This window comes from Daucus carota, chromosome 1, assembly GCF_001625215.2.
Source record: "Daucus carota subsp. sativus chromosome 1, DH1 v3.0, whole genome shotgun sequence".
NCBI lineage: Eukaryota > Viridiplantae > Streptophyta > Magnoliopsida > Apiales > Apiaceae > Daucus > Daucus carota.
This window is the reverse complement of record NC_030381.2, coordinates 33,773,870-33,882,981: the sequence shown is the minus strand read 5'-3', so window position 1 is coordinate 33,882,981 and position 109,112 is coordinate 33,773,870. Positions and strand designations below refer to the sequence as shown.

At 35.0% G+C, this 109,112-nt stretch overlaps 13 protein-coding genes across 19 annotated transcripts in view; 6 read left to right on the top strand and 7 right to left on the bottom strand.

Moving 5' to 3' along the window:
* The first annotated feature begins 13,267 nt into the window (after nucleotides 1-13,267).
* LOC108204761 (uncharacterized) lies at nucleotides 13,268-29,490 on the top strand. Of its 2 annotated transcripts, none has more exons than XM_017374361.2 (10): nucleotides 13,268-13,460; nucleotides 18,379-20,059; nucleotides 20,160-20,297; nucleotides 24,838-24,909; nucleotides 26,029-26,070; nucleotides 26,139-26,228; nucleotides 27,902-28,009; nucleotides 28,104-28,196; nucleotides 28,305-28,384; nucleotides 28,500-29,490. In XM_017374361.2, exons 2-10 carry the CDS (start codon nucleotides 18,428-18,430, stop codon nucleotides 29,332-29,334), a joined length of 3,090 nt encoding a protein of 1,029 aa, XP_017229850.1. In that variant the 5' UTR covers nucleotides 13,268-13,460; nucleotides 18,379-18,427; the 3' UTR covers nucleotides 29,335-29,490. The 2 variants fall into 2 exon arrangements, with proteins under 2 accessions (XP_017229850.1, XP_017229851.1); XM_017374362.2 differs by having other exon boundaries at nucleotides 13,276-13,460; nucleotides 18,427-20,059.
* A 1,241-nt stretch (nucleotides 29,491-30,731) lies between these two features.
* On the top strand, nucleotides 30,732-32,329 carry LOC108194890 (uncharacterized). The gene is made up of 3 exons (XM_017361832.2): nucleotides 30,732-31,049; nucleotides 31,135-31,184; nucleotides 31,300-32,329. Exons 1-3 carry the CDS (start codon nucleotides 30,963-30,965, stop codon nucleotides 32,075-32,077), a joined length of 915 nt encoding a protein of 304 aa, XP_017217321.1. The 5' UTR covers nucleotides 30,732-30,962; the 3' UTR covers nucleotides 32,078-32,329.
* An 892-nt stretch (nucleotides 32,330-33,221) lies between these two features.
* On the bottom strand, nucleotides 33,222-39,759 carry LOC108213054 (eukaryotic translation initiation factor). The gene is made up of 5 exons (XM_017385131.2): nucleotides 39,484-39,759; nucleotides 38,082-38,250; nucleotides 37,868-37,993; nucleotides 33,539-33,604; nucleotides 33,222-33,443 (listed from the first exon to the last, which is right to left on the bottom strand). The coding sequence occupies exons 1-5, from the start codon at nucleotides 39,672-39,674 to the stop codon at nucleotides 33,396-33,398; spliced, it is 600 nt and encodes a 199-aa protein (XP_017240620.1). The 5' UTR covers nucleotides 39,675-39,759; the 3' UTR covers nucleotides 33,222-33,395.
* Nucleotides 39,760-41,325: 1,566 nt separating this feature from the next.
* On the top strand, nucleotides 41,326-47,668 carry LOC108219956 (N-glycosylase/DNA lyase OGG1). 5 transcript variants are annotated; one of them, XM_064080844.1, is made up of 6 exons: nucleotides 41,332-42,199; nucleotides 43,465-43,675; nucleotides 44,489-44,711; nucleotides 44,877-45,010; nucleotides 45,894-46,260; nucleotides 46,360-47,668. In XM_064080844.1, exons 1-4 carry the CDS (start codon nucleotides 41,430-41,432, stop codon nucleotides 44,891-44,893), a joined length of 1,221 nt encoding a protein of 406 aa, XP_063936914.1. In that variant the 5' UTR covers nucleotides 41,332-41,429; the 3' UTR covers nucleotides 44,894-45,010; nucleotides 45,894-46,260; nucleotides 46,360-47,668. The 5 variants fall into 5 exon arrangements, with proteins under 5 accessions (XP_063936920.1, XP_063936914.1, XP_063936908.1 ...); XM_064080838.1 differs by having other exon boundaries at nucleotides 46,105-47,668; XM_064080847.1 differs by having other exon boundaries at nucleotides 46,066-47,668.
* Nucleotides 47,669-50,764: 3,096 nt separating this feature from the next.
* Nucleotides 50,765-53,992, bottom strand: LOC108205110 (uncharacterized). The gene is made up of 3 exons (XM_017374908.2): nucleotides 53,709-53,992; nucleotides 51,373-52,907; nucleotides 50,765-51,220 (listed from the first exon to the last, which is right to left on the bottom strand). The coding sequence occupies exons 2-3, from the start codon at nucleotides 52,738-52,740 to the stop codon at nucleotides 51,056-51,058; spliced, it is 1,533 nt and encodes a 510-aa protein (XP_017230397.1). The 5' UTR covers nucleotides 52,741-52,907; nucleotides 53,709-53,992; the 3' UTR covers nucleotides 50,765-51,055.
* A 6,878-nt stretch (nucleotides 53,993-60,870) lies between these two features.
* LOC108206393 (pentatricopeptide repeat-containing protein At5g61400) lies at nucleotides 60,871-63,541 on the top strand. The gene has a single exon (XM_017376678.2). It carries the CDS (start codon nucleotides 60,931-60,933, stop codon nucleotides 62,902-62,904), a length of 1,974 nt encoding a protein of 657 aa, XP_017232167.1. The 5' UTR covers nucleotides 60,871-60,930; the 3' UTR covers nucleotides 62,905-63,541.
* A 130-nt stretch (nucleotides 63,542-63,671) lies between these two features.
* LOC108206403 (two-component response regulator-like APRR5) lies at nucleotides 63,672-66,319 on the bottom strand. Its single transcript, XM_017376691.2, has 5 exons — nucleotides 66,022-66,319; nucleotides 64,539-65,306; nucleotides 64,248-64,433; nucleotides 64,010-64,150; nucleotides 63,672-63,894 (listed from the first exon to the last, which is right to left on the bottom strand). The coding sequence occupies exons 1-5, from the start codon at nucleotides 66,073-66,075 to the stop codon at nucleotides 63,787-63,789; spliced, it is 1,257 nt and encodes a 418-aa protein (XP_017232180.1). The 5' UTR covers nucleotides 66,076-66,319; the 3' UTR covers nucleotides 63,672-63,786.
* Nucleotides 66,320-72,662: 6,343 nt separating this feature from the next.
* LOC108210112 (uncharacterized) lies at nucleotides 72,663-77,685 on the bottom strand. Its single transcript, XM_017381382.2, has 4 exons — nucleotides 77,391-77,685; nucleotides 75,872-76,100; nucleotides 74,737-74,889; nucleotides 72,663-73,626 (listed from the first exon to the last, which is right to left on the bottom strand). Exons 1-4 carry the CDS (start codon nucleotides 77,616-77,618, stop codon nucleotides 72,947-72,949), a joined length of 1,290 nt encoding a protein of 429 aa, XP_017236871.1. The 5' UTR covers nucleotides 77,619-77,685; the 3' UTR covers nucleotides 72,663-72,946.
* Nucleotides 77,686-79,543: 1,858 nt separating this feature from the next.
* LOC108205337 (glutamyl-tRNA(Gln) amidotransferase subunit B, chloroplastic/mitochondrial) lies at nucleotides 79,544-85,732 on the bottom strand. Of its 2 annotated transcripts, XM_017375260.2 has the most exons (9): nucleotides 85,562-85,732; nucleotides 84,743-85,411; nucleotides 84,208-84,417; nucleotides 82,005-82,145; nucleotides 81,678-81,881; nucleotides 81,288-81,485; nucleotides 80,988-81,056; nucleotides 80,173-80,289; nucleotides 79,544-80,050 (listed from the first exon to the last, which is right to left on the bottom strand). In XM_017375260.2, exons 2-9 carry the CDS (start codon nucleotides 85,361-85,363, stop codon nucleotides 79,970-79,972), a joined length of 1,641 nt encoding a protein of 546 aa, XP_017230749.1. In that variant the 5' UTR covers nucleotides 85,364-85,411; nucleotides 85,562-85,732; the 3' UTR covers nucleotides 79,544-79,969. The 2 variants fall into 2 exon arrangements, with proteins under 2 accessions (XP_017230749.1, XP_017230750.2); XM_017375261.2 differs by lacking the exons at nucleotides 79,544-80,050; nucleotides 80,173-80,289 and having other exon boundaries at nucleotides 80,883-81,056; nucleotides 85,534-85,671.
* A 4,451-nt stretch (nucleotides 85,733-90,183) lies between these two features.
* On the top strand, nucleotides 90,184-91,794 carry LOC108212618 (transcription factor MYB24). Its single transcript, XM_017384366.2, has 3 exons — nucleotides 90,184-90,474; nucleotides 90,664-90,793; nucleotides 90,887-91,794. The coding sequence occupies exons 1-3, from the start codon at nucleotides 90,318-90,320 to the stop codon at nucleotides 91,407-91,409; spliced, it is 810 nt and encodes a 269-aa protein (XP_017239855.1). The 5' UTR covers nucleotides 90,184-90,317; the 3' UTR covers nucleotides 91,410-91,794.
* Nucleotides 91,795-93,304: 1,510 nt separating this feature from the next.
* Nucleotides 93,305-93,748, bottom strand: LOC108212789 (protein DOWN-REGULATED IN DIF1 11). The gene has a single exon (XM_017384537.2). The coding sequence runs from the start codon at nucleotides 93,746-93,748 to the stop codon at nucleotides 93,305-93,307; it is 444 nt and encodes a 147-aa protein (XP_017240026.2).
* Nucleotides 93,749-94,125: 377 nt separating this feature from the next.
* Nucleotides 94,126-97,912, bottom strand: LOC108212701 (haloacid dehalogenase-like hydrolase domain-containing protein At2g33255). The gene is made up of 5 exons (XM_017384445.2): nucleotides 97,519-97,912; nucleotides 96,973-97,015; nucleotides 96,026-96,086; nucleotides 94,892-95,026; nucleotides 94,126-94,549 (listed from the first exon to the last, which is right to left on the bottom strand). Exons 1-5 carry the CDS (start codon nucleotides 97,868-97,870, stop codon nucleotides 94,385-94,387), a joined length of 756 nt encoding a protein of 251 aa, XP_017239934.1. The 5' UTR covers nucleotides 97,871-97,912; the 3' UTR covers nucleotides 94,126-94,384.
* Nucleotides 97,913-108,281: 10,369 nt separating this feature from the next.
* Nucleotides 108,282-109,112, top strand: part of LOC108204958 (ammonium transporter 1 member 1) — a 1,720-nt gene continuing 889 nt past the window's right edge. Inside the window, exon 1 of the mRNA XM_017374706.2 lies at nucleotides 108,282-109,112. This exon is cut by the window's right edge and continues 889 nt beyond it. Within this exon, the coding sequence (XP_017230195.1) occupies nucleotides 108,385-109,112 (728 nt within the window). The 5' untranslated portion in view covers nucleotides 108,282-108,384.

Below are 109,112 nucleotides of genomic sequence, written 5' to 3'. Positions count from 1 at the left end.
TTCGTTAAGCGCTCCACCAAGTATGAGGACCTCTTTGGAGAGGCCTCCGGTTCACAGACTCCCCTTCCCGCCAAGCCACTCTCCCAGCTTCCCGCTCCTTCCCTTGACCAGAAGAAGGCTTCTTCTGGGAGCCGCAAGAGGGAAATCTCCAAAGCTGGGGAGGCAGGGTCTTCAGCTGAAGGCCGTTCTAAGAAGCCCAAGGTGGCCTTGGCGCGTAGCTCTCCGGCCCCCTCCTCTTCTCAGAAGACTCAGCTCTTCCAACGGATGCTCTCCGATCAGATCCCTGAGGCCACCATCCGGGAGTGGGATAGACTCTCCATTGCTGAGGCCACCCGAGACAAGATGGTGGCCAATGCCAAGAGCCTGTTCCTCGACCTAAAGATGGGGGAACACGTCGCCGATACCGCCCGGGTGAACGAGACTATGAGGGCGGACCTGAAGCAGGCCAGGGCTGATCTGGCTTCCGCTGTCAAAGAGAGGGACGCCTTCCGGAAGGCCAACCTCAAGTTCAAGGAGGCGGAGGGCGAAGCTCGGCGGCTGAAGGAGAAGGAGGACCTGGTGAAGAGGGGGCTAGAGGAGGAGGTTGATGGCCTGCGTAGGCAGGTTAAGGAGCTGGAGTTACAGGTGAAGGGGCTTCAGGATGCGGCCGCCGTTGTCAAAGCGGGCAGGAAAGACCGGGAGGCTACCATCTTCGAGGCTGGGGTAGCTGCAGGCATCAAGGACTGCGTTAAGTCGGCCTACAGGTTCTTTCCTGAGAATGACTGGGCGAGGCTGGGACCCGATGCTGCGGTAGCCCTGGAGGAGGCGAAGGCTGAGGATGAGGCCGGCGTAGATAAGGCCCCGGCTGCTTCTCAGGGTCTTTCTGGCGATGGCGGCGTCAAGGGGGTTACGGCTGAAGACGAGCCGAAGCCCGCGGAGCTGGTCTCCGCGGGTCTTGTGGTGACGCCTCCGGAAGGGGTTCCGGCCGTAGCCCCTGCGGTAGCCTCGCAGGACCCCCCAGCCATTGATGAGAAGGACTCCTCCTCCCCTGCTGCTCTTTGACCTCCTTTCCCCCTATTTCAATCAACCCTTTTAATTACGAATGTTGAATTTGTGCGTGGCGCTTGTTGTCACGAATTGAATATTTTTTTTGGATGAGGGTGCGGGCACCTCCGAATGCTCCGCAAGACATTTACTGCTTCAAGGGACCTCCCCCTGTTGGTGTGGGGAGGAATTTTCCCTTGAATTTTATTATTTTTATAACAGCTGTTCTTGCTCCTTCATTTGCTTTGTATAAATTTTTTGTATTCCCTTGGATGTTATTGTGTTGGTCGCCTAACTCTTCCATGCAGGTAGAAAGGATGAATATAGGGGATAACCCTTGTAATGAAAGTGGGCGCATTGTCCACCTTCTGGGGGGTTTCGACCCTTGGGGCCTTGTTCTTCAAGGTTGTTTCCTTCTTTGTGGATGTATGCTGACGTATATACTTGTGTTAACTCCCCAGTAGCGTATATAGAAGCACTTAGTCTTTTCCTTGCAATAACCCATATAGGCACGATTGAATCTGATCTCACATGTGTAAGAATCTAGGGACACCATCGGGTGTAAGCCTCAAAATGACCCCTAGGTGTAAGCCTTTAGAGTAGTCTCCAAGTATAAGTTTTGAGATAATTTTACAACGTAGGCTTTGCAATAATTCCTCCAAATAAGTTCTGAAGTAATTCCACGAAGTGAGCTTTTTAGTAATCCCACCAAGTTGGCCTTGTAATAACTTCACCAAGTAAGCCTTATGAGCCTGGATAGGCTTTAAACTCGAAAGCCGAGGTAAGCCTTCGGCCTTGAAAGCCTCGATGGGCTTTAAACCTTGAAGGGCTACCGCAAGCCCAACACCATGAAAGCTTGAAAAGCTTTTGCCTTGAAAGCCTTGATAGGCTTGAAACCTTGAAAGCTTGAAAAGCTTTAGCCTTGAAAGCCTTGATAGGCTTGAAACCTTGAAAGCTTGAAAAGCTTTAGCCTTGAAAGCCTTGATAGGCTTGAAACCTTGAAAGCTTGAAAAGCTTTTAGCCTTGAAAGCCTTGATAGGCTTGAAACCTTGAAAGCTTGAAAAGCTTTTGCCTTGAAAGCCTTGATAGGCTTGAAACCTTGAAAGCTTGAAAAGCTTTTAGCCTTGAAAGCCTTGATAGGCTTGAAACCTTGAAAGCTTGAAAAGCTTTAGCCTTGAAAGCCTTGATAGGCTTGAAACCTTGAAAGCTTGAAAAGCTTTTAGCCTTGAAAGCCTTGATAGGCTTGAAACCTTGAAAGCTTGAAAAGCTTTAGCCTTGAAAGCCTTGATAGGCTTGAAACCTTGAAAGCTTGAAAAGCTTTTAGCCTTGAAAGCCTTGATAGGCTTGAAACCTTGAAAGCTTGAAAAGCTTTTAGCCTTGAAAGCCTTGATAGGCTTGAAACCTTGAAAGCTTGAAAAGCTTTTAGCCTTGAAAGCCTTGATAGGCTTGAAACCTTGAAAGCTTGAAAAGCTTTAGCCTTGAAAGCCTTGATAGGCTTGAAACCTTGAAAGCTTGAAAAGCTTTTAGCCTTGAAAGCCTTGATAGGCTTGAAACCTTGAAAGCTTGAAAAGCTTTTGCCTTGAAAGCCTTGATAGGCTTGAAACCTTGAAAGCTTGAAAAGCTTTTAGCCTTGAAAGCCTTGATAGGCTTGAAACCTTGAAAGCTTGAAAAGCTTTAGCCTTGAAAGCCTTGATAGGCTTGAAACCTTGAAAGCTTGAAAAGCTTTAGCCTTGAAAGCCTTGATAGGCTTGAAACCTTGAAAGCTTGAAAAGCTTTTAGCCTTGAAAGCCTTGATAGGCTTGAAACCTTGAAAGCTTGAAAAGCTTTTGCCTTGAAAGCCTTGATAGGCTTGAAACCTTGAAAGCTTGAAAAGCTTTTAGCCTTGAAAGCCTTGATAGGCTTGAAACCTTGAAAGCTTGAAAAGCTTTAGCCTTGAAAGCCTTGATAGGCTTGAAACCTTGAAAGCTTGAAAAGCTTTTAGCCTTGAAAGCCTTGATAGGCTTGAAACCTTGAAAGCTTGAAAAGCTTTTGCCTTGAAAGCCTTGATAGGCTTGAAACCTTGAAAGCTTGAAAAGCTTTTAGCCTTCCCACCGGTGCAGCCAAGTTATCGGGTTGTGTTCACGAGTTCTAGTGTTTTCGATTCCCAAATTTATTTGAATTTTAAGCCAAATGAGTAATGTTAATGATACGCCTATTACCCCCCGAGTTCTTTAGCATAATTTTAATTATGGTGGAGAACTAGATGCAATTGACGCCCTAAATAATTTTTAAAGCATACATGAAGTATTCAATTAACAATCATGGTAAGCAAGCATACACAACATTTTCATAACGGAAAGCTGCGAAATTTTATTGAATCACATGGTAATAATTGACATAGCATAATATTGGGGGGTGTAACGACACTACCCCCCGAGCGTCCTAGCAAATAAAGCAAATAGTAGCCTGATAATTCTCCTAAAAGCATAGCGATTACAACTAATAAATCGCCTTTATTTCCTGACCCTTAAGCCGAAGCCTACAGAAATACTACCCGGGTGAAGCTACTGGTAATACCTTTTTAAGTGTTGGGCGTTCCATGCCCGTGGTATGAGTCTTCCATCCATGTCTGTGAGGTGATAGGTACCTTCCCAAAGCACTGTTTTGATGATATATGGGCCTTCCCACTTTGCACCGAAGGCCCCATGAGCGGGAACCCTCATGTTAGGCATCATTTTTCTGAGAACTAGGTCTCCCGTTTTGAGGGGTCGAGCCCTAACTTTCTTATCGAAGTATTTACGGGTCCTCTGTTGGTATGCAGCAAGTTTTAACTGAGCCGTATCTCGTACTTCTTCAATCAGATCTAAGTAGAGCCTGTGGTTGACTTCATTATTCTCAGGGTCGTAGTTATCCCTTCGAAAAGATCCTGCTCCAACTTCCACGGGGACCATGGCTTCACACCCGTATGTTAGGGTGAACGGGGTTTCGCCGGTGGTTGACCTTGGAGTGGTGTTGTAAGACCACAACACCATGGGAAGTTCCTCCGGCCAGCATCCCTTTTTCTCTTCTAGTTTGGCTTTCAGGGTGTGTTTAATAATTTTGTTTACGGCCTCCGTTTGACCGTTGCTCTGAGGGTGGCACACCGCGGAGAAGCCTTTCTTTATGCCAAGGTTTTCACAGAAATTCATCATTTCATTGCTGTCAAGCTGTTTCCCATTGTCTGATATGAGCTTGTAGGGAACCCCGTAACGACAGACGATCGCGCGACAAACGAAGTCCACCAACTTCCTTGCAGTGATGGAGGCTAGGGGTTCAGCTTCAGCCCATTTAGTAAAGTAATCTACAGCCACAACTGCATATTTCACCCCTCCTTTCCGCTTCGGTAATTCACCAATCAGGTCGATACCCCAAACAGCAAACGGCCAGGGGCTTGTCAGGGTCTTCAGGGGTACAGCGGGGCTTTTGTTTGTATTAGAGAACCTTTGGCAACTGTCACAGGCCCTGGCGAAGGCATGAGCATCCTTGTGGAGGGTAGGCCAGTAGTAGCCTTGACGGAGGATTTTGTGAGCGAGGGAGGCACCCCCCGAGTGATTCCCACAGATTCCTTCATGCACCTCGCGCATAATGTATTCACATCTTATCCCAGCGACACACCTGAGGAGGGGCCGGTTGAATCCCCTTTTGTAAAGGATTCCATCATAAATTACATACTGGGCAGCCTTGTATCTCAATTTCCTGGCCTCATCCTTGTCTGTAGGCAGGGTTCCGTTGGCTATGTATTCGTGGATTGGGGTTGTCCAGAGGTTAGTCTCATCAGCTTCAACATCCATGACTTCAATTTTGGGGATGCTAGGCTGATACTGGATCTCGAGGGGGATCACCCCGAGCATGTGTGCATCCCTCTGAGAGCCTAATTTGGCTAAGGCATCAGCATCTGCATTCTCAGACCTTGGTATTTGCTCTAGCTTGATTTCCCTGGATTTCCCAATCAGTTCCTGGGCATACCGCATATAGAGATCGGTGCGGGGACCCCTAGCTTGGAAGCCTCCTCGGATGTGCCAGACTACCAGCATAGAATCACTATAAACATTCATATTTTCCACTCTCATCTCCAAGGCCAGCTTCAAGCCAGCTATTAGGGCTTCATACTCCGCGTCGTTGTTAGTGGCATTGAAGTCGAAATGAATGGAGCTTTGCAGCTTATGGCCTTCCGGACTGACTAAGACGATGCCAGCCCCGTCCCCATTTCCATTTACAGCCCCATCGACGTACAGGTTCCACCAAGGGGAACAATTCTCAGGTATGGCTACTGGAGACTGGGGTTCAGGTATGCATTCCATCCCTTCGACCTCAAAAGTGGGTGGAAATTCCAAGATGAAGTCAGCTAGCGCTTGCCCCTTTATAGCGGTCCTTGGCTTGTACTCTATGTCAAACTGGCCTAGCTCGACTGCCCATTTCATGATTCTTCCAGAGGCTTCTGGCTTGTGCAAGACCTGTCTGAGAGGGAAGGATGTTCGTACTTCAATCTTGTGAGCCTGAAAGTAAGGTCTTAATTTGCGGGAAGCCAAAATTAGTGCGTAGGCTAACTTCTCCATGTTTGAGTAGCGGGTTTCAGCATCAAGTAACCTCTTGCTCACATAGTATACTGGCTGTTGGGCTTGCTCTTCCTCCTTGATCAGGACAGCGCTAATTGAGAACTCGGAAACCCCTAGGTAAAGGATCAAGGCTTCACCCTCCGTTGGTTTGGCCAACAGGGGCGGGCTTCCAAGTTGCTCTTTCAGCTTCAGGAAAGCAGCCTCACATTCTGTCGTCCATTCAAATTTTTGCCCCTTTTTTATGGCTGCAAAAAATTCTCTACATTTGTCCGAGGATTTCGAGATGAACCGGTTTAGGGCGGCGACCCTGCCTGTAAGGCATTGCACCTCCTTTACGTTCCTCGGCGACCTCATTTCAATTAAGGCCTTGATCTTCGCAGGGTTAGCTTCGATTCCCCTGTGATTGACAATGAAGCCCAAGAACTTGCCGGACTCAACCCCGAATACGCATTTTTGGGGATTCAACTTCATCCTGTAATCCCTCAGTATGTCGAACATCTTTGATAAGTGTGTAACATGATCGTAAGCTTCCTTTGATTTTACTAACATGTCATCTACATACACTTCCATAGTCTTTCCAATCTGATCTTTAAACATCTTATTGACCAGCCTCTGATATGTAGCCCCGGCATTTAGTAACCCAAACGGCATGCCTATATAGCAATAAAGCCCCCTGTCAGTGATGAAGGAGGTGTGTTCCTGATCTGGTTCGAACATGGGGATCTGATTGTAGCCCGAGTAGGCGTCCATGAAGCTTAACAGTGCATGCCCCACAGTGGAATCCACCAATTGGTCAATTCGAGGGAGCGGGAAGCTGTCCTTAGGGCAAGCCTTGTTCAGATCAGTGAAGTCTATGCAAGTTCTCCACTTTCCGTTAGGTTTCTTCACCAACACTGGGTTTGCTAGCCATGTGGGGTAAAAAGCTTCCTTCACTAGGCCTGCCTTCAATAGTCGGTCTACCTCTTCTTGAAGAGCGGTAGCCCTTTCCCCGCTAATTGGTCTTCTCTTCTGTCTGACTCCCTTCCTGTCTGGGTCAATATTGAGGTGGTGGCACATGACTTCCGGGTGAATCCCGATCATATCCGAATGGTTCCAAGCGAAGACGTCCAGATTATTCTTTAAGAATGCGGTCAGGGTTTCCCTTAGGTCCGGCCCCAATTGCTCCCCAATTTTTAGTTCTTTAGTGGGGTCGGACTCATCCACCAAGATGGACAGGGTATCCCCGGCTGCTCCGGTCTTCACCTGGGTTTCCGGCATCCTCGGGTCGAGGTCGATCTCAACGGTAACCTCTTTGTTGCCACCCTCTTGGGGTTGCGTACCCAGGATTTCATGAACGGGAAACCGTGTTTGGTTTCCGAGTTGATAGGTTATCATGGCACTATTGAAGTCACAAGGTGCCTCGCACTCATTTTCTTGCTTTTTATTTTGGGGCTGCTTTTGATATTCCCCTTCAAAGTCACTGTCAGTAGCATCTTCCACAATCCCTTCAACCAGGGTTTCAGCTGTATCAATATTCTTTGTTGGGAGCGCATCCGTGGGTGCAAGCCCTTCATGCACGGCATGCGAGGCTTCTAGATAAGGATCTTCCCCCGGATGTTGTACGATAATCACTATGTTGCAGGTTGCTTTCACAAACTTTATTAAAACCCTTCCCTGAGCCTTGGTTTCAGGTTCCTCTTCTACATCCACTTGCTTGTAACAGCTCTCCGGGATGTCTTCATCCATTTGCTGGGCTTCTTTACAGGCTTTTACTGCGGACCTCAAAGCCTTGCTATAACATTCCCGGGAGTCAGCTTGACATCCTCGTACACATCCTACCCCATTGGGGGTTGGGAACTTCATGGATAGGTGGTATATTGAGGTTACAATCCGCATGTCCCTTAAAATGGGTCTGCCCAGGATCCCGTTATAGGAGATGTCTTCGTTCACTACCATGAACTCTGCAACCTGAGTGACAGCTCGGGGTTCCACTCCAAGGGTGATCGGGAGTCTTACCCTTCCAACAATCTGGACAGCATTTCCCGTGAAACCATACAACTCATTATAGCAAGCCATCATATCCTTATCCGCCATTTTCATTCTTTGATACGCATTGTAGGCCAAGATATTGACAGAGCTTCCGTTATCGACGAGAAGCCTGTGTACATTGACATTTCCGATCACGGCTGTTACCACCAGGGCATCGCTATGAGGATGGTGTACCGCGCGCGCATCCCCCTCAGTGAAGGTAATGTCCATAGTCTCCCCTTTGAACATTTTGGGAGGCCTTTCAGACAGATGGCACACATTGGTTAAGGGCGGCCCTCGGGCTTCCCGTACATATCTCTTCATAGCACTGCGTCCCTGGCCTCCCACGAAGGGCCCTCCGATGATCATTCGTACACTACCAGCACGGGTGTTACGGTTGGCTTCCTGGTTATTTGTCCTTTCAGCTTTCTTTTCCTTATATTTCTTAGCCTCTTGGGCTACAAACTCCGTCAGGTATCCTGTTCTGATAAGGTCCTCTATGTGGTCTTTAAGATGAACACATTCCGCCGTGTCATGTCCGTTCAAATCGTGGAAAGCACAATATTTTCCCTGATCTTTCTTTCCAGGGGGTCCACTTCGAAGGGGCTTCCGGAAGAGTCTTGCCTTGTCTCCGACCTCAAAAATGTGATCTATGGAAGCCGTCAGTGGTGTATATTCGTGGTATCTTGCTTCTCTTGTCTTCCTCACTGTCAACCTTGACTTGTCGAAGCCCTGCGTGCTGGTTGTGTTCACTGTAATGGGCGAGGTTTTGCCATCCCGACTCGAGGGCTTTTCACCAGCAGGCCTTGCGTAGGGATTCCACTTGTAGGTGTTCCTCCTATCTGGGCTGTAAGACCTATCCCTCTTGTTTTTCCAGCTGCTACGGCTTTCAGACTTTGACTCCTTCTTCAACTTGGCCAGGGATTCCTCGATCACCTTATGGGGTTCAGCCCTAGCAAAGAAGTCAGCTAGGGTCTCAGGTTCCCGCCCTTGCAACTCCTTCCAAAAGTCTGTTCCAGGCCTTACCCCCGCTATCAAGAAGTTCTTCAGGGTTTCCTTCGAAGTTGGCCTAACCCGGGGTACCTCTGCGTTGAAGCGCTTAAAATACTCCCTCAATGTCTCATGTTCCTTTTGCTTAATATTGGCCAGAGTGTTGGCAGGTGGGGCGTAAGTGACGGAAGCCCTGAATTGTCCCACAAACAGTTCGCACATTTTCCTCCAAGAGCTGATGGAATCAGCGGGAAGCCTCTTGAACCAGTGATGAGCGTCATCCCTGAGGGTTGCAGCCAACAAGCGACATTTTGTGAGGTCTGGAATCTGGTAGACCTCCATCTCAGTGTCGAACCGGCTAAGATACTCCACGGGATCCGCGGTTCCGTTAAATCGCAGGTCGCCCACCCCCCTGTAGATACGAGGTAGGGGTGACTCCCTAACCTTCTTAGTAAAGGGTGACTTTACGGTAAGCTCGGCTTTCGACTTCTTATCGGCTTTCACCTTCTTTAGGGCTTCCAACAGTTCTTCCATCTTGCATTTATCATCCTCATCATCAAGTGCAACCTCATAGTCATCATTCAGGGGCTGATCTTTCTTTTTGCTTACTTCATTATCATTGTGCGACCCTGAGCTTTCCTCATCGTCATGAATGGAGATAACCTTTGACGGCCTTTGGTTTTTATCCCTTGACCGAGCTTCAGACACGGGCTTCTCATGTCGCTGACTAGGAGGAGCCCTATGTTGCGAGCCTTCAGGTCCATCCCCGTTAGGGGCCTTGTTGCCAAGCCTGTGCCGCAAGTCTTGCTCGGTCAGTTTCCTCCCAAGGCGGTCGAACACACTAGCGGCCTGTGAGTGCTCTCTATCATCCATTTCGGGGTTAGCTTCTTTCTCAGGGTTGCCACCTTCTTTCCTGCCGCCTTCTGCACCGAAATCTAGCTTGGTGGGAGTCACCTTGCTAGCCTTTTTCGACCTTGCTGACTTTCTTTTCAAGGAGGCAATCCTCCTACTCATTCTCTTCATTTTTGCCTTCATCTCCTCGCGGGTCAGTTCTCCGCTTGGAAGATCACTTTCATCCTGCGTAGCGCCTTCCGGCGTCTTGGGGTTTTCAGTATTTTCGGGAATTTCTGACATCTCTCCTCTCTAAGATCAGTAATCCCCTCCTTCTAGTGCCAAAAAGTGTTGTGAGAGGAATTGATACAACACCCCCAGAACCGTATAGCACAATTATAGGGATATCTGTTACGACTACGAAAATCACGGTTAGCTCTTAGGGGCTACCGTTAACATAAACTAAGAAAACAAATGAGAAACAAGTGTGTTTAAGGGCTGAGCTTGCAAAGAACCAAACAACGAGGCCGGAATTATGGAATTCCGTCCTGCAATTGCCCGGAAATATCTGTCACAAAGGTTACACGTGCCTCTCTTTAGAGTGTAGAACTCGTGAAAATGATCCTCGTCCCTTTGCAAGGTGCCTACATACCCTATATTTATAGGGATCAAGCCCATGTAGTTCTTGATTTAGGACTCTGAAGAGATAAGCTCTTATCCCCTCTAGTTTAGGATAAAACAGCCTTCTTTCAGTAGTTATCCAGCGGTATCCCACTCCAAGTAGGTCACTTGAAGCCTTCATCTTGCATGATTATCCGAATTTATATGAATTATCTCCCCTTGATTGTAATTATCTCCATAATGTACGTATTTATCTCTTAATTCGTAGATAAATAATAGCTGATACACTCCCGATATGTCTCCAATTCGTCCTCCTAGAAACAAAGAAGAAGAGTCCTGCTTGGAGTCTGCCTGCCATTCTGCCCAGGCGGCGGAAGCCCTGCCAGCGGCATCCCCTAGCTGTAGCCCCATAACTGCAAGCCAGGATGCACTTAGCGGTAACCCCTAGCAGCGGTAACCCCTAAAGCGCCTTCAGGTGCAACCCCATTCTGATGGCAGCCTTTGTTATGCTTCCAGTGTAAGTCCATGTACCTTCTTGTACGCATTCAATGATTCACCCAGCTATGGCGAAGCCCATTATCCTTAACCAAATGACCCCAATAAGCCTAGGTAAAGCCCAAATAATATGATGGGCTATAAAATAAGCCCAGGGAGATTTTATGGCACAACAATAGCCAACCAATATAGCCAATACCATTGAAGCAAAATGTCCTACAGGTTCAGCAAATTTTACATAATGTCTTACAGATCCCATTTAGCCAACGATTATAGCCAATGCCGTTGGAGATGCTCTAAGACACTGCTGGAGAGCATCTCCAGACTCTTCATTTAGGCTCATAACTTAGAGATTTGAGGAGTGAGAGAAAAAATGTTGCTCCAAGAGACTCTCAAGTGGCTCTTAAATCTTAAGAGCCTCTTGTTTCTCTCTCCTCTCTCCTCAAAGTTAAGAGCCACGACATGGCTCCTAACTTATTTTTTTACAATAAAAAAATCTTCCCCTCCAATTCACCTCCATCTTTCACTCTCTTTTGTTGTAGTGGAGCCCAATATATGAATAAAATATGAAATAGAGAAGAGACGTAGAGAGTATTGTTGGAGTTTACACTCCTAACTTTGTTCTAAATTGCTAAGAGCCACATTTTTTATATTATATTTAGGAGCCGACAAAGAGGCTCTTGGAGATGCTCCAAGTACTAATTCTAACCTTTTGCTAAATTATATAAAATATCGATTATATGAAATTTGTTAAAATATTATATTTTAACATAAGTAATTAAATTATAAAAATTATATGTTATAATAATTTAGAGTTGTTATAAACAAATGATTTGTTTGTGCTCATGCTAAGCATTAAAATCTATGGATTTGATGTATTTTGATTCGTGTGTTCATTATTATTGGGGTCGTTTGGTTCGCCGAGTGGTATGGGGTTGGAATGAGGAATCGGGTTAAGGTGGTAAGGTATCATATCTGATATCAGGTGTTTGGTTGGGTCCTGAAATCAATATATTTCAAAATTTAAGAAAAGTTATATTATTAATTTATTTTAATTAAAAAATTTAAAAAAAATATTTTCATTATATATTTTTGTATCATTGATCATTGTTGTATTAAAAATTAACATCTAATTACCGAAATAATGACAAAAAATCAAAAATGAAATTGATTCTCATACCCTCCATCTTATACCCACCTCCTCATTGGGTATCAAAAACCCATATCTTGGGGGTTTGAGGTATGGGTTTGAAGTTATAATTTTTGCAACCAAACAGGTATAAGTTTGGAATGAACAAAACCCATACCTCTATCCAAATACCCTTCAACCAAACGACCCCTAAGTGTAAGTACAAGTTAAACTTATTAATTTTTGTACTATTACGTGCTAACAACACATCATAGAAAAATCGATAAATAACTTAGAGATGGTAGATAATCAGAATACAGAGTTCTATTGAGGTGGAATGAAGTTAATAATATTTTGTTGATGAAAATGGTTTATGACAAATTTGATGGTGTTTTAAAAGTACGACTTTTTTTTTTTTTGGGTATTCCAGTGTTGGAGCATGTTTGTCCCGGCTTTAAGCCGGGACTTAAAACTGCATCCAATTTAAAATTGAAAAATATTTGTTTATGTAATAAGTCAGAAGTCGGCTTAAAATCGGATATAAGTCAGAAGCTGGTTTCGTACTTGTATCAGTGACTTAATTTTTTTGAACTTTTTATTGATAAAAATTACCCCCAAGTCATAAGTTATCCATAAATCAATTTTATTTTTATTTTTATATTTTTAATAACCTTTAAATCATTAATTAATAAGTTAAAAATACCCAAACAAATATTTTAAACTCCCAACTTATCAAATAAGTCACGTTAAGTCATAAATTATAAATTCAGCCAAACAAACTCTTATTATCAAAACATTCATTTCTTTCGAATAACTCAATTTTGATTAGTTGGTTAAATCCCTAGTATTGAAAGCTGTGTCGTGACCAAATATATGTAGACAAAATGCATTTTAAAATGCATTTTACTCAATTTTATGAATAAATGTGATAAATTTTAAAATTATTTTATAAGTATTTAAGGTAGTAAGAAATAATTATTTCGGAGACTATGTATAAGATGATTTTTTTACGGAACAATGATCATAATATTAAAAGTTTGGTTGGTCGGTATTTAAACCCGCGGGTCTTAACAATTAAAATAACATTTGATGATGATTTTTTTAATGATCAGACATATTTTAATATTTTTATTAAGACATATATTTTCGAGCCATTTTTTTACGGATTTATTTGTTAAGATTTTATTCAAATGTTAAATACATTCAATCAAAATACATTAACTTATAGTCTCAAACATGTTATTAATTATTTAAAAATCTATTCGAGTTAATAAAACACATGTCATTCTAACATAATTTTATTTTACCTTCACAATAAAATTATGTATTAAGATATATATAATAGAATAATAAATTTATAAGTCATTCGTACATGAAACAAATTATAAGTTATTATAAGTGTATATATATATATATATTTTTAAAAGTAAATATTTATTTGCAATATAAATTATGTCCATTTTAAGTTGGCTACTTATTTTTGAATTTTTTCCTAGAAAGAATATTTTCGGGAGAAAATAAAGGGAAACAGGTTCTCTGTACCGTGCTTTCATTTTGCAAAGAAAAACGAAAGTAGCAGTAGAGAATAGATTAGTGTAGTTGAGGGTGAATATACAAAATTACAAATACACAAACTAATTTATACACACTCCCAGTTTCACCTCTGCCTCCTCCATTCCATTCCTCCTCTAGGTTTGTTTGTTTCACAATTACAATCACAATTCCAATTCAACTCAATCAATCTCCCAATCCTCCTCCTAGACATACAATCCCCCGATCTTCTTCGCCAGGTAATCTCTTCTATTCCATTCCTCCCTTTCTAATTCCTACTCGTATATGCATTTTATGCAATTCACTGTTTCTTTAATCACTTGTATCCATATTTTGTTAGTTTCGTTTCTTTTTCTGTACAAATATGTATTCATAGCGTCGCGGCTATCTACGTCGATTATTCACATATTTTAATTGTTCCTGATGCTTCCCCCCGCTTGTGCGAGTCTTGGCATTACTATATTCATGTGTTTTTAATGTGTACCGGTTGCCACCGGTGTTATTAAAGCCGAGAAGCCGCAATGGGTATTTATTGATTAATATTGATTAATACTGAGGCCTGCCGAGACTGAGGTGTAAAACTATAAACTGTATTATCTAAAATTAGTATGAAAACTATATGATAGTGATTGTTTATCGAAGAAACTTTATTATTAGCTAAGTTGCAACCTATACAGGTACAACTTACAAATTATTGAGATTTTAGATAATTTGCAATTCGGAAAACATTGGAAACAAATTAAGGGAATAGACATACAATTAGTAGACACACAAGATATTGCCTCACATAGCGTTGCTTCTTGATTGATGTTCTCTTTTTCTCACATTTAATAGGACTAGCCACTCAACATTTAGGTAGGTGCCTCACCTTGTGTACCTTTTATTGCTAGTATTTAGTATTTTCGAGTCATAATAACAAACATATTTATGTGTTTGCAAGATAGGAGTTTTTGTATGCTTGAAATGTGAATTATGTTTTTTGTTGCGAGCAACATCTAAGAGCATGGCCAATGACGTGTTATATCTTGTGTTATAGCTATATTATGAAAAAAAACTAAAATACACCACTCCAATGGTGTGCTAGACTTCGTGCCAAAATAAACACAATGCTATAGTTGGTGCTATATATATATATAGCTCACAATATATATTGTTCTATATTTGCCACATCGCTGAAAAACTTAAAACAAGATAGGTGAACAGATAAAGTTAAAAAAGGTGAATGAACTTTGATGCAGGACAATGGTGAAAATAGGTATAAATAAGGGTAACAATGAAGATTCAATTCAGATTACAACTGTTTATATATCAGCAAGAAACTAACAAAATCTGCGGATTCAATTCATATAATTTAACTCCCGTAAACAATGAAGATTACAAATGTTTATATTAGAATCCTTAAATTTGGTGAACAAGTAAGATCCTAAAAAATAGCAAACTAGTCCTACTACTTAATAACTCTCAATTACTGTATATCTAGAAAGCAGGGATACTTCATCTGAGTGAAGAACTGCGTAGGGGATACTTGGGGGTGCGGGGGTGCGGGGGTGCGGCGGGGTGCGGCGGGATACGCACGGGATACGCCACGTGTCGTATCGGTGGAGGCAGTGGTGGGGATACGCGGGGGTGCGGGGATGGGGGTGCGGGAGTGGCACAAATCGTAATTTTTTACAACTTTTTTTTTAAAAAAAACTTAAAATTAGTTGGTCAAAATCATAAAAGCCATGATTATGATCGATTGAATCACTTAAATTGCAATAGTTATTTATGTATTTTAATTGTCAAGACTTAAGGATGATTAATTTAGTTATTCCACTATTTTGTTCTACTTAAATGCATCTTATGAATTATTTATATGTATATATAATATATATATAATATTTTACTATTTTCCGTATCCCCCCGCACCCGTATCCCCATATTTTGGAATTTGACGAATTCCCGTATCCACGTACCGCGCACCCGCACCCCCGCACCCGCACTCATGCTTCCTAGCTGTATATCAATAAAGCTAATTATTATCTATTCCTAATATATATTTACCTAAATTAATCATAACTAATTATATTTACAAACAAATATAAAATAATAAATAACACCGTGTTCCGCATCATTCTCCTTGCTTTAAAAAAACTCGTACACGAGTTTTATAGAAATTCAGAATCAAAAACCTTGAATGAAAAGAATTATCCAAATCGCTATTGTGTAGTCGATCTGTAGAGTGCAGAAGCATTAAGTTCGAAAATAGCAATGCCATTATGAAGAACTTTGAAGCCCTTGTAAGACTTGAAGCTTTCATCTGGAATAACAAAATCAATATGATCTATCCCCTCTATTTTATCTTGAATTTCATTTTCACAAGTAAACTCATTAGGCTCTATCCATAATTGAGAATTCTTCTTTATGTTCCATGTTTGTTTGAATAGGTTTAGTTTCTTTCTTTATTACTTCAGTAGTTTGCTGCATTACTTTTAATCCAGCAATCATGTCCCTTGATAACTTCAACATTCGCTGTAGTAATGACGTTTTATGCTCATACTCGAGATATGCAAATGATCATTATATTATTGCCATTTTTCATACGATAACCTATATTTATAGCTATGCGAATGAAGCAGCGGAAGTCTTTTCATTATAGCATGACGATGAATCTTAGCACAAGATATCTCCAAATCTATTGCTTCCGTTGTTTTTTTATTGACATTAGTTTTAGGCAGAAAATCAGGGAGCATGGTGTTGTCTGAATAATTATAGAGTTTTGGAAGCCCACAAATTATTCTGGACAGAGGTTGTAGTTGTGGAAAACGGTTGCTGGTGACTGTTGGCAGCCATTGGCGGCAGCTGCAAATGGCTGTTGTTTGACTATTGGATGTTGGCTGATGGCGGTGGCAAGAGTCTGTGATGTTTGGGTGGAGGAACAGTGGCTCTGATACTACTTGATGCAGGACAAGGGTGGGTAGGTAAAGGCCTATCTCCGCAGGGAGTTAGCAAAAACCTCACAAAATCCGCAAATGCAATTCATATAATTCAAATCCCCTAGACAACGAAGATTACAATGTTTATATAAGAATCCTTAAACTTGGTGAACAAGTAAGATCCTAAAAAATAGCAAACTAGTCCTGCTACCTAACAATTCTCAGTTACTATATATCAATAAAGCTAATCATTATCTATTCCTAATACATAACTAAATTAATCATAACTAATTTGTATTTACAAACAAATATAAAATGATAATTAACCCCGTGTTCCACATCACTTAACACCCATAAATATATAAGTTGTTAAATTTGAAACATTTTAGTTAAAAATAGAACCAACCATTGCAGACATGGTGTTACTTTAGCACCAAAAATACTTTTTGGTGCTAGATTATAGTAATAGCTCCTCCTATTTTTGGTCCTAGAGTTTATATATTTGGTATTAGTTGGCTATTCGGAAATGCATTTATACTTTGTAGTTATTTCATATTTGTCAGGAAATTAGATGATAACCAGATTTAGTTCTACATATACAATATTATGTTGCACTCTTACATAACGAGATGTAATTATTATATAATAATAGATTTAGAATATATGATGTTCCAGAGGATTTATTTATGGTGCTAGTTTTCACTGATCCTCTGGGGTGAGTTTCTACACCTTGTCATGATTTAAATTAATGTTGTTGTTATTAAGTTTATATCGTTAAATGAGATGACAGGATTTGGATCACGTTAGGGTGTGGGTTGGATCATGTTATCATTTTAAACAATTAAAAAAAAAAAAGATAATTGTGGATTACCAGGAAAGCCCATGCCATAAGGTGATCCAACCGCATAAGAACCACTACCTAGGATTTCTTAACCGCAAACGAAAGAGTTTGCATAGATTGCAACCCATAAAAAGAAACAATATACAATTCATTTAGTGAATCCAAATCTTCTAGTAATGATATATTACATTTCATTATATAGGAGTGAATATTTAAATTTAACCACCAAGTAAAAATCTTGATAAAAGAAACAAATGCTTTTACTATTCAACTACTATAATCCAGAATATACGTAGTTATCTATGTATCTAATAAATTACAATCAGATCTATTATTTACTAACAGCATAAACTAAATACAAATTAATATTTAAACTCCTCGTACCGCACTGATATACTATTATACCGTAGAATTTGCTCCTATGTACTGCACTACTTATTCACTTCTAGCAGGACATTTGTAATGTAATACATGGTTTTTGTTAAAACTGTTTGATAATTGTAGAAAATTATTCGAGAGAAGAGAGCAATAGACTGAAAGGCACAAGTACCTCACAATGAGTGAAGTGGGAGACTATTATGTTCTATGTTTTATTTTGAGAAGGATCCATCGTCTCCACCCCTCTTACTCACCCTCTTAAAGACTGCACCTTCTACAGTTTTATAGAACAGTAATAAATGTAGTTGAGAGCTTGTGATTAAACCATCATTAACACTTTTCTATGGCCAAGGCTCTAAGCCCTGAGAGAAGTTACCAATTTGTTGCAGACAATTGTGAAACATATATATGACCTTGATATCCCCTTAACAAAAGGCTATAATCTTGCCAATCCTCTGAGAAATTTTGAAATAGCCACAGTAAGTATATTATTTTAACAGTCCAGTGAATAGCACATAAAATGCTCATTTAATATTGCATACTTCCTACATTGGATAATTGAGCTATTAACCATAGTCGTAGGTAAAATATTGTTTCTAGGGCCTTCCTTAGCAAGCATAATCAGCTGTGGTGTAAGGAAACTTGTATATATGTGGATCACGAGGAACAAGAGAGAAAAACGGTCATCTTTTTGATCCAGCTTGACATGTATTTTAAATTTTTAGGCGACAGATTAGTGTTATGCTAGTATATTTGGAAGTGTTAGAGTTTTAGCTGTTAAGAAGGTGCTAATAACATTGTGAGTCTATTGTTTTGAATTTGTCTCACTGATACCTATCTTAACTATGATATTTTATGATTGATAAAGGATTATATGTCAAATGTGTTGGAGCATTTTGGTCTTTCATCTAGTTGAGACTTGCATGTTGTTGAAAAATGATAAGTTGAAGCTACATTGGATCAGTCCTTGCTTTATGCTACAAATATAGAAGACTAATCAACTTGTTTTTCTGCTCTCATTAGTCTGACTGAATGCTCAAGGCATCATTCTGCAAATTTTGTTCTGATTAGGATGACCAGATCTAGCCAGAAAAAGGAGAAATATGGTGAGAGTAGTAAGCTGTCGGAAGATAACTCCACCACTGGAACTGCTGCAAGAACAAGGCCTTTCAGTTTTGATGAGATAATGCTCCAAAGAAAACACAAGAAACAACCTGCAGATTATAAAGAGGTTATTGGAGGAAAACTATCTGGGGAGAACATTAATGAGAAAGTTCCCGATGCTGTCGAATCTTACCAAAAAAGAAACAAGGATTCGTTACATGATGATGAAAAGCATGCTTTTGAGGATTCTATGGATTTGAAATCTCGAAACTATGACGAATTTAAATTGTTTAATGTGAATGACAGAGAAAGTCAGAGGTCTGAAAGAAAATCAAAGATTTCACCAAAGAGAAGTAGCGTTGTTGATAGAGCTAAGAGAGGCGAGATTGATGAACAGGATTATGAAAAGAGAAGAAGTAACAGGTATAATGATCCCGTAAAGGGATCTGAGAGGTGGAATTCAAGACATTATATTACGGAGGACATATTTGCAGACAGATATAGAGGTAACACAGAACAAGAAGGTAAAACGAAACGGCGGAAGGAAGATGACAGAAAAGATAAAGACAGAAATGCAGTTAAAAAGCATGATTCATATAAAGGGCGTGAACCTGAATCTAAAGAGAAAAGGGAAAAGAAGGAAACATCGAAAAGTCATAATGAGGATTCTCGACTGAAAAGGAGGCGATCAAGAAGTAGAGAGCGTGCTAATGATACTGGTAGAAGGTCTATGTCACTTTCACCAAGGGCGCACAAAGTCAAACACGTGTCTCATGCTGTGCGCCACCATGAAGAGTTGTCTGGGCATTCATTTAAAAATAGGCGTAAAAGATCTAATCCAGATTTCAATATTCCTGAACCAAAAGAGAGAAGAGAAAATAAGGAACTAGAAGTTCTCAATGACGACTCTCGACTGAAAAAAAGGCGGTCAAGAAGTAGGGAGCGCACTAAAGATACTGGTAGAAGGTCTATCTCACTTTCTCCAAGAGCGTACAAACATGCGTCTCATGCTGTGGAGGACCACAGAGAGTTGTCTGCACAATCTTCTAAAGACAGGTCTGGAAGATCTAATGCCGATTTTGAGAGTGCTGGACTGTCTAGTAATGGTTTTAGTGGTCACCATCGCCGTTATGGTAATTCAGCAAGTAAGCTGGGCGGGTATTCTCCTAGAAAGAGAAGAACAGAGTCTGCTGCTAAAACTCCTTCCCCAACCATTCGCTCTCCTGAGAAGAGAAGTGCTGGGTGGGATCACCCGCCTTCTAAATCAGAAATCAGTTTTAATGGGTCCGTTTTTTCCAATTTGCAGTCGTCTGCCCAGATTGTAACAGCTAATGTATCTCATGTCTCCATGACTCTTCCTGGTACTTCAATTACAGCCATGACTGGTGCTGGGGTTATGTCCACTGCTTCATCTCCAAGAGTGGACACTTCTTTGGACTCCATTCAGCTAACACAAGCTACCCGGCCTTCGAGGAGGCTATATGTAGAAAACTTGCCAACTGCAACCTCTGAGGAATCAATAATAAAATGCATAAATAACTTTATCCTCTCCTCTGGTGGCCACCATGTTCAAGGAACTCATCCTTGTATAAGCTGTATTGTAAGTGCAGAGTCATTTTTCTTTGGCAGATTTCTTTTTATCACTATGCATACGCTTGCAACTAGAGGGCATTATCTTACCTTACTATTCTTGGATGCAGATAAACAAGGAGAAAAACCAAGCGCTTGTGGAATTTCTCACACCGGAGGATGCTTCTGCAGCTCTATATCTCGAAGGCAGAACTTTTGAAGGCTCTATTCTCAAAGTCAGGCGACCAAAAGATTATTTTGATGCAAGTGTAAGGATAAATCTTTTTGTCTTAAATATTGCTGACATGGATTATTGCATCCTTACTGGGGGTGTGGTCAAATTATGTGTGTACTGGAGATTGTTCCGTCTGATCTTTTCTACACATCAATTATATGTTGCACTATCTTATCATACCTAAAACTAAAAGGACACTTGCCTTGCTCTCCTTTCAAACTGAACACGTGGCTTTCTCTTTTTTAAGTTGTACACATTATTCTCATTAAAATTTTGTTTTTATCTGCCACAAACTTCTCTCACTAACTTATTTTCATCACTTCCTCTTTAATTATATTTATGGCATCCACTGATTCTCTCTCCTGATTTCTCATTAATTTCTTTATATTCAAAATTACTTGCTATCAATTCAATTTATACTTTTATTAATAGATATCTATAATCAAGATATTCAAGATCTGTGCAACATCTTATATGGTTTTTTCTAGTCTTTTAACTTAATATAATTATATGCAATACACACCATTGATATATGTTATATAGTATTTATTAATAAAATACACATAATATAACCAGGCATCTGTCCGGGAATTAATCTAGTATATATGACTTTGCTACGTTTTTGTGTGATTGTTACGTCCTCTTGTCATCCGCTATGTCTATTCTTGTCCTTCCGTTACTTAACTTTTTATATCCTAAATTAACAAAGTAGATATATGCATGCCTGACAACAGACTACAGAAATGATATATATTATAAAAACTGAGCAGACAGTTATGATTGCAGTGTAGTTGATGTCATTAGGTCTTTATAGGTTGTCGAAGAATGTTGTCAACTCAGTTGAACTATCAGATTTGCAACATGTGAGGTTCTTGTTTCAAATTGTTATCTATAAAGGACTTTTTCTGATGCGAGAATAGGTGCAAAAGCACGTTGTATGTGTGCAACAATTTTGGCCTTGAGGATTATTGAAGAATTTTGTTTGAGTTTTTTTGTACAACTATCATTAGTTTGCTATGAAATTAGGATCACTTATTGTTATGCCATAGTTGCTTCCGTGGTCTTCTATTAATATTTTTGTGGAGATTGGCGACCTGCCTTTTTCTATTTTTGTAATTCCTCAGCTCATAGAGAATTATCACTTGCTGTACAATATCTACTATAGCTTCAAATCTTGTTTTCTAGCAGTACACTTAATCCTTTTGACATTCATATATCTCCAGAATCTCCTTGGACATTACAAACTTATGTGTGTGTGCAACACGGCATTGCTTTTTGGTCTGATGTCAAAGTTAAGATGTATATTTCATCACTATTACTCATGTGCTAGTATTTTTTGCCCGACCCTCTAACTTGCTGTGATCTAGGAAGCACCGACACTCCGAAAAGGCTGCCGAATCCGTGTCCGACACGGCGACTCGGGACCGACTTGGCTGAGTACGTGTCCGACTCGCCATGTGGCGTATCGACACGCGACACGCACTCGACTCGCCACCAATACAGGAGCGACACGCGACCGGCTCGGCCCATAAAAAAAAGCCCAAACAATGTTATTTAACCTAGTATCACAGTTCTCATCTCTTTTATATAACTCTCTCCTCTTTTCATCTTCATCTGATATCCATCCGCCTATACATACATACATACATACATCTATATATATATATATATCACTACATCTCCTACTTTCTTATAGACACACACACACATCTCTGTGTGGTTAAAGTCCATAAAGTATGAGTGGGTCAATGAGTTCAAGCACGCATATAGCAACACTGCTGCTGGTTATATTAATTTTCCATAGTGGAAGTACGTAACAGTGATAGAGAAAGGGGGAGGGGGGTGGCGTTAGGTGGCTGCAACAAGCTTTGTCTTGGATCTTACTCTCGTGTTCTTGCACATCTGAAGATTAAAGAACAAGGAATGGCTGCTTGCAATAGTGTGACCCCTCAACATAAATTTGAGATGGATAAGCTTAATCTAGAGGCTGAAAATTTGAAGAAATCAAAGTCAGTCCATGTACCTTTTCCTCCATCAGTTACTGGTGTGACTGGTGCACTTGGAAGTGCAGGCTTTGGATTGGAATCAAGAAAAAGGAGGGTTGATGGTGGTTTTGCTTTGGAGAAAGTTTTTAATAATGAAGCCAGAGAACAATTGACTACTGAAAATGCAAGAATATTTTGTTCTTCTGGACTGTCATTCCGGACTGCCATTTCATTTAGCAAAGAATCGATACTGTGTAAGTTCTTATACTTTTGCTGCAAATCATCATATTGCTGGCTATAAACCAGTTGGTTACAATGCTTTAAGGAGTTCACTTCTTCAAAAAGAGAGAGCTAATAACAAAATATTCTTACTTTCAATCAAACAAACTTGGAACGAGAAGGGCCTGAGTATTGTTTCTGATGGATGAGGTGATCCTCAAAGAAGGCCGCTTATCAATATCATAGCAGTAACTGAAAGTGGTAATATGTTTTTAAAAGCCTAAAATTGTGAGGGTGAGATAAAGGATAAGTTTTATATTGCTGGACTGCTGAAGGATGCAATCAACGAGGTTGGACCATATAACATGTCCAGGTTGTTACGGACAATGCCCCGGTATGCAAGCTGCTGGTATGATTATTGAGTCACAATTTCCATATATATTGGACACCTTGTGTTGTGCACACATTAAATCTAATCTTGAAAAATCTTTGTGAACCAAAATATTAAGCTAATGAGACGACCTTTGTTGAGTGTGATTGGTTTAGTGATGTTGTTAAGAACCTCATGGAATGATTAACAATGAAATTCTTAACGAATATCACATCATCAGCAACATCACTAATCCAATTACACTCAACAAAGGCTGTCTCATTAGCTTGAGAATATTTTGGTTCACAAATATTTTTTAAGGCCAGATTAAATGTGTGCACAACACAAGGTGTCCAATATATATGAGGAAATTGTGACTCAATAATCATACCAGCAGTTTGCATACCGGGAAATGGTCCTTAACAACCTGGACAACGTTATATGGTCCAACCTCGTTGATTGCATCCTTAAGCAGTCCAACAATATAAAACTTATCCTTTATTTCACCCTCACAATTTTCAGCTTTTAAAAACATATTACCACTTTCAGTTACTGCTATGCTATTGATAAGCGGCCTTCTTTGAGGATCACCTCATCCATCAGAAACAATACTCAGGCCCTTCTCATTCCAAGTTTGTTTGATTGGCGGTAAGAATATTTCGATATTAGCTCCCTCTTTTTTAAGAAGTGTAGTCCTTAAAGCATTGTAACTAGGTGGTTTGTAGCCAACACTATGATGATTTGCCGCTAAAGTATAAGAACTTGTATAGTATGGATTCCTTGCTAAATTAAATGGCAGTTGAGAAGAATAATGCATTCTTGCAATTTCAGCAGTCAATTGTTCTCCGGCTTCATTATTAAAAGCTTTGGGCTGAAGCAGACCACCATCAGCCCTCCTTTTTCTTGATTCCAAACCAGAGCCTGCACTTCCAAGTGTACCAGTCACACCAGATGGAGGAAAATGTACACTGACTTTGATTTCTTTAAATTTTCAGTCACTAGATTAAGCTTATCAATCTCAAATTTATGTTGAGGGGTCACACTATTGCAAGCAGCCATTCCTTGGCCTTTAATCTTCAGCAGATGTGCAATAACCTGAGAGTAAGATCCAAGATAAAGCTTGTTGCAGTAGTTACACTGCCGCTAACATTCCCCCTTTTGCTATCAGTGTTACATCATCCACAATGGAAAATTCATATCAATTTCCTCCGCACCAGCAGCATTGTTGCTATTCGCGCTTGAACTCATTGACCCAACCATAGTTTATGGACTTTAAAAACACAGAGAGATGTATGTATGTATACACACACACAGGAGGGTGGACTATATATACACACAGGCGGATGGATACCAGATAAAAACGAAAAGAGGAGAGAGATGTTATAAAAGAGACGAGACTGTGATATTAGGTTAAGTAACATATGTATTTGGGCTTTTTCTGATGGGCTGAGTCGGTTGCGTGTCGCTCCTTTGTCGGTGACGAGTCAACTGCATGTCACGTTCGACATGCCACATGGCGAGTCGGACACGTGCCGTACTCAGCCGAATTGGTGCCGTTTCAGACACGGATTCGGCAGCCTTTTTGGAGTGTCGGTGCTTCCTAGACGACCTATAAGTTTGCATGTCGAAGTTCTACTTTAAATATAGTAAATTATCCCATTGTCGGCTGCCTCGCAACTTGTTCCTAAGTTTTAAGTAGAGAGAAGAAAACTAGAGAAAACAGAAAAGAAGGTGAGACAAGGAGAGATGATAGAAGCTAAATAAACATTCTTTCTTGTGTTTTTTAGATTGTTTGGAGAGGTGAAGAAAGTTAGGGTATGATGGGATGTTAACTTTAGGAACATGCTGTAGATAATTAGCATCATTGTCCTCTTGCTTGTTAGTTTGATGTAATTTTTGCTACATGTAAGCATTTTCTCTTACATATGTATTTCATCTTCTGAGGTGTAAGTGGTTACCATCATGTAGCAGGTTTTCAGACAGTTTGTATTTTCATGCAGACCGGCATTCCCAGGAAATCTGTGTCGGAGGTTGGTTTGATCAGCAAGACTGTCGCGGATTCTCCACATAAGGTATAAATCGCAACTATATGTTTTCTTATATACACCTCCATCCTATTTTTCACTTATACATACTTTGTGAATCAAGATATTAATATTATAGACTGGCTTGATAAAACGTGTATAAGAGGAGAGCGGATAAGAAAATCAGCATCTTACGAGTGTTTGTATTCTTGTTCTCAACTGTTCTTATTTGTTGCATGGCGTGCTGGATTATAGATTCAAAAGCTTGTTCATCTTTCTTTTTCAACATCAGGAATAATCTTACGCAGTGAAAATCAGATTAAGAGTATCACTAAAACATTTATCTGTGAATATGGAAGACTGCTGAATCATTAGGAATAATCTTATGCAGTGCAGATCAGATTAGTAGTATCACTAAAACTTTTATACCGTGAATATGGAAGACTACTGAGTTGGTGTCTGTCCGCTCGTCTTCTTCATCTTTCTGTCACGAAGTTGGTCATTTCTGATACTATCAGATTGCCTTGAGAGTATATCCAGTGGGACACTATAACTCTATACTAGTTTGTCTTCTACAATATTTCGGGGTAATATCTTGTTCAATGGGACACTAAAATGGTGTATAAGTTGCACTATATGAATAGTTTAGTACTTCTATGGGGAAACACTATACATTTGGTGAAATTTTGCACCAAATTTATTTTAATCTCGAATGTACCCTCATAAGTCATATCACTAATTAAAAGAATTTCATTCGCTATATATCCTCACAAACTTTTTATTTATAATTATTTTTTATAATTCATTCATTTATATCCCAGCTCACATGAGATAATAATTATTTTACATTTACTTGGTCTCATGAAAGGATCCTGCATCCATAATGCTCAAATAGGTGGTTCCCCAATTCATTTATGATAATTTGAGTTTGTTTTATGGAAGATGCGTAAAAACATATGCAAGTTTAACTGTTTTTCCTTACAGAATTATCATGTTCTCGATAACTAAAATATTTTAAATAACTGTAAGACTTTGTAAATTATTCTTTGTCGTGATTTTGACTTGTATACGTTATATTGGATTTATGAGAACTAGTTTCTGGGTTTTATGTTTCTTTCTTCTCTTAGCACGTTCAACTTTAAGAGAACAATGTTTCTGTGATTGCAGATTTTTATTGGCGGGATTTCAAAAGCCATTTCATTCGACATGGTAAAATTGCCTTTTTTCTTGTAATTCAAATCATGTACGCCACTGACCTGATTATCTTCTCTTCCCAGCTTATGGAAATTGCTTCCATCTTTGGACCTCTGAGGGCCTACCGGTATGAGGTTAATACAGATATCAACGAACCATGCGTATTTCTTGAGGTATTTCTGTTACTTGCAATTACTGTTTTTTTAAATTTAAAGGCGATATGGAACAGCATCACCCCACATTAAATCATAAATTATACTCCGAATATTAGGCTAATATATCTTAGCTTAAGAAAGCGTGAGGCGGTCTGAGGTAATGCGGTCCTTGAAGGCTGAGGTTGAAAGCCTTAAAACAGAAGTGAGCGTTTAAATTATGTGAAGCAATAAGACCCTTGGGTAGTTTTTGATGTACTCCCATAAATTAACAGTTTCACAAAACGTAATAAATAATTAAACATTTGCCTCCTTAATATTGTGTATATATACAAACTTCCCAAGGGCCTTTGCTGTGCAAGAGTTTTTATATTATATATATTAAACTAATTTATAGTTAAGCAATTGTTGATGATCATGTCATATACTATTTATGATCCTATTTTAGTAGCCTATTTGTTTCTTTAACCCAACTATACATATTTCACATATTTATTCATTTTCCAGAGTCTTAAATTTAGAAGCCCTTTTACTTTAACTATCTATAATTGTACAATCTGGGAACCTATATATAACAGTCTATAATTATTGAACCTGTATATATATTTTGTTATATACCACGTGTGGTTCCTATTTTTAAAGATCCGTCTGTTTTTTCCTACATACTTTACTTGGGCTTCAGTACCGAGTTAGGTTCTATGGAGTCTACATTTAAGTTGGAGTTTTGGAGTACCGGTCATAATTTTTTAATCAATCATAAAAAATATACTTCAACTTTAATAATCATTAAGATAATTGTTTTGCTTATTGACTTGTTATATTATAGAACATACTGTTCTGCGATTTATAAAAATAATTGTTATACTTGTTGATCAACGTTGTAGGACATATCTTCACGATGTCAGATGTTAAAAATATTGTAAAACAGTAAAAAATAAAATTGAAACTATTAGATTATATTTTATTTGATTTTGAAAAATTAGGGACTCCAAAACTCCACTTTAAATGTGGACTCTATATAACTTTCCTCTATAATATACTATAGATGTATGTTAGTTATGAATCAGTCATATAAAGAAAAACACATATTATTATATATATTTATCCAAGGTGTGATATATTTGTCCAAGGTGTGAGCAGTGTTTTAAGCCTTGACATGTTTTAGCCACAGCAAGACGACAAAAGAAGTTGCAATCAGAACTATATACCAGCGATAAGACTCAAAAAAGTTTATTCGTGTCCTGTGTTTTTTGTACCTGAACTCTGAAACCGAAGAACAAACACAAAAGGAAATTGGTTCGTGTACCTGAAAGTAAAACACAAACACAACAGAGAAAAAATGAAACAGCACGAAACTCGTAACATAATGGGAACACACAAAATTATTGTGTACTTGACACTAAAGTACATGAAATAAAATAAATAAAACAAAAACCTTAATGTATATTTATAGATATTCAAACAATGATAATAAAATAATTTACATATATCAATTGATATCATATCAATTTATTTATAGATTCTACTATTACCATCAAATTGTATATAAATTATGTTATTTTTGAATATTATAATAGATTTTATATGCTATAACTTATTTATCTATTCAATAATGTCTCGTCTTATTTACTGTAACAATTTCCAGACATGTTCATATATGCACTAGGTGAGCTCATTGATTTAGTTTGTTTCAGTATGTTGACCAATCTATGACCAAAAAGGCATGTGCTGGACTGAATGGTATGAAGTTGGGTGGGAAAGTTCTTACGGTGGTCCAAGCTATGCAAAATGCTTCACTAATTGTAAGTTGCAACTGCTCTGTCCTTTTTTTGATGAATGTTCTTCTGATTATCCCCTTGAACTTCTGAAATTAATACAAATGAATATTTATGTTAGGCAAATGATGAAACTTCACCTTCCTATAATATTCCTTTGCATGCAAAGCCACTTCTGGAAGAGCCTGCTCATGTTCTGAAGCTGAAAAATGTGGTATAATTTAAATATGTACCTGTATATTTTTTTGAGCATTGTAGTTCCTTGCTTCCTGCTAGTGTGGTTAGTTTATAGGTCTTCATTCACTTATGATTTCTATTGCAGATTGATCCACAGTACGTCTCACTAATCTCTGAGTTAGAACTCGAAGAAATGATAGAAGATATACGACTAGAGTGTGCCAGGTCTCAAAGAATATTGACATCACAGATTATAAGAATCTCTGTGTTGCTTCTTTTCTGTTTCTCAGGTCATCAGTTTTTTTAATAATTGTTTTTGTATTCCCATGCAACTCTGCAGGTTTGGCACTGTTGTATCTGTAAATGTTGTAAAGGTTCAGAACCTTATTATCGCTCAAGAAACTAATGAAGTTGAAGGTATTGTTTCTGCGATGGATGAGGCTGACCAGGAGTATGATGATACCAAGACAAGAACAGAACTTCAGCCAGATTTAGATCATTCTGTCTTGGGAGATATTGGTAGTACAGAGCCTTCAGACAGCCACAAGTTTGAAGAAAATGTGGATGCAGATGTTCACAGCAGTTACGATGATCAAATAAATACGGTGGAGCTATCAAGCAGGGTCTGTAAACCTGAAGATGGTGTGGAGGCTATTGAAACTAACAGCATATCTGAAGATAAACTGACGGACAATTCAGGAAAAGATCAAGTACATCAACTAATGCAAGAAAGAAGTGCCAAGTTGGCTGAGGAGTCTGCCCCTGAGGAAGGTTCTGACATTTTGATGAAAGTATCTAACCAGCTGCATGTCTGTGTAGATAGGACAGAAATTCCTGATGACCCTTTGAAGGATACTAGTCAAGAAGAGGGCTCTCGGGTTGAAAACAAATTTTCAATTAAACAAGAGAAGGAAAACTCAATATTAGGCAGGGATTCCTATGAGTTAGATTATAGTTCAAGTAAAGAGCTGGATGGTAGAGAGAACGAAGGAAAAAAAGAGCAAGAATATGATCAAGGGAATGTTTTTGAGCCTGGTTGTGTATTAGTGGAGTTTAGAAGAACCGAAGCATCATGCATGGCAGCACACTGTTTGCATGGACGTTTGTTTGATGACCGTGTGGTGACTGTGAGCTATGTAGATTTTGACTTGTACCGGAGCAGATTTCCTAAATGACTTTATTGCTATGGATATCGTAGCTATTAGTGAATCTGCGGCAGTTTAGCCTTTCCTGACATTAGCAAAATGTCTGGGTACTTCATACATTCCATATGGATCTGACATATATTCATATACTTGAGGAAATACATTGAATTCCTTTGTTTATTGTCATGATAACTGGGAATCAGTCTAGTTTTGATGTTTGGGATTAGTTGCTTCCGTTCCAAAAATGATAATCTAGTTTTGTTTTGATTTGACTTTGTCAAATTAATCAAATTTTGACCAATTAAAAAAATTCAAAATTTTATATATCATATATTTGATTTATTTTAAAATATATTTCTTAGTTTTTAAAACTTATAAAGAATAACATTTTTGACTTTCAAAAAGTCAAACAAAACTATCAGGACTGGATCATTATTTAAAGATTATATTATATCTTCAAATATAATATTTTTATATCTAAATCGTAACTAATGATTTATGGATCATATTATATCTTGAAATATACTATTTTTATATTCAAATTATAATTAATGATTTATAAATCATATTATATCTTCAAAAATAATGAAGATTTATTGAATACATAATAAAATACATCAAATCAGGAATTTCTTCATCAAAATACCATTTAATTTCGAGTAAACCTTTTACAGTAAAAATTCTCTCATTTATATTGCTCGAATATACAACCTTCTAAATATATAATTGAAAGAATTATTGTAGTTATGTAAAATATATAAACATAACTTGTATATACAAGAAAATTTTACCGCACTATGATTTTGTTTTTCATCAATTTTTGATTTCATTCAAATCTTTACCAATAAACTATTTGCATAAAAATTAAAATCATGCAGATCCGGAATTTCAAACAAACAAAAACTCTTGTAAAGAGATAGCCAAACTCAAAAGGACTATCAAATTCGATAAATGAACCAAAAGGCTCTAATAATAAAACAAGTGAATTATTAAACACCAATAATAAGGAAAGGGGGAAAAAGAAAAAGGGGTTTATCATCAATCAAAAATAGTTCATGATACTCGGGTGAACAAGACTTGAAATTCTTTGACAAAAATAGGCAAGAGGCTGCATTTATATATATTTGAATCAATTATCAAATTACTTGCTTAACTCGTTTGAATATAATAAACAGATCACGAACAAATTTTTGGTTTCATTTAAATTATTTGATACAATTCAATTATGATATAATAAATTCACTTAAAATTGATGTTAAAGTAACTATATCTTTTTTTTTTTTTTTTATGAGATATGTCTAATTTTTGGCATTCTTTTCTTAATTTGAGTAGACTAATATTTATGTAACAAGATATAACAAAAACTGTGATAGGCACCCATATTTAGGAATAAAGGTGTAGCATATTTTAGCTTTAATTAAACTCATGCACAACCACCTCTCTATCCATCATCATTGCTCCACTTTCACCTCTCAACGTTTCGATTTTCAAACATTCTTGGAGCCATCACATTCAAACCTTAGTTTAAACACGCCAACACACAAAGACATGATAGATATTAGATTCTGAGGACTTTCTTCTTTTTTTTCCTCTTATTTTAAGGTGAAGGATCAGAGGAAACCTTGCAGAACTCTGAGGAAACCTTGCAGGATTCTGCAATGGGGTGTTTTCTTACATGTTTTGGTTACTCTAGCAACCGAAGGAAACGTCGAAAATCGAGCATTAGAATTTTATGTGAAGATCATGTAAGCCCTCTGCCAAGCCTTGGTTATTATGAATTACTTGCTATTTCTTGATTCCAATGCTGAACTTCATCTACTTTGAATGCAGTCTCTTCAACCAGAGGTCATCACATCAACTATCAGACAAGACCCCCTCAAGTAAGATCTATGTTTAAGGAGTAATGTTTTTGACACAAGCCTAGAAATATTGTGTAGACAAATATAGGAGTTTTTTCGGGTTTTTTTTGTTTCTTTACTGAATCACTTTCTACAGAGATAAGCCGAAAGACAGCTTAAGTTCAAAAGTAAGAAAGAAAGTGAGTTTCAACTTGAATGTGAAGATGTATGAGCCAATCCCAGATGATGAAATGGCTGATTGTTTTTCGGTGTACAATAAAATTGAAAGGCAGGAACAGAGTGGGGAAGTGATGGATAAATCAAGGAAATCTTCGTCGAAGCTTGGGTGTGAGGGGAACTTGATGGGATCAGAAATGGTACTTTACCCTGCTGATTATAGATACCAGAATCTCAGTGGTAGCTATGATGAGGAGGATGAGATAAGCCTTGAGGAAAGTGATTTAGGTGACGAAGATGAAGATGATTATGATGGTGATAGCGATGAAGAAGACAGTTGGGAAAGCAAAGACAACGAAGATGATGTGTGGAGGACTAATGAATTTGAGTTTATTGAGCAGTTCTACCCTCGAAAAGACAATGTCACTAGGACTTCACTGTCAGCAGAAAGAAATGATAATCGTTCCGAAGAACTGTTAAACTTTAAAAGAAATTGCAGTGCTCGAGATAGGAGCCATTACGTACTTCCGGTGCTGAATCCAGTAGCAGACCTGAGTCAGTGGAAGGTGGTGAAGGCTAAATCAGTACCATCTTCAACATATCTCAAGGAAAATATGCCATGTCAAGAACAGCAGAGACGTTTGAATTTGATGCCAAGTTGCAACCAGTTACTTTCAGGGTGCATATCAAATTCGAATACTTCTAAGCCCCTAGAACAAGACGGAGAGGTTGTCTCCAGCCTTTCTAATTGGCTATAAATGGTCGAATTCACCATCTACAGAAAGCGGTCAGAATATGCACATACCTTGAATGCAGGTTTGAATTTTACGAAGCTTGGCCCTTAAAAGAGTTGCTGGAATCGTTCTAATAAGTTACAATGACATAGTTAAGAGTGTTGTTTTGCTTGATTGTTTGCTGAGTGACCCTCTATGTGAGTGATTGTTTGTGAGTGTTGTATACTGATTGTCTGGGACAATATTGATAATGTTGAGAGTAATATGGTTGCCTCATAGTATTTCTTATTGTAGACAAAAAGAAGAAATCCTACAGTTTCTGAGAAGTTGTTATACGCAGAATATTAGCACCAAAGCACTCCAACTTCCCTCTTTTTTCTTTTGTTTGAACTGATAAAGGTCTTAAACTCATTTCAACCATTTCAACTCATCCAACAGCATATTATACAAATGTTGATAACCTAACCTCTCCCGCACACAAAGGTGCTAAAGCAGCATGTTTCTCATGAGAAAAAGAGGTATAGGAGCACTATAGGCAACAAAGTCGAGCAAGAAAATGATTGCAGAGCATCTTCATTCTGAAATATGCCAATTTTAATAACAACGAAAACAAAACATATAAGATAATGCACCATAAAATTGAATGATGAAGCACGAATGTCATTCTAATCAGGTCTCAATCACTAGCCCTGTGACTCTTCTTATCCAACCAAACTAGATGTCTTTGGACTTTGAGAATTAATAAAGAAACACTTTTTAGTTACTTTGAATTTGGTTGTAGGGTAAAGTTTCTTTCTTTTCACATTACTATTACTTTGAATTTATACTGTTAAACATCTTCTAAAGCCTAAGAAATCTAGGACCTGGAGATGTATCATTTCACTAGTCAAGGACTTGGACCACAATGTTCCCACTATTATTCACTATAATCAAATTTTGCAATCAAACCACTCATCTATGAGGGCAGGCCTAGTTAACAAGTACAGCCTTGCAATGTTCTGGAAAAAAATAACATTTTACACTATACCTATAGATCATAAATTACATTTTAAGCAAATTTCTCCAGATATCAAACATTCCTTCAATCAAGAGAGGAAAAGGGCGGGGGAAAGCATTGCCAAACGAGCTCTGACTCTTAGTAAAAGGGTTCTTAGTAGAAAAAAAAAACTGAAGGATCTAACAACATACAACATTATATTTTTCAATCTCAAACCATTGTGTACATTGTAAAAATATAAATTTTGTGTGCTCATCACAGTTTATAAAGAAAATTTGTATCCATTTAGTGCTTACTACAATCACGACTGGAAATGGAAAAACTCACAACAAATTAATGAAAGAGTTAGACAAAATATCGACTTTTTGCAGATCTTTCCCTTTTAGAATCATCCTGCAATAAATAAAAGAAAGAGCAAAGGAGATAAAGGGTTAGTTCGGGTCAAACTTTTCTATATGTATATGAGAAAGACAATGATAAATTCTTACGTGAAAGCTATATGAGATCTTATCAGTAATATCCAGAACCTCTTTCCACTTTCTTCCGATGCTCATCTGCTCGTCACAGTATCAAACTAGTATTAAGCAGCATATTCAATAACCAACTTCAAGTTTATACTTTTGGAAACAACCCACATTTGTCAATATATTCAAAAACATGGCCAAAGAATTTGAAAATCTATAAACAAGTATTTAACTGTGGAACAAAACATGATTACAATCTCCAATATGGCCAAAAAAGTAAGAAATAACCCTTTCAATAATTTGATAACAAAGTACTCATTTATTTATCAAATGTGAGAACACAATCACAATTCACAAGTACATATACACACAAATTTGACAAGAAGAGTCTTGCCATTAATATGACTAATAAAGTTCACGGATTCTAGTGTGCAAATAAACACAAAGAATACAAATGATATATAACGCCAACTAAAACTATAAATGTAGACTAAATTCATCTCTAAACTAAACTTTACTCTTTTTTGAGAGCACCTACTAATAAATGCTAATGTCACCTTAGCTGAAGTTTTTTTTTTTGTGTCTTTTGTCATATCCTTTTAACACTTACCATTTGTACTAGGCCTGTCAATGGAGCGAAAATCCGATCCGACCCGATCCGATCCGAGGTCATTTTAGCGGATATGGATTTAACAAAAAAAAATCCGATCCGAAATTCGATCCGATTAAAAAAATCCGATAATAAATGGATTGGATATGGATTTAGTGTGATCCGATCCGTTTATAACCCGATCCGGTTAATATATTTATATTAATATAAATATATATTATATATTACATAATAATATATTTTATCCCTATTCCTAATAAATTTTTACGACCTAAAGAATGATTATTTAATAAAATCAACTGTACAAATTCATAGGCCCAATCCATATCAACTGTACAAATATATTATTTGAAAGATTGCTGAGGACATGCATATTTTTTACATATTTTCTTTAGTGGTGGCAGAAAATTAAGAATTACCTGTACATGGATTTAAACTAGGTCTCTTGTTAATTTGTTAAGCGCTAGAGATTACAATTTGATATTTTCATTACATAATGATATCTCTTTGCAGATTATATCAACCCCAGTCAAAGAAAATTACAAGAAGTTGAATGGATCCAGATATCCGATCCGTGATCCGTGATCCTAACGGATCCGGATATGGATCGGCCTATAAAAAATCCGGTCCCGATCCGATCCGAATCCGAATCCGATAAAATAAATGGATATGGATATGGATTTAGGCTGATCCGATCCGAATCCGATCCATTGACAGGCCTAATTTGTACCTTGTTACTTATAGAAGTTGTCCCTTTACATTACCTTGCTATCTTTTTTCTAGTAAAAGTCAATTACTAAAATCAGAATACTTCTACACTTTACACTGATGCCTCCACTAAGGCTTCCACCACACCACCCTATCATGCAAACAAACGTTCCCGTGCCAAACAAGACTACAGATACAAATGAATGATTTACACGCCGAACATCTCTATGATACAATCTCGAAACTGAATTCTACTCTTATTTGCAAGTAAAAAAAAAAAGAGAGAGAAAAATATGAACCAAGCAGATTAAACACCTTTTTCTAATAGATGGTGATGTACCTAAACCAGATTTTTTTTGTCTTTTGTTATGGCCTCTCAACACTTGACCATTTGATTTGTACCTTATAACTCAAAGAAGTGGTCCTTTTTCCTTATCTTGCTATCTTTCTTTTGGTAAAGGTCAATTAGTAATATAAGATTACTCATACGCTTTCCCAGAATGCGTCCAGCAAGGTTTCAACCACTTGGTTATCAAGAGAACAAGAGTGGGTATCCACTAGACTACAATACTAGGCATTCACTATTGCAATTGAACTAGAAGGTGAATTACTTCACTATAGTTTATTCATAGGTTTCTTCATGTTGCTGCTAATTATATATTATATCAAGTACAAAGTTTGGGGTTCATAGGCAGTAACAGTTGATAACTAACTGAAATCTGTTATATTTTGGATTTTGACGATTCAATATTTCATGGTTACTTTTTTATGAATAGTCATAATCGTGCTTAACATTTGACAATTCAATATTACTCACGCTTACTTTTCATAAACAGTCACAATCGTGCATATGCTAAAAAGATGACAACTGTGCAAGCACTGAATTATAATCGAGTGATACAATAGTTAAATGTGTAACACTCTCAAGAACAAAAAATTTGAATATTTGTTATAACTTCAATTGTGTTGTAGTTTGTCAGGAATCCAGTTTTGTAGTTTTATATATTTGTACATTTTCGTGTTTTCTATTGTATAGTTGCAGTAAGAGATAGAGTATCAAATAGAGATAGATTGTGATGGAGAGGAGAGGATTGGGGAGACAAAGCAGAGAGATCGTAGAAGATAAGAGTTCAAAAAAAAAATATATATATATATATATATAGAGAGAGAGGGTTACTCCAGTGAGAACTTCTTAAAATGAGAACCGTGAGAACTTCTTTAATTTATCATATTTTGACTAATCTAAACATCAAACTAGTGGGTACCCAATATAAAAAATGTATATAAAACTAGACCCGGCAAATTTTCATACGACACGAATACACGACACGAAAACGACACGAAAATTTAGTGTTTGTGTTTGCATTTTGAGTACACGACACGAAAAGGTACACGACACGAAATACACGACTGAGAAGTCGTGTCGGTTTTGTGTTTACCCTTCGGGTACACGACACGACACGAGGTACACGAAATAAATAAATAAATAAATAAATAAATAAATATATATATTTATATATTTATATTTATATATATATATATATTTACCCTTCAGATTAAGAGTTGGTCGCGGACAAATTCAAAGTTTCCCAATTATCCTTTATTTTATGTAACTTTGCTTATGTTTAAGCCTGAATTTGGACAATATTTGTAAAATATTAATATTTCGTGTACTAATTCGTTACCAGTTTCGTGTATTTTTTCGTGTATATTTCGTGTTTTCGTGTACTATTTCGTATCGTGTCGTTTTCGTGTACATGAAAAAATTCGTGTACTACAGTTCGTGTCGTTTTTACCTGTTTCTAAATCGTGTCGTGTTCGTGTTTACAATCGTGTACACGAATTGAATTCGTGTCGTGTTCGTGTATACCCACCAGATACACGAAACACGAAAGTACACGACACGTTTATACACGACACGAACGATTTGCCAGGTCTATATAAAACTAGTCTCTCCCTAGCTAGTCAAAAAAAATTCAAAAAAAAAGTCCACTGCCACGTCATCAGTGATTTTTTTATTTTTTTATTTTTAATTTTTTTTAGGCTAGCTAGGTGGAGACCTTAATGATATACATTTTTTGTGAAGGTGCCCCTGGCGGGGCCCTTCAAATGAATGAGATTTTGATAAATTAAAAAAGTTCTCACGGTTCTCATTTTAAGAAAGTTCTCATTTGAGCAAGTGCCTATATATATATATATATATATATATATATATATATATATATATATAGAGAGAGAGAGAGAGAGAGAGAGAGAGAACAGAGGTTACTATGAAGAGATAAATAGAGTATTGGTAGCATGAAATTCCATTTTATGTAAAAATAGCAATTGCGCAAGAACTGAAAGCGGTGTGTGTGTGTGTGCGCGCGCGCACGCGTAGAGAGAGAGAGAGAAGCAGCAGAGAGAGAAGAGAGAACAAACAATTACTATAAAGAGATAAATAGAGTATTGGTAGCATGAAATTCCATTTTATGTAAAAATAGCAATTGCGCAAGAACTGAAAGCGGAGTAGAATTGCAATGATGTCTTTAAATTTTTAAAGCTTGTGCTTCCATGTTTTGCATTCCGATTAGGCTAGATGTTAACATCATATTAGTGCATATGGATTCACGAACCGGTGGAGAACAAAAATATGACCTTCATGATCATGGTTCCTAACCAAGCTAACACCAATCCAGTTAAATACTTGTTTTTTCTCAAGTATGTAGGTTTCTAGCTAAATCATGTTGCAATAAAATGGGTCTCATGGAGGGACAGAAATTTTGTTTACGCTCTATGTGCGTCATCAATTGTCGTATTTATGTTATTTGCCAAATCACAGTACACGTAATACTCGATAATCCACATAAACAAACCACAATAAAGTTCTATACTTTTATTGCATTTGATGTACATCCTAGTTCCTTTGACTATATGCAAATTTTAATGGAGTTAATTATGTGCCTAATATTTAAGAAAGCAAACAGAAACAAGTCACAGATTTGTAACATTCAAGATAGAAAAATGTTAATGTAATATTTAGTTCATAGTAGAACCTGGACAGCTTCATTGGCAGCATTCTTGGTCCACAATGCAAGCTTATCCTGTCTTTGACGGACACTAACAACCACGCCACAAATCTCTTCAGCTTCATCAAATTGCTCTCCAATCAGAGCCATTAGCTACAAAGAACAAAACACAAATACTAGGTAAACATTCAACACAACCATCCCCTCCCTTAATAAATCCAACAAGGCTTAAAAAAATTACAGTTTCTCGCCACATGGTGTCAAGAGTTTCCTTTCTGCTACTAATAACAGTCCACTTGCCTCCATTAGCACACTCAACATCTTCCCACTTGGGCTCAATCCCGGCTTTAAATAAATGAAAATCAGCATTCCCTGGCAACTTATTAGGCCTGAAAACGTGATCATACAAGCTGCAACAATAAAGACAATCAGAATATCAATCAACCACCCACAAAAACCTATCAAAATTATCTACCTTCTCTACTATCAAGTCTTAACAAAAACAATCTCGAAACCTAAATAATCTATCTAAGACCATCTCCAACCCATAACACCATTTTGGTGTGAAAAATACGCCAATTTGGTGTGAAAACTACACCAAATCAAAATTTCACTCCAACCCATCAACACCATATCCTACACCAAAAAGAATCTTTTGCACATTAAATGGAATATTCTCGCTTTTTAAGTTATTTATATCATTATTGAATTTGTACTTAAATTTTAACATGTTCAATAAACAAGGACCTAAAATAATTATAAATTCATTAATAAATTCAAGAGGACAACTTAATTATATGAATTCCCATGCTCTTCCCATATGTGCTCGATCAAGGCGTTGCGAAGTTCAAAATGAGCTTCCCTATCTTTAGTTTGTCGATATCTACTAAGAAAATCTTGAAATTCGTCATCTCTATTTCTTTCCATTTCGACAGCAGCAGAAGATGTTTCCACTTAATCATGTACATGCAAATTCAAGTCTCGTACATCCTCAACTATCAAGTTGTGCATGATAATACATATGTGAGGGTATACATATGTGAGGTAATTTTAATCATTGTGTATTTTATTTTTAATCAAATCTATTTAAAAAACATATCTTCTATATAAGAATATAAATTTATTGATATTTGGAAATAAATAAAAAACTTGAGTAAATTAAATAGTAAAGAAAGAAAATTTAAAACAATTATGATTAAAGAATAAATAATATAACATAAAACAACTTTAATGGGACATAGATGGAATAATTTTGTTTTCATTAACATATGTGAGGGTATAGTAGGTATTTTGGAAAACTCCAAATTTGGTGTAAAAGTTGCACCAAATCAATACTTGACACCAAATTTGGTGTCAACCAATTCATTTGGTGTCAACTTTACACCAATTTGGTGTTGGGTTGGAGTGAATTTGACACCAAATTTGACACCAAAATGGTGTTTTGGTGTTGGGTTGGAGTTGCCCTAAATTCCCCGCCTCCATAATTTCAACCCTTAATATCAAATATCAACATATCTCAATAAAAAAAAAACCAAATTAAACATAGATTCACAGCATACAGTAATAAAATCTTGCAAATCCAAAAAAAAAAAAAAACAGCCCAATAAATATTAAATCAATAAAAAGTAGATCAAATTATTTACCACCAAAAGTCTTCAACGGTGTGAAAAGTATAGGCCTTGCGAAGCGAAGAGCCCCAAGCAGCGCCTTGTTGTTTGGGTTTGGATTGATTATCGAACCAGAAAGTCCATTCCCTATATAACTTGTGCGGTTGTTTATCCACCGCCGTGTCTCCGCCGCTAGATTCAATCACCGCTGTTGTTTCACTCGCCATGTTTTTGTGTTTGATTAGTGCGTGTGTGAGTTTTTTTAGGCTACGGCGCAAACACCAAAAAGGCTTTTATACTTTCTAGTACAGTGCCTTATATATGGATGGACCTTGTAAGAGATTAATGTTTTCGAAGTGAAAAATGAAAAATCCCATCGGTTCGCAGTTCGGTCTGATTTTATTATTCTCTGGTCCTTTTTATAAATTATTTATATTTTTTGCACAGAAATTATGTCCTTTTATCATTTATTTAAAATTATTCTTTCTAAATATATATTTTTCTGAGTCAAAATATGAGACATATATGTATATTTAAAAAAAATTAAATTATTAATTCTAAATATGTAGTCAAAACCCCTAAATTTGTGTGTAAAAAGTCAAAGTGACTTATATATGAGACCAAAGGAAGTAATAGACTGGTCAAGATATAAAATCTACTCTCGCTTTGGGTTTAATTTGATTGGGAATTTATCAAAACTATCCTTTTTAACATATTAATTGCAGTTATATTATATGTTTGTATTTCTTGCAAACATACAGTTATTATCAAAACTTATTCAGAAAATTGCAGATACACGGTACCCACTAACTCTCTCCCTCTTATGTGCTCGCTCGTTTTTTCTCTTTCTTTCTCTATTCTTGATCTCTTCTCATTCTCCCCCTATCTTGTTGTCTCTCTTCACACCCTCGAAGAATAGAGGTTTTCGCTGATCGTTACAGATGCTACGCGTCTTTCATTGCAGATCGTTGCAGATGGTTAGGCTGTAGTTGTGTGTGTGCAGCAACAAAGAGATGTCGAGAAGGAGATGAAAAAGCCAGGAGGATAAGGTTGATACTGGGCGGCGTGACCGGAGTCAGGACTGGACAGAGGAAAGTGAAAGTGGATTCTAATGGTGATGGTGGGAGTGAAGGAGGATGAGGTCGATACTTGGCGACGACAGAAAGCACGGGGTATACGAGGGAGGGAGAGAAAGTGGGCTAGTTGCTTGCTTTTGAGTTGATTTTTAGTTTGTTATTTTAGTTGATATTTTGGTTGCAATGCTTGTTGATTTTATTTTTGTGATTATTTTTGTGATATTAGTATTGGCCCCGTAAGGGCACTCATGTTTCTGCTTTGGCAACCAGTTGCAGTTTATTATGCAAATAAATGTAATTTTTTTAAAAAAAATATTAAAATCGCATTTGTGGTTGCATATATGGTTGTTAGCAGTTGCAAATATAGTTGCATATGCAACCTCCATATTTCTGTAAATATTTTTTGAAAGATGGTATTTGCAATTTGTTGTAAAAAATGACATTTTTTTTAAAAAATTCTTCTAGACTTGGATATTTATGAAAAACTAGATAAACTCAATGAATTTAAATCTGAAAATTTTCAAAAAGAAAAATGAAGTGGGAATGTATGTATTATATCATTATATACTATTAATAATGAAAAAGATTACTGTTGGGATTTTAATCTAATATATTTACGTTATGTTTTGTTTATTTGAATAAGTCAGCTTGGTTCACAGCATATTAGTAACAGTAGGATTAGTACGTGGAAGTAGTTAGGTGTAGTAGTGGAGAAATAATAAAAAGTGGTTGCTGTTTTCAAGGTACCATCTTGTTTGTTTAGTTCTATTTAAACTCTTGTAATCTTTTTATTATGCGGTGGATATACAATGTAGTTTCAGGAGTTTATATATATTTTCATATGATTTTAATAGTTTAATTTTAACAATTACAACTTTTACAGAAATTATTAGGATATGTATATGTATGCAGCAGAGCACTTGGCTCGGATTCATGCTAATTTCAAATTTGGGAGGTTGTTTACTGCAATCACTCACAAGATTTCACCCAATTATGAAGAAGAGATCAACACCCATTTCATCCTCACCTTCAACACCACCCACTTCATCTCCACAAACCCTAAAAATCAAACAACCCATCTCACAAAATTCATCCAAGAACCCTAAAAGAGCCCTTTTAACAGCACCCCCATCTTCAATTTCCCCCAAATGGGTCCCACTCAACATCTCAAAATCCGAGCTTTTCTTGCCCCTCACTTTCCCCACTGGCCAAACATTCAGGTGGAAGCAGACTGGCCCACTTGAGTTCACAGGTGTTGTTGGGTCCCACTTGGTGTCCCTCAAGCACCTTGACAATGGTGACATTGCTGCTTGCTTTCATCACTCAAAAGATGGAGTCTTTGATGCTAAGTTGGCGTTGTTGGATTTCTTGAATGTGGGTATCTGTTTGGGTGATTTGTGGGAGGAGTTTTCGGGTTCGGATTCGAGGTTTGCCCAGTTAGCACCTTATTTGGGTGGCGCTAGAGTGCTTAGACAGGACCCATTGGAGTGTCTTGTGCAGTTTATTTGTTCTTCCAATAATAATATTAAGAGGATTACCCAAATGGTTGATTTCATTTCAGGGTTAGGGGTTTATTTGGGGACTGTTGAGGGTTTTAGGTTTTATGAGTTTCCTACTTTGGATAGGTTATCGATTGTTTCTGAAGAAGAGCTTCGAGTGGCTGGTTTCGGATACAGGTTGTTTTTGTGCACTTGTTTCGCTTGTTTGTTTACTGTTGTTTTGATGATGCCAGAATGTGCTAGAGAGTTCATTTTGTTCATATTAGTTTATATGATTTGTTAGTAATTTTTCTACGTGAGCCAAAATTTTTAAATTACGGTATAATGGCAGTGTGGAATTATAATCAGGAAATGATTGTTTTTACAACATTAGGTAACATAAGAGGTGTTCTTTTGCTCTACTCGTTTTGAAATACGTTGAAAAATAAAAACATTCTCTTTGGAACTTAAAGTGATAGAGTACTATTGATATGAGAGTGAATAATAGGGATTTGTCAGACAAAACTCATTGTTACTTCCAGGACTCCATGAACGTTGAAATTATAAGTTTGTGTATAAGGCTCGTTACACTCAAGTGAGTGCCTAGGTGGCTAGGTGCAACTCACACTTGAGCTAAATGCATGAGTATATGCTCTAATAAGCTCTGGTTAGCTGCTGTCATTTTGCCTCACTTTAAGTATCTTGATTATACCTTATATCAAGTCCCTAAGTTGCTCTATTATTACTTCCAATGATATACCTGACCTACTTTATCACGTTGTTAGAATTATGACCACTCAAGTATAGAACTTAATGGTTGGAATAGGTCACAACATTATTTTGCAAGAAAGATCATTATGCATATACATATGAACATAAATCAGTGTGTATCTCTACTCATGAGTTTCAACTTTTAAGACAGGACTCGTATGTATAACTAAAATACATATACTGTTCAGGAGTATTTGGATTTATAATTGTCTATTCGTCAAGAAAGAAACAAAAGGATATGAGGATTAGACTTTTAATGTGGTTTGATCCTCCTATATTTTAAGATGATATGTAGGTCTGGGATTGGAAAGAGAATGTATGAGGACTGCAATGGTAAACTAAGCTGTTGTGTGCTGGGTGATTAGTGATAGTGAGTCAACTGATTATATACATCCTGATACTGACAAAAAAAAATGCTATCCATCATTACTTTTCTGCATTAAATTGTGTTCTTCGAGACTAATAGATTTAACTCCTGGGCTATCCCATCAGATATGCAAGTGTCATGCTCAACCATGAAGTAGCTATCAAATCATATGCCAAATTGGCCATCAGCATTTTGCTTTCTCTAAAATCTACTCTGTTTCAAAAATTACAAGTATTAGTTTCTCTTGCATATCTATTATAGAGCATAAGTTGCTATTTGCAGAGTATGAGAGTATCATCATAATATCTTTTAGTAAATTGTCCAGGGCCAAGTACATAACTCGCACAGTAGATGCTTTGCGAGCAAAGCCTGGAGGAGGAGTGGAGTGGCTTGCTTCTCTCCGTGACTTGGATCTTCAAATGGCTTTTGATGCTCTATCTACTCTACCCGGTGTGGGTCCCAAAGTAGCTGCATGTGTTGCTCTCTTCTCTCTAGATCAGCATCACGCTATTCCTGTTGATACTCATGTCTGGCAGGTGAGTTTTTGGCCTCTGTGGTTTTGTTTTTTTAGTCTTTTGTAAAATTGTTTTGTAATCATTGGATGGTTTTCAATAGCAGTAAGTCTATATGTTATGGGAGTATAATTTAATCTGAGAAAACAATTACACACTGCCTACATGGGGTAGGTACTAGGCCCCCTCTGCCACCTGATTTCAGAGAGGATTCTTGGTTAAGACACAAAACTGGTATCAAATGTACTGCATCATATCTGATTGGGATAAGAATATAAGATGATTGCATCTCCTCTTATAGGAGTAAAGACTTCCCTTGATGATAAGAAAATAATCCCAATGTCCACGATGAGAAGAAAGTAATCCAAATGTTTGCTACCATTATAATATAATGAATGCTTCAATTTTATGATAACCTGAATTTACATAATTTAGTAACCAGAAGCTAATAAGCTATATCTGTACAGCAACTACAGATGCATTAATATCAACATGAATCTTCGTAACACCCAAACTTTCTATCAGATTTTATGTTAGCCATTTCTCAAGTAAAGTTTTTGCACTAAAGTCCGAGTGGGGTAATATTAACATTCTTTTAACCGAACTGAGTTATCAGTGCTATTACTGCTTGTTAAACACCTGTAATAAAAAAGAACAAAGGAACTGCTGATGAGTGTCAGAATGGATAAATTATGGCAAATATAATGCATATTGTCATATGATAGGCTGGCACACAATACGTAGAACACACATAAAAAGTTGTGCAGTTGTATTCCTGTGTCCATGTAATATATCTGACGCTTGTATTCAATTTTTCTCCATGCTGGTTTGAGGAAGATTGCTACTACATACCTCATCCCAGAGCTTGCCGGCACCCGCTTGACGCCTAAGTTATATGGTCGCGTGTCAGAGGCGTTTGTCTGCAAATATGGGAAGTATGCTGGTTGGGCCCAAACACTTCTTTTCATTGCAGAGCTGCCTTCTCAAAAAGCACTAATACCATCTATCTTGTGGACTACCGCAGAAAAGAAACCTTCTAAGCCAAGGAAAAAGAAGAGAAGTAAGAACCTTATATGATGTTTTATACTTTCTAACATGAATGAATGTAAATGCTTTAACTTTGACATCTTAGCATCTATGAACAAAAAAACAGAATAAACTTTTATTATAATTCTAACCATTTAAATAATACTGATTGTTTAATTTGCTTTTGAATCTTTTGCAGACATGGAAGATATTTGATCTGAAATCTTAAGTTGATCAGGAAAATTATATATCGTTAGCTATATTCGTTGCTAATACATATGAGACTTCAAAGGCTAGTTTATTCCTGGCAGAGTTAGCAAAGGCTATTTAGAGGTTGGTTACTAAACTCTTGCTTCTTATAGGGTTTAGGTTTGAACAATGTCTAATTTATCATGTTCCTAGTTTTTACTCAGAAATGGTAAAGTGTGTATTTTTTGACTGCTTCTTGAGTAGTTTGTTTAAATTTTAATTGGAACATGATAAATACTCGTTTCTTCTCTTCTTTAAACTTTTTAATCAATAAAACGATCTCTCTCAAGTACTTACCTTTTTCCTTTTTTTCCTAAATGAACAAACTTGCACCCTGACATTGGATTTGACAAAGACTAATGTGGCCTCGTTGCTATTAGCTTTCTCAGCTTTTGTTTCAACAGATTCTGAAGCTTTTAGTTTCTTTTGTACATTTTGATTTAGTTGCAAGATTTCACAGTTATAGAAAATGCAACCTTTTTGAAATATATTAAAGGGCTTGGTTATCTTCTTTGTAAATCGTAATTGTCAAGTAACCAGCTCATCTAGATGTGTTGGAGGGAGGCCCCAACAAGATCACACTCCCCTACAACAAAACATAATTAGACAAACAAACATATATATAAAATTAAAACAAATGGGAATGGGGGTGCGAGAACTCGAATGCTAAACCCACTCTAAATCGAGCTCTAATTTAGCTCTGGTACCATGTTGAGTGATCAGGGAAGTTCTAACAAGATCACATACTATTCAACAGTAAATGCATATTTAGGCACTAGTTCTCACTTCTCAGCACAATTCTTTGGTCATGAATAATACTGGATGGGAAATGTATCACTAATAGCTTGCTATTAAGAATTTTTTGAGTGTGGAATAGATGCTGATCCTTGATATGTCTGGTATTCCGAGGTAGATAATCCTTTAAAAACACGGAAGTGAAACTAAAGAAGTTTTGTTTGTATTTCAGGTGTTCTGTATGCAGCACAGGGTAGATTTATATTATTTCAATGCAGCCTCCTAAATTGGCGCACTGTTTAAATTAGTTTACATTTAACCGGCTAGAGTTGTATTGCTTTTGTGTTTACCTCTGGCAAAAATTAAAAGTACTAGTGCTGCAAAAATTGTTACTTCATTTTCAGCAACTTGGTACTGAGCTGCTCTCCCATCTGCTTGCACAGGAGCATTTTCAGCAGGACATAACAACAAAAACCGCAATTATTCCTCTTGTGCATCTGGCAGGAACTAAGCAATAAACAAAATGTGATAACAACTTGTTTCTTCATTCAACTCTTGTGCTTTCCAGAAAGATACCAAACTCTGTCCGTGGAATTAATGTAAGCACTAAGCACCAAAATTACTTTAATACATGCAAATTTGAGTTGAAATTTCAGGTGTATATCACTTGACCAACCCTTTATTTATTATCATTGTAGGACGCCTGCAGATACTTTTTAATAGAGAGCGAATTTGCTTTGTTTTTAGCATTTCTAATCAATGTTGCAGTCATTTCTGTAACTGGTTTCGTTTGCAATTTACCAAATATGTCAAAGGATAACTTGGACGGATGCGATGATATAACTCTTATTTCTGCCTTTTTCCTTCTCAAAGGCTATATCATCTTTTGTCTGTGTGTACAGTGAGTGGTTGATAGTTTCAACATTTTAATTAAGATTTAAGTTTAACCAATTCAACATATTATGCCTGCCTAGCTGAATGTTTTGGGAAAATCAAGTTCTACTGTGTTGTTTTACTAGTTTCGGGTCAGAGTTCAACGATCACAGGAACTTATGCTGTACTAGCTTCGGGTCAGAGTTCAACGATCACAGGAACTTATGCTGGACAATACATTATGCAGGTTGAAATTTCAATATCATTAGTTGGAATTTATATTTTAATGATATTGAAATTCGAATCTGCATAATGTATTGTCCAGCATAAGTTCCTGTGATGGTTGAACTCTGACCCGAAGCTAGTAAAGCAACTGTGTATACAGCAGAACTTGATTTTCCTAACACATTCTGTTGGGTAAGCATAGTATGTTGAATAAGTTAGACTAAAATTTTAATTAAAATGTTAAACTATTAACACACAGACAAAAAAAAAATGATATGGATCTTGAGAAGGAAAGAGGCAGAATTAAGAGTTATATCATCGCATCTGTCTAGGTTATCCTTTGACATATTTGGTGAATTGCAAACAAAACCAGTTACAGAAATGATTGCAACATTGATTAGAAATGCTATGAACAAAGTAAATCCGCTCTATATTAAAAAGTATCTGCAAGCATCCTGCAATGATAATAAATAAAGGGTTGGTCAAGTGGGATACACCCGAAAATTCAACTCAAATTTGCCTGTATCAAAGTAATGTTAGTGCTTAGTGCTTACATTAATTCCACGGACATGAGTTTGGTATCTTTCTGGAGAGCACAAGAGCTGATGGAAGAAACAAGTTGTTATCGCATATTCCTTAGTTCATCTTGTACAAATTATCTTTTAGCCATAAGTTACAACTTTTACATCATTACAAGAGAAGTCATGATGTAGTCATTTTTTTACACATTTTGTTTATTGCTTAGTTCATGGTGTACAAATTATCATCTAAATCCGCTATTTGTTTGGATAACTTGATTGTTAATGTCTAACTTATCAGTTGTCTGTATATGATACGGAAGTGTTATTTGTATGTAAGATAGCTTTCAGAAATGCGTACATTGGAAAGTAAATTCAAATTTTTTTCATATGTGCAGTGTAACAATCATGGTGGACAAAATGATTAAGCATGTTTCCTTCCACATGAATCTTGGACTTTTCTGCGTATTTTCGGATATAAGAAAAGACATTATCGTGTTTCAAAATTTACGTAAATTAAAATACTAAAAAGATAGAATATAAAATATATATATATTTTTAAAATATATTGGAATACATATAAAATCTAGGCAATTGTTAAAATAAAGAAATAGATATCAAGCTACTATTTAATTACAGTTGTTTTTATTTAATTTATATTTTAATGATTTATATTAAAATGTGATAATAAATATAAACAACGAATAGCAAATTAACCATTGTTGAAGTTGACGTATCTTAGCTATTTTCATAATAAGAAATCAAGGAGTACATATCTTATAATAAATTTGATGTTCTAATACCTCTTACAAAACGAAGTCGAACAGATATAAAATCATATCTTAAAATAAATTTGATGTTCTAATATCTATTACAAAACAAAATCCAGATTTAAAATGAATGACAAGCATAAGCACAAAAGGTTAAACCAAACTTAATTATTCGGCTTTTTTCCAATTACTCACAATACTTGACAATTATAATTACATATATTATAAATTCTAAATATACAATTCAATCTATCATTTTCTTAAAACTAGCTTTTTAAGCTGTGCAAAGCACGGGCTGTTATAAATTATTTTTTTGATATATGTTCATTTTTCTAAAATTGAGATTCTTTTTTATTATAAAAAGTAATTTAAATTGTATATTTATTTATATTTTAAGTCATATTATATGATGTCTACATGTACACATATTCTCAATATTATGATATTTATTAATATGAATACAAAAAATATACACTATTTAAAATATTATTATTTAATTAAATTACCACCCACCTAAAATTATTGAAAATTTGATATAAAAAATGAGATTCTTGCTGAATTAAAGTCGTTGTCATATAGTTATATATTATATTTATAATTATTCTAATATATATATATATATATATATAATTTTTATAAATCATAATAATTTAATATTCTAAAAATCGGTCGGTTGACTGATTAATCGATAATCAGACGGATTTTTAATCCGATTTGGTAAAATTCGGTTAAATCGATGATTATTTGGCCAAAACTGGATTAATTAGACAAAAATTAGGTAGAGTATTAAAATTTACAAAATTTGTGGGGGAAATTTAAAATTTTAAAATTGATTAGATATATATATATATATATTATATATAATATTAAATTAATTTCAAATAATGATCATGTTAATATTTATAGTGAGTAAGGACATATTAGTCTCTTTAAATTAAATCATTCATTATTGTCGTATTAGATATATAATAGAATTTGGCAAAATTCGGTTAAAATCGATGGCTAATTGGACAAAATTTGGATTAATTGGTTGAAAATCAGGCCGAATATTAGAATTTACAAAATTTGTGGGGGGTAATTTAAAATTTTAAAAATCATTATGTACATCTATTATTTTACATATATAAAATAAATTTAATTCTAAATAATAATCCTATTAATCATTTTGATTAATCGTCGATTTTTAGATTCCCATTTTTTATAACACTGGATATTTATTTATTTATTAATAAATTATAAATATTTATAAATATATTATACATATATGTATTGGAGTTTTAAATATGAAGTAATTTAATGTATATTAATGCCTAATAAATACATTAGTGTGAAAAGTCAATAATGCCTTCTCTATATATAAAAATATGTATTTTGAGTAAAGGGCAGTTTAATCATTTTGAATTAAATTGATCAAGGTTGCTCTATTAGATATATAATAGATAATGGATTAGATATATAATAGATGCTCTTATTATTTTAAATGCGAATATACATTGGCCCATATATTTTTATGCATGACAAGTTTTAAATAATATCATTTTATATTTATTTTATATTATTTTATAACTCATGTTATATATATATATATATATATATATATATATTTTGACAAATATGGCCTATAGCCTTACAATTTAGTATATGTTCTAATAAATTCTTGGGATGGGTCAGGATCGAACCTAGGACATGGAACAGTAAAGATTAAGCTCTTAGCCACGTGAGTTATCCAACCGTACTCCCATGTTAGATATTACTCCCTCTCTTCCCGTGAATAAAAGTTTGATGTTTAAATTTTTATTCAGAAAAAAAAAAATTTAGAAAAAAGTTAAATTTTTATTCAGAAAAAAAAAATTTAGAAAAAAGCTGTGGAACTGTACTTTATTAGGAGCCTCAAAATGCGTTCAAACAGTGAACTTAAACTACCTGGAGGGACTAATTATTATTCATAATAAAAAGTTGATTCACATAAATCAAATTTTATATTAGATTTTATAGTGTTCTTTATTTTCTCTATGAGTATCTTTTATGGAGCAGTAATTTATAAATAATTAAAGACACTGCTAGCATAAAAATTAGAAATCATTTTATATTATGTTTTTGATGGTATTCAATTGAGATTATTAAAATATGATGGAATTTAAATGTTGATGGACTTTTTTAATTTGTTTGGACTTAGTATAACGATGGATTTGTGGGATTGTCAATCCATTACTTAAATTCTAAAGACTCAGAGACATTTTATCAAAAAATATGCGTAAAATCAAAATCAAATATAATTTATAAATTATTATTAATTTGTTAAAATCTCAGTCCAACACAACCTCAACTTTTAAACGAAATTTGGGCTCTTGGCAATTGGCATTGAGGTCAGAGTCAGAGACTACAGAGGCATAATGCTCATAATGATGACCACCAAGACATCATTTTCTCATGCTTCATTTGACGTTCATGTTGTTGAAACTCTAGCCATCAATGAAGGATTGATGTTTGCTCTCCAGACTGGCTATAGAGATTCGTGGCTTGAATATGATTGCATTAATGCCCTTATTATTGTTTTTAAAAACACTTATGCAGTAATTTAGGTACTACAGATATTCAGTATTATTACAGATATTCAGGCTTTGTGGGGGAGTATTGGATGTTCAATAGTAAACAATTTAATCCCTAATCACTAAATTGCCGAGCAATGTCATTATAAAAAACTTATGAAAAGAATATACCCCTTGTAATTTAACAAACTTTTATATCAAGTCACAACTATACAAATGACAAGAATTTTCTCCCCTCAATGCACAGAGAACTCATTTACAAATCACAATTTGATAAACCAGGCAGGCCCGAAGTAATGCAGCAGCATTGCATTATCAGAGTCGACAATAATAATGACAGAATTTTCCACACAATTAATCTCTCTACTATGGTGTTCAAACTTTAACCCTTTCCCTGCGATAAATTACTAGGAGATGACTACTCAGACCATTAACCATATGCCTGCTTACCGGTAAGTGTTAACCAATGCTAAGTTGACGATTAGGACTGTGAATCTGAGCATGAAGAATCGCAACAGCAATCGAAAAAGATTGCAAAGCTGACAGAGTTGATTGGAAAGGTATACAATATGAACCGTCACGGACATTGACCATTTTCATAGTAGCTAAATCTTTCTTTGATCCCTGCAAAAAAAAAAGTTGGAGAATTGATTACATCATCTTTTGGTAAAAGTTTGTTGTGATTTCAAATGTAGAAAAATAATAGAATCAAGACTTAAGTGTGTGCAAGCATCCCGTGTGTGCGTAATAGATAGCAAAAGGTGCAGTTGACATACCTCTGCAAATATATCAAAAGTTTTAGCTAGGCAAAAAGCCTCTGTTTGCTTCGTTTGAAGTATTGTGAGTGCGCATCCCATATCCCAGCCACCACAGTCACACTTGCCACCAGAAATCCATCTATCAATAAGACTAGAAGGACTACCGGTTTTGGATCTTGGCAATCCATGGAAACTAGCAGGGATTATAATGTCTATACTTGTAGAGCAATTAGAATTGCTATGTGAATGGCATTGTAATGGTACTTCTGTTTGTAGAGAGGCATTTAAATGTCTTTGCCCAGTTTTGTTGAGGAATTTTAAGCCCCATCCTCCCACTTTAACATTCTTATTAGCTGGAGAAATATGTTCTTTCACAACAATGGCGGCTAACTCGAGGTTGGGAGTAAAATGATCTTCTACACCAGCGCCTTCACATGCCTGTCTGGAATTAATATCTTTCATGGATGTTGAAACATCTAATCTCATTGATCTTCTTCGTCTAAATGTGCGACTTCCCTTTAAAACGCCAGACATCTTCACTGATAACCCCTTGCTTTTTTCGAGATTGTGGCTTTTAGTTTGCCTCTCTTCCACACAATTGTCATCAAAACCATACAGCACAAATGAAGTCTCCATAACTTCTGTACCGTCTGAAAGAATAGTAATTGAAGAAGATACCTTCATTCTTCCTATCAGATTGAACTCTTGTTCACACATCTCGCCTTCCTTTCTTTTAGCTGCTCTAGAAAGGAAGGCGTACATGTAATCTGTAACCTTTTTATTTGGCGAATCAACCTTTGACAAATTTGCGAAATAGATATCCCTCTGATTATCGGAAGAGAACACGTAATGAGGACACTTTTGATTCCCTCTGTTGTGCAGCATCCAGCGGGAAGAAGTAGCAGGCATAAAAGATGATAAATGAGCAGCAGCAGAGGCAAAAGGGGTTGATAATGGACCAACGCTCTTAGGAACATGGTCAGATACATTTGCATGGTCATTATGAACAGCCAAATCTTTTTCTGATTTCCCCGATGTAGACGAGTCTGATTCAGAGGGTGAACACAAAAGGCTACTGCATTTTGGGTTTCGAAGATCTACTAAACTTGATCTATCTCTAATAGTGGAACCCAATTTGTGAAATAAAGGGCTGTTTAGGATATCTAACATATTTTTGGTCTCAGAAAAAACAGTAAAGTCCGAGTCTAAGCTGCATGTGGTCGGCTTATTTGCGGTGATCTGAATAAATTCAAGGCATCGACGAAGATATTGTTCATCAAAACTGATAAATTGCTTGGGCACCTTACTGTCAAGTAACAAAATATGTTCTGGCTTCATCCTTTGAATAAGTTCATTGGAAATGTTGTTGTCTTCTGTTGATTTCATAACTTTGCTCGGTCAATGTAAGAATCTTGATCTTTCAGTCACCTCTCATCATCATGTTCGCTCTTGAATTATCACCTCAAAATATTTGAGTATAAGTGAAACGCTACCAAACTTCAGTCCTATACCACCCTTTTAGATGAACTGTGTAGTTTTGATCTCTGCTTTCACTGCAGAAACATAGTGAACATAATATGAATACTAATTCATAGAAAAATTCGCTTTGAAAAGGACCGGGGAAGAAATTAGTTAGTTGTTGCTTGAATTTAACAACGGGGACAATGACACAACTTGACTATAGAAGTTTAATTACTGGAATAAATTTAAAAGTCGCCACACACAAAACTACAACTTATCTATATCGCAGAAGAGAAAAACCAACAACTTTTCTTGTAGAAAAAATGTTTGATATAAAAACACAAACTAACCGACGAATATTCATACCAAGGATCCAAACTCAACAACCAGAACAAACATTCAAAAAAAAAAAAAACTTAGCTTACTTTTCTTCGCAAGTAGCAAGTACTACAATCCCTCCACTGTTCATAATTAATACTCAATTGTTCAACACTTAATCCCTCAAAACAATCCCATAAACAAGTTTTGATCACTTTCGAATTCGTTTCGGAGGATTACTAAACCACACCCTCTTCCTGTACATTACGATTCAATACCCTAAATTTATCAAAATTCATACCCTACATAACTTATACTAAACTCTGCAAAATCTAGCATAGAAAAGCTAACAGTGTAGTGATCATAATTAAACAAACATGGTTAAGTTCATAAACAAATCCACCAAGCAATTCAACCCTTTCTTTAAAACAAAAATCTTAAAGCCATTAAAACACACTTTGGCTTGTTGGTTATAAGCAAGTAACACCCAATGACCATAAAATAAACTAAATATTCCTGACAAAAAAATAAAATAAATTCCTGAAAAAAAATTTAAAAATTCTACAATTTCTCACCTTAGTGAAGAAGCTCCATTTCAAGACACCAGAGCAAAACCATGAAACCCAACAATTTATCTATCAAACTTGAGGCTGCTTGCCACGTGTGTCTGCACAGAGACAAGCACACAACTTACGAAGATGTAAGAAGCTTGTGTACGTGAGTGATTCACATGAAATTCTTAGAAAATGGTGTCATGTAGCTGCAAGAAAACACATGAAGAAACGAAGTGAACATGGAAGAAGAGAGACAAACGTCAAGAAAAAGTGGGCACGCAATAAGGTTGTAAGCCACGTTAGTTCGGCAATAAAAAATATATATAACCTCTTCATAGACTTCTTTACGTGTGGGTCCAATTTAATACTATTTCTTGCACTTGTGTATTGCAATTTGCAAGTGTGAAATGTGAAGTCCCCCGTATAATACAAGTTTCAAATTTAAAAACGGCCATGTATAGCTATTTAACGCTTGATTATTTTTGCTAATATTCTTGCTTTTATACAGTAGAAAAAACGGTAAACTTAGCAAGAATACAAGATTCTTTTAGAAAAGGGTACTGGTCCCTGACATGTGATTGTCAGGGACATGTTAGATAACTCACGGTTTTCTGGCCGTTCAGCAATCAGGATTGGAACATTTTTTTTAACACGTCTAGCGATTTTTAACCGCTAGACGGGGAAAATCTATCTAGTGCTAGCGGTTAAAAATCGCTAGACGTGTTAAAATTTTATTATAATCATAACCGCTGGATATGCATCCAACGGTCAGAAAACCATGGGCCAGTTAACCGATGGCTGTGCACCAGGACCTTTTAGAAAGTAAGCGCCAAGTTGGATATCAGTATCTGAATCTATATATTTTCTTTAGTAATGACAGATGCCGAATTTTTGAAGAAAGTTCAGAATTTTAATGAATATTTTCCTAATTTTTGAAAGTTAGTGTGGCATCTCTTTGAGAACTATTTTCTCTCCCCAGGGTATTAATGTGTATACATATTGCTTATTAAAAAAGGGTTTTGTTCCATAGTCCCATATGCTATATAAACCTTAACTAACATACAGTTTCGGAATCGTTAGATCTAAATTTCAAGGGTCCAGATTCAAGCAATTTATTTTTGCCATCAGCTATAATTTTCCACGGATCGGACTTCTTTCCTTCCGCGGAAAATAGATCCGACCCTCCTGGATGTGTATATTATATAAGCTCTCCCCGGCAACCAGTTGTCGGGGACCAGGACCCATTAAAAAAGTGTGTATATAGCTAGGTGTTTATATTTTACACGGTCAAGATACGACAACTATATAAAAATATTAAAAAGAGAATTAATAATAATAAAATAATTAATATTTTTTTAACGTAGGAACCCGCGGCCGCTATCCTTCGGGTGCGCACCGAGTAAACCCAGAAGCTCACGCAATAGCCTGCAAACCTGCAAACTACGTGAACCAAGGTAAACCACACTTAAGCGACAAACTCTGGTCCAGGAGGCATAATCACAAATTCTCCTCCCTTTAAGAGTCGAACATGTGACCAAAAAGATACAAGTCCTCTCTTTTATTATTCTTTTTTCAGAAAATATAGGTTAAAAATATAAACATATATCTATTATATTTTGGAAATTTTAAGAAACATGGACATATGATATATATTAGAAATTTACTTTTGTTTATAATATTATTAATAATAAGTATTTATATTCAAATAATTATTATATTCAACACAATCATATACTTTAATTAACCATTTAAATAAATAAAATGATATCGGATTTATCATTTTCCTTTGTCGGCTAATTAAGATGCAAAGACTTGAACCCCCAATAAAGGGTGCTTGCCTACTTAAAAGTTTAAAATTAGTTGCTTGAAAAGATTCATATTTGTTGTGAGTGATTAATTAACCCCACACGTAAATCGTAATCAGCCTTGCGTGGTGCACCACTATGAGGCGAGAGCTAGCTGGTGAGCATGAAACTAAATTTTCGTGCTCCTGTATATGGTCACTCCCACAAACTCTAAAATATGGACCTTCTTTTCTCACATGCACCGGTCATCACTACTCCCTCTGGTCCATTTTATCGTGTTTTACTCAAAAAAATTAAAACACAATTTCAAATCGTATTTTGAAGTAACAACTAAAACTATTTTTACAATGATATTAAAATTTATTTCACTTAAAAAAATAATGATCTTTTGGACCTTTTCTCGTCAGCTTGATTGTTCATGAGCTGCCATAGACACTCTCGTGACTGCTCTGGAAGAGACTACTCAGATATGCCGATCAACCTCATTTTGGACCTTTTGTATGTACGGATTGCCTTTAGTCATTTAGTACTGTACTTTTTTGTTTTGGCCTCAGCGTGTTTTTTTCTAAGTCAAGGTAATCTTTCAAAATGAGGATACAAGTACAGTTTATAATATTTTAACATATCATGGAGTTTATGGTTGAAATTAACTTCACTTAATATTTATATTGATAACATAAATTTCAAATTTATAATATATTATAATTTAATATTATTTTTACTTTACGGGAAAAATATACTATTTTAATTTCCCTCCTATGATTATTTTAGTCCACTCTCTACAGTTCACACTAATTTTACCAATACTCTGTCGGTACCAATATCTCATATCTTTGTTTGACTTTTCAAAGTTAAATTGTTCAATCTTTGGTTGATAATTAAAAAATTCTATAATGATTTATAAATTGATTCTATAGTAAATTGTTTAAAATATTTAGTGACATATTTTTTAAAGAATTAATTATCTTATTGATCAAAATTAATTACATTGATTTCAAATGAGAGAAAAATTAAAGGGCGGGAAAGAGATGTTTTATTAGTCCTCTCTCAAGTTGCTCTATTTGAATGTCATCTCAATCCTATTTGAATGTTTGATTCGCCCATCACCGTATAGACAAGTGACTAATAAATGTACTCAATTGACACAGACAAGCAGATTTTAGCTTTTTGTTTCAAATAAACGGCGAAGTTTCCCTAGTAGTAACAATTTTTCTTCCTAATCACAATTATTTAGTATTTTGTATAGTTTCAAAATTAAATTTAAAATCAGACCACTGCTGCATATAATAACACCGTTTGAAAACCTCGATGATTAATATACACTTACCAGTAAATCTCATTTAAAATTTGAAAAATACCTACAATCTGTATATCATGAGTATTATGAAGTGCGGAAAGTATTAGCATAAAGTTATACACTTTCGGGATTTAAAATGATTTAAGCATGGAAAAGCACCTAATCTTCAAATCACAATTTATCTTGGTTTTGAATTGCGGGCATTTCTATATTATTTTGATGCATACTTCCAAAGCAGGCATATAAATTCACATACTCACAAGTCACATGCATAAACACTATGCGAAAATTGTTAAATAAACTGAAAATGAATAGTCTAGTTACTTGTTCAAACTTCATATACTACTACTTCTTTGCTAAATTTGAACCACAGAAACTTGTCAAGTCTGCGACAACTTGGTGAACTATTGTAACTTGTAAGTTAACAGCTATTCTAATATAAATAATGTCCTAATATAATTTCCTCTAGAATTCAAGTACAACTCTAAATTAAAATTCTCTGAATCATGTATGATATTGATTATTAATATTAATAACTTTTCAGATACATTAAAATATATTTATAATACATAATTGTCGCTTAACATATTCTTGACAAGTGATGCTAGGTATTTCGAATTATTTATCTCAAAAAGTTCTCGACGTGAGATGAGTAACATGTCAATTTGAGATTATTTGATTAACGAGGTTATGTGAATGTAAGTCCATTTTCATTTACAGTAAATGTCCAATGAAAAAATAACACTTGAGCATTGACAAATTTATTAAAATATTTTTTGAATTACCTAGTATCATCCATTATTGATACAAGTATTCATACATTAAAATTTTTGTAAATAAATAATATCGGGATCACAAATTTATTTTAATTTATCAAGATTAAGAATTAGTGGAGATTAAATATATACTCTTGTTATTATATTTGATATTATGTTGGGCCCAAAAATATATAATATAATTTTTAATTCACGATAAGTTATTGATTAATAGAGGTTAAATTGTAAAATGTATCGGAATGACATTAATATTCTATGATTAAACATATAGGTATTATTTGATACTCTTCTATGTATTCATCTACTGATTGATTTTATTTATAATTATATCTCAATAGATATAAAGTAATTTCTTTAAATTTATTTTTTAAATTAAACTACAAATTCACGAGAGTGCTAAATTATTTGACATAATCACAGTTTATATATATGAAAGATACTTCACATGTTGGTTTGTAGATTGGAATATGATCAATAAACATTCTTTAATATGTCAGCTAGCTTCTGCTACAATATTTAACTGTGCAACAACTCAAATAATAAAGCTGGTAAGGATGTCAACCAATTTGACTTTGAACCCAATTTCGTAACTAAAACCACCCTCTTTGATTGCGACAAACAGAGTATAAAATGGCACTATTCTGATTTACTGTAGTATTTGTAATATTATTTATTATATTAAATTTAAATAACATTTATAATGTTTTCCAAAAAGTTAGAATTTATAATTTTTAGAGTCGACTTTCAAAATTAAGTTTTTAGTCAGCCACAACTTCTCCGATCTTCAATCTTTATATCTTTTATTGGTTGAAGGATATAATATCTTATCGAAGTAATCATATTTCTTTCGATAAATATGCTGTTCAGACACTTAAACCGGCTTGGATCACGTCTAGACAAATAGAAGCATGTCGACCGGCGCTCTTTCAACCCTTTCTCATAGTTGCTAGTTTTTTTTTAATAAAACCAAAATCTCATCTTTTTTGGATGAGGTCTTATTAAGTATCTTATTATTAAAGTTGTGCGCTCGTGTCCTTTTTTTTGTTGAGATGTTGATATTTTGTGTTTTTGATAACTTTGTGTGCTTTGTTATGGGTTTTGTAAAGTTTTTTTTAAAGGATTTATATTTTGTTTTGGATGATTTGCAAGGCTAACAACAAATATGACATGGTGGTGAATACCACACGAACTCATCTTCCACGGAGGCGGTTGTTGTTGTTACTTTAATATTAGTTCATATAACTCATAGATGATGTTATGTGAAGGTCAACTGTGATCATACTATCTAATCTAAGTAATATATGTAGATTACTCGAGATATGATTGTAATATTTTTTAGATCGAAGAATTTAAATATTTTATATGTTAAGTGATCCGAAAACAAAATGACTACTTGTTTAATTCATTTTTTGTTTCACAATCAGGTTGTAATTGAGAGTTCAAGATTTGTCCCTGGATTTCACTATTTGAGATAAATTCTTCACTTTTGATGAAAAAAATAAACTAATAACATCAATATATATTCATCAAATTCATATGCATTATGTAATTTTTATATTTTAGTTAATATGTAATTTTTGAAAGTTTATTATAATTTTATAAGTTTATTTAATAAAAATTGATTTCATAATTTGAATAAATAACTTGTCAAAAAATTTTATCATTACGTTTACAACAATTCATAAATCACGTATAATATAAACTTGTTATAATTTAGATCATACACTTATCACAGGTTCACAGGTCATGAATTATTTTTCTAATCTTACACCAACTTTCCCATGTCTATCAAATCACCCGAACCTCAGGCACAATGGGGCACATAAACCCTAGAGCAAACGAGTTGTGGTCCTTCATGCTAGGGTTTCAGTTGGCTTTCAAGCTTCGACGCCGCAGAATTGAACTTGAGACGGAGGCTGCAGAGGCTCTGCGAGAATGGGATGATTGGTGTTGGTTTGTGGATCCAAGGCACATCAGCCTTGTTCCGCAACTCAACAGGAGGGTAAGGCTGGGAAGGCTGTGCTCAGGAAGCGCACGGTTGAAGCTAGTCAAAATGCCCTGGCTCGATATCTGGGGAGGATGGTGCTGCAACTCGCTTCGCCCCGGTAAGAATCTTTGAACCTTTTGGTCGAGTGAGTGAGTTATGGCATCTGGATATGGGACTAGGGCTTGGAGCAGGAAACTTCATGGTGGTGGATGAGGAGGACTATGTGGCTCAGCAAGCTCAACTCCAACAGCAGCAGGAATGGATGATGAATGAAGCTGAGGAGGCCGAGGTTGATGGGGGCAACAGTGCTGGATCAGTGGCGGTGGCAATGGTGTTCATGCAGCACTCGAAGACATCGACTAGCTCATGACGCTTCAGCTCTTCAGTTTCTTGGGCCGCTGTCTGGGCCTTGTTTTTAATCTGCTTTTCTGTAGTTTTTTTATGTTTTAAGTCTCAGACGCTGGTTTGTATTTGGATATTGGGCTTAGCCCGCAGGGGTTTTCTAACCCTTTCTGGTTTCTTTTTATTGAATGCATGCTTGCTTATCAAAAAAAAATCAAATCACCCGAACCCACCCAACTCGAAACCTAATTTGCTGAGACAGAAATTCGAAAGTGATCCGAATATCACATGATTGACAAAAAATAGATCGAAAATGACTCGAAATTAGAATTTTATTTGTAATAACTTCAATTTTTGGTTTTATTCAATTTTAGATGATTTTAACTTGACCCGAAATCGACCCGATTGCTGACACGAATACGACCTTTTACCCGAAATGGCAACACCTTATACATGATTTAGTTTTATTTAAGATTTTATTTAAGATTTTCTTTCACAATTTAATAAGAACATTGTATTTATTAATAAAAATAAATAGGCTTTTATATTCTAGTTACTCTATATCTATAAATTTTAAATATCAATATATTACTTTGAGTACGAATCAAAACATATAATACAAGATTAATTTAAACAAATTTCGAATATATAAAAGTAATATATAATCTCATATGTAAATCAAATATCCAAAATATATTTCAAATGTTTTATTCATTTTTGATTTTGTAATTCACATATGAACATTTTTAGTTCGCAATGCCAAAACAAAAAAGTATAATTATTTTTTGGCTAATTCTACTTTTTAGAAATTAAATTTTACTTATTTGTGAAATAATTTTTTTTATTTTTTTGTTAAGTAACAAAAATATAATCTATTATTAATATTTATATCTAGGAAAACTATAAATATATATATATATTTTTTAAAAAAATGAATTTAATTTTTTTTACCCAAACCATCCATAATTGACCCAAACGATCCATAATTGACCGTTTATAAACAAGAAGTGAACAATGTACACTAGTGAGCTGAGCAATGTTGAAGATTTTCCGGCCACAAAATAAGTCCAATTCCACCGGAAAACTCCCTTTTCTATCTTTCAAATTATCTTATTGCTCCTCAAATTCACAGCCATCTTCTTCATTTGCATCGTCACATACACAGCCTTTATATCTCACCAACGCTATACTCAATTGCAAAAGCACTAAACGTGCCCTGAAACTTTTTTACTCAGCCCCAAAACACATTTCTTATAAAAACACTCTTGAGCTACATTCCGCTATTATTCACGTCTTGAACGATGCTAAAATGTACCTGCAGGCTCGATGTTTGATAAAATGTCTCTTAGAACTGCTGCTTAAGACCCGGAGTTCTAAACGCGCTTGTTCTTCTGTTTTTGATGCGATCAGTGAGTTGAAAAGCAAGAAAGGGAATTTTAATGTGTTTGGGATGTTGATAATTGCATTGTCGGAGATGAGTTTGGTTGAAGAAGCTAGGTGGGTTTTTGGGAAATTAGGGGTATTGCCTTCTGTGCAAGCGTGTAATGCGCTGTTGGATGGGTATGTTAAGATGGGGTGGTTTGATTCTATGTGGGAACTTTATAATTTTATGTTGGAACGTGGTTTGGTGCCTAGTGTTGTTACTTATGGTATATTGATTGATGCTTGTTGCCGTCGTGGCGAAATCGAGAAAGCATATAAGCTGTTTGATGAGATTTCGTATAAGAGGATAACGCCGAATGTTGTGATTTATACTACCCTTATATGTGGGTTATGTGGGGATGGTAGAATTTTAGAAGCCGAAAGATTGTTTAAGACAATGCAGGAAGCTGCTGTGCTTCCTAATTTACATACATACAATGCTCTGATGGATGGGTATTTTAAATTGGCAAATGTTTATGCAGCTCTTGGATTGTATCAAGAGATGTTGAGAAAAGACGTGATGCCAAATGTTGTTTCGTTTTGTATTATTATCGATGGGCTTAGCAAAGAAGGTAAAGCTGCAGCTGCACATAGTTATCTTGTGTGCATGATCAAGTTTGGTGCTATTCCTAATTTGATACTTTATAATTGTTTGATTGGAAGCTACTCTAGGGAAGGCAATTTGGCTGCAGCAGTAAAAATATTTTCAGAAATGGAAAGTTATGGGTATGCACCGGATGCATTTACTTATAATACCCTTATTAAGGTTTATTGTTCTGAAGGTGGATTAGAGAAGGCACATCACCTTTTTCATGAAATGAATAAATATGGGATCACTGCAAACTCTGTGACCTACAATAGTTTGATAGACGGTTACTGTAAAAAAGGTAATATGGACGAGGCTTCTAAGTTGTGTTCAAATATGATGGAAACAGGTATCAAGCCCAATGTCATCACCTTTTCGACTTTGATAGATGGTTACTGTAAGATAAGGAACATGGAAGCTGCTATGGGATTATATATAGAAATGGTAATTAAAGGTCTTGAACCAGATGTGGTTACTTACTCATCTTTGATTCATGGACAATTCAAAGACGGTAACACCAAAGCAGCCCTTCGTTTGTATACTGAGATGGAAGAAGCACATGTGACGCCTAATGCTTTTACAGTAAGTTGTATGATTGACGGGCTTTGCAAAAACGGAATGATTGCTGAAGCAATAAAATATTTCCTAGATAAACCCATATCTCAGCTTTCTGGCACTAATATTGCTCAGATGGACCATGAAGGTTGTTTAGCAAATAATGTTACTTATACCGCTTTGATTCAGGGTCTGTGCAAGGATGGGCAGATCTCTACAGCCAGTAAGCTTTTCTCAGACATGCGTTCCCTTGATTTGAGACCGGATGTCCTCAGTTATTATACCATCATGAAGGGGCATTTAAAAGTTAAGAATGTGCTTGATGTCATGGTGCTACAGGCAGATATGGTCAAGTTGGGTATCATTGCAGACAGTCTCATATGTGATATGTTGACTAATATCCATCATGAGGTTGGAGATCTGACCTCAGCACTCAAGTGTTCATAGCATCTGCAAATACCCAGTCTTGAGTTGATAATAGATTTATAAGTTCTACGATATAGGGGGTGGGGGGCACTAACTCTGCTTAGCGGACCTAATGCTTGATGAAATTTGAGATGAGTAAGAGTGTACAGTGTTGTGCTTGTAGCCTACCCATCAGTTGAGGAAACAACATTGTTCCCCAGGTTTCCTAGAACCCAGTTGCCTGAGCACTGTTGATTGCATAACACCAAAATCAAGCGGTCAAGAGTTTCCAGATGATTGTTGAGCTAACATGTTAGGCCAAATGCTAGTTACTTGAAATGTGACTCGTTGAGCCAGTGTGTGTATGTAGGAACCAAGAAGCGAAACAAAGTTCTTTGATGTTTGGGGCGTGTCTGAACTCTGAACAGAAGAGTGTTGAAGGTTTTGAACAAGTAACATCACTTGCATGTGTGACAGCAGCAGTAGTGAAGCCTGGAATCGAGATATCCAGAACCAACCATTGAACCATGTGTGTATGCGATCTCACTATCTTTCCTCATATCCGCATCCGGATCATCATCATGTGACCAAACTGATTAATGGACCTAGTTGCTAATGTAAATGTTTATTGCTCCAAACTGATACTTATTTACAAAACTATATGTACTCTGTTTAACCAGTACCTTCCCAGAAATTACAGAGTGCTAAAGTCTTAACTTCAGATATATGTATATCAGTATTATGTACAAAAGTTACAGTTATTACCATCATATCACGCGGTGCATTACAAAGATAACAATTACAAAAAGCCACATATATGACCCTCGATTATTTATCCGCTATTTGTTCCAGGATCAATACTCTATCCTGATGAAAACAGGGCCCTGCCTGAAACTGCAGAAGATGTGGTTCATTACTTGATTTTCATATCCAAGATTGAATGGAATAGTTGCATTTGAATGAATTCACACCACTTATATGTGCAAATATATCCGAAGAGTCGACCATGTCATCCTCCTCCTTCACAACAACCTGTCCAGAATCATCGTTGTATGAAATTAAACAATAACCAACATTGTTATTAAGATTGTTGCTGCAAAATAAGTTACTTGAAGTGTGTATTAGTATTTTTGTGGTTGGTACATACACGAATTGATCTGACATCTTCGTCTGTGTCCTCTTCATGTGTGCTGCTAGTAGTTCTGGTGGGATCTCCAAAATCATCATTCTTTGCAAACCTTCCCCTGACACGAGGCCGGCTGTCTGCAAGTGTCTTTCGACAAGCATACTGCACGAGAATATGTTGCATGATCAGTTTTGTACACTTAAATCACATTGTTCTAATTAGACCTCAAAGACATTGTGCAAGTTTTATCTAGAGATACCTTGATTTTCTTGCTGAAATTCCTCTCGTTCCTTTTCTTCATGTATCGATGGATCTTTTCTTTTCTCTCTTCAGCTGAAAGTTTTCCAACTTTGAAGGTAGAATCTTCCAAGCTTGTGATCTCAGAAGCCAGAGGAGTAGCATTTGCACCGCCATTAACAAGATGTTGGCTCTCGTTGCTAAGCGCCTTTTCAGATTAGTACATGCATCAAAGGATCATATAAGCATCGCAATCAATTCAAAGTTTACAATAGTCTTAGTCTTCTTGATACACATAGAGAGGCTTTAATACCTGAAGATTGCTATTATATACGCGTGACAGAGGTTCTGTAGAGAAAAGGCCACCATTATCTCCTTGATAATCCAATTCTTGAGGCTGCAGATCAGTTCCAAGAAACAGATTCCCAGTGAAAATTCCTGAACTTTCAGTAGATAAAGTACCATTCAGATTACTTTGCAGATATGAGTTTATTCCCGGATCAAGAAACGAGCATGTAGGCGACGAATGATTCATCCTCATGTAAGATGGCATTGAAGATAAGCATTCATCTTCATTAAGTGCAGGGAATGGTGGTCCCATAATCTGAGGCACAACAGGGCCATTCGCGTACTGTGAGAGGGAGGCGTCAACAGCATTATCAGCAACTCCTAATTGAGTTTGCAACAAAGAGATGTCGAACTGCTGCTGCTGACAATTGGTAAATTGAGGAACAGATAGTGCAGTAGGAGAGGAAGAAAAGTCTATAGAAGCAGAGATATCATTGTCAAAATCTTCGGCTGAATCAAAAATTATTGACAGATTGCTAGTGTTAGTGTTGTTTTCTGCACTCATAGGTGGAGGAGCATTGCTAAATGGCTTTCTTGTGACATTGTTAGCTATGCTATCCGAAAGTTTGCTAACTTCTGGAGTATTAAAAGGAACATTAGTCGTATATGAAGAGTGCTCCTCGTAGCAGCAATTTGAACTTGAAGCAACTTCAGAGTTTTGCAATGTCTCTGGAAACAATTCAGATTCACAAAACTCCAGAATTTGAGCACTAAGAGGGCTCGAAATCTCTTGCTGCATAACAGAACAATAAATCAGTTCATAACACATCGCGTGCTTATTATATACGCGTAAATAGGGAGCTTGTCTATGAATTTTTGAAGGTCTTAAGGGCTAAGAAAACAGATAACAACTTGAATAGCACAAGGTAGAAAAGTTTAATGCAAAATTATCTTATGCCAAATATAGCAAAACATATGGAACTTTATAAAGAGCACTAAAAGAACTTTGTTTGTTATACTTTGTTCAAGAAAGAATGAAAAAACTTAAGGAGTACGCTGATGAAAAGCTAATATTCTGTAATAATTTGGGAAGATAAAATGGAAATTGAGTTACAAGGGGAGTTCATGATCATAACAACATTCTGCAGATAAGTGGGGTTAGAAAATGACTTGTTGTGAGTGCAAAAACTTTTACAAGATTGAAACATCTTCTTGGCCAAGAAGCTGATTCTGATTTGGCTGCCGTGCTTGACTAATGTGATATAGTCACATAATACAGATAATTATGAGGTAGCTTTAAAATGATTATAAAATAGAATTTAGGTACGCATGTCTTAGATATTTGATAGTTTGTGCCAAAAGAACACATGCAACGAGAAATATAATTGGAACATGCAATCTCGTGAATAGGAAATGAGATTAAGTTCGACCATCATTTCTTGTATAATAAAAAACATGCAAGCTCGTAAATAATGAATTAAACAAGAATCGACTAAGGAAATACATACAACAGGAAGTTGTTGTTGTTGTTGTTCGGGATGATTCAACACGTCTTGTAACATTGTCTGCTTTCTTCTTCGAACTTCTTCAAAATCCACGATAATTGTAGTTAAAATGCCGAAACCTTTGCTGCAATTTTATCTTCTTTACTTAAATCTATTTCTTGAATCTTGACAAATATGATCCTCAAACTAAGCTATACATAAGTCTATAAGATAAAAGTAAGAATTAGAAGAAGAAAATGTGAAAGAACAAGTGGAGAGAAGATGGATAGGAAATTAGGAACTATAATAAGCATGGAGGGACGTTAAGAATGGGTTGTGAAACAGAGAGTATGATATTAGTTATATATAGGTGGATTATATGGGTGGCTATTACATTTTGCTAAAGTCAACCCTAAAGAGTCGCGTTGCCACTCATTTACGAGATTTGTGCCTCCGTGTCATTTGCTGTTCTGTCTTTATCCTATGTTCCTGTTTTGTAGTGAAAGGTGGCAATGTCCTACCTGGCATGGGAGGCTTTGCTGGCATTATGTTTGGAAAATATTGTGATAAATTAACTTGGATGTAATGGTAAAAAAATATGAGCAATACCAAAATGTGTCTTGAGATCTTATTGAAATAATGAATACTCCCTACTAGAAATTTGTGTTATTATTATTATTATTATAAGAGTATTCGAGAAAGAAAGATTTGTGATCAAGTGGCAATTCTTCCATTAATAAAAATTCAAGAAGGTTTTGAATCCCCCAACATTATATTCATCATTAATATCCTAAATATCATGATCCGGAAAAATGATCCAAAATATCATTTATTAACATCACATGATGTAGCGTTTCGATATTCATCCAAAAACCAACATCATCCGCTAGTTTAAGTAACGTTTTGTTAGGTTAATCCTAACATAATGCTATATCGTGTAGCGTTTTGCTGAGTTAAAACTAACAAAACGCTACACGATCTAGCGTTTTCTTCTCAAATTGAAAACGCTAGATTATCATACGATAATAACTGATATTTGGGGTCATTTTTCCACATATGTTATTCCGGACATCCCTCCGAGATTTTATGAGATCTGGGATCCTTTTTCACGATATACTCATAATTTATTTGCGATTTTGTGAAAGACAATGAAGAACTTATTATGTTATTGTTTTTTATTTATGTTAAAAGTTATTGTTTATATTTAGTTAATATGATAAATTATATCAATGTATATAAAATGTAAGTCAAATTCTTAAGAATTATTAATTTATATATTTTTATCAAGTAAAAATGAATTCTTTGTGTCCCATTTATTATGCTCTAATAATTTTATTTTATACTTCAAAAATTATTATTATTTATATATTTATATATTATTATATATAATATATTGATAATTATTAAAATTGTATTATTTTATATAATATAATATATAATATAGTATATATAATTTAATATAATGTGTAATATATAAAATTATAAAATTATACATATACAAAATATTATATATATTTTTATATATTCGGCTTTTTTCCGGGTTCCGCATTGGTACACCTAATATATAAATCCAAATCCAAAAATTTTCGGTTTAAAAATTAAATCTATATCCAAAAAGTCGGGTTCAATAAATCCAAAATTTCGGATTATTAGATTATTTTATAGTATCCCTAGCTTCCACTATGGTACTATGCAGAAAAGGACTCCTCTGTGACTCCAGATTTCTCAGCTAAAGGCTAAAACTGCAGCAAGATATTGAGAGTTCGAGACTATTTTGCTATTCCAAATTCTAATCACAAAAATATATAAATTAGTAGACTGTCTTTCCGGCGCCTATTTATCTAATTGGGTGATCAGATCGAAAGAGAATTTTGTAACAATTTCATTAGAGTCGGATAAAAGTGTTCAGTTCATGTTAAATCTTTAGTTTAAGTTGTGTCTTAACAAGAATAACTTCATTATTAGCAACAAAACTTTGAACCAACTTTCAACCACACTGCCTACTTTAATTTTGGTGGTTTCCATAGGCATTTCAGGTCATCAGGACTGTACTAATATTCTTATACTCATTTTAATAAACACGACTAAGTGAGCTTGTCATACGAAATCAGGTGCCGATACGCTATAATTAGTTACTGCTTTGAGCCAATGTTCATGCAGTGTTAGCCAAGTAAAATCAGCTCATCTTGAAATGGAAACAGAATTTCCCCATGGTTTGGTGGAGGTGTCTTTTAACTTATTTCGGCAAAATTCACTACAAGTTGTGCTCTTCCACTGTCTAATGATTTTTTCTAATATTTAGTAATTAAAGACTAGCCCGAACTGGAATCTCATATCATGTTCTGCTATTAATTTCAGAACTTTGTTCGTGTTGGAACTGAAACATATTCAAAGTTTTGATAGGATTGAAAGCGCCATGGAGTTTTGTACAAGTGCACCAGTGAGCACAGATTGGTATCTATACCAACGAACCTCGCTACGAGGCCTTATATGATACACTAGTTGCACTGAAACAAAATCACTGTGAAATGACCTGATGATATTTTGTTGTTGAATGCATTTTATGAATGTGTTTTCAGTTTCCGTAATAACTTGATCTGTCGGATTTGGAATAAAATCACATTATATTATCATTTTACAAGTGCTTCTGCCGCGGATGATTTTGGCTGATCTTTTTTTAGGAATAAATGTTATACGAATTCTTTTGTGTAACGGAAAGTGCAGACCTGTTCTTGGCTCTTCCGAGAGACATCTTACAACTTGATTTCAAAAGGACTTGGTTCTGATTAATGCCTTAAAAGAATGGAAAATAGTAAGAATTGCTACTACTATAAAGAATGCTTGAAAATCAAAAAATCAACTCTTATCTGAAAAGAACAAATGTGACTTCTGGGACATTAGCAGGACGGAACTAGCTTCAAGGCCAACCAATTTAAAGTGTTAAAGGGAGAATCTGGTCTAATCCTTAAAACGTCCTTAGAGTGTGGTTTGTGATAAATACATTGGAGGGATTATTTCAATTACTAATATTTTAGAAACAAAACAAATATTTTGTAGCTTGGATAGAGTCATGTGGCTATGCTCTTGAATTGTCTTTCTGATGAAAGGGGCTCAGACATGGCATGTGATGTTGTGAAGAGAATAATCACCCCAACCCCCTTCTAGAACTAAAGGGGTAGAAGATATTTATGGGCGCTGAAAGGAAGTTATCTCTTTTTTTTCTGCGCAATTCTTTATAATGTACATTTTTGTTTAATTCCAACTGCTAATGTTGATCACTTTCACCATCTTCCAGTCTTTAAAGACATATCTGAATTACTTTGGCCATTGAAAACTTTAAAACAAAACGAGACCTTAGAGTTTACAGAGCTTTGTGAAGTTCAATTGGAAGTTTCTTTTTTATGTTTTAGTATGAGATATCGTTTGTCATTACTTTTTCAGGCGCCCAGTTTTGAAGCTTTTCTCAGAACTCTCTTAATTTTTAGCTAGAAAGCTGGTTTCAGAATTCTGCATTATTACTGTAGTTTTCGCGGAAAGCAGTTTCTAACCTGGAAATACATTTAATGACAAATGAAGTTAACTTATTTTTTTAAAAAAAAAACACATAATAGTAACCATTATGCTGCATTTAATGAAAACTTTAATCTTACTGCTTTCTTGGGGTTGAAATGTTGAAGTAATAAAAAAAATCAAAATCTTTGATGGCCATGAGAACTCATCTACTACATTAATAACATTGAAACAATCTCTAAGCTAACGACTCTGTGATGTTGAGGTGTTTCAGGCATTTTACTGATATTTTCACATATACATAAGCTTAATCAGTCAGATCAGAACAAATCTTTTTCTTTTTCTTCTGCAGACAAGTCAAATTTACTAAAGACAGTGTTCGTCAAGAAAATGAGCTTGACAGAGAGAATTTCTTTGGCTATTACAAAATATTAAAGTTTTATTGATTGATTACTGAAGTTTTTAGGTATATTTACGGGGCCTTGAAGAATTTTTGTGTGCTACGACATGACACAGACACACACCAGATACTTTGAGGACTAATCTTCAATTGGATTTCCAAAAGACTTGATGCTAAGAAAGCCTGAAAGAATTCTTAGATTTTGGAAGTTTAACATGTGAAAATTGACATCTTATCTAAATAGAACCAATGTGAAATTTTGAATACTTTAAGATTAGCAGTACCATGAAGATCTAGCTTTACGGCCAAATCAAGTTAGTGGGAATCAGGTCTAATCCCTTTGTTCTTGGGTCAGGTCTAATCCCTTTGTTCTTAGGTCTTTTGCGTGTTATATACAGATCATGAATTGGATGATTACATTTTTTTTGCGTTTTTTTTCAGTGTACTACGAACAAAATATAAATCAAAATCCCGTTACACCCTTTTCACGTGGTTTAGAAAATTATGATCATGAATTCATATGTATTGAAATAAAGTAAGAAATGAAATATGCATCTGGAAGTTAATTACTTAAAGGTCATGCATGTGTCTGAATTTTTTCAGAGATTCAAATTTCTAAAATTTGCACTTGAAGAAACAAGAAGGTGATAATTACATATTCTTCCATGATTATTTATCAGTAACCTATCCACATTTCTGCGTGGGATTCACACATTCAAACTGAGCTATTTCATAAGACTACTCACAGAATTATTTTTAATTTCATTTTGTATTCTTTTAATTAGTAGTTTACGACATTAACACAAATGAAGAAGGAATATGTTCAGTGACGAAACCAGGACGATGCTAAACCCCACTCAAGACCAGATTCTTTTCAGTATTATTTGAAAGTAGTCTGTTTTTCAATTGTGGTTCTTCTACTCCTGATGCAGGGTCCCCAGGACCCCAACAACCTGCATTGTCTTTTCTGATTTAGGTATCTCAGACATGGCATGTTATTTCAGCAAAGAGAATAACTACTGCAACGTAAACTTATGCTAAGAGGTACACAGCAAGAACAAAAGGAAGATAACATATGCTACGCATAAGTTTCTGATTTCACATACATGTAAGGAAATAAAATGTATAAACAAAATTTACAGGATGACTTGTAACCAGTAAACAGGGAAGGATAGAAATCGGAAAATTGGGGAAGTTCTAGATATTCCTTTGAATACAAGTTCTGATAGAGCTACTTAGGCCTTTGCATTACAGTTCATAATGTTACCACTCCCTCCGTCCCCTTTTACATGTCCAGTTTGACTGTTGACTAGTCAAATTGATTATATTTTGACTGAAATTTACATATATCATATAATCGTGAAAAATAATAAAAATTATACCACTCGAAAATATATTTGGTCTATTTTAATATGCAACTTTCAGATTTTAAAAATAATGAATGGATAATTTATAATGTTTAGTCAAAAAATAGGCAATTTGACTTCTCGAAAAGCAAAATGGACATGTAAAAGGGGACGGAGGGAGTATGTTTAATTTGTCGTCGAGAGATTAGGAGGCACTTCTGTGAATTCGCCGCCTGTGGTAATGGTTCATCTTTTCTGGTATATCACAGTTGATCTTGATCACAGTGGAAGACTGGAAGTTATCTTGCACTTGGAGGAGCAGATATCGGCTCAGTCTTAAAATAATTCCTTTATGGATTAAATTCAAGGTTTACTATTTAGCTAGATAAATATAAATTGCAGGCTGTCTTGAAATTGTTTCCTTCAGAGCTGAAGCTCTGAGCTGAGCATAACAAGTCCAACTGGAGTTGTAATTTAACAAATCAGAATTTGGCTGGACAGATACTTTGCAGGAGCACTTGTTAAACTACATTACAATTATTTATTACTAATATAACATCGAGAAAAGGCCCCATATACCATAATTTACTGATGCCCAAAATACCAGAATTCTGAGAAATAATTTGAAATATCACTTATTAGCGGTGGATTATTCCGCGTTTTGATTTTTGGAAGAAAAAAAAAAAGCTATATTGTGTTATGATTAGGTCTTAAAATCACTACAAAACGTAACACAATCCGGTGTTTTAGAGAGAAACGCTACATGAAATAGCGTTTAGGGCTTCAGGCGACCTGACGTTAAGAAGTGAAAAAGGGATACCTCTTTTTTATGTGAATCCTTTTCTTTGAACGTTGCACGATCTTGCGTTTTGAATTGCACATTGATATCTGGAATCATATTCTCCGACAGTGATATGTGGACCTTATCCCTAAATAATATGATAGATTGGGCGAACACCTGTAAGATCGTAATGGTTGTCAATGCAGGTAAGGTGTCTTTGGTCAAATATGCTCCAGATGCCAAATACATAGCAATCGAGTCACTCGTCATTCGTTACTGGGTCAGAACCTCAGATTAGTTCATCTACTAGGAGAGGACGGTACAATGGAATCATAGAAATAGTTCACTTAACATTTTTGGGATTGGTGTTTAGCTTTATCCCCAGTTTTTACTTATATCGGCTTGCGGGGTGAACTAAAAGTTGAATAGCTACGCAATCAGTCAAAATGCCTTGTGATAATGGGAAAAATAGTATCACCTGATCACCCTTGGAAGTCCCTTCTTTGAGCACAACGTATAGAATTGTTTGAAATCTCAAAACCATACTAAGCATAACAGGATAGGAAATAAAAACCAACACATCAGCAATAATAAGTTAATACCTAATCATATCAAACTTGAAATAATAAAATCATGTCTAGTAGCTTGCATTACAATATATGATGTTTTACGGGTTACAACATATTTAAACTAAGGCTTACATAAAGGCCAAAACCTCCGTTATTAATAGCAGGTGTTGTGGTTAGTTTGTTTAAAAGGTTCGAACAATTTACAAATTTTACATTGCAGAATATCAACCTTAACAAATCAAGGAATAACATACCAAACAACCCAACGCCCAAGGAGCAAGCAGCAAGCGCTTAAAACTAGTTGATCTGCTCGTGTATAATATAACCTGCACAACTCCACACACTAATTGACAAGATAAATACCCCTTTTTAAGTACTCCAAACATGAGAATGGCAAGTTAAGAATGTCCTCAACTTCAAACAAGTTGGATACAAGAATGTCTAGAACCGTATCCCTATGCAAGACTCCACTCCTCTTCCTAAAACCTCTTGAGATAACGAGAGATGAATTACAAACCCAAGGCACCAATACGTTGAAAGCCAGACCACCATTACTGTTTCCTACTATCACATTCTTGTATGCTTCACACACACTTTTGACATATTTTCCCATTGGTAAAACCAGCTGACTAGGTAAAGTGTCATCGTCGTCAAACAGGTCAGTATCAGCATGAAGGTTCACTACTACTGTCCCATGCTCAGGATGAAGCCGGTCACTTAAAGCATTGAGAAACGGAGATTGTGGGTCCCAAAGCTTGTGTGGGAAGATATCTTGTCCATCATAGGCATCTACAAAGACCATGTCATATAGTTTTGTGCTGTTCACAACAAAATCTTCAGCATCTGACTCATACAGTTGTAGCCTTTCATGAATGCCCTTCCACATCACTTCATCTTTAGGATCTGGTGTCAGATTTGCACGCTCACCAGATGGGTTCATAATTGAATATGAAGGAAATGCCATTGCTTTAGTTGAAGCTGATATGACCACAGGGTCAAGTTCGACTATGTCAACAATAGCACCTGAAGAAGATAATACTTTCTGTCAGACGAAAACTACCATCAATGTGATACTTGCATATAGGTATAATTCTCTGCACACCTACTTATATACACCAACTACAAAAAGATATTAGCCATCTACATAATTGAATTAAGAGGTAATCATGGTGGTGTATGTTTAATTGTTAATACCAAATTTTTAATTAACAAAAAAGCTCAGCACTTGCTCTCAATTACTCCACCAATCAATAATAACTATACCACGATTTCTTAGAAATAGATATGGAACATTTAAACACTCTGACATAATCCGAAAGAGTTGGTTTTGAATATTCACTGGGATCAAATTAGTAACACAAACCTTATGGAACAAGATACGGAACATTTTACAGTGTAAAAAAATATATAATAAACTATTTTTAAATACTCCCTCCGTCCTATTTTAACAGCCTTTCTAGAATTTGATTGTTGTCCCAATATAAGAGACTTTTTCTTGTTTTCATACAGTAATTAGTAGGTAAATTTCACTTTTGCCCCTTATTAATACAACTTATATTTTCCATGCAATACAAATGGTAGTTTAATTTGACTTTATTAGGGGTAACTACGTAAAAGTATTTTAATAAACATCGTAATAGATGTAGAAATTGGTTTGTGTGCATCTCTCTAAAAAAGCAGTTGAAATGGGTCAGAGGGAGTAATTTGATTCCATTAGTACAGATAGTATATCATACGACATTAATCACATATATGATTTATGTCTGTGGTCAATACATTAATACGTGTGGTTCAATATATAAATGCATGTAGTTGATATACAGATACATTTGAAGCAACTAATAGCAATTCAAACACTTGATAAATTTTAAATCAGATAAATGATGAGAGATAAAAATGATCATGAGAACAAACAGTTTAGCGCAAAATTTAAAGATTGAAGACAACAGATATAGTAGACTGATCAAAACAGAAGTAAACTGAAAAAGAACCAAAGATAGGAATTGCATATAGAGATTAGAATAAAAGTGATAAAGATGACTAGATATACATATATCAAAATGGCATTTACAATTAAGATACACATAAAATATATATTTATATGTGCAAAAAAAAGGTCTATAACTCTCTGACCTTGAATCTTATCTGCCAAAAATAATGGTAGGGTGCCTCCACCATGACCAATGCACAAAATATTCATAGTTTTCTTGCCGAGTATAGCACTCTTGAGATCATAATCACATGACTTGATGGAAGCAAGCCCCGAAGATAACATACTCTTCACATCTGTATTAGTCATTATGGATTAGTTACTAACATACAGCACGAGTAAGCTTATACGTTTCACTTGATAGAGATAGGCTTTTAACTAGAACGGATTGAGAGTTGAGACAACTATTTACTTAAACAACAGCAAGTATTATGAAGATATGTCTAATTATATTATGCCATAAATACAAAAATCCGCATGATCATTTAAATGATCAAACTGGCAGGAATATCAATACATGATCCACCATTATACTTTGTAAAGTATTAAAAAGTTCACCAGTAAGAACATCAAATCCTACATGACAACAAATAAAACTTGTCCAGTAGAATCCAAAGCATAGGAGAAAAATTCATCGCAGAAGATAATGGCAATTCATTCCAGCTTGAAATCCTTGGAAGAACAAACGCTAGCAAGAAGTGTAAAATTGTCCCCAAGGCGGACACTATACAGAAAATGCATAGGGATGAAGGGATCTGATTCAGAATGAGGGTGGAAGACTGAGCTAATTTGGAAGATCATAGGATAATATTAAGAAACATCATATTACAAAGACTCTACTATTTCTCTTACCAACATTCAAATTCTGGTTTATAAGAGTATATCCAATAGGGGGTGCCAAAAGATTGCCAATGTCTATGTAGCTTGGCTCCTTGGTTGTCAATCTGCTTGAGTTCCAAGGTTGCTCTAAGGTTGGCAACAAAGTTAGGAACTTTCCAAATAATTGGAACACATATAGTTGTTCAGAAGTATATATCATACTCGTTTTACTACAAGAGTTACATATAAACTATATGTACTATTGGAGCATTTTTTTGAGTAAAAGTTGCCAAAAACGATATGGATCACAGATTCACAGAGACAATAAACAATTATTATATGCTATAACACAACAATGCTTGGCAATTTTTTTGGCAGCCTGTATCAGAAATGTTCTAAAAACACAAGATCACCATAATGGTTGCAAAAGATATAATGAAAAAAAATCACGAAACTTACATGGAACAGCTAGACAACGTGCCTGCTGCATTAAGTATACAGATCCAGCATCAGATTCCCTACAAGCAGCCATTATTTTAACTGTGCTTTGGCGAGTTTCTGTATTAAATCGGAGAACGCGCCACTGATATCCAAGAATCATGAATTTTTCATCTTGTTGGCTGCCTGGATGTATCTCTGCGTACCTTTCTTGAAGCCACTTCTCTTTTTCGGGCCAGTAAGCCCTGTTCTGCGACATATAAAAATATTCTTCAGTATAAATTAAAAGCACAAAGAGAAGAGATGACATGCACAGGCATAGCAGTAAAGTACTGCTGTTTATTAAAATAACCCTTGGTCAAAATTAGTGAAGATTGTCAACATTGATAGAACCTGTTCAATACCTCAGTACGTTAATCAAATCAAATCAGAGTTAACATGTCCAAGAGAGATTAATACATCCTCATGCAAGTCAATCAGTCACACATTTATCCCATAAATATTGCTCAGGTCTAGAACTGCCCACTTCTTACATGCTAATACTCTAACAATGTTCCGTCTGGTCGAAAAGAATGACATTTGGACTTATTCCAAAGCTCATTGTTTATTCATTTACAGCAATTTAACCTAGAGCTCATTCCTGCCAATTTAATTATAAATGCTCCACATCCCCTTCCGAAACAATTTCTTGACAAACCTTACCATAGAGATTTGGCACTTTTCATTTTGTTTTATATTCCTCAGGCCTCAACCCTTACATGCTGCACCCTTGCATTCCCCCTTAATTTATTTGTTTCCACAATCTTTCAATCCTACCTTATTATCAAACGAAGCACTAATATGGGACTAACTGTTATCATCGTTACATTACTCTGCTGTCTTGATATGTGATGCCTGTGCTAAGTAACTTATCGCTATTGATATACACAATCTGCTAGTTCACCTAAAAGCAAGAAAGGTACAAAGTACAAACATTACGAACAATCTATTATTGTTGACTGTGTGCATATTAATGCAGTCTTCACTCCTCCCCCCGATTCCCCCCATTCTTATCTATACAACTTTACTATATGTAGCTTAGGTATTCTAATCACAATCAACTCCCAATCTCAGCATATTATTTTTAGAGTTCCCTGGATCCAAAACCTGGCTCCGCCACTGATCCTAACCACAACAACAAAATTTCCATTCCCTACGATTCACTCTAATCCCACACAAAAATAGTATAAAGGTTCAAACTTTTGTCATAAAAAATCTTCCAATATTCCCATAAATAAAAACCAAAACCCATAGAAAGCTTTCAATCTGTGCACATAAATAACATAAAGCTTTAAACTTTGATAACAAAATCTTCCAATCTCTACAAACCAAAGAAACCCATAAAAAGCTTTTAATCTCGGCACATAATGATTCAATTTTTTTATAATCAAAGCTTCCAAACACTACGAACAGAGAAATCCCACAATTCACAAGCACACCATATACACACACAGAGAGACAGAGAGAGGGAGGGAGGGAGAGAGAGGGAGAGAGACTGAACTGGGGTTGAAGAAGGGTAAGACAAAACAGAAACAAGACCATTTCCCTTGTCAGAGAATGACTGAAACACAGCTTGTCCTTTAAAATCATCGTCCCACCATTCAGAAGAATAGTTCCAAGAGCCCTCATCGTCTGTACTTGTACATGTCTGCCGCACAACCGTCGATAATTGACGCCGAAAATTTGATCTTGACCTTGACCTCCATTTACTAATCACTCTCTTCAACATCTATCTCTCTATTGCTATTTCTTGTCATAAACCCTAGCTAAACCCACCCTTTACAATTAACCATGTACTGTACTCACTTTTATCTTTTTTAATTTTTAACCCTTTCAAGTTAATAAATTTGGACTGTGACAAAAAAAAAAAAAGTTAATAAATTTGGACACGTCTTTAAATTTGGACAAATGCTGCATAAATTGAATTCTGCTTTTCTCAAAAAAAAATAAATAAATATTAATATTACATATTGGCTTCTCGGGTCGAAATGCAATTCCTACAAATTCGCAACAATGAATTAAAGAACAGGCGAAAATAGATTTTGTGAATTTAGAAAAAATTTTATGCAACAACATTCTGTATGCAGTAAAATTCTGTTAAGTAAAATGCAATGTCCCCGGTATGCAAGGGCAGACTTGAGGGTAATTTCTTGGGGTTTACTGCAGAGCTGCTTATGGAAGGTTGAGTATGTAGCCTGAGATCATTGATATGTAGTATGTTGAGTTTAAGCAAGTCTGCTGGTTTTCTTTACTGGTTTGGCTAACATGTTTTTTTTTTATCTTCTGCTAAAATTTTGAAATGATATCTTCAACGATGGGTATCAAGAGGGTGTCAACCGCAGGTGTCATATAATGTCAAAACACTCTTGTTAACACTATGTTTAATAGAGGAGTGTCAACGTCACGTGACATGACAAAACACTCTTGTTAGCACTTTATTGTAACATAGCCTGCAGAGATGCCATTGTGGTGTTCAGTGAAGTGGAATGTCAAATATTAGCATCTCATGTATTATGAGGTGTCAACTTCAGTTTGTGAATCCAATGATATATAAAATATGAGATGAAGTTGATATTTAGGAGTGTCAACAATTCGAGTGTTTTTTTTTTTTTTTAAAAAGAGTGCTCAAAGTGATGTGTAAAAGAGAACGCAAAAAAGATTATACTTGATTATGTGACAAAGTTGGCATCTCTTGAAGGATGTCAACCATTGAAGGTACTCTTATAATGCAATGGAACTCTGACAACGACAAGATTCAGCTGGGCTATCAGGAGCAACTCTAATAGAAGCACACTTACAGCTGGGCTATCAGGAGCAACTCTAATAGAAGCACTTACATTGCTCGATTTGACCCCGTGGGAACCCAGGTATCAGAAAAACAGAATATGTAATGGAAGAACAAGCTTGGGTCAGCACGAAAGGTGCTGCCCCTGCCCCTCCATGCATGTACATAGCTTTGATGCATCACCCACGTTGGTTGCCTCTACAGTGTACATGAAAGGCTGAAAATATGAATCTGGGGCCTATATCAGATACATGAAACTTCACCCTGCAACTTCAGGGTATCCCACAATGTATTCTGTCAATAAAATTTAATTAGAAAAAATGGTTAACCGCTACTGCAGTACAAATTGGCCATTGAAAATACAGCAAATTATAGGAACTTGCATGGTTCTAAAAATCTCCGATTCGACCGATTAATTAAGATGCCTCCATGATTTGATTTAAAATCCGATTAATCACTATAAATTCTTCTTAAATAATATGTTATATGGTTTATTAAACTTTTATATTAAATATTATTATAATAGTATAATATATCCAATTTCTAGTCCGACCGACTAATCCCTAATTAGCACCTCCAGTGGTTAATCCTAATTTCCGATTTTTACTACCACGTTTACAAGCCTGGTATCTGCTTTTGGGAAGCTGCAACTAAATCTTTTCAAAGGTCTGTACTCTATATTTTATGATTAAAGCATTGCTGATTTCGAGCAATTTCAAGTGGGATCATTGTTGAATTGCAATAAATCGACAAGACCCTGCGTTTTCATAATGTATTGTTACTGTAGCAAGACATAAAGTTCATCAAAATGAAGTTCCCGTGTATGTCTAAGAACAATTGTTCTTTTACACTGAATAGAATCTTAGACATTCACGGAACACCTGAACAATATTAGATAACAGTAAAAGAAGCTTAAGCGTCTTCAGATATGTCAAACAACATTGTACAGATACGGGGGTTTGCAATACTAATGTAAACCATATACAGAAAAATCTTGAGCATATTAAATGAACTCCGAGCACTAGTTTCTTTGTATTGCTGCAGTGATGAAGTTGCCTTATATTCTCCAAGCAACATACAGACCTTTTTGTTACTTTCTTCACCTCACATATGTAAGCAGGAATTCAGGCAACCAAGTGACAAGGACGGAATCAGTACTCTACACTTGTTGAGCAAAATTTGCTTCATCGTGTCCCCTTTCAGGTTATATAGGGCCCTAGATAAAGTAGACTATGGATGTGTTAACTCCTGCTATTTGAAACAAAGCTACCCAGAAATGCTCAGCTGTACTGTTATCAGCTTTTGGCATTTAATTTTTCTAAAAGAATTTTGTTTAGAATTCCTGGATTTGCTTTGCCTTTGGATGCTTTCATTATCTGAAATAGGAGTCACCATTATAATTAATGTAAAAGTAAAACCGAGTCTTAACAGGACGGAAAAGAAACAATATCAAAGTCCATACATAGAAAAACTAATAAGCTCAATTAAAACTTCATACCTGCCCAGCAAAAAAGCCTTGCAACTTGGTTTTTCCCCCACGATACTGTTCCAGCTGCTTTGGGTTGTCCGCAATCACTTTATCAACCATCTTCTCTATCTCAACAGGGTCTGCTATCTGTTACGAATTCAAATATATAGGTCCAAACCATTAGCTTCTGAAAAGACACAATCTGTCAATCTGATCACTTAAACGGACAGCCTGAAGCCACTCTTCTATTGGGGCTAATTGATCATCAACTTCACATTCGAAATAACTTAAGAGTTAAAGGATGCTCACTGATTTCTTCATAAGCAAAAACACGAATAGCAAGACTAGTGTAAATTGTGTGAATAACAAAGGGTGAAAGTGGTTTATCAGTTTAATAGAATTTAATAATATTTTTATAGCAAGTATAAGAAAATATATAAAACTGCAGATATAGTGTTGAAAAAGCTTTGCCATTCATTGTGAGAAACTTAAGACACTTTTAAGCTTATCCCTAAAGGAAGAAGAGCTAATAAACAAAGCAGTCTCCTTGTGATATAAGTTTAATCCTTCACAAAGTGGATAGACACAGTCCCAAGGGTTTCATCTCTATTTTCAAATTCACACTAATGGCAAGAGACGTGAGCACCTAAAATTTATGAATTAAGAAGACACATGGAGAGAATCCTATCTATTCCTTACACTTTTACGAACATTATAAGCATCATTACAACAAACAACTCATTATCAATTTTAGACTTCACAAATTTTTTATTGACTTGTTTAAACATTAAGACTTGTATTTTTGAGAGAGTGGGCTAGTCTCTATAGTAGAAGAAGACACATGCCTGGACCAGATCCTTTTCTTTTATAAGTCCTTGAACAGTTCCACCTTTGGCCAACAGCTCAAATAGTATCTGCACATGTCAAAATGAAAAGAAACTGATAGTACATTTGAACAAAGAGATGACTAAAGAAAAGTTTAAGTAGGAATTATATTAAAAGCTTAGGTCCAATGAGTTGTTTGAACCTATGTCATCAAGTTGAATATATTTCTACTGTAGTAGTGTCATCATATACTGAATTTGGAATCCATTAAAAGTTGAAGCACGTCATTCTGAAAAACTTGCAAATAAAATGAAACATACCTCTTTTCCGATCTTTCCACTTATGGTCCCAGATTTTATTGAAGCAATCAACTCACCCAACTCTTCAGGGGTAAGCTTGACCTCATTAATTGACAGCTTCTCATTTTTCAAGTAGGCAGCAATATCACCCATTATCCAGTTTGCAGCTAGCTTTACATCGGCTGCTTTTGCAATAGTCGCATCGAAAAAGTCTGCTACCTGAGCCCAATTATCATATTGGCGAAAAACATGTACTGATCATTTTGGCTATACAGGTGTACTACATTTCATAATACCATAAAGTGAATTAAGAAAATGCTGCAATAGGTAATAACTAATAACATTCTTTCAGCATTTAACTCAAAGAAAGTGCTGGCTTCAGGCATGAGTAACAGTATAGACTAGACTTACATCCATATCATTTACAAGAAAAAGAATGTCCTGCATGCTTAGACCCATAGTCTCATATCTTCTTCTCTTCATCTCTGGAAGCTCAGGTAAAGAATCACGAATGTCATCAACATATTTAATAGTGAGGTTAACTGCAGGAAGGTCAGGCTCTGGGAAATAACGATAATCTGCAAGCCCTTCTTTCTTCCTCATAGTAACTGTTTTCTACGAATATAAAAAAGGTTAGTTACAAGAATTAAGAAGCCTTAGTAGAAGCGTAGAAGTTAGAACCCAAAATGAAGTAACTTAACTTTCTATGCCACACTAAAAATATAAAGCCAGGTTTACCTGAGCGCCTTCTTCCCACAGACGAGTCTCTTGTACGATTTGATCAGCTTGTCCTTGGCTGTGAAGTAGCTCTTGCCTTGCAATCTCAAAGTCAATGGCTCTATTCATGGCTGAAAATGAATTCAGGTTCTTTATCTCAACCTGTTCATGCAAACAAAAAAAAGACTGAAAATTTCACATTGGGAGTATCATTAGGTGGGAAAGAAGAACTTAGAACATCCCAAGCCCACAACTAGATGCATACCGGACCCAATAACCCACCACAAGTCGGCCCAAAAGTGCTAGCAAATTGGTATACATTAGTTATTTGTTTGTGCTTATGAAGGACCCAAATACTCTTTATCTAACCGATGTGGGATGTTACACAACTGGAAACAAACTTCAAGGTGCTTTTATAGAAAAGGAAAAAGAGAAGACTGGTGCCTAAACGAGATATCAGTACTAATAGCTACCTTATTATACACCATTTTTCGTAGTGCACATCATTTTTCAAAAACAAGGGGACGGGGGACTTATAAACAATGACCTTCACATTGGAGGAGGCGGAGGATGAGACTTTGCAGCAACGCTATTGCTATCCCTAAATCCCTGTTTCTTATGTACTTACATATAAAGTGTGTTGCAAAAGCAGGAGCTTTGCAAATACAGGAGCGTGCCTGCAAACCCGCGCACACACATGATTCTTGTGTTTTCCACATTATATAAGTTTTAACTCATGCAGTCATGGAATGTTTAAGAATCAAGACCCTTAACTACCTGTGCATGATAATGTTATGAAGAAAAGGAAGAAACTGATTTTATTGCCAATGACAAAAAAAAAAAAAGGACTATTAAGTTCCATGTCATATGATAATCGATTATGAAATATACATAATATATAGTAACTACTAGATATCAATTATAAAGAATGAAGGTTTAATTGGTGGAGTTGTTCAACATGCATAGAATTTAATAAATCACAATGTTTAGGTTTATCTGCATACATTTGCTTAAGTTTGCAAGTTGCAACAAAATAATTGGAATACAATATATATAATTACTGTACAAAAAGTTATGATTAGGCATCTACTAAAAACTTAATCAGTTTAAAATTAAAAAATGTATTATAATTTTTTTTGTTAATCAAACTTATTAAGTTCATTAGTTTTGTAATCTGTTCTTAGTGACAGTGTGATACACCAGCTAGAATATGTTATTTTATAGATGCAAGAATTGTACAAGTTAACAAGTTTATGTAGAGGAGATGCAAAAGTTGTACAAGTTAACAAGTAATAATGTAGAGCAAAGATTTGTATACTCTTTATTCTAAAAAAAAGATTCTTATTAATAAATAGACGGTATTGTTGAGCATATACTTAAACTTCGTCATTGACCACTCTGTTCAATATTCAGTACTTCAATTATATAACAGTGTACAAGAGCTTCAAATAGGGCTCTATGTCATACATATTGATCGACTTCATTATCCATAGCCACACTATACATAACATAACTAGAAACAGAAGAATCAGAGTAAAATAAAATCTTCAAATAGAAACAACTAGTAAAATAGTTTAGCACACAGGAACAATTTATATATATTATGTAACAAAATGGAAAATATTACGACTCCCTAATGGAGAACTGACATGGATTATAACATTAATTAGCTAGAGCTGACATAAACAAACTGGAAATACTATACCATTTGTATCGGTAATTTTTAAGATTCTAGACATTGATAAGCTTATAATTCTGTCAGCCCACAACCTACATGGACTGCCACAATTATGTCAGTATTCTTTTGCTACTTCTAGATCAGCTTCAATAGATGAAAACTGTCCGCTGCACAAGAATAAATATCATCAGCGGAGGTAGGTTGTAGAATCTGTTTGCTAAAGTTGCAGACACAAGCTGCAAGCTCATTTTTTATATCCAATTTTTTTAAAATCTCTAAAAGGCTGATAACATACACTCCTTTCTTTCACTAATGGTCACCTATTGTTTGTAACTATAAAAATAATTAAACAGCAGACTCGGATGATGAGATATAAAGCACATGTCCATACTGGATTTGACTGACTGCTGTGTGAGTAGTAAAGCATTATTCAATGTTTAACTAGAATTTCGCAGAAGGTTATTTAACTTGCTATTTTCTCTCTCTCTCTCTCTCTCTCCTGCGCGCGCGCGCACACACACACACACATATTGATGCATTTTGTACCTTTGTTCCAAACTCTATTTGCCCCCACGGTCGAACTGAGACATTGACATCACAACGCAGTGATCCTTCTTGCATATTCCCATTACTTATTCCCAAATATCGCACCATCCTTTGCAATTCTGCTGCATACTCTGCAGCTTCTATTCCAGTTCTCATATCAGGTTCAGAAACAATCTCAAGCAAAGGAACACCTGCTCTATTCAAATCAACCTGCATGATTACAATAATAAAGACAATATTGACTCAAATTCACGGAATTACACTCTTATAGCAATATTTGGCACTTGAAGCAGAAAATACTATACAAACAAAATTAAGGGAATAATTTAGGATTGCTCATTTTGATCACCCATCCCTAAAAAAGTTACTGCACCAATTAAATTTCCACCATAATACCATTAATCACATACTTAAATAGCTGCACCCTGACAAGATAATTACAAGCTTAACTATGAACGCGATATGATCACTAGTCACTGTATAAATATGAACATAATTGAGTTCATAAAAGGAAAAAAGAAGCAGCAGCAATTACCTGAGAGAAACTCCCATTCCCAGTATGAAGCAGCTTCCCAGCATCCTCTTCCATATGAACCCTAGTAATTCCAAACTTTCTATGACCACCCCCAAACTCAACAGGAAGATCCAAATCAATAAACCCACCAGTTGCAATTGGCACATCAAACTGTGAAATTTGGTATCCCTTGGGCAAATCAGGGTAAAAGTACTGTTTCCTATCAAACTTCGAATTAAACGACAACTCACAGTTAAGTGCAAGCCCAAGCCTCACCGCGTACTCTATAACCTTAGAATTCAACACAGGCAATGCCCCAGGTAACCCCATACAAATTGGACAAACACTAGAATTTGGCTGAGACCCATAATTGTAAGGACAAGTACAAAATGCCTTTGTTAATGTAGATAACTGAACATGGGTTTCTATACCAATAATAGCCTCGTAATCTTTCGCAACCTTAGACATTTTTTTAGATTGTGTCGAAACCTTAGCATTAGCCTGTGCCTTGTCTTGAGTAGCAGTTTGGCTTGGTGAATTATTCATAGTACAATACAAAAAAACATGTTTTCTTGCAACTAATGCAGATGGGTACATAGAAAATGGACAGCATTTTATCCCTCTAAACATTGTCAAAGCCATCTCTAACAGGAATATAATCAAACACAGACTAAGCGGTTAAAAGGGCACCTGAAAAATGTGAAAATGAACATAAATAAGAATCAAGATTGAGACTTTATGCAAATTTATGAAATTGTAGGTGTAAAGTTATAAACCTTAAGCTGAATTAAGTCAGAAAAGCATGAAAAAACCTTGAAAATAGAGGCAGAGAAATAGAACCTTGGTTGAGAAGTGGAGTTGTACACAGGGAAGGTCATGTAGTGAGTGTGTTGGGCAATGGATGAGGAAGGATGTGAGATACAGAGAGTAGATACATACACCTCTCACTCTGGCAATCTAGAGTCCAGTCCACGTATCAGACGTACAAGAAAATCTTAACTAAAATGTGATAACTATTTTTTCTTCTGAACATTCACTTAAATGTTGACCACGGTTGGATAACTCAGTGGTAAAGAGTTTATCCTCTGTCGTCCCAGGTCCGGGTTCGATCCTGGCTCACCCCGAGAGTTTCGTAGAACAAATACTCATCTGTATTTGTAAGATTATTTGTACATTCAAATATCATCTGATATCCTTACAAAAAAAATCATCTGATATTGTGCCTGAGTAATGTATTTTATTTATAATTATTTAAAATAATATAAATTGTTATTTTAGAAAAATAGTTAATCATTAAGATACACGATCTCTGAATCATCTAAAAAATTAAATTACAGTATGTTTATTTGAGTAATTAATCACTAGACCAATTTCTTTCAATCAAATTTTAAGTTGTAATATTTTTTTCCCCAAAATTAATGAACAAAACCTTTAATTATAACTAAATTATTACTTGTATTAGGATTTGGAATATAACTATATATATCGAGAGTGTTCTACTAATTTGGACTAAAATATATATGAGAATATTTTAAAATTTAGATGCTTGTTGTAATATACTCAGCTAGTTTGTGTATTAAGAGAGTTGCTGCTTTAATAGTAAAAAAAGCGGAAAAAAAAAGTAGAGAGAGAATTGATGAGCTGATAAATTTTGTATTGCTGGATGCAAGTATTACGTTCAAATAAGACTTTCATATTGCAATGTAGTAGACAAGTAAATTAATTACATATCAAACTTCTCCCGACTAGATCCTATCCTTATTATTACAATTTTGACATTTATGAATGATAACCAATTTACAATAGTTATGTGATTGTTGTAAAATATTTGAAAGTTATTGTCATGTTTTTCATTCAAAAATATTTAGCTGTTGATAGCAGTTTAATACTCCATAAGTCCCACCAAATTTTTTATGACGTCTCACTTTTTTTTTTGATGAACAAGGAAATTTTCATTAATATAAGTCATTATCCAAGGCTTTAGCTACATCAATATCGAATAATCGATCTGGATGCTGCACTAGCCAATTCATATGCAACCATATTAGCCGATCGTTTAATAAAAGACACTGAAATTGTGTTTTGATTATCTAGCAAGCTTCTGCATTCCATTATTAGAGCACTAAAGGGAGACGACATATGCATTTTGTTACGAATACTTATTTCTTTACATTATGAAACTTTTCAAAAAGAGTAAATTTTATGATAAAAAAACTCAATCCCACCCATTACTTCCATCTACTTCTTAAAATCTATCTAATAAATATAGATAGGTCCCACCACTTTTTCCACATTTCTTACTCTTTCTTATTACTTTATATTATTTTATACATTTTTGTGAATATCTGTACCCAATCCTAATGTAAAAAATTCGGCGGGACGGGGGAGTAACTTTTTATTACTCGATGCTTCAATTCCATCAAAATCAAGTCCATGAACAACATATCATTCGTAATGTAATAGTTTCGAAAACTCATTAAATTTTTTTTAAAAAAAATGAGTTAATTCAATAATAAAAAGCTATATTACATCTATATAAACAGTCGCGTTAAAAAAATAAAATACAAAAATAATCACCGGTTAATCTTTTTTGGAGATAAAATCACGTGATATGTTGAAAATGATATTCACACATGCTTAGCCACTTTCGCTTCCATCATAACCAGTTTAAGCTATCGACTGAGAATGCAATACTCTGACAACTTTTATTACTAAATCAAGCAACATACTCACACAAACAGCGAGGAAATAACAAAACACGCACAAATGCTGAGACAACAAAAAAAAATTAAGACAATACTTAGATTTGGGAATAAATCCACAAAAATAAGATAATTCGAACATCTCTCAAGAACAACATCATTAGAAAGAATGAGAAATCCGTAACTCCTTAAAATTATATGTTTTTATCATCTCAACTTTTTAATGTTCATCGTGTGTGAAAGTGATAAAACATAGGGTACAAATTATTGGACCAGGGAAGAATAATTTTCAACAGTCCATCTTTTAGGCAGGGATGCATGGTAGATCTCAGGTAAAAAAGAAGAAGCGAAAATTGATTTATACAGGCAAGTAATTTTTCAAATCAGTGTATCCAGCTTCACTCATTAGCATCAACTTTTTTAGTAGCTTTTTACCGACCTGTATGCTACTTAAACTTAAACAATAAGCATCATGCAAGAGCTGATCAGTCAAGAGTGCTTAGCAGTTCAAACATGTCTCCTGCCTGCTGGATTCAACTATGAATTTAGCATTTATGCACTCATCGAACATTCAATCCCGGCTTACTCTTTTTACCTACCTAAATTAACCTACTTGTAAATATCCTCTTATTTTATTCAAAATATCGTTATATAAATATCTTAGTTGCGTATCATTTCATCACAGGGCTCCCAACTCCATTTTACCAAAAGGTCTTGATGGTGATTATGTATGCTGGGATAGAACGAAAATATCAAGAATCGAATTCTACTGTATATTCGAAGAACACCTCTACAGAGAAGCGATGGCTAGGGTCTATGGAAGAGCAGGACGGAGCCACAACGGGACAGTGGGGGTACTTGCCCCCAGTAAACTTAAAATCCTAGATCCGTCCCTTGGAAAAGAGGATCGTACTTACATATCATCTTATGATTTCTAATGATTTTGAATAATCTTTAAGGCGGTTATTTATTGATACTAGTATACCAGTATAAAAGAGTAGTGGCAGAGAACCCAAAATGTATCCTAAAATTTTGTGTGGCATTGGTGAGGTGACTGTTTAGGATGTTTTGATCAGCGTTATTGTTGTGAATGTATGAGGTCCATTTCCATGCTAAGTGTCAAGTATGGGAATCAAATCAGGTTTGTGCATACAGGGTCCCATCATTATTAGTGCGAAGAGCCAATCATACAATCATACATTGTCAACTAGATTTGAGAAAAAAATATGAGAATACTTTTTTGAGTACCTAGCATTTTCTTTGTTTAAATAGACTAAATCTCTGTCACAAAATCCCCAGATCAAGGGCACATCAAGAACCGAGATCAAAGATTTACAAGATTCCATCATGTGATCACAAAAAACGAACCAGAGCTGAAAAATAACAAAGGAAAATAAGAAGAACTCTATCTTGAGAGATCATGATAGAGATATGCGAATCCGACAACCTGGTAAATATCAAAATACAGATATCATTTAAAAGAGAGGCGAGCATACAATGTTTCTAGAAACTAATCAACTTGGCATGTCTCAGCATTCTCTGATAAGCACAAGCAAACACAAACACAAACACAAGTACACTAAAGCAAAAAAGAAACCCAAGAGATCAACTTAAATATTAAATTATACTCGTACTTCTTATCCTAATCTACATGACATGAAATTTAAGTTTAAAAAACTCCAGCTGAAAAGTTGCAGTGAAAAGCAAGCACTTCATCTTGATGTGGAGGGTGAAGATATCTTCTTGTAGTGCCTTTAATATGCCATTTTCATGACTATTCCAACCACTAAATCAAGCATGCTACCTCTCTTCAACAAGCTTTTTACATTTTTATGCACACCATTTTCTCTTTTAAGATTTCATTCCATCTATCACTACATCATCATGGATAGTTGCCGTGTGTTAATGTATCGAAAAATATAATTAACAACTCATTAGTAGGAATCTTAGCACGATCTCGTATCATTAGCAATGTTTTTTAAGTGAATTTCACATTTTCACGCGGAAAGTTGCATGATACTGTATGTTGTTACCTTTTGACGGAAGTAACCTGGATCTCTGATACCATGTTAAATTTGCAAAACGCTATGTTAAATTGAGAACCAGCTGTTCCACTGACGTAAATTACATGAATACTATATGTCACTGTACTCAAAATAGGATCCAAAATAATATACTTACAGACAATACAATCTCCATAAGAAGTAAGCAAGACAACAGATGCTTCATCTCTATTGGTTTTGTAGTAATTGTCAAACTTAAATAATAGGCCACCTATGCCACCCTCTATTCTATTTCTTAAATCTTGCAGAAAATTGTTATTTTTGGTGTCTAGATGCATAAGCCCTGTGGTGTACGTGGCCTCTGTTTTGTACTCACTTTATAATCAACAAACAAAAATACTCTCTAATTGATTTGATACATCTTAGAACATGTCACCCAGACCCTTGGCAACATTTCAGATTAGGATCCTTGTATGCCTCTTATACGTTTAAAAACTCGATAAATAAAGATTTGACACGGATAAATAATTTTTCTTGGTCTCAAGATGATAAATCTTGAGAAAGGCCCCGACAGGATCTTATGCTACAACAAATGTTATTCAGCACGGAAAGATTGGTGTGCTGGTATATGATTTTGGGATTTTGTGTAGATGGGTAAGCTTGTAATTTCAGATGGTAACATTGTGTATGGTATTTTGTGACATGTACTAGTGTGACAAGGAGAAGGGATAGTGATGATTTGATGCAAATGAAAATGACTGATGGAGTGAAAGTAGAAGCCTTTTGAGCAGATATAAATATGAGCAAAGACTAGACAATTGATGGCATAGAATTTTAAGACAAGCTTCTAGCAGAAAGTAGGAGATCATTTTTCTATATTGGCTGGCTTGCATGATGTCATTAGGAATAATGGCAGAAAATATGGGTTGGGGAGTGGTGGAAGAAGGGTGGCGAAAAGGGCCTTGGACTGCTGAGGAAGATAGATTGCTTACTGAGTATGTTAAGTTGCATGGCGAAGGACGATGGAACTCTGTTGCTCGCCTTCAAGGTCCGTGAACTAACCGTCATCTTTTTCCTAAATTAACTTCTACTTCTGTAATTATAAGTGTATTGGTTAAGGCTAGAGCTGCGTGCATCATGAACTTCATGTCTCATGCTGATGCGGGAGACTTGTGCTTTATGTACGACCTTTAACAGTTATATTGATTTTGTGTGTTTGATTTTTGGGATTGTTTAGGTTTGAAAAGGAATGGAAAAAGCTGTAGGTTAAGGTGGGTAAATTACTTGAGACCAGACTTGAAGAGAGGCCAAATCACCCCACATGAAGAAAATATCATCATTGAGCTTCATGCTAGATGGGGAAACAGGTAATTAGTATATACTAATTGAACTTGATAAGTAATTAGTAGATATTTAATTTATGTAGTAACTGATAATTAATTGGCACATGTTGATTTCAGATGGTCTACCATTGCAAGAAGCTTGCCAGGAAGAACAGACAATGAGATTAAGAACTACTGGAGAACTCATTTTAAGAAAAAGAGTAAGGTTTCACCTGGCGACGGAGCCAAATCCAAAGCAAGAGTACTGAGGAGGCAACAATTTCAACAGCAACAACTTCTACTTCAACAGCAGCAGAAGCAATATGAGGTGGACATGAAAAGGGTCATGTCCAATTTACAAGACGGAAGCCAAGAACGAATGCCATCTCTGCCTCTTCAGCAACTTATGATGAAGCCGCAAGACAGCATGGGTAGTTCAAATAGTTATCCACATACAGGTGACCATGATCAAGAGAATGGACATTCGTCTATGGCTATGATTAGTTTCAATGGCTATGCCTCTGTCGCAGAGTCCTCTAATGAACAAGATATCTTCTGGGATGGCAGTTTGTGGAACTTGGATGACTTCCAGGGCAATTATAGTGCTGTTTCTGCAGCAACTAGAGCAACTCTGCAGAGTTTAGCTACCCCCCTTTTTTGATATCTAAACTGCTAATAAGGAATTAGTAAAACCAGCTACTCAGCCAAGCCATAAGTGAAATTAGTTTTTTAGTTACACTTAAATGAAATGCAGTGTTTGTACTCGTTACACAAGACTTCCGCATCAAAAACGTTCTATGGAAGATCCTAAACGCTCTTATGTTTTCACAGTTGAAATCGTTGATATAATAACAAGCAGAGACTTGACTATCACGATGCCATGTATGGCCTTCCTTCTATGAGATACAATTCTGGGCTACGAAGAAGTGTGAGCTACTCTTCAATTTCAACCTTGTATACTCCTATTGTTACAAGGAGGTGGTCTTCAGTACCAGAACTGTACAATAGTTGAGTGAAATGTATAATACACAGCCCTATATACAGTATGCAATACTTCTAGTTTCTTAAAAAAATGTTTGTCTCAGTGATTGATCTTGCATTGAGTTAAGTTATTAGAGCTTTCCAATTCCTTAGTTACGTATGCCTGATGAACTACAACTGCAGCTGTAATTTTATTATCTCATGCAAAAGTTTCAGACTTCAACCCTCAATCTCTCTTTACAATAACAGTTTCCAGTAAAATTATGTTACATTACATATATCTTGATTGTTCTTTCGAGTAAGGATAAAACGATCACCGACTTTAAAAAACAGAGATATATTGAGGCTCCGTTTGGTATTGCTGTTGCAGACAACAACAGCTTCTTACTGTAAAAAGCAGGTGGAAATTTGTATTCTGAAAAAGGGTAAAACATTTTGAAATGAACTCCAGATACAAGTGATGCAACAACAATAATCTTCCAGACTTCCAGTTTGTCAAAAGATGTTTGGCAGTAGACCACTCCAAAGTATGACTAGATTGGACTAGTTAAAACGTATCTTCACATCTACATCTTACTAAACCTTAGCTTCAAACTCCAACCTTTTTTTTCTCTGTTTATTAGTATTGGTTAGTACAAATTTTAAATACACACACTCATCCTCCACTGAGTTTTGGATATTTGAACTCTTGTTACTAATAAAGATGGGATCTTTTTCTTCCCAACGCAAATGTAATTTCATTAAACTGAGCTATCTGGAATTGCAGTAACTTATGAGTCAGCTCATTTGATCATCCATTTACAAAGAATGGAGAAACATCTCTTAATTTAACAAGCAATTGTTTGCATTCTTCAACCACCCTCCCAAAGTTTTACCTTGTGCTCTTTAAGGCCGGATCTCTGCCATTTCTGGAGACGTTCTCCCCGCTGCACCCTTTGTCGGAGCACCCTATATAAGTCCATTCTGGTCTCTAACTATTCACTCCATCATATGCATTCCTTCAGCTTCAAACAGTGCTGAGCAGCATCTGCCTTGACCATTATTTCATTTGGTAAAACCCAAAGCTCATTTACATTACCTAGACTTTCCCCTGTCAAGTGACTTCATTTTTGTATTTTGAGCTTTCTTCCATTGATCGAATTGCTTTTCTGCCAATGTGAAAATATATAGTACTTTCATGTTGTCATCCTACACGGATTTACTTTTGGGCACATCCTCATGGAATTAGTTGCTTATATATTAAGTACATTCTTGATTACTCGACGTGAGATTCAGGTTGACACCTCTGCCTCTTCTATCTTCTAAGTCCTCTGTAACGCGTATGAAATGTTCATCTTTCAGTATACCTTCCATTCACGTACAACTTCACTTCAGAAAGTGTGACAAACAATAAAATTTACCAAAGAATTGTGTTAGAGAATTCTGATCATGGATGCGATCTACATTGTTCTGAGTTTCCTTATTACAACATGATCAACATCTTTTATTAAAAGCCTCAGATTACGACATAATTTTATTAAAAGTCTTGGAACTCAGAAACACAAGTTCTTGATGCAGCATGCACCGATATTGAAACTAGTGAGGAGACGAAGCTATGATATTGATGAGCATAGCACATTTATCATATACCCGTGAACCATTTGAAATGATAGCAGATGATTCTTCCTTATTAACTGAGGTGGTAGCAGCTAATCTCACCATTCCCATGTGACAAACCTTTCCCATCTTCACTAGTTGTTTGCAGCAGTAACCTGAGATATCTTCAATCTCAAGCAAATCATTCCTAATTTCCTGACCACAATGGCCCGACAAATTTTCTCCGCATTTCGCCACAAACTTTTTGAGTTCTGGTAAAATTCTGTTTCCGTGCTCAAAGTGGTCAGCAGATGGGGATGGAGTAGGCGATGTAAGATATAATTTGTTTTCAGACGAGAAGGCGAGCCGGGAGGGAGCAAAGATCAAGAAACTAATTGAGAAGATAATAACAGCAAGTGACATGTTTGCAGATTTTGTTGCCATGATGATTGATGAGAAGTAAAGTAATGTTAATATTGTTTTAATATGAACAATGTGTTCAAAGAAGACATTTACTTTTTTGTTTCGCTTCATTTAGTGCATTTATGGTTTGCTGATGTTACAGAACAATTTAATGATGTAAACGTAAATGTAAGAATTCAGAACTTGTAGTCTAAATGTGAGAAATGAGATGCTGTACTCACCTTTTTTGTGATTCAGACTATATATGAAGGGAGCTCGATTCTTGATTGTCTGCAACAACCATCAGCCCTCAAGAATCAACTGTTCACGACATGTTGGTTGTTTGCAACGAACTATCACAGACTTAAACCCTGTGTTAAGCCTATAAGCTATATAAATAACGGTCAGAATGTTATAAATAGAGCATTAAAATTCATTTTATTTCATTGATGCTTAAAGACAGACTCGAGAAGGGAGAGCAGATAGCTAAAGTTTTGGTTTAGATAGCATGATATTTCCTCGCATAAATACACAGGAGGTTTCTACCAAACATAAAGCTGAACTTCTTTTCATCACGGTATCTATAAGTTGGAATAAGTAGCAAGTACTTGACTAGAATTTGTTGAAAAAGATGCGGCTCGTATGAAAGCACGATTGCTGCCCTTTTGCATTGGTGTGTCATGGTGCCAAGTCAAATTTTGTCTCCAGCAGTGAAATAACTTCAGCAAGAGAAGATACAGTGTAGTCTGGTTTATGTTCCACAGCTGCATATTCAGGAGCAGCGTATCGTCCAGTTTCATCCAGTAAACATGTAAAAGCTCCTGCTCGTTTCCCACAAGCCACCTGCAATGATTAAGAAGCCATACTAAGAAAACATTCGGAGACAAGCACTTGAAATAACACAACTGACATGAGTGTCTTAGAAAATGTGAAGTCAAAATCATGCTTATTTGTATTTGAAAAGGGAGTCATAATTGTTCTACTGATATATACATGCTATATTATGCTATCAAAAACATCTAGACTAGGTATTATTCACTTTACTGCTCTGTTTATTTGAAAGGAACAAACTGCAGGGAATAAAATTTCATTCTATTCTATATATATTTCAATTTTCATGATAAAGGTACAAATTCCAATACAAATCATATAAATAAAGACAAGAGTGATAAACTAATGACTCACGTCATCTTTAAGGCTATCACCAATCATCATCACTTCATTAGGTTCCATCTCCCAGGTTGAGCAGATATGCAGCAGCGGCCCTGGGTCTGGCTTATATGGACGAAATTCCCTGCTCAGTGCTGGAGAGAAAAGAATCTGCATGATAACCAAAAAAATACAAACTTCAGTTATTATGTGGACCTGGGTCTGGTTTCTGATAATTAATTCTTCAAAGGATTTAGCCACGGGAATTTGAGTTGAAAAGGTTTTGATATTTATCCAGAGAATATATTTCAAGTAACAAACAAAAACGGGGAACCACTTCGACACAAATAGTATAATACCAGTATTATATCATCAAACAAACTTGTTGAACTGAATACAATGGATAATTGTAATGATTAGCACGAAAAATGGTAAATCAATAGTATGTGGGAACCTATAAAACTTTTTAACTCGGTTACTATTTCAGTTGGTTCATCCCACTTGAAATTAAGTAGTTATAAATCATTTTGTCAAACACACCAATGTCATTTTATACTAATACTGCATGTTGCTCATACTCCACATTTTTAAGAATTCGTAGCACAAGAACCTGTTCGTATTTTGGACACCAGTACAGAGAGTCATAATTGTAAAAAACAAGTATGCTGGATATGATATTGTAGCAAAAATTACACATTGTACTTGTTGGAATTATGATTCAAAAATATTAATTATCGAATAAAACATGATTTTGTAAAGGATCTAGCAAATTATAAGTGGTTGATTTTTTAAAGCTAAGAGTTCTATTTTTACAATCAAGAGTTGTCTTATTCTCCTCTTTTTACCAGGATGCCCTATTCTCCTCTTTTATACCTTTCTCCTTATTTTCTTCTCTTTTGCTCATGTATCATAGGATATTTATTTCTTCCTGTAACACAAAGACAGCAGCTGAAACCGAAATCGGACAAACATAGTAGTAGTGTAGTGCTGAAATGAAAAGAGTAACTTTATCAAGAAAAAACTTTTATTAAAAACAAATGCAAGTTACAAAACAAAAAGAAACAACATGAAACAAGCATATCAACACAACATTTTTTTTATGTAAAAAAGACCAGATGATAGATTGGCTTAAATCCATTGAGTGATAAGACATCAAATTCTTAAAGTTACCCCGAATCGTTGGTGAAACAAATCAACTGCTGATTTCACATTGCGAGTAATTAATCCCCTTCTGAAAAAAGTATAAAACATGTTAAAATCACTATATTATTCCACGAAAACAAGATAATGATGTGTTATATAATAAAATATGTATATTAGACTAAGTTCAAATTCTTGACATATACAAGTAACAAGAGACTAATGGAACAGGAACATATACATGGAAATCAAGAAAGTGTGGAAAATATTAATATGCAATGATTGCAACCAATAAAACAAGGATCAATCACTTAATGAGGGACTTGGCACAAAAATAAAAAAGCACTTTATGAGGACTCAATATTTTCAATATGAAACCAGATGGATCAGCTAATTACCCGTGTTAAGCATACATCTATGATCCTTTATACTCAACAATTTCAATCAGCCTAAAGACAAAAGTGCAATCCAAACTAAATGGCGAATGGATGATCAGCCTTTAAAGACACTCACCAACAAAACTATTTGAGATTTGCTAGATCTTTGAAAGACTTTCCTTATGAAAATTATTTATCGTGGGAAATTCCAATTACTAGGGAATAAAACCAACAATCAAATTTTCCCAAAAGGGCTACAGAATAGTAGCAAAAAACACTTCCAAGCTTGAAATTACCAATCCTAAAGAAGATAGATGAAAACTGGCAGCGCAGATTGCCATGACAGTTCTATCATTTATTAAGTGTTAACATGTCGCAGACAGTTGAGACCTATCACACCTATCTCCATGTTTTAGTCACCTTTGTATATACATAAGTGGATGAATAGCAACAACTTAGCAGTATCATAATAAGGTTTTATAGATGATTTACGGGAGCTCAAGATACAATCATCGTCGAGTGTATATAGGAGAGAGATCTAAGAAGACTTATTATATTCAACAAATGCTTCTGAACATGAACGTTTAAGGATAAGTTCACCTGATTTTTCGCGAGTCAAGAAATCCACAAAGTTCTGATGCACCTGGATCCAAATCGAACTGTAAAATAGTTAGTTCTTAATAGTCTAAAACAACATCTAAGGAATCAAATTCATAACTGTCCTAGTTATAGACCTGAAAGATAAAGGATATATGTCATACTATAGTGACCAGTTGAGATCACAATAACAGACAACGAGAGTTCCGAAATGCAGTAATTCTGGTTTAGCACCAATCCCCAATATAGCATACATAGAAACGACACCCAATTCCCCAAATACTTCTTTACATTTCTAACCATCGAAACTAACAGGCAACTGCAAATATACTAAACCCCTTCATTTTTCCCAACAAAAATTTCTTGCATTCAACTAAAATTACAAATTAATTCACCATTTACCCATTTACTCAACAACCCAAATGGCCCATTAAAATATTCCAAACCCAATACACAATTAGTACAAAACACAAAGTACATTTGCTAAATCACAACATACAGACAAAACGAGTACAACGTAGATAACTATGTACGAGAAAGAAGGCTAACCAGGCATGATTTGAAGGCGTTCAAGCCCCTGCCGCTCGAAATCAGCAATTATCTCATAAGCTTTTCGTTGCTTATCAGCATCCCATGTTTCAATATGATGTAAAATGTCTATTCCCGAGGGACTCTTGAGTTTGATAGCCTCGTACATGTCTTGTCCTAAGACTTGTTTGTACATGGCTTGGAAATCGATGACGGGAACCGTTAGGGTTCCGTCCATGTCGAACACCACGCCTCTTAGGCGGGGAGTGACGGAGTTCACAGAGCTGCTGATGCTCATTTTTGGTGTTGACGAAAATGACCTTGGGTGAGTGAGGAAGAGGAGAGCTCTTGGGATGAAAAGAGCTGCTGGCATTGAGTGTTGTTTTTTTGTGGTGGAAGTTAGGTGGTGTGTTTTCATTGCATGGTTATATGTAAAAATAGAAACAAAAAGTAGAAATAAATTGCATATATATATTTCATAACTCAATAATATTTGGTTTTCTTTTAAATATTTAGTTTTTACAATATACATTTATATGTTATACTCCCTCCGGCCCACCCATTTCTTATCGAATGGGTTGGGCACGGAGATTAAGAAATATGTATAAAATAGTGGAAAAGAGGAAGAAAAGTGGGTAAAGTGGTGGGACCCGTTGATTTTTAATGTATAAAAAGAAGATAGTGGACTAAAAGTAGTGTGAAAAGGAAAGAAAAGTGGAGAAGTGGTGGGACCCATTGACTATTTTTGGTAAGTTTTGAAATGTAAAGAATTGGGTGGGACACCCCAAAAAGGAAAAAGTAAAGAAATGGGTGGGACGGAGGGAGTAAATGGGTAGTAGAAATAATATATAAATTTATCATCTATATATAAGTAACATATTTTATAGGGCTTTAGCACCCACTTTACTAAATATTCATATTTTGGTTAAGTTTTATTAACGCATGTGCATGTTCCCATGAGTCTTGTTACTGTCTGGTAATAGGGATGGCTCAATAATTCGATTTGACGGATATCTTATCTGAACCCCGAAATTTTGGATATACTGAACCCGATTTTTTGGATTTGGGATTTGGATTTAACTTTTAAACCCGAAAATTTTTGGATTCGGAATTGGATATTAGGTATACCGATTCGAAAGCAGATCTAAACCCGATCCGAACTCAAAACCCGAAAAAAAACAAATATTTAATATTATATAAATTATATTATATATATAATTTTATATACCTTTATATATTATACATTATATTAAATATATGATATACTTATACATTATTTTATATACCAGAATTATACAATATACATATTATCGTATAATTTTTAGAACATATATTTATCTAAGTTAAAAATTGACTAATAATAAAATTCAATAAAACTAAGTTATAGCATATTTCAAACGGGTGATATGGTGAACAAAACATTTTCGAGTAATAAATATTGTTAATTAGGCTGATCAATAAAATATTTGTTATACATATTTAAACAAAATTGATTTTGTGATATAATAGTTGAAGTTGGAACATTAAAATTCATCTCGCCCCTGGTGTTTCATATCGCGTGTTTTGATTTCGAGTGCTTGCAATATTGATAATTATAAATATTTTTCGGATTTTGGATTCAGGTTCGGGTTTTGAATATCCAATCAAAAAAATCGGGTTCGGATATACCCGAACCCGATCTGAAATCCATTGGATCGGGTTTGGGTACTATTTTCGTGTTCTGGTTGGGTTTTGGCATGGATAAAAAATTCGGGTTTGGATATAGATTTTGTCATACCCAACTCTATCCGACCTAATTGTCATCTCTATCCGGCATTATAGATGATAAAGAGTTTATTGTTGTGTTAGATTTGTGTCTAGTTATTATAGTCGGGTGCAAATATGTTTTTACTGCTTGAGCACTACACTAACCATTAATGTTAGTTAGAAGTAGTTGTTTTTAAAATAATATGAACAAAATATCACATTGATATTCCTCTACTAGTGGAGTATCACCTTGATATTCAAGTAGTGGCGTATTATCTTAATACTTCTACGACAGTCCGACTAAAGCATCTTGTCGATATTTAGGACCCTTCGTATTGAATATTCATATTTTGGTCAAATATTGTTAAAAATTGAGTAATTTGGTAAGGCACTCACCTAGGAACTTAATAACGTATTTATTTACATAGCAATTAATAATCCACATATTTATTTACATATCTAATTATATATATTGATAAAGAACGTCTAACACATTAATTACATATATAATTATGAACAACTTAATGTTTTAGATATAATTATGCTTATTAATAGGAATGGCAATCGGTCGGTATGGGTCAGTTTTGACGAAAACCGAAACCGAACCGAATAGTGTTTTTCAAAACCGAACCCGAACCGAACTGAATTGAAACCCGAAATTAAAAAACCAAACTCGAACCACCGGTTTCGATTCGATTCAGTTTGAACCGAAACCCAAAAATTATATAAAAAATATATCTCAAAATATAAGTTCATAAACAAGTCTTTTGTTCAAAAAATAAGTATCATGTTTTAATATAAATTTATATGGATTTTATATTATTTATTTGAATAAGCAAAAAATGTTTATGATACTTTTCCTTTTTAGAAATATTATTTATATTAGATTATGTCTTATTTTATAATAAAAAGATAAATATTTGGTATTTAAAAATAAATTTATATCATATTTAATATTTGAATCTATCTTTTTCTCCGATACACTTACAATTACAATTTACATTTAAGTTATAAAAATTAATAAAATAATCTTGTGAAGTTCAAACTATAAAATTTTAATATAGTAAAATAAAAAATAAAAAGTTTATAATATTGATTTGACATACAGGCATATAATAGATTTGTTATATGTGGCTGATTAAAAAATAAAATGTGAAAAAAAAGTGATTAAGAAAAAATGTAGCAACACAATTATTCTTTTGTTGCATATATCTTGCCAACTTGTGATAAAGAACATTTTTTATAAATATTATATGTATATCATATAATGTTATATGATAAATTTATAATATAGGGTTCGGTCGGCTTTCAGTTTGGTTCGGATTCGAACGGGTTTTGGATATTCGGGTCGAGTTTTGGTTCGGTTGGCCTAAAAACCAAACCCGTTCCAAATTCAATCGTTTTTCAAAAATAAAAACCAAACCCATAATCAAACCATAAAACTCGGGTTCGGACAAAACCATTCGGATCGGTTCGGTCGGATATCCAGAAAATTTTGTCATCCCCTAATTATTAATTACAAGCTATATATGATGGTATGCAACAAAATGGTTAGTGATTTATATATATAATTCAAATCATATGTGAGAGCAAAAAACAAAAAACACGTGAAGAAAAAATCATTCAGAAAAGTGGAAATCATTAAGAAAAACTACAAAAATGAAATCTCACTTGCAATTGTGAGAACCATTATGAAAAAATACGAAAACATAATATCACACACAAGTATAAGAACGCTAAAAAATATATAAAAATGAAAAATCACTCATAAATCAATATCAACAATATCATTTTAGACTGGAACAAAAATTTGAAATCAGCAGAGTATATGTAAAAAAAACATTGATGTATTTTATCAACCCAAAATTAAATAACTTTATTGAAATGAAAAATATGTAAGTATCAACATAATTAATCAAGTAACCTACTTGAAACATGAAATATGAGCTTTACAAACGAGAACGGTTTCGAGTAAACCAGGAAACTTATCCCCACAATTACTATACAAGTACTTGCACATACATTTTTTATCATCTTCTATTGCCTTTTTAATTTCTTTGCAACATTTTATTGAAGGTTCTAACATGAAATCATACAGAGCTCTAGAACACTTTGAGACCAGCTTGTTGAGGTTGCATCCAGGTTTTGCTTTTGCCACTTCTGTTGCCAAGTTAAGGTTGCACCCGAGATCTGCTTCTGTCACTTGTGTTATCGCTACAATCACCATTATTATTATTATCGCTTCAATGATCTTCAGATTTGCCATTTTCGATCTTAATTTCGGTCTACGAGATTTATATGTAAGTATATGTATATATCAAAAAACAATGTAAATTGAGTAATAAATACTCCCTCTGGTCCTTATTATAAGTCACCAAGACTTTTTGCACACACTTTTAGGTGCTTTGACCACACACTTAAAATTATTTTTTTTAAAATTTTCTTTTTCTAAATTAAAATATATATCAAATATTTTAATTCAGAAAAAGAAAAATTTAAAAAACATAATTTTAAGTAGGTGGTCAAAGGACCTAGAATTGTGTGCAAAAAGTCTTGATACCTTATAATAAGGACCAGAGGGAGTACATATTAAATTAGACATTACTTATAAAGACAACTCCTTGTACTACCTAATTAATGTTGGATTTTTGGTTAATTAATGCCAGATAGTATAAAATGGTATTTAATTGTGTGATGATCTCAAGAAGTACAAGTTATCAAAATACCTCATTAAAGCATGGAGTTAGCTATAATAGTTGACTAAATTGAAACTCTAAGAAATTATGTAAAATATGCTGAAGCTGTAAGACATCGTGCTTCGATTGTATTGACTGACTATAATTTACAGTGTTATAAATAAAATATATCATTTTAATATGGTAATAGATGATGTGTGATCTTCATACAGATTTCTTACAAGCGTGTAGAGGTTCGACAAATATAGTCATGCATAGCAGGTCGGCTAGAATTATAGACAAGGGGAGAGTATGGTTGGAGTGTGAAATTTTCAACAGACCATCTGTATTTTTTTATTTTTGATATGCCAACTCATTTTTTTGTTAAAGATTTTTGATGGTTGGAATCGTTCTTAAAACGTGGATTTTGACATAACCCCACTAAATTATTATTTCTTATTTTTATACAAATAGGTGGTAAGGTTGTTAGGGGTGGTTCGGAATGCAAAAGATAAAACAAAAAAGTTAAATGAACACATAAACAATATTATGCGGCTAGACTTAATTGAATTTCGAGCTGCTAGGAATTTTTTTATAATATCTCACATCGATTAGAATAAAAAGATTTGAACTCTTTACAGATTCAAGTCAATAACTAATGTATAGCAACTTGTTATCACTTCCGGACCGACTTGCGGTAGGTTATTGGGTCCGTTATGATTCTACGACTATAAATGAATCAAAATTCCAGTCCAACCCGATTCGATCTGATAGCTAATGGACCACATATGGATCAACTCAAAAGAAAGCTGATTCGATGATGACCTGATCGGGTAAGGATTTGATCCAATATAACTACAAGATATGGATTTAGATTAGATCCAATCTCATTATATTATATATATATACATATATATTTTTTAAAATATGTGATATATTATACTATATAATTATCATTTTTACTATAAGAGCTCATAATATATTGTTTATTTTAATTAATCCGTGTCGAATTGATGACATCAAAGTCTAGAAAGAATAGGCAAGTTTTTTTTAAAATCACGATTTAGGATTTTTACAATCCAAAATGCGTTAATATTTTCCACGCATAGAAGTTGTCGATATAGAAGATAAACTCATGCTTTTTAAAACAAATATCACCTCATGTTTAATACATTGTACTATTAATAAAGTTACGAATCTCAATTTTTTTAATATCACAGTCAAGGATTTTTACCATAAAAAACGTGTCAGTATATTCTACGTAGAGAAGTCATCGTTATAGAAAATAAACTCATGCTTTTTTAAACAAAGATCACCTCGTGTTTAATACACTGTATTATTAATAAAGATACGAATCTTTAGCATATTGGATAGTTTAATACTAAGTTTTTGATGTATAAAGAGGAAAGTTATAGCATCATCAGGCAGAATTTTGTGTAAACTTTTTTTTTTTGTTAGATATATACTATTAATATTTGTATATGTTGGATGTATGCTGACAATAATTATATTCCGATAATAATTGCTACTCGGAAAAGAGTAGAGTTTAACTTTAAAAGAAAAAGAAATTATCGAGTGACCACTTTCCTAAAAGTTTTTTTTTGCTTGACATGAATATAAAGTTGCCCTTATCCACACTACACAATTTATCACCACAAAATGAATGTGTCTTCACCTATACGACACTTGGTTTTGTATTTTTCGCTAAAGCTTCTGAAGGAGTACCTTTTTTTTTTCACAATAAAGATTGAAATAATTTAGCGAATGGCATATGAATTTATGCTTCCAAAATAATTTTTTGGTGTAAAAGTAAATATGTTCTGATTTTTATATTAATCAATTGCTTTCTTGCACATTTTTAAACTTATTGAGCACGTATTTTTTTTAAACCTTCACTTATCTTCTTTTTGTTCGCTAATTTCAAAAGGTGCTTTGTAATTCCATCATATACGACTGTTTTGGGTCCAGTGGTGTCACTGAAATTTACTTTTGCTTATGATACTGTTAATTTGAATGAACAAATAAGCGCTCATTGTATATTGATACATTTTTCATATTTAGATGATGATTGAACAGGACTAACTGTGAAAAGAAAAGGGTTAAATAGCTAATTCATCACTAACCTGATCGAAAACTTGCAATTGAGTCATTTTGTTGAAAAACCTTTCAAACGCATCATCAAGTAATTAAAAACTTTCAAAAGTATCACTCTCCATTAGTTCCGTTAAGTAATTAACGGAAAGTCCAGAAAAGAAATAAAGAAAATAACAAAAAAATCTTAAAAAATCAAAAAATTGAAAAAAAATCTTAAAAAATCTGAAAAATTCAACAAAATCTAATATTTTTTTGATTTTTTGAAAAATGTGAATAAAATCAAAAATTCAAAAAAATGGGAAAAAAATGGCAAGCTTTTTTTTGTTCTTTTCAAATTTTCTAAAATCTGAAAAAAAAACAAAAAACTTGCCACCTGATTTTTTCTGAATTTTTCAAATTCTTTTAAGATTTTGAATTTTTTTCCAGAATTTATTTGGACTTTTAAATTTTTTCCCTCATTTTTTCAGATTGTTTTTGAATTTATTAAGAATTTTTTGTTTTTTTTTTCAGATTTTTCTGAATTCTTTAAGATTTTTTTGAATTTTTTTCATACTTTTTTAAAAACATTTTGAATTTTCCGTTAAGTAATTAACGGAACTGACGGAGAGTGACGCGTTTAAAATTTTTTAATTACTTGATGATGCGTTTGAAAGATTTTTCAACAACATGACTCAGTTGCAAATTTTTAGCCAGGTTAGTGATGAATTAGCTATTTAACCGGAAAAGAAAAGGTCAGTAAGTGATGCAGTCACGGACTTGCAGTGTGTAGTGTGTATTATATGGTGATATAATTTCTAATCTATTATATATATAATACAACAACCTTGAGTAATTTTATTCAAAGTGACTATACTACCCCTTGCTCAAAATACATAATTTTTTTATATAAAGGTCATTATTGACTTTTAACACTAATGTATTTATTAGACATTAATGTCTAACCATTAATATACATTAAATTACTTCATATTTAAAACTCCAATATATATACTCCCTCCGTCCCAACAGTTGCTTTACGTTACTTTTGGCACGCATTTTAAGGTTTTTATAAAGTATACTTACATCATATATATATTTTTAAAAAAATTCCTGAAAAAAGTTTTGACGTTTAAACTTTTATTAAAAAAAATTAAAAAAAACATTATTGAACTATACTTTATAAGAGTCTCAAAATGCGTGCAAACAGTCCTGGTGGGACGGAGGGCGTATGTATTATATATTTGTATTTATGTTTTAATAATAATTACTTCATATTTAAAACTCCAATATATATATGTATTATATATTTATATTTATGTTTTAATAATAAATAAATAATTTTGTAAATTCTAATATTCAGCCTGATTTTCAACCAATTAATCCAATTTTTGTCCAATTAGCCATCGATTTTAACCGAATTTTGTCAAATTCTATTATATATCTAACACAACAATAATGAGTAATTTAATTCAAAGAGACTAATCTACCCTTACTCAGTATAAATATTAACATGATCATTATTTGAAAATAATTTAATATTATATATAATATATATATATATAATCATTTTTAAAATTTTAAATTTACCCAACAAATTTTGTAAAATTTAATATTCAACCTGATTTTCATCGAATTGATCAAGTTTTGACCAAATAATCATCGATTTAACCGAATTTTACTAAATCGGATTAAAATCCTTCTGATTATCGATTAATCAGTCAACCAACCGGTTTTTAGAATATTTAATTATTATGATTAAAAAAATTATATATATATATATATATATATATATATATATATATATATATATATTAGAATAAGTATAAATATAATATATAACTATATGACAAGGGCTCTGATTCAGCAAAAATCTCATTTCTTTTATCAAATTTTCAATAATTTTAGGTGGGTGGTAATTTAATTATATAATAAAATTTTAAACTGTGTATATTTTTTGTATTTATATATTAATAAATATCATAGTGAGGATATGTGTACATATGGATATCAATATAATATGACTTAAAATATAAATAAATATACAATATAAATTATTTTTATAATATAAATAATCTCAATTTAAAAGAACCAAACTAAACCAAACGTGCTCAGTATATCCCGCTTAGAGCAGGGTCTGAAGAGGGTAAAATATACGCAGACCATGCCTCTACCTTAAAGTAGAGAGGTTGTTTCCATGAGACCCCCGGCTTAGTGCATAATAAATAAAATTGTGTTTGATACAATATAACTATAATACCTTAGCCCATGGCCTTCTTCACATGGGACTTGCTTAAAAATTTCTCGGTTTAAGTGGTGAAGTCCATTGAAGAAAACAAACGGAGAAATCAAGAACCATTACTTACACGGATTGCAAAGTTGAAAGCTTGGGAGAAGAGATCGGGTGCTAACCAAATTGGAACCCAAAATCTTGAAATCTTACAATGATTTGCACATTAACACCGATGAAGAACTCTCTAAACCCATTTTCACTAATATACCAAGAACAACTCCATGGACTCTCACTACTTTGATCGCACTGCATTCCACCGGAATGACTTCATTGAAACTCCCTCACACAACCTTGGCGATTGCGTCGCTTTGACAACCGCTACACCGTAACCATTTGATAGCAGACACACCACAACAATTCTCAAATGACAATGCCGTGAAACCGCCCTCGAGCGGAAGAGCAAATCAATTAGGAATTGTTTAAACATTCGAAACTCCCTCATAAAACAACATCAATTTGCAAGATTCAAAACAAGTGACTCATTCACCAAGAAAAAAGTGTGCAATGTATATGGCATAGTGAATGCGACTAAACTCCACAAATTTCCAAAACATGTGATTACATGTGCCGCACAAAGTCGAAAGAAAAGATGAACGAAAGGGAGAGAAGAATAAGAGAGCGGTTAGAGCTGTTAGTCATATTTCAGGCTTAATTATTATTATTATCTCTCAATTTAAAAGAGATGAACCTATATCAAAAAAATAATTTAAAACAGCCCGTGCTTTGCACGGGTTGAGAAGCTAGTTTTTCTAATGATGTACTATAGACAAATTTTAATTAACTTAGATCACTAAAATGAATGAAATTACTACAAATTGAAGAATGCGATAATGCATATGCTCACGAAGACATATTAGACAAACCCATATTGGAGGGATCGAGTCATCGAGACACGACACACACTTTAATGCTATTCTAAAATATAATTTCATAATTTAAATTTAAGTTTTTCTTACGAATAAAATTAAATAATTCTTTTTAAAAATAGAAAATTTAAAAAATAAGTCACATAATTATACTTCCTCCGTCCGATTTAATTGTTTACGACATTGTTTCTACGCATTTTGAGACTCTTAAATACTCCATTTGTTCCATTTTAACTAATATTTGACTTTTTACACATATATTGAGGTGTAAAAATTTAATATCTACAACTTAATAAAAAAATTTCAATTCTTATATCAAATAAAAGTTTAGAATCTGAGCTTTTATTCGATATAAATTTTTGTAAAGAATAATTATGTTTAGGTGTGAAATTTTTACCATCTCAAAAGCAGTTAAAATGGGACGGAAATAGTATAGTTTTATAATATTTTTTAATTATTATTTTTTTGAATAAAGTTTAAACGACAAACATTTATTGAGGAAAAAAATTAAAAAAAATATTATAAAACTATATACTTCATAAATTTTTTCAAAATACGTGTCAAAAATTAACACAAAGAACTTATTAATACAGAGAAAATATTTTGCAAGAGAGCTGAATTATAAAGAAATAAATCTTTGTGTAGGTTTGTGGTGCAGATGTAATCGATTTAGTTTGTAGTTGGATTTTCTCTAGTGTGTTATTATTTTAGTTTGATTTCTCTCCCCGGTGAGAGTGTGTGTTTTTCTCTCATTTTGTGAGAGTTGGTTTGGATTTATCGATAAAAGCCTTTTGGAATTGCATTTGTGGTTGATAGCTCAAACGAATTTTTTGGAAAAGATGGTGAACACATAGCGAAGATCTATAAATATACCGTCATCGATTTCAACATCGCTTATTTGTCTCATTTTGGATATGAAGACAGACGTGTTAATTTTTTCTATATTTATTCGACTCGATCATTCTTGTATGCCGTATGACTGTTATTTATTGAATTATCTCCTTCTCTTAAAAAATAAAAAGTAAATCTTTTCGGGATTCATATGTTTAGCGGAAACACTTCAATGATTTCAAACAACACACGGTGAGCGGTGACTGATGATAAGTTGTTAGACTGTTCAGAGGTAGAAAAGTCAAAAAAGTAAAGAACGCATCTCTATAATTCAGGCTCCAATAAAAACACACCCATCTCAGAACCCTACTCTCTCCAACCTCAATCTCTCTCACTCATCTCAAAAATGGCAACCCCTGGGAGCTGCTCAGTGAGCCACCTCGCGCAGCTCTTCGGCGCCAACACCACCGACCCTACCGGCGCCGCCGCCTTCATCTGCAACCACTTCTCCGACGTGAACTCCCGCTTTATCGACACAAACTACGCCATTGACTCCACTTATCTCTTGTTCTCAGCGTACCTTGTCTTTTCCATGCAACTAGGGTTCGCCATGCTCTGCGCGGGATCCGTACGCGCCAAAAACACGATGAATATCATGTTGACGAATGTTCTGGACGCCGCGGCTGGGGGCTTGTTTTATTATCTTTTCGGGTTCGCTTTCGCTTTCGGTTCTCCGTCGAATACGTTTATCGGGAGGCATTTTTTCGGTCTTAAGGATGTTCCGGATTCGAGTTTCGATTATTCGAATTTTTTGTATCAGTGGGCGTTCGCGATAGCGGCGGCGGGGATTACGAGTGGATCAATCGCGGAACGAACACAGTTCGTTGCGTATTTGATTTATTCGTCGTTTTTAACGGGACTCGTTTATCCCGTTGTTTCGCATTGGTTCTGGTCCCCTGATGGCTGGGCCAGTCCAGCCAGGGAGGACCTTTTATTCGGATCCGGCGTATTTGATTTTGCCGGATCCGGTGTCGTCCACATGGTTGGTGGAATAGCCGGGCTCTACGGAGCCCTGATCGAAGGTCCGAGAATCGGACGGTTCGATCAGTCTGGCCGCGCTATCGCCTTACGAGG

What these genes read in the sequence shown, in the direction of transcription:
- LOC108212618 (XM_017384366.2), top strand. Translation starts at nt 90,318, where the DNA reads ATGATGTCATTAGGAATAATGGCAGAAAATATGGGTTGGGGAGTGGTG. An exon ending in CTCTGTTGCTCGCCTTCAAG is followed by an intron (nt 90,475 to 90,663) that starts GTCCGTGAACTA and finishes GGGATTGTTTAG; the next exon opens with GTTTGAAAAGGAATGGAAAA. An exon ending in CATGCTAGATGGGGAAACAG is followed by an intron (nt 90,794 to 90,886) that starts GTAATTAGTATA and finishes TGTTGATTTCAG; the next exon opens with ATGGTCTACCATTGCAAGAA.
- LOC108205110 (XM_017374908.2), bottom strand. Translation starts at nt 52,740, where the DNA reads ATGAAATCAACAGAAGACAACAACATTTCCAATGAACTTATTCAAAGG. An exon ending in CTTTTGATATATTTGCAGAG is followed by an intron (nt 51,221 to 51,372) that starts GTATGTCAACTG and finishes TTTTTTTTGCAG; the next exon opens with GGATCAAAGAAAGATTTAGC.
- LOC108210112 (XM_017381382.2), bottom strand. Translation starts at nt 77,618, where the DNA reads ATGTTGAAGAGAGTGATTAGTAAATGGAGGTCAAGGTCAAGATCAAAT. An exon ending in CTTACCCTTCTTCAACCCCA is followed by an intron (nt 76,101 to 77,390) that starts GTTCAGTCTCTC and finishes TATATGTCGCAG; the next exon opens with AACAGGGCTTACTGGCCCGA. An exon ending in ACGTTGTCTAGCTGTTCCAT is followed by an intron (nt 74,890 to 75,871) that starts GTAAGTTTCGTG and finishes TGACTAATACAG; the next exon opens with ATGTGAAGAGTATGTTATCT.
- LOC108205337 (XM_017375260.2), bottom strand. Translation starts at nt 85,363, where the DNA reads ATGGCTTTGACAATGTTTAGAGGGATAAAATGCTGTCCATTTTCTATG. An exon ending in GGAATGGGAGTTTCTCTCAG is followed by an intron (nt 84,418 to 84,742) that starts GTAATTGCTGCT and finishes GTAATCATGCAG; the next exon opens with GTTGATTTGAATAGAGCAGG. An exon ending in GTGGAAAGATCGGAAAAGAG is followed by an intron (nt 81,057 to 81,287) that starts GTATGTTTCATT and finishes TGACATGTGCAG; the next exon opens with ATACTATTTGAGCTGTTGGC.
- LOC108194890 (XM_017361832.2), top strand. Translation starts at nt 30,963, where the DNA reads ATGGGGTGTTTTCTTACATGTTTTGGTTACTCTAGCAACCGAAGGAAA. An exon ending in GAATTTTATGTGAAGATCAT is followed by an intron (nt 31,050 to 31,134) that starts GTAAGCCCTCTG and finishes CTTTGAATGCAG; the next exon opens with TCTCTTCAACCAGAGGTCAT. An exon ending in ATCAGACAAGACCCCCTCAA is followed by an intron (nt 31,185 to 31,299) that starts GTAAGATCTATG and finishes CACTTTCTACAG; the next exon opens with AGATAAGCCGAAAGACAGCT.
- LOC108219956 (XM_064080838.1), top strand. Translation starts at nt 41,430, where the DNA reads ATGCAGCAGAGCACTTGGCTCGGATTCATGCTAATTTCAAATTTGGGA. An exon ending in GTGGCTGGTTTCGGATACAG is followed by an intron (nt 42,200 to 43,464) that starts GTTGTTTTTGTG and finishes TAAATTGTCCAG; the next exon opens with GGCCAAGTACATAACTCGCA. An exon ending in TTGATACTCATGTCTGGCAG is followed by an intron (nt 43,676 to 44,488) that starts GTGAGTTTTTGG and finishes GGTTTGAGGAAG; the next exon opens with ATTGCTACTACATACCTCAT.
- LOC108212701 (XM_017384445.2), bottom strand. Translation starts at nt 97,870, where the DNA reads ATGCCAGCAGCTCTTTTCATCCCAAGAGCTCTCCTCTTCCTCACTCAC. An exon ending in CTTGACTCGCGAAAAATCAG is followed by an intron (nt 96,087 to 96,972) that starts GTGAACTTATCC and finishes TACTTTTTTCAG; the next exon opens with AAGGGGATTAATTACTCGCA. An exon ending in GTGATAGCCTTAAAGATGAC is followed by an intron (nt 94,550 to 94,891) that starts GTGAGTCATTAG and finishes TAATCATTGCAG; the next exon opens with GTGGCTTGTGGGAAACGAGC.
- LOC108213054 (XM_017385131.2), bottom strand. Translation starts at nt 39,674, where the DNA reads ATGGCGAGTGAAACAACAGCGGTGATTGAATCTAGCGGCGGAGACACG. An exon ending in ACCGTTGAAGACTTTTGGTG is followed by an intron (nt 38,251 to 39,483) that starts GTAAATAATTTG and finishes TTATTGTTGCAG; the next exon opens with CTTGTATGATCACGTTTTCA. An exon ending in ACACCATGTGGCGAGAAACT is followed by an intron (nt 37,994 to 38,081) that starts GTAATTTTTTTA and finishes TGTTCTTTGTAG; the next exon opens with CTAATGGCTCTGATTGGAGA.
- LOC108206393 (XM_017376678.2), top strand. Translation starts at nt 60,931, where the DNA reads ATGTTGAAGATTTTCCGGCCACAAAATAAGTCCAATTCCACCGGAAAA.
- LOC108204761 (XM_017374361.2), top strand. Translation starts at nt 18,428, where the DNA reads ATGACCAGATCTAGCCAGAAAAAGGAGAAATATGGTGAGAGTAGTAAG. An exon ending in AAGATTATTTTGATGCAAGT is followed by an intron (nt 20,298 to 24,837) that starts GTAAGGATAAAT and finishes ATTTTCATGCAG; the next exon opens with ACCGGCATTCCCAGGAAATC. An exon ending in TCGCGGATTCTCCACATAAG is followed by an intron (nt 24,910 to 26,028) that starts GTATAAATCGCA and finishes CTGTGATTGCAG; the next exon opens with ATTTTTATTGGCGGGATTTC.
- LOC108206403 (XM_017376691.2), bottom strand. Translation starts at nt 66,075, where the DNA reads ATGTTACAAGACGTGTTGAATCATCCCGAACAACAACAACAACAACTT. An exon ending in ATTTCAGCAAGAAAATCAAG is followed by an intron (nt 64,151 to 64,247) that starts GTATCTCTAGAT and finishes ATTCTCGTGCAG; the next exon opens with TATGCTTGTCGAAAGACACT. An exon ending in AAGATGTCAGATCAATTCGT is followed by an intron (nt 63,895 to 64,009) that starts GTATGTACCAAC and finishes GATTCTGGACAG; the next exon opens with GTTGTTGTGAAGGAGGAGGA.
- LOC108212789 (XM_017384537.2), bottom strand. Translation starts at nt 93,748, where the DNA reads ATGGCAACAAAATCTGCAAACATGTCACTTGCTGTTATTATCTTCTCA.